The sequence below is a fragment of the Lampris incognitus genome, chromosome 21, assembly GCF_029633865.1.
Source record: "Lampris incognitus isolate fLamInc1 chromosome 21, fLamInc1.hap2, whole genome shotgun sequence".
Taxonomy (NCBI): Eukaryota; Metazoa; Chordata; class Actinopteri; order Lampriformes; family Lampridae; genus Lampris; species Lampris incognitus.
Genome location: NC_079231.1, coordinates 27984746 through 28128924, shown reverse-complemented (window position 1 = coordinate 28128924; position 144179 = coordinate 27984746). Strand labels below are relative to the sequence as shown.

General features: G+C 45.2%; 1 protein-coding gene across 1 annotated transcript; it reads right to left on the bottom strand.

Annotated features, from left to right (window-relative positions):
• Positions 1–53817: 53817 nt before the first annotated feature.
• LOC130131707 (NALCN channel auxiliary factor 1-like) lies at positions 53818–100715 on the bottom strand. Its single transcript, XM_056301491.1, has 3 exons — positions 100020–100715; positions 65215–65386; positions 53818–54116 (listed from the first exon to the last, which is right to left on the bottom strand). The coding sequence occupies exons 1-3, from the start codon at positions 100713–100715 to the stop codon at positions 53818–53820; spliced, it is 1167 nt and encodes a 388-aa protein (XP_056157466.1).
• Positions 100716–144179: the final 43464 nt, after the last annotated feature.

Here is a 144179-nt window from a genome sequence, read left to right as displayed (position 1 = left end):
ATTTAATATATGTAACGCAGTATAAACACTCCTCAGCTGTTTAACATCTGTAGCACAGCATAAAAACTCCTCAGCTGTTTAACATCTGTAACACAGTATAAACACTCCTCAGCTGTTAACATCTGTAACACAGTATAAACCCTCCTCAGCTGTTAACGTCTGTAATGCAGTATAAACACTCCTCAGCTGTTTAACATCTGTAACACAGTATAAACACTCCTCAGCTGTTTAACATCTGTAACACAGTATAAACACTCCCCAGCTTTAGCATCGGTAATGCAGTATAAATACTCCTCAGCTGTTTAACATCTGTAACACAGTATAAACACTCCTCAGCTGTTTAACATCTGTAGCACAGTATAAACACTCCTCAGCTGTTTAATATCTGTAGCACAGTATAAACACTCCTCAGCTGTTTAACATATGTAATGCAGTATAAACACTCCTCAGCTGTTTAATATCTGTAGCACAGTATAAACACTCCTCAGCTGTTTAACATATGTAATGCAGTATAAACACTCCTCAGCTGTTTAATATATGTAGCACAGTATAAACACTCCTCAGCTGTTTAACATCTGTAACACAGTATAGACACTCCTCAGCTGTTTAACATCTGTAGCAGAGTATAAACACTCCTCAGCTGTTTAACATCTGTAGCACAGTATAAACACTCCTCAGATGTTTAACATCTGTAACACAGTATAAACACTCCTCAGCTGTTTAACATCTGTAGCACAGTATAAACACTCCTCAGCTGTTTAACATCTGTAGCACAGTATAGACACTCCTCAGCTGTTTAACATCTGTAGCACAGTATAGACACTCCTCAGCTGTTTAACATCTGTAACACAGTATAAACACTCCTCAGCTGTTTAACATCTGTAACACAGTATAAACACTCCTCGGCTGTTTAACATCTGTAACGCAGTAACACTCCTCAGCTGTTTAACATCTGTAACACAGTGTAAACACTCCTCAGCTGTTTAACATCTGTAACACAGTATAAACACTCCTCAGCTGTTTAACATCTGTAGCACAGTATAAACACTCCTCAGCTGTTTAACATCTGTAACACAGTATAAACACTGATCAGCTGTTTAACATATGTAGCACAGTATAAAACACTCTTCAGCTGTTTAACATATGTAGCACAGTATAAACACTCCTCAGCTGTTTAACATCTGTAACACAGTATAAACACTCTTCAGCTGTTGAACATATGCAGCACAGTTAAGCACTCTTCAGCTGTTTAACATCTGTAATGCAGTATAAACACGCCTCAGCTGTTTAATATATGTAACGCAGTATAAACACTCCTCAGCTGTTTAACATCTGTAGCACAGCATAAAAACTCCTTACCTGTTTAACATCTGTAACACAGTATAAACACTCATCAGCTGTTTAACATATGTAGCACAGTATAAACACTCTTCAGCTGTTTAACATCTGTAATGCAGTATAAACACGCCTCAGCTGTTTAATATCTGTAGCACAGTATAAACACTCCTCAGATGTTTAACATCTGTAACACAGTATAAACACTCCTCAGCTGTTTAATATATGTAACGCAGTATAAACACTCCTCAGCTGTTTAACATCTGTAGCACAGCATAAAAACTCCTCAGCTGTTTAACATCTGTAACACAGTATAAACACTCCTCAGCTGTTAACATCTGTAACACAGTATAAACACTCCTCAGCTGTTAACGTCTGTAATGCAGTATAAACACTCCTCAGCTGTTTAACATCTGTAACACAGTATAAACACTCCTCAGCTGTTTAACATCTGTAACACAGTATAAACACTTCCCAGCTTTAACATCGGTGATGCAGTATAAATACTCCTCAGCTGTTTAACATCTGTAACACAGTATAAACACTCCTCAGCTGTTTAACATCTGTAGCACAGTATAAACACTCCTCAGCTGTTTAATATCTGTAGCACAGTATAAACACTCCTCAGCTGTTAAACATCTGTAACACAGTATAAACACTCATCAGCTGTTTAACATCTGTAACACGGTATAAACACTCATCAGCTGTTTAACATCTGTAGCACAGTATAAACACTCCTCGGTTGTTTAACATCTGTAACACAGTATAAACACTCATCAGCTGTTTAACATCTGTAACACAGTATAAACACTCCTCAGCTGTTTAACATCTGTAGCACAGTATAAACACTCCTCAGCTGTTTAATATCTGTAGCACAGTATAAACACTCCTCAGCTGTTTAATATCTGTAGCACAGTATAAACACTCCTCAGCTGTTTAACATATGTAATGCAGTATAAACACTCCTCAGCTGTTTAATATATGTAGCACAGTATAAACACTCCTCAGCTGTTTAACATCTGTAACACAGTATAAACACTCCTCAGCTGTTTAACATCTGTAGCACAGTATAAACACTCCTCAGCTGTTTAATATCTGTAGCACAGTATAAACACTCCTCAGCTGTTTAATATCTGTAGCACAGTATAAACACTCCTCAGCTGTTTAACATCTGTAACACAGTAAAAACACTCCTCAGCTGTTTAACATCTGTAACACAGTATAAACACTCCTCAGCTGTTTAACATCTGTAACACAGTATAAACACTCCTCAGCTGTTTAACATCTGTAACGCAGTATAAACACTCCTCAGCTGTTTAACATCTGTAGCACAGTATAAACACTCCTCAGCTGTTAAACATCTGTAACACAGTATAAACACTCATCAGCTGTTTAACATCTGTAACACGGTATAAACACTCATCAGCTGTTTAACATCTGTAGCACAGTATAAACACTCCTCGGTTGTTTAACATCTGTAACACAGTATAAACACTCATCAGCTGTTTAACATCTGTAACACAGTATAAACACTCCTCAGCTGTTTAACATCTGTAGCACAGTATAAACACTCCTCAGCTGTTTAATATCTGTAGCACAGTATAAACACTCCTCAGCTGTTTAATATCTGTAGCACAGTATAAACACTCCTCAGCTGTTTAACATATGTAATGCAGTATAAACACTCCTCAGCTGTTTAATATATGTAGCACAGTATAAACACTCCTCAGCTGTTTAACATCTGTAACACAGTATAAACACTCCTCAGCTGTTTAACATCTGTAGCACAGTATAAACACTCCTCAGCTGTTTAATATCTGTAGCACAGTATAAACACTCCTCAGCTGTTTAATATCTGTAGCACAGTATAAACACTCCTCAGCTGTTTAACATCTGTAACACAGTATAAACACTCCTCAGCTGTTTAACATCTGTAACACAGTATAAACACTCCTCAGCTGTTTAACATCTGTAACACAGTATAAACACTCCTCAGCTGTTTAACATCTGTAACGCAGTATAAACACTCCTCAGCTGTTTAACATCTGTAACACAGTATAAACACTCCTCGGCTGTTTAACATCTGTAGCACAGTATAGACACTCCTCAGCTGTTTAACATCTGTAACACAGTATAAACACTCCTCAGCTGTTTAACATCTGTAACACAGTATAAAAACTCCTCAGCTGTTTAACATCTGTAACACAGTGTAAACACTCCTCAGCTGTTTAACATCTGTAACACAGTATAAACACTCCTCAGCTGTTTAACATCTGTAGCACAGTATAAACACTCCTCAGCTGTTTAACATCTGTAACACAGTATAAACACTCTTCAGCTGTTTAACATATGTAGCACAGTATAAACACTCTTCAGCTGTTTAACATCTGTAATGCAGTATAAACACGCCTCAGCTGTTTAATATCTGTAGCACAGTATAAACACTCCTCAGATGTTTAACATCTGTAACACAGTATAAACACTCCTCAGCTATTTAATATATGTAACGCAGTATAAACACTCCTCAGCTGTTTAACATCTGTAGCACAGCATACAAACTCCTCAGCTGTTTAACATCTGTAACACAGTATAAACACTCCTCAGCTGTTAACATCTGTAACACAGTATAAACCCTCCTCAGCTGTTAACGTCTGTAATGCAGTATAAACACTCCTCAGCTGTTTAACATCTGTAACACAGTATAAACACTCCTCAGCTGTTTAACATCTGTAACACAGTATAAACACTCCCCAGCTTTAGCATCGGTAATGCAGTATAAATACTCCTCAGCTGTTTAACATCTGTAACACAGTATAAACACTCCTCAGCTGTTTAACATCTGTAGCACAGTATAAACACTCCTCAGCTGTTTAATATCTGTAGCACAGTATAAACACTCCTCAGCTGTTTAACATATGTAATGCAGTATAAACACTCCTCAGCTGTTTAATATCTGTAGCACAGTATAAACACTCCTCAGCTGTTTAACATATGTAATGCAGTATAAACACTCCTCAGCTGTTTAATATATGTAGCACAGTATAAACACTCCTCAGCTGTTTAACATCTGTAACACAGTATAGACACTCCTCAGCTGTTTAACATCTGTAGCAGAGTATAAACACTCCTCAGCTGTTTAACATCTGTAGCACAGTATAAACACTCCTCAGATGTTTAACATCTGTAACACAGTATAAACACTCCTCAGCTGTTTAACATCTGTAGCACAGTATAAACACTCCTCAGCTGTTTAACATCTGTAGCACAGTATAGACACTCCTCAGCTGTTTAACATCTGTAGCACAGTATAGACACTCCTCAGCTGTTTAACATCTGTAACACAGTATAAACACTCCTCAGCTGTTTAACATCTGTAACACAGTATAAACACTCCTCGGCTGTTTAACATCTGTAACGCAGTAACACTCCTCAGCTGTTTAACATCTGTAACACAGTGTAAACACTCCTCAGCTGTTTAACATCTGTAACACAGTATAAACACTCCTCAGCTGTTTAACATCTGTAGCACAGTATAAACACTCCTCAGCTGTTTAACATCTGTAACACAGTATAAACACTGATCAGCTGTTTAACATATGTAGCACAGTATAAAACACTCTTCAGCTGTTTAACATATGTAGCACAGTATAAACACTCCTCAGCTGTTTAACATCTGTAACACAGTATAAACACTCTTCAGCTGTTTAACATATGCAGCACAGTTAAGCACTCTTCAGCTGTTTAACATCTGTAATGCAGTATAAACACGCCTCAGCTGTTTAATATATGTAACGCAGTATAAACACTCCTCAGCTGTTTAACATCTGTAGCACAGCATAAAAACTCCTTACCTGTTTAACATCTGTAACACAGTATAAACACTCATCAGCTGTTTAACATATGTAGCACAGTATAAACACTCCTCAGCTGTTTAACATCTGTAACACAGTATAAACACTCCTCAGCTGTTTAACATCTGTAGCACAGTATAAACACTCCTCAGCTGTTTAATATCTGTAGCACAGTATAAACACTCCTCAGCTGTTTAATATCTGTAGCACAGTATAAACACTCCTCAGCTGTTTAACATCTGTAACACAGTATAAACACTCCTCAGCTGTTTAACATCTGTAACACAGTATAAACACTCCTCAGCTGTTTAACATCTGTAACACAGTATAAACACTCCTCAGCTGTTTAACATCTGTAACGCAGTATAAACACTCCTCAGCTGTTTAACATCTGTAACACAGTATAAACACTCCTCGGCTGTTTAACATCTGTAGCACAGTATAGACACTCCTCAGCTGTTTAACATCTGTAACACAGTATAAACACTCCTCAGCTGTTTAACATCTGTAACACAGTATAAAAACTCCTCAGCTGTTTAACATCTGTAACACAGTGTAAACACTCCTCAGCTGTTTAACATCTGTAACACAGTATAAACACTCCTCAGCTGTTTAACATCTGTAGCACAGTATAAACACTCCTCAGCTGTTTAACATCTGTAGCACAGTATAGACACTCATCAGCTGTTTAACATCTGTAACACGGTATAAACACTCTTCAGCTGTTTAACATCTGTAATGCAGTATAAACACTCCTCGGTTGTTTAACATCTGTAACACAGTATAAACACTCATCAGCTGTTTAACATCTGTAACACAGTATAAACACTCCTCAGCTGTTTAACATCTGTAGCACAGTATAAACACTCCTCAGCTGTTTAATATCTGTAGCACAGTATAAACACTCCTCAGCTGTTTAATATCTGTAGCACAGTATAAACACTCCTCAGCTGTTTAACATATGTAATGCAGTATAAACACTCCTCAGCTGTTAACGTCTGTAATGCAGTATAAACACTCCTCAGCTGTTTAACATCTGTAACACAGTATAAACACTCCTCAGCTGTTTAACATCTGTAGCACAGTATAAACACTCCCCAGCTTTAGCATCGGTAATGCAGTATAAATACTCCTCAGCTGTTTAACATCTGTAACACAGTATAAACACTCCTCAGCTGTTTAACATCTGTAGCACAGTATAAACACTCCTCAGCTGTTTAATATCTGTAGCACAGTATAAACACTCCTCAGCTGTTTAACATATGTAATGCAGTATAAACACTCCTCAGCTGTTTAATATCTGTAGCACAGTATAAACACTCCTCAGCTGTTTAACATCTGTAACACAGTATAAACACTCCTCAGCTGTTTAACATCTGTAACGCAGTATAAACACTCCTCAGCTGTTTAACATCTGTAACACAGTATAAACACTCCTCGGCTGTTTAACATCTGTAGCACAGTATAGACACTCCTCAGCTGTTTAACATCTGTAACACAGTATAAACACTCCTCAGCTGTTTAACATCTGTAACACAGTATAAACACTCCTCAGCTGTTTAACATCTGTAACACAGTGTAAACACTCCTCAGCTGTTTAATATCTGTAGCACAGTATAAACACTCCTCAGCTGTTTAACATATGTAATGCAGTATAAACACTCCTCAGCTGTTTAATATCTGTAGCACAGTATAAACACTCCTCAGCTGTTTAACATCTGTAACACAGTATAAACACTCCTCAGCTGTTTAACATCTGTAACGCAGTATAAACACTCCTCAGCTGTTTAACATCTGTAACACGGTATAAACACTCATCAGCTGTTTAACATCTGTAGCACAGTATAAACACTCCTCGGTTGTTTAACATCTGTAACACAGTATAAACACTCATCAGCTGTTTAACATCTGTAACACAGTATAAACACTCCTCAGCTGTTTAACATCTGTAGCACAGTATAAACACTCCTCAGCTGTTTAATATCTGTAGCACAGTATAAACACTCCTCAGCTGTTTAATATCTGTAGCACAGTATAAACACTCCTCAGCTGTTTAACATATGTAATGCAGTATAAACACTCCTCAGCTGTTTAATATCTGTAGCACAGTATAAACACTCCTCAGCTGTTTAACATCTGTAGCACAGTATAAACACTCCTCAGCTGTTTAATATCTGTAGCACAGTATAAACACTCCTCAGCTGTTTAACATCTGTAACACAGTATAAACACTCCTCAGCTGTTTAACATCTGTAGCACAGTATAAACACTCCTCAGCTGTTTAATATCTGTAGCACAGTATAAACACTCCTCAGCTGTTTAATATCTGTAGCACAGTATAAACACTCCTCAGCTGTTTAATATCTGTAGCACAGTATAAACACTCCTCAGCTGTTTAACATCTGTAACACAGTATAAACACTCCTCAGCTGTTTAACATCTGTAACACAGTATAAACACTCCTCAGCTGTTTAACATCTGTAACACAGTATAAACACTCCTCAGCTGTTTAACATCTGTAACGCAGTATAAACACTCCTCAGCTGTTTAACATCTGTAACACAGTATAAACACTCCTCGGCTGTTTAACATCTGTAGCACAGTATAGACACTCCTCAGCTGTTTAACATCTATAACACAGTATAAACACTCCTCAGCTGTTTAACATCTGTAACACAGTATAAAAACTCCTCAGCTGTTTAACATCTGTAACACAGTGTAAACACTCCTCAGCTGTTTAACATCTGTAACACAGTATAAACACTCCTCAGCTGTTTAACATCTGTAGCACAGTATAAACACTCCTCAGCTGTTTAACATCTGTAACACAGTATAAACACTCATCAGCTGTTTAACATATGTAGCACAGTATAAACACTCTTCAGCTGTTTAACATATGTAGCACAGTATAAACACTCCTCAGCTGTTTAACATCTGTAACACAGTATAAACACTCATCAGCTGTTTAACATATGTAGCACAGTATAAACACTCCTCAGCTGTTTAACATCTGTAACACAGTATAAACACTCTTCAGCTGTTTAACATATGTAGCACAGTATAAACACTCTTCAGCTGTTTAACATCTGTAATGCAGTATAAACACGCCTCAGCTGTTTAATATCTGTAGCACAGTATAAACACTCCTCAGATGTTTAACATCTGTAACACAGTATAAACACTCCTCAGCTATTTAATATATGTAACGCAGTATAAACACTCCTCAGCTGTTTAACATCTGTAGCACAGCATAAAAACTCCTCAGCTGTTTAACATCTGTAACACAGTATAAACACTCCTCAGCTGTTAACATCTGTAACACAGTATAAACCCTCCTCAGCTGTTAACGTCTGTAATGCAGTATAAACACTCCTCCGCTGTTTAACATCTGTAACACAGTATAAACACTCCTCAGCTGTTTAACATCTGTAACACAGTATAAACACTCCCCAGCTTTAGCATCGGTAATGCAGTATAAATACTCCTCAGCTGTTTAACATCTGTAACACAGTATAAACACTCCTCAGCTGTTTAACATCTGTAGCACAGTATAAACACTCCTCAGCTGTTTAATATCTGTAGCACAGTATAAACACTCCTCAGCTGTTTAACATATGTAATGCAGTATAAACACTCCTCAGCTGTTTAATATCTGTAGCACAGTATAAACACTCCTCAGCTGTTTAACATATGTAATGCAGTATAAACACTCCTCAGCTGTTTAATATATGTAGCACAGTATAAACACTCCTCAGCTGTTTAACATCTGTAACACAGTATAGACACTCCTCAGCTGTTTAACATCTGTAGCAGAGTATAAACACTCCTCAGCTGTTTAACATCTGTAGCACAGTATAAACACTCCTCAGATGTTTAACATCTGTAACACAGTATAAACACTCCTCAGCTGTTTAACATCTGTAGCACAGTATAAACACTCCTCAGCTGTTTAACATCTGTAGCACAGTATAGACACTCCTCAGCTGTTTAACATCTGTAGCACAGTATAGACACTCCTCAGCTGTTTAACATCTGTAACACAGTATAAACACTCCTCAGCTGTTTAACATCTGTAACACAGTATAAACACTCCTCGGCTGTTTAACATCTGTAACGCAGTAACACTCCTCAGCTGTTTAACATCTGTAACACAGTGTAAACACTCCTCAGCTGTTTAACATCTGTAACACAGTATAAACACTCCTCAGCTGTTTAACATCTGTAGCACAGTATAAACACTCCTCAGCTGTTTAACATCTGTAACACAGTATAAACACTGATCAGCTGTTTAACATATGTAGCACAGTATAAAACACTCTTCAGCTGTTTAACATATGTAGCACAGTATAAACACTCCTCAGCTGTTTAACATCTGTAACACAGTATAAACACTCTTCAGCTGTTTAACATATGCAGCACAGTTAAGCACTCTTCAGCTGTTTAACATCTGTAATGCAGTATAAACACGCCTCAGCTGTTTAATATATGTAACGCAGTATAAACACTCCTCAGCTGTTTAACATCTGTAGCACAGCATAAAAACTCCTTACCTGTTTAACATCTGTAACACAGTATAAACACTCATCAGCTGTTTAACATATGTAGCACAGTATAAACACTCTTCAGCTGTTTAACATCTGTAATGCAGTATAAACACGCCTCAGCTGTTTAATATCTGTAGCACAGTATAAACACTCCTCAGATGTTTAACATCTGTAACACAGTATAAACACTCCTCAGCTGTTTAATATATGTAACGCAGTATAAACACTCCTCAGCTGTTTAAGATGTAGCACAGCATAAAAACTCCTCAGCTGTTTAACATCTGTAACACAGTATAAACACTCCTCAGCTGTTAACATCTGTAACACAGTATAAACACTCCTCAGCTGTTAACGTCTGTAATGCAGTATAAACACTCCTCAGCTGTTTAACATCTGTAACACAGTATAAACACTCCTCAGCTGTTTAACATCTGTAACACAGTATAAACACTTCCCAGCTTTAACATCGGTGATGCAGTATAAATACTCCTCAGCTGTTTAACATCTGTAACACAGTATAAACACTCCTCAGCTGTTTAACATCTGTAGCACAGTATAAACACTCCTCAGCTGTTTAATATCTGTAGCACAGTATAAACACTCCTCAGCTGTTAAACATCTGTAACACAGTATAAACACTCATCAGCTGTTTAACATCTGTAGCACAGTATAAACACTCCTCGGTTGTTTAACATCTGTAACACAGTATAAACACTCATCAGCTGTTTAACATCTGTAACACAGTATAAACACTCCTCAGCTGTTTAACATCTGTAGCACAGTATAAACACTCCTCAGCTGTTTAATATCTGTAGCACAGTATAAACACTCCTCAGCTGTTTAATATCTGTAGCACAGTATAAACACTCCTCAGCTGTTTAACATATGTAATGCAGTATAAACACTCCTCAGCTGTTTAATATATGTAGCACAGTATAAACACTCCTCAGCTGTTTAACATCTGTAACACAGTATAAACACTCCTCAGCTGTTTAACATCTGTAGCAGAGTATAAACACTCCTTAGCTGTTTAACATCTGTAGCACAGTATAAACACTCCTCAGATGTTTAACATCTGTAACACAGTATAAACACTCCTCAGCTGTTTAACATCTGTAGCACAGTATAAACACTCCTCAGCTGTTTAACATCTGTAGCACAGTATAGACACTCCTCAGCTGTTTAACATCTGTAGCACAGTATAAACACTCCTCAGCTGTTTAACATCTGTAGCACAGTATAGACACTCCTCAGCTGTTTAACATCTGTAGCACAGTATAGACACTCCTCAGCTGTTTAACATCTGTAACACAGTATAAACACTCCTCAGCTGTTTAACATCTGTAACACAGTATAAACACTCCTCGGCTGTTTAACATCTGTAACGCAGTAACACTCCTCAGCTGTTTAACATCTGTAACACAGTGTAAACACTCCTCAGCTGTTTAACATCTGTAACACAGTATAAACACTCCTCAGCTGTTTAACATCTGTAGCACAGTATAAACACTCCTCAGCTGTTTAACATCTGTAACACAGTATAAACACTCATCAGCTGTTTAACATATGTAGCACAGTATAAAACACTCTTCAGCTGTTTAACATATGTAGCACAGTATAAACACTCCTCAGCTGTTTAACATCTGTAACACAGTATAAACACTCTTCAGCTGTTTAACATATGCAGCACAGTTAAGCACTCTTCAGCTGTTTAACATCTGTAATGCAGTATAAACACGCCTCAGCTGTTTAATATCTGTAGCACAGTATAAACACTCCTCAGCTGTTTAATATATGTAACGCAGTATAAACACTCCTCAGCTGTTTAACATCTGTAGCACAGCATAAAAACTCCTTACCTGTTTAACATCTGTAACACAGTATAAACACTCATCAGCTGTTTAACATATGTAGCACAGTATAAACACTCCTCAGCTGTTTAACATCTGTAACACAGTATAAACATTCTTCAGCTGTTTAACATATGTAGCACAGTATAAACACTCTTCAGCTGTTTAACATCTGTAATGCAGTATAAACACGCCTCAGCTGTTTAATATCTGTAGCACAGTATAAACACTCCTCAGATGTTTAACTTCTGTAACACAGTATAAACACTCCTCAGCTGTTTAATATATGTAACGCAGTATAAACACTCCTCAGCTGTTTAACATCTGTAGCACAGCATAAAAACTCCTCAGCTGTTTAACATCTGTAACACAGTGTAAACACTCCTCAGCTGTTAACATCTGTAACACAGTATAAACACTCCTCAGCTGTTAACGTCTGTAATGCAGTATAAACACTCCTCAGCTGTTTAACATCTGTAACACAGTATAAACACTCCTCAGCTGTTTAACATCTGTAACACAGTATAAACACTTCCCAGCTTTAACATCGGTGATGCAGTATAAATACTCCTCAGCTGTTTAACATCTGTAACACAGTATAAACACTCCTCAGCTGTTTAACATCTGTAGCACAGTATAAACACTCCTCAGCTGTTTAATATCTGTAGCACAGTATAAACACTCCTCAGCTGTTAAACATCTGTAACACAGTATAAACACTCATCAGCTGTTTAACATCTGTAACACGGTATAAACACTCATCAGCTGTTTAACATCTGTAGCACAGTATAAACACTCCTCGGTTGTTTAACATCTGTAACACAGTATAAACACTCATCAGCTGTTTAACATCTGTAACACAGTATAAACACTCCTCAGCTGTTTAACATCTGTAGCACAGTATAAACACTCCTCAGCTGTTTAATATCTGTAGCACAGTATAAACACTCCTCAGCTGTTTAATATCTGTAGCACAGTATAAACACTCCTCAGCTGTTTAACATATGTAATGCAGTATAAACACTCCTCAGCTGTTTAATATATGTAGCACAGTATAAACACTCCTCAGCTGTTTAACATCTGTAACACAGTATAAACACTCCTCAGCTGTTTAACATCTGTAGCAGAGTATAAACACTCCTTAGCTGTTTAACATCTGTAGCACAGTATAAACACTCCTCAGATGTTTAACATCTGTAACACAGTATAAACACTCCTCAGCTGTTTAACATCTGTAGCACAGTATAAACACTCCTCAGCTGTTTAACATCTGTAGCACAGTATAGACACTCCTCAGCTGTTTAACATCTGTAGCACAGTATAGACACTCCTCAGCTGTTTAACATCTGTAACACAGTATAAACACTCCTCAGCTGTTTAACATCTGTAACACAGTATAAACACTCCTCGGCTGTTTAACATCTGTAACGCAGTAACACTCCTCAGCTGTTTAACATCTGTAACACAGTGTAAACACTCCTCAGCTGTTTAACATCTGTAACACAGTATAAAAACTCCTCAGCTGTTTAACATCTGTAGCACAGTATAAACACTCCTCAGCTGTTTAATATATGTAACGCAGTATAAACACTCCTCAGCTGTTTAACATCTGTAGCACAGCATAAAAACTCCTTAGCTGTTTAACATCTGTAACACAGTATAAACACTCATCAGCTGTTTAACATATGTAGCACAGTATAAACACTCCTCAGCTGTTTAACATCTGTAACACAGTATAAACACTCCTCAGCTGTTTAACATCTGTAACACAGTATAAACACTCATCAGCTGTTTAACATATGTAGCACAGTATAAACACTCCTCAGCTGTTTAACATCTGTAACACAGTATAAACACTCTTCAGCTGTTTAACATATGTAGCACAGTATAAACACTCTTCAGCTGTTTAACATCTGTAATGCAGTATAAACACGCCTCAGCTGTTTAACATCTGTAGGACAGTATAAACACTCCTAAGCTGTTTAATATATGTAACGCAGTATAAACACTCCTCAGCTGTTTAACATCTGTAGCACAGCATAAAAACTCCTCAGCTGTTTAACATCTGTAACACAGTATAAACACTCTTCAGCTGTTAACATCTGTAACACAGTATAAACCCTCCTCAGCTGTTAACGTCTGTAATGCAGTATAAACACTCCTCAGCTGTTTAACATCTGTAACACAGTATAAACACTCCTCAGCTGTTTAACATCTGTAACACAGTATAAACACTCCCCAGCTTTAACATCGGTAATGCAGTATAAATACTCCTCAGCTGTTTAACATCTGTAACACAGTATAAACACTCCTCAGCTGTTTAACATCTGTAGCACAGTATAAACACTCCTCAGCTGTTTAACATCTGTAACACAGTATAAACACTCCTCAGCTGTTTAACATCTGTAACACAGTATAAACACTCCTCAGCTGTTTAATATCTGTAGCACAGTATAAACACTCCTCAGCTGTTTAACATATGTAATGCAGTATAAACACTCCTCAGCTGTTTAACATCTGTAACACGGTATAAACACTCCTCAGCTGTTTAACATATGTAACACAGTATAGACACTCCTCAGCTGTTTAACATCTGTAACGCTGTATAAAAACTCCTCAGCTGTTTAACATCTGTAGCACAGTATAAACACTCCTCAGCTGTTTAACATTTGTAGCACAGTGTAAACACTCCTCAGCTGTTCAACATCTGTAACACAGTATAAACACTCCTCAGCTGTTTAACATCTGTTACACAGTATAAACGCTCCTCAGCTGTTTAACATCTGTAACACAGTATAAACACTCCTCAGCTGTTTAACATCAGTAGCACAGAATAAACATCCCTCAGCTGTTTAACATCTGTAACACAGTATAAACACTCCTCAGCTGTTAACATCTGTAACACAGTATAAACCCTCCTCAGCTGTTAACGTCTGTAACGCAGTATAAACACTCCTCAGCTGTTTAACATCTGTAACACAGTATAAACACTCCTCAGCTGTTTAACATCTGTAGCACAGTATAAACACTCCTCAGCTGTTTAACATATGTAATGCAGTATAAACACTCCTCAGCTGTTTAATATCTGTAGCACAGTATAAACACTCCTCAGCTGTTTAACATCTGTAACACAGTATAAACACTCCCCAGCTTTAGCATCGGTAATGCAGTATAAATACTCCTCAGCTGTTTAACATCTGTAACACAGTATAAACACTCCTCAGCTGTTTAACATCTGTAGCACAGTATAAACACTCCTCAGCTGTTTAATATCTGTAGCACAGTATAAACACTCCTCAGCTGTTTAACATATGTAATGCAGTATAAACACTCCTCAGCTGTTTAATATCTGTAGCACAGTATAAACACTCCTCAGCTGTTTAACATCTGTAACACAGTATAAACACTCCTCAGCTGTTTAACATCTGTAGCAGAGTATAAACACTCCTCAGCTGTTTAACATCTGTAGCACAGTATAAACACTCCTCAGCTGTTTAACATCTGTAGCACAGTATAGACACTCCTCAGCTGTTTAACATCTGTAGCACAGTATAAACACTCCTCAGATGTTTAACATCTGTAACACAGTATAAACACTCCTCAGCTGTTTAATATATGTAACGCAGTATAAACACTCCTCAGCTGTTTAACATCTGTAGCACAGCATAAAAACTCCTCAGCTGTTTAACATCTGTAACACAGTATAAACACTCCTCAGCTGTTAACATCTGTAACACAGTATAAACACTCCTCAGCTGTTAACGTCTGTAATGCAGTATAAACACTCCTCAGCTGTTTAACATCTGTAACACAGTATAAACACTCCTCAGCTGTTTAACATCTGTAACACAGTATAAACACTTCCCAGCTTTAACATCGGTGATGCAGTATAAATACTCCTCAGCTGTTTAACATCTGTAACACAGTATAAACACTCCTCAGCTGTTTAACATCTGTAGCACAGTATAAACACTCCTCAGCTGTTTAATATCTGTAGCACAGTATAAACACTCCTCAGCTGTTAAACATCTGTAACACAGTATAAACACTCATCAGCTGTTTAACATCTGTAACACGGTATAAACACTCATCAGCTGTTTAACATCTGTAGCACAGTATAAACACTCCTCGGTTGTTTAACATCTGTAACACAGTATAAACACTCATCAGCTGTTTAACATCTGTAACACAGTATAAACACTCCTCAGCTGTTTAACATCTGTAGCACAGTATAAACACTCCTCAGCTGTTTAATATCTGTAGCACAGTATAAACACTCCTCAGCTGTTTAATATCTGTAGCACAGTATAAACACTCCTCAGCTGTTTAACATATGTAATGCAGTATAAACACTCCTCAGCTGTTTAATATATGTAGCACAGTATAAACACTCCTCAGCTGTTTAACATCTGTAGCAGAGTATAAACACTCCTTAGCTGTTTAACATCTGTAGCACAGTATAAACACTCCTCAGATGTTTAACATCTGTAACACAGTATAAACACTCCTCAGCTGTTTAACATCTGTAGCACAGTATAAACACTCCTCAGCTGTTTAACATCTGTAACACAGTATAGACACTCCTCAGCTGTTTAACATCTGTAGCACAGTATAGACACTCCTCAGCTGTTTAACATCTGTAACAGAGTATAAACACTCCTCAGCTGTTTAACATCTGTAACACAGTATAAACACTCCTCGGCTGTTTAACATCTGTAACGCAGTAACACTCCTCAGCTGTTTAACATCTGTAACACAGTGTAAACACTCCTCAGCTGTTTAACATCTGTAACACAGTATAAACACTCCTCAGCTGTTTAACATCTGTAGCACAGTATAAACACTCCTCAGCTGTTTAACATCTGTAACACAGTATAAACACTCATCAGCTGTTTAACATATGTAGCACAGTATAAACACTCTTCAGCTGTTTAACATCTGTAGCACAGTATAAACACTCTTCAGCTGTTTAACATCTGTAACACAGTATAAACACTCATCAGCTGTTTAACATATGTAGCACAGTATAAACACTCCTCAGCTGTTTAACATCTGTAACACAGTATAACACTCTTCAGCTGTTTAACATATGCAGCACAGTTAAGCACTCTTCAGCTGTTTAACATCTGTAATGCAGTATAAACACGCCTCAGCTGTTTAATATCTGTAGCACAGTATAAACACTCCTCAGCTGTTTAATATATGTAACGCAGTATAAACACTCCTCAGCTGTTTAACATCTGTAGCACAGCATAAAAACTCCTTAGCTGTTTAACATCTGTAACACAGTATAACACTCATCAGCTGTTTAACATATGTAGCACAGTATAAACACTCCTCAGCTGTTTAACATCTGTAACACAGTATAAACACTCCTCAGCTGTTTAACATCTGTAACACAGTATAAACACTCCCCAGCTTTAACATCGGTAATGCAGTATAAATACTCCTCAGCTGTTTAACATCTGTAATACAGTATAAACACTCCTCAGCTGTTTAACATCTGCAACACAGTATAAAAAATCCTCAGCTGTATAACATATGTAATGCAGTATAAACACGCCTCAGCTGTTTAACATCTGTAGGACAGTATAAACACTCCTAAGCTGTTTAATATATGTAACGCAGTATAAACACTCCTCAGCTGTTTAACATCTGTAGCACAGCATAAAAACTCCTCAGCTGTTTAACATCTGTAACACAGTATAAACACTCTTCAGCTGTTAACATCTGTAACACAGTATAAACCCTCCTCAGCTGTTAACGTCTGTAATGCAGTATAAACACTCCTCAGCTGTTTAACATCTGTAACACAGTATAAACACTCCTCAGCTGTTTAACATCTGTAACACAGTATAAACACTCCCCAGCTTTAACATCGGTAATGCAGTATAAATACTCCTCAGCTGTTTAACATCTGTAACACAGTATAAACACCCCTCAGCTGTTTAACATCTGTAGCACAGTATAAACACTCCTCAGCTGTTTAACATCTGTAACACAGTATAAACACTCCTCAGCTGTTTAACATCTGTAACACAGTATAAACACTCCTCAGCTGTTTAATATCTGTAGCAGTATAAACACTCCTCAGCTGTTTAACATATGTAATGCAGTATAAACACTCCTCAGCTGTTTAACATCTGTAACACGGTATAAACACTCCTCAGCTGTTTAACATATGTAACACAGTATAAACACTCCTCAGCTGTTTAACATCTGTAACGCTGTATAAAAACTCCTCAGCTGTTTAACATCTGTAGCACAGTATAAACACTCCTCAGCTGTTCAACATCTGTAACACAGTATAAACACTCCTCAGCTGTTTAACATCTGTTACACAGTATAAACGCTCCTCAGCTGTTTAACATCTGTAACACAGTATAAACACCCCCAGCTGTTTAACATCTGTAGCACAGAATAAACATCCCTCAGCTGTTTAACATCTGCAGCACAGAATAAACATCCCTCAGCTGTTTAACATCTGTAACACAGTGTAAACACTCCTCAGCTGTTTAACATCTGTAGCACAGAATAAACATCCCTCAGCTGTTTAACATCTGTAGCACAGTATAAACACTCCTCAGCTGTTTAACATCTGTAATACAGTATAAACACTCTTCAGCTGTTTAACATCTGTATCACAGTATAAACACTCCTCAGCTGTTTAACATATGTAACACAGTATAAAACTCCTCAGCTGTTAACATCTGTAACACAGTAGAAACCCTCCTCAGCTGTTAACATCTGTAACACGGTATAAACACTCCTCAGCTGTTTAACATATGTAACACAGTATAAACGCTCCTCAGCTGTTTAACATCTGTAACACAGTATAAACACTCCTCAGCTGTTTAACATATGTAACACGGTATAAACACTCCTCAGCTGTTTAACATATGTAACACAGTATAAATACTCCTGAGCTGTTTAACATCTGTAGCACAGTATAGACACTCCTCAGCTGTTTAACATCTGTAACACAGTATAAACACTCCTCAGCTGTTTAACATCTGTAGCACAGTATAAACACTCCTCAGCTGTTTAACATCTGTAACACAGTATAAACACTCCTCAGCTGTTTAACATCTGTAGCACAGCATAAAAACTCCTTAGCTGTTTAACATCTGTAACACAGTATAAACACTCATCAGCTGTTTAACATATGTAGCACAGTATAAACACTCCTCAGCTGTTTAACATCTGTAACACAGTATAAACACTCTTCAGCTGTTTAACATATGTAGCACAGTATAAACACTCTTCAGCTGTTTAACATCTGTAATGCAGTATAAACACGCCTCAGCTGTTTAATATCTGTAGCACAGTATAAACACTCCTCAGATGTTTAACATCTGTAACACAGTATAAACACTCCTCAGCTGTTTAATATATGTAACGCAGTATAAACACTCCTCAGCTGTTTAACATCTGTAGCACAGCATAAAAACTCCTCAGCTGTTTAACATCTGTAACACAGTATAAACACTCCTCAGCTGTTAACATCTGTAACACAGTATAAACCCTCCTCAGCTGTTAACGTCTGTAATGCAGTATAAACACTCCTCAGCTGTTTAACATCTGTAACACAGTATAAACACTCCTCAGCTGTTTAACATCTGTAGCACAGTATAAACACTCCTCAGCTGTTTAATATCTGTAGCACAGTATAAACACTCCTCAGCTGTTTAACATCTGTAACACAGTATAAACACTCCTCAGCTGTTAACATCCATAACACAGTATAAACACTCATCAGCTGTTTAACATATGTAGCACAGTATAAACACTCCTCAGCTGTTTAACATCTGTAACACAGTATAAACACTCTTCAGCTGTTTAACATATGTAGCACAGTATAAACACTCTTCAGCTGTTTAACATCTGTAATGCAGTATAAACAAGCCTCAGCTGTTTAATATCTGTAGCACAGTATAAACACTCCTAAGCTCTTTAATATATGTAACGCAGTATAAACACTCCTCAGCTGTTTAACATCTGTAGCACAGCATAAAAACTCCTCAGCTGTTTAACATCTGTAACACAGTATAAACACTCTTCAGCTGTTAACATCTGTAACACAGTATAAACCCTCCTCAGCTGTTAACGTCTGTAATGCAGTATAAACACTCCTCAGCTGTTTAACATCTGTAACACAGTGTAAACACTCCTCAGCTGTTTAACATCTGTAACACAGTATAAACACTCCCCAGCTTTAACATCGGTAATGCAGTATAAATACTCCTCAGCTGTTTAACATCTGTAACACAGTATAAACACTCCTCAGCTGTTTAACATCTGTAGCACAGTATAAACACTCCTCAGCTGTTTAATATCTGTAGCACAGTATAAACACTCCTCAGCTGTTTAATATCTGTAGCACAGTATAAACACTCCTCAGCTGTTTAACATCTGTAGCACAGTATAAACACTCCTCAGCTGTTTAACATATGTAATGCAGTATAAACACTCCTCAGCTGTTTAACATCTGTAACACGGTATAAACACTCCTCAGCTGTTTAACATATGTAACACAGTATAAACACTCCTCAGCTGTTTAACATCTGTAACGCCGTATAAAAACTCCTCAGCTGTTTAACATCTGTAGCACAGTATAAACACTCATCAGCTGTTTAACATCTGTAGCACAGTATAAACACTCCTCAGCTGTTTAACATCTGTAACACAGTATAAACACTCCTCAGCTGTTTAACATCTGTAACACAGTATAAACGCTCCTCAGCCGTTTAACATCTGTAACACAGTATAAACACTCCTCAGCTGTTTAACATCTGTAGCACAGAATAAACATCCCTCAGCTGTTTAACATATGTAACACAGTATAAACACTCCTCAGCTGTTTAACATCTTTAGCACAGTAGAAACACTCCTCAGCTTTTTAACATCTGTAACACAGTGTAAACACTCTTCAGCTGTTTAATATCTGTATCACAGTATAAACACTCCTCAGCTGTTTAACATCTGTAACACAGTATAAAAACTCCTCAGCTGTTAACATCTGTAACACAGTAGAAACCCTCCTCAGCTGTTAACATATGTAACACAGTATAAACACCCCTCAGCTGTTTAACATCTGTAGCACAGTATAAACACTCCTCAGCTGTTTAACATCTGTAACACAGTATAAACACTCCTCAGTTGTTTAACATCTGTAGCACAGTATAAACACTCCTTAGCTGTTTAACATCTGTAACACAGTATAAACACTCCTCAGCTGTTTAACATCTGTAGCACAGTATAAACACTCCTCAGATGTTTAACATCTGTAACACAGTATAAACACTCCTCAGCTGTTTAACATCTGTAGCACAGTATAAACACTCCTCAGCTGTTTAACATCTGTAGCACAGTATAAACACTCCTCAGCTGTTTAACATCTGTAGCACAGTATAAACACTCCTCAGCTGTTTAACATCTGTAGCACAGTATAAAAACTCCTCAGCTGTTTAACATCTGTAACACAGTATAAACACCCCTCAGCTGTTTAACATCTGTAACACAGTATAAACACTCCTCAGCTGTTTAACATCTGTAACACAGTATAAACACTCCTCAGCTGTTTAACATCTGTAGCACAGTATAAACACTCCTCAGCTGTTTAACATCTGTAACACAGTATAAACACTCCTCAGCTGTTTAACATCTGTAGCACAGTATAAACACTCCTTAGCTGTTTAACATCTGTAACACAGTATAAACACTCCTCAGCTGTTTAACATCTGTAACACAGTATAAACACTCCTCAGCTGTTTAACATCTGTAACACAGTATAAACACTCCTCGGCTGTTTAACATCTGTAACGCAGTAACACTCCTCAGCTGTTTAACATCTGTAACACAGTGTAAACACTCCTCAGCTGTTTAACATCTGTAACACAGTATAAACACTCCTCAGCTGTTTAACATCTGTAGCACAGTATAAACACTCCTCAGCTGTTTAACATCTGTAACACAGTATAAACACTCATCAGCTGTTTAACATATGTAGCACAGTATAAACACTCTTCAGCTGTTTAATATATGTAGCACAGTATAAACACTCCTCAGCTGTTTAACATCTGTAACACAGTATAAACACTCATCAGCTGTTTAACATCTGTAGCACAGTATAAACACTCCTCAGCTGTTTAATATCTGTAGCACAGTATAAACACTACTCAGTTGTTTAACATCTGTAACACAGTATAAACACTCATCAGCTGTTTAACATCTGTAGCACAGTATAAACACTCTTCAGCTGTTTAACATCTGTAGCACAGTATAAACACTCCTCAGCTGTTTAATATCTGTAGCACAGTATAAACACTCCTCAGCTGTTTAACATCTGTAACAGTATAAACACTCTTCAGCTGTTTAATATATGTAGCACAGTATAAACACTCCTCAGCTGTTTAACATCTGTAACACAGTATAAACACTCATCAGCTGTTTAACATATGTAGCACAGTATAAACACTCCTCAGCTGTTTAATATCTGTAGCACAGTATAAACACTCCTCAGCTGTTTAACATCTGTAACACAGTATAAACACTCATCAGCTGTTTAACATATGTAGCACAGTATAAACACTCTTCAGCTGTTTAACATCTGTAACAGTATAAACACTCATCAGCTGTTTAACATACACTCACTGGCCACTTTATTAGGTACACCTTGCTAGTACCGGGTTGAACCCCCTTTTGCCTTCAGAACTGCCTTAATCCTTCGTGGCATAGATTCAACAAGGTACTGGAAACATTCCTCAGAGAGTTTGGTCCATATTGACAGGATAGCATCACGCAGTTGCTGCAGATTTGTCGGCTGCACATCCATGATGCGAATCTCCCGGTCCACCACATCCCAAAGGTGCTCTATTGGATTGAGATCTGGTGACTGTGGAGGCCATTTGAGTACAGTGAACTCATTGTCATGTTCAAGAAACCAGTCTGAGATGATTCGAGCTTTATGACATGGCGCGTTATCCTGCTGGAAGTAGCCATCAGAAGATGGGAACACTGTGGTCATAAAGGGATGGACATGGTCAGCAACAATACTCAGGTAGGCTGTGGCGTTGACACGATGCTCAGTTGGTACTAAGGGGCCCAAAGTGTGCCAAGAAAATATCCTCCACGCCATTACACCACCACCACCAGCCTGAACCGTTGATACAAGGAAGGATGGATCTATGCTTTCATGTTGTTGACGCCAAATTCTGACCCTACCATCCGAATGTCGCAGCAGAAATCGAGACTCATCAGACCAGGCAACGTTTTTCCAATCTTCTATTGTCCAATTTTGGTGAGCCTGTGCGAATTGTAGCCTCAGTTTCCTGTTCTTAGCTGACAGGAGTGGCACCCGGTGTGGTCTTCTGCTGCTGTAGCCCATCTGCCTCAAGGTTCGACGTGTTGTGTGTTCAGAGATGCTCTTCTGCATACCTCGGTTGTAATGAGTGGTTATTTGAGTTACTGTTGCCTTTCTGTCAGCTCGAACCAGTCTGGCCGTTCTCCTCTGACCTCTGGCATCAACAAGGCATTTTCGCCCACAGAACTGCCGCTCACTGGATATTGTCTCTTTTTCGGACCATTCTCTGTAAACCCTAGAGATGGTAGTGCGTGAAAATCCCAGTAGATCAGCAGTTTGTGAAATACTCAGACCAGCCCGTCTGGCACCAACAACCATGCCACGTTCAAAGTCACTTAAATCACCTTTCTTCCCCATTGTGATGCTCGGTTTGAACTGCAGCAGGTCGTCTTGACCATGTCTACATGCCTAAATGCATTGAGTTGCTGCCATGTGATTGGCTGATTAGAAATTTGCGTTAACGAGCAGTTGGACAGGTGTGCCTAATAAAGTGGCCGGTGAGTGTATGTAGCACAGTATAAACACTTCTCAGCTGTTTAATATCTGCAACATACGTACCTACGGCAACAGCTGTTTAACAGCTGCCTGGTCCGCCCCCGAGACGTTGACTGTTTCACTGAGGACTGTTCGCCTGTTGGCTGTTTGTGTTTCGCCGAGTACTTTTGTGTTTTATTACTGTTTGCATTTTTCCGTGATGGTGAATTCTGGGGGGGCCTTTGTAGAGTCACCAGGGGCTGCTGCTCCTTTAAGGCAGACGTTCAGAGTGTTGACGTAGGCACTGCTTAGGGTTTCCGGGGCGGAGCCATTTTTGCAGCAGCCTAGCGGTTGGTTAGCTGGTTGCCAGGGGAGATTGTGCTGTATCGGTGTTGTTTTGTGTGGCGAGTAAACGGAATTGACTCGACTCGACCTCTCCGTCTCCTCATTCCTGCACTCCCCCATTGGTGACCCCGCACGTTGACAACGAACATGTCGACCCACAGCGATGACGACACCGCTCCGTCTCCGAGTGATGCTAACGGTACGGCTCATATTAGCGCTAGCATCTCAGCAGCGACGGTGAAGTTGCCCGAGTTTTGGCAGCACCGTCCCCGGCCATGTTTTCAGCACATTGAAGCCCAGTTCGAGCTGGGAGGAATAACGCGGGACGGTACGAGGTGTTTCCATGTGGTGGCGGCGTTGGATGCCCGGACCACGGCCCGAGCTATGGGGCTACTGGAAGCCCCCCGGCTGTGGGGAAACACGGCGCATCAAGGCTTCCTTTTGCAGCTCTTCCAGCTGTCGGAGATGGAGAAGGCGGGTCGCCTGCTGTCACTCAACGGACTCGGCGATAGCAAACCTTCCGAGCTGCTGGAGAAGATGTTGGCCGTTTTGGGCTCGGCGGACCCCTCCTTCATTTTCACCCATGTTTTTCTACGGCAGCTGCCAGCGCCTGTGCGCACAGCGCTAGCCAGCCCCCCCCCCCCCTCCTCCACCAAAGACTACCGCGCTCTGGGTGCGGAAGCGGACAGGATTTCCCTCGCCAACCGGCAGCAGTTCGTTCATGCGGTGCTCCCCACCCAGACCTCGCCCCCGCCGCTGGAGGACGCAGCGGGCACCGCGGCTGCGGTGGCTGCCCGCCGCCAGCGTGACAGCAGCGGGCTGTGTTATTACCACACCAGGTTTGGTGCCAGGGCCAAGCAGTGTCGCCCGCCATGCAGCTTCAGCGTCCAGGGAAACGCCAGGGGGCGCTCAATAGCAGCTATGAGCGCCGGCGAGAACAGCAGGCTGTTGTTTATTAAGGACGCCTCATCTGGCCGGCGGCTGCCGGTCGATTCGGGCGCTCAGCGTAGCATCCTGCCTGCATCGGCCGCGGACACCATGGCCGGCGGTCAAGGCCCCCCGATGGATGCCGCGAACGGCACGCCCATACGTACCTACGGCACCAGGTATGTGGAGGTGTGTTTCGGCAGGCGGCGTTTCGGCTGGGACTTCGTTATGGCCGCGGTGTCGGTTCCCCTCCTGGGCGCGGACTTTCTGTGCGCCTTCAGGCTGCTGGTGGATGTTACAAACTGTCGCTTGATCGATGCTGTCTCTTTCGCTACATACCCGTGCACACTGGGAGGTGCAGGGACGCTCGGCCTGTCAAACATGCTCGCCGCCGGAGACACGTATCAACGACTGCTCGCAGAGTTCCCTGACCTCACCACACCTACGTTATCGTCAGCGGTGGCCACGCACGGCGTGGAGCACCATATTGCTACCGACGGCCCCCTGGTCTACGCACGTGCTCGGCGCTTGGCTCTGCTAAGTTCGCGATCAACAGGGAGGAGTTTGCCACCATGGAACGCCTCGGCATCGTGCGCCGCTCGGACAGCCCGTGGGCCTCCCCCCTGCACGTGGTTTCTAAGGCTGACGGCGGTTGGTGCCCCTGCGTCGATTTTCGTCGCCTGAACAACGCCACAACCCCTGACCGGTACCCCGTCCCGCACATACAGGACTTCTCTGCCCACCTGGAGGGGGCCACCATCTTTTCCAAAGTAAATTTGGTGAGGGGCTACCATCAGGTACCGGTCCACCCTCGGGACGTGCCCAAAACAGCGGTCATCACGCCATTTGGACTCTTCTTTTTCATAAATTTCTGATTTTTCCTTTTTTTCTCCCAATTTGGTGGCCAATTGATCCCTATTTTAATTCAAACACCCACCCTCGTACTGCATGCGTTCGCCAACTGCATCTCTCCGGCCGTCAGTCTCGAAGGAAACGCCTCCCCACTTTCGTGACAAGGCGACTCCAGCCCGAAGCACTGTTTTTTCCGACACACCCAGAGACGCATTCATGTGACGAACACAGGCCGACTCCGCGCCCCCCCAGGACAGCGTTGCCAATTACTGCTACTTCGTCAAGTCCGGCCATCTGACAAGACCGAGGTGCGAACCCCGGTCCCCAGTGGGCAACTGCATCGACACAAGGCCGATGCTTAGACCGCTACACTACCCCGGACTCAGCCATTTGGACTCTTCGAGTTCCTGCGGATGCCCTTCGGTCTCATCCGCGGAGGAGCACCTGACGCAGCTCTGGCAGTTGTTCGAGCGGCTCAGTGCACATGGACTCAGTCAATCCAGCCAAGTGCCTGTTTGGCCTGTCGTCCATCTAGTCCAGAGGGTTAGCACACATATTAGGGCGTACCGTTACGGAGCGGATAAAAGCACCAAATTTTGCATGAGGCTTCTCTAGGACCAACTAAAGGATTTTAAGGTAGGAGCCCCACAAAAATATTGAAAATACACATACAGAACACAAAAGTTGTTCTTGTATTCAAAAAATATTTTCTCTGAGTCATAAAGAGGACATTGATGATAAATTGTTATTTATTGCACACAAAAGAAGTTGAAACATATTTTTAATTGTCCCTTGATTATTAACCCCCCCTAACGATGTGTAAAATGGAGTACAAAGACACCTGGTGCCTGTACATCTTCCATATAGCCCTGCACACAATAGGCGGAAATTCAAAAAAAGTGAGAAAAATGCCCTCTTCATCATGGAGAGTGTTATCTCTTTAATTTTTGTTTTAGATTTTAGCATCAAGTTGTTCAAATATACAAATACTGTATTACTATACATTCAGACCACCAGATGGCGCTACAAAAAATAAGCTCAACCGTCAAAATGAGTTTCCCTCCATAACTCATCACATATCAGCATTGTCTCAATGCAACACAGTCTCACACAGAGCTGCAACCAAACAAGTGAAATTCAGGTAAAAATCATAATAATAATCAATGAAAATATGCTGTATATTGCTAAATGAGGATATGGAAGTAAAGATGATTAGCTAAGCTATCTCCATTAAACAGCTAATGCTAGCACAGAGGTCTGTTTTTTAGCTAGCAACTAGCTAGGGCTTGTCAAAAATGTTAGCTGGTGCAATCTGGAATAGTTGTTGTGTATCCACCTTAAAGGTTATTTACTTAAATCTAGTTTTGATATATTTATTTGAAGTACATGGCTTTTGCCAGAATGGCTTTTAATTTGTTCCATTGTTTCTGTGACAGTGAAACCTCAACATGATTCTGAACTCTGCCAGAAAGCTATAACTCAGCATGCTTATAACGCAGCCTAGAGCCTCACACAGGGCTGAAACAAAACAAGTTCTAATTCAGGTAAATACAATAGCAATTCATTAACAATAAGCTGTATGTTGCAAAACAGCAAACACTAATTTAATTGCATTACCTTGATCAATTTGTTCCATTATTTGTGTGACAGTTTGTGAGTTCACAACATGAAACTGGACTCTACCAAAGAGCCATATCTCAGCATGATTATAATGCAGAGCTGCAATCAAAAGTGAACACAACTCAGGTAAATCATATAGTACTACATAAACAATGTATGTTATTAAACAGACCATAGTAAAAGCTCAGTTTGTTGCACTATCAAGATTAATTGGTTCCAATATTTTGGCAGTGACAGTTTGTGAGGCCTCAACATGGAACTGAAGTGGGATCGCTGTATCATTTACCAGAAGGACACTGCTGAACCATTATGATGTCCCTTGAGACGTGCTGAGAGAAGTGATGAAGATAACTTAGATGCTTACAGTTCCTTTTTGTCTAATGTAGAGCAATTCTGTGCCATTGATGCTCTTCCAGTTAAACTCTTGTTTGGGTGAAAACTGCAAGCGATTTTGCATCCCATTCTGCTTCTCGGCACAAATCTTGCCATCTGAAATTCAACAAATTTAAGCTGGCAAAGAAAAAACGGAAGGGACAACGGAATCCTGAGAAAAAGCTAGAGAAGAGACAAAGACTAGATAGTCAAAAGTGCTTCTTCTGTGAGAGTGGCACAGATCAAGGAGCTCTCCATGCAGTGTCAACATTCAATGCTGATGAAACAATCCGAACTATGATTACTGAACTAAATGACACTAAGCTTATGCCGAAGATAGTTGGAGGAGATTTGATGGCAATGGAGGCAAAATACCATTTACCATGCCTAGTCAAATTGAGGAATCAACATCGAAGTATGACTCGAAAGTCAGACCAATCTCCCGAAAATAGTGATGAAAAAAATTAATGAATCTCGAGCTTTCGTAGAACTGATCAACTACATTGAGAAATCTGTGGACTCTGGAGTTCTTCTCTTCAAGCTGTCTGAGCTCCACGCACTGTATGTAAATCACCTTGAGAAGCTGGGGATCAAGAAACAAGTCAACAAAACCAGGATCAAGGATCATTTACTTGAACACTTGCCAGATACACAAGCACAGTATGATGGGAAAAATACACTTCTCATTTTCAATGGAGGAATGAGAAATATGTTAAAGGAAGCCCTGAACAAACGTAATTTCGATGAAGATGCTTTCATTCTAGCAAACGCAGCAAAGATAATCAGAAATGACATATTCAACCACTCTGGCTTCCACTTCACTGGCTCCTTCCCCGAAAAATGTCAAGAACATGCACTACCCTCAAGCGTGAAGTATCTGGTCTCTATGGTGCTGAATGGTTCCAACATCAAAGATCATGAGAAATGTGACTCTCAAGCCTGCCTCATGATTGGACAATGCATCGTGTACCATACCAAAAAACGGGCATCGTCCACGGGAGTAAAGACCAGACACACTTTGGAACGTGAACCACCACTCCCGATCTACATAGGCATCAATGTACATGCCCAGACGAGAAGCAAGAAACTTGTACAACAGTTGTATAATTTGGGAATCTGTATTTCATATGACAGGATTATGCAAATTGAAGACTGGCTGGCAACTTCGACATGTGAAGGCTTTGAAGCAGAGGGTGTTGTGGCTCCTGCGTGTCTGAAGAAAGGACTGTTCACAGTTGGTGCACTTGACAACCTTGACCACAACCCAAGTTCGACTACTTCTGTGACTTCATTTCATGGAACTGGAATCAGCCTGTTTCAGTTGCCAACAAAGAGTGAACCAGGTGTGTGTAGGCCACCAATTAAAATCCCACCTTCAGAAAATACAAAGCATACCCACTGTCTTGACACTGCACAATCTACAGCAGGAGGCTTTCAGGCTTAGTGCAGGCCCCAAAGATGAAGAGTCTCTCCTGGCTTGGAGAAATGACATGCTGAAGAAGAGTCCTACTTTTATGTTCTGGGATCTGATACTGAAATATGAAACCCTCATCCTCATCTTCATCAGGGCACACAGAGAGAGGAATTTCCTACTGTATATAGAAGTGCTTGAGGCACTGGTCCCTCTATTCTTTGCCTTGGACCATGTGAACTATTCAAGATGGATTTCTGTCCATATCAGGGACATGAAGTCTTTGTCCAGCTCTATAAAGGATGAGTTTGAGAAGAATTCACACTGGGTTATTTCCAAGACATACAACAAGTTCTCTGCAATTCCCTTTGACCAAGCTCATGAACAGGAGAACAAGTATGTGAAAGGTTCAGGGGGTGCCGTGGGCCTTACGGAAAACCCAGATGCCTTCAAACGATGGATGCTCTCCGGCCCAGAGTTGGCAAGATTGCTAAGGGAATTTGAAGATGGATATCTCAAAGAAGATAATGAAGAGAACTTCCAGCACCAAGAGCAGGGTCTTGCAACGCAGAAGACCTTTCAGAGACAAGTCAAAAGTCTATCTGAAACCATGAAAAGAATGGGAAATCCTTTCTTGGATGATTTCAAAGATCTTGTGACTCTTGACAGCCAGAACTGCACAGATAAATCCGTCGTGAATACAGTACTCATCTTGGAAGAGACAGGAAAGAGACAATATCAGGAGTTTGTCAAGAAGGTGCTTGAAGAACGGACACGCTCCATCCATGATCCAATCAAGAGGAATGCCTTGGCACTCTTCAGGCAACCTCAACGCAAGACAATGGCGAAACATGGGAAAAAGATCAAAGTGCTTCAGAACAACGTGGCACTCTTTGGCCAGCTATATATAGCTATGCAAAGCCTTGAGAGTAACTTGGATGAATTCTTCGCACATGAGGTACAGTCCTTCCCTCTCAGACTTTGGGAAACTTCATCTGACCGGCACCAAATCTGACCTGCTGCAATGTCTTGAGCACCCAGGGCAACCAGAGCCACCCTCAACCTATGACTGCAAAGTCCTTGATGGAGCAGTCATTGTCCACTGCCTGCCTACTGTGAAAGTGACCACATTTGATACCTATGCAGATGAGGTTTTCATCCCTTACTGACAGAAGCAGCTACATAATACCAAGCGGCTGGAGGTTGTATGGGACACATGCATCCCAGACAGTTTGAAGGAGTCCACCCGCGAAAAGAGAGGACAAGGTGTTCGCAGAAAAGTGTCAGGCCCGACAAAGCTGCCCGGAAATTGGATGGATTTTCTCCGTGATCCAAGCAATAAGAAGGAGCTCTTTGACTTTTTGATATCCAAGATTGAACTGTTCAGCTGGCCACAAACCAAAGCTTTGCATGTCACATCAGGGCAAGCTGTGTCGTCTTTTGGTTCCAGTAGCACAATGAACTCTTGCAATCATGAGGAGGCTGACACTAGGATTGTGGTCCATGTACAACATGCACTGGAGCATGGAGCGAAAACTGTCCTTGTGCGCACTGTGGACACTGATGTCATCGTCATCCTTGCAGGCTTGTTTCATGATTTACTGGTAATTCAACCCCTGACTGACATCTGGGTGGCATTTGGGATGGACAAAAAGTACAGATTTTACCATATCAACAGCATGTGCAAAAGCCTGGGGGAACCTAAATCCAGAGCTCTGCCTATGTTTCATGCGTATTCCGGCTGTGACACTACATCTGCCTTCAATGGAAAAGGTAAAAAGTCAGCTTGGCGGGCCTGGCAAGCCTATTATGCTGCCACAGAAACATTCATCGACCTGGCAAAGCATCCCTTCCAGCAACTAAACGTAGATAGCCAGCAGTTCAGTGAGCTTGAAAGATTGACTGTCATCCTGTATGACAAATCCAGTCCTTCGAACTCAATTAACCAAAGAAGAAAAGAACTCTTCTGTGAAGAAAATAGAACAATGGAGAAACTACCTCCTACCCAGAATGCACTCCTCCAGCACGTGAAACGGGCAGTCTACCAAGCAGGCATCTGGACCACACAAACCCACCAAGCCATTCCTTCTCCAGAGAGCTACGGATGGACCAAGGAATCGGGATCATGGGTGCCTGTCTGGCTAACAATTCCTGAGGTCTCCAGAGCTTGCAGAGAGCTCATCAGATGTTCATGTGAAGGGGATTGTAGCTCTTGCAAATGCAGCACTGGAAATTATGACTGCTCACCTCTTTGCAAATGCAACTGTAACAGATAGACACAATAAACAGTAACACTTCTTCTACCCCATGTTTTCACATTAAGATGCATGTTCATTTGTATTCATCATTGCATTAAATGTGTTGTTGATAATGCTTAATGTTTGGGGACTTTATTTCTGTAAAAGTTGGCCAACTTTATCACATTATGAAGTGATTTGATGATTTTATGATGCATAGTCTGAAAAATACTAGGCGGATTTTCAGATACTTCATTGACAGTGTTGCAATTTGATATTTTAAATTGAGATTTTCCAGGGGCTCCTACCCTAAAATCCAATAACTGACCCTAAGGAACCATCCTACCAAAAATGGCGCTTTTATCCGCTCCGTAACGATCATTTCACTAAGCCACTGACCTAATCGACTTCCTCGGCCACCGCATCTCCCCGCAAGGAGCCGTTCCGCTTCCTGCCAGAGTGGACGCCGTCGCCAGTTTTCCACGCCCCCACACTGTGAAGTTCCTGCAGGAGTTCTTGGGCATGGTGAACTGTTATAATAGGTTTATTCCCCAAGGATCTGCTGTCGGCCAGGTACGTCTTCATCCGCCACGACAGCCACCGTACCCCCCTGCAGCCCCCCTATGACGGGCCTTTCCGCGTCCCTAAGAACTTTGTGGTGGACATGGGGGGGCAAGCCGGAGCGGGTGTCGGTCGACCGTCTCAAGCCTGCCCATTTGGACCTGGGTGGGCCGGTCAAACTGGCCCTGCCCCTGCGGCGTGGACGCCCCCCTTCTCAGGCCCCTGGCCCAGCCTCGGCCCCTGCCCGGGCTCCGGCTCTGTTCCCTGCTCCCGCCCCCATACCCAGTCAGCGCAGCCGTTTTGGCCGCCTGGTCCGCCCCCCGAGACGGTGACTGTTTCACTGAGGACTGTTCGCCTGTTGGCTGTTCCGCCGAGTACTTTTGTGTTGCATTACTGTTCGCACGATACAAATGTATTTTAAACTAAACTTATCCCTATAAAATCCTATACTTTTAACTCTTTCACCCCCCTCTATTCATTACATATTTATAAACAGGACAATGAGACAAGTGAAATGACCTTTCATGAAGATGTATTTATTCACAATAGAAAATAAATGATATGAAAAGACCCCTTTTTAGTGTTCTTTTCAGGCAAAGGAGTTTAACTCAACAAAAGCATAGGCACTAACCCTTTAGACCTGTATTCACAATTAAGAAACATTAATAATCAATTTGCATGAATTTACATTCACAATGAACACTCGACAGAAACTAACAAGTATTCACTGGTGTGGGACCACGTAATAAAAATAAAAGCCGGCAATAAACAAATAAACAACCCCGTTGCAGGCCTGATGGGAGCTGGGTTTGAGCACTGTAACCGTGGGTGACTCACCCCTGATGAAAAGTCAAAGGTATCTGCCCTTTAATGTCCGGTGACGGCCTTCTCACGTCATCTGCTCCGGCGATGACTGGTGAAGGAAAATCCACCTCGGTCCTAGAGGCGATGAAAAGGGGAAACAGTGGAGCTCCATCGTTGCCAGAGGTGCAGCCGTGCTTTCCCGGCCACACGGGGTGCTGTCTGCAGCCTCAATGTCCGCGCATGCAGGGTTAGCATACATTAGCAGAGGCACTAACTACCCACCAAGTAGCATGTGGCAGTATACACCTGACGAGACGAGCTCCAAAAACACATGCTACAGATTAACAAGACTTCAGTGACATGTTAGCTGGCAGCTAAACATATCAGCAGTCAAAACTGTAGGCAAAAAACGATTTTAGGGCAGAATACACTCAAACCCTCATGGCCAAGTGCCAGCAGGCTCTCGTCTCCCGCTCAGCCCGTTAGCTCCGCCCCCTAACTGTTATGAGGCAACATACTTGAAGTGACAGACTTTTGGTGTATAAATTATGGGATGTCTACTGCTATGTACATATTAACTGAAACTTAACTCTGGTGTATCTACACCGGGGTCACACAAGTTTTACAGTAATTGTACAAAAAAGTTACGGTAACATCTACCTAAAACAACCATGCATAATTTGCGCGTGATGTCAGTATTTATGACGTGTGTTGGTCGCATCATTTCCTTCGTGACGTTCATTGCTCTGTCCTAGAAACACACTAGCGTTCTCCAGTGCAGACAAATGGTCTACACTTGATTTGTGATTATTTCCAACATGTCTGGTTATAGACGTACCATACTGTCATAATAACCAATGTGTTCTCTGGACACCCACTGATACAGACAAGGAACTCCCAGATAGTGAGAAGAGGTTTAATAGAGGACGCTGGTCTTGCCGGTCTGAATGGTCTCACGGGCATGTGGAAATCCAAGATGGAGGCTGGGAGAGACAACAGGTAGGACGAGGCAGGGGGACGGGAGGCTGGTCGAGCGGGGCAACGCTTGGTCTAGGGTCAGGACGGCTGGAGACAGCAGGACTGGAAGCTGGAGCTGATGGTCACAACACAGAAAAGGAGTACGAAGAGCACACGGCAGGCAGAGATAAACGCAAAAAAGGAGCCAATGCAACTGTACCAAAGGTAAGCAGACGATCTGGCGACGAGTGGGAGAATGAACCAGGTTTTATAGACCAGGAGAATAGGTGGCTGATGAGGCTTGATGGAAGACAGGTGTGCAGGTGATTAGCTCCAGCCCAGCCAACCTCCAGACAGACAGAAGGGGAGGGACCAGCAGCACAGACAAGGAAAACGGAGAAAACACTAGGAACCGTGACAGTACCCCCCCCCCTCAACGGGTCGCCCCCAGGTTTATCAGGATGGGCCAAATGGAACTCCCTCACCATGTCAGCATCCAGGAACGTGGCACCCAGGAGCACTCCTCTGGACCAAAACCCTCCCAATCAATCAAGTACTGGAGACCACGGCCCCGCCGTCGAACATCCAGCAGGCGGCGCACCATAAATGCAGGGTGGTCATCAATAAGCCCGGGGGGGGGGGCGGAGGGGCTTCGGCTGGTGGGCAAAGTTCACTGTGACGAACAGGTTTTAACTGGGATACATGAAACGTAGGATGGATCCTGAGAGACTTGGGGAGTTCCAGACGAACTGCAGTAGGATTAATGATCTTGAAGGTAAAAGCTTGCGAGAATCAGTCTTCAGAGGCATGTTCTTGGAGGACAACCAAACTGACTGACCCATTTGTTACTGTGGGGCAGGAATCCGATGGCGGTCTGCAGCTTGCTTGTTCCGGGAAGAGGAGCGAAGAACGGGCTACTCCAAGACCTTCTGGCAGCGCTGGAGGGCACCGCAAGCTCCTTCTCCTGAGAGGGAAACAGAGGGGGCAGGTAACCCAAAGAAGCTTCAAATGGAGACATACCTGTGGCAGAAGAGATCAGGGAGTTATGGGAATATTCGAGCCAGGGAAGGCAAGTACTCCAAGAAACGGGGTTAGCCACCACCATGCAACGTAGGGCTGTCTCTAGGTCCTGGTTAGCCCTCTCCGTTAGACTGGGGATGGAATCCTGACGATAGACTGGCCGTGGCCCCGATTCCCAGACAGAAGGCTTGCCAAACCTGTGACACAAATTGCGGCCCCGTCCGATACAATATCCACTGGAATGCCGTGTAGGTGAATGACATAATTGGTAAGTAAATCTACAGTCTCCTTGGCAGATTGTAGTTTGGGTATGGCAATGAAATGAGCTGCTTTAGAGAAGCGGTCTACTGTGGTAAGGATGGTAGTTTTACCTAGAGATGGCGGAAGTCCGGTGACGAAATCCAAAGCTATGTGGGACCATGGCCGGCCAGGGGCTGAAGGAAACCGGAAGGGGGTGAACAAGAGGACTTCCCTCGAGCACAGACAGGGCATGCCAGCACATAAGAGCGGCTGTCTTGGTCCATGGAGGGCCACCAGAAGTAACGTTTGAGGAGGGACAGAGTTCTATTAACTCCAGGGTGGCAGGAGAATTTGCTACAGTGAATCCACTGCAATACACAAGCCCGAGCTGCCTTGGGGACAAACTGTCGATCAGGAGGGCCTGTACCTGGGTCGGGTTGAGAGCCTTCGTGATGCATGACTCGATCTCCCAGGAGACGGGGGCGACAACACAGGAGGCAGGGACGATGTGATCAGGTTCGGTGGGGGTCTCCTGGCTAAACAGGGCATCTGGTTTAATGTTGCGAGATCCAGGACGATAGGTTAGTGTTTAGTTGAATTTGCTAAAGAATAAAGCCCATCTGGCTTGTCGAGAGTTTAACTTTTTAGCAGATTGAATGTATGCCAAGTTCTCATCGTCGGTCCATTCTATAAATGGCTGTTCAGAGCCCTCCAACCAGTGTCGCCACTCCTCAAGAGCCATCTTGACAATCAGCAATTCCCTGTTGCCTATATCATAGTTCTGCTCAGCTGGTGACAATGAAGCTTGTTATCTGGACCACGGCGTTGAGAAAGGACAGCTCCCACTCCAACTTCAGATGCATCCACCTCCACGATGAACTGCAGAGACGGGTCGGGGTGAAGGAGGACCGGGGCTGTGGTAAAAAGATGCTTCAAACGGAGGAAAGCAGAGTCAGCCTCTGGGGACCACCGGAATAAGACTGCAGGGGAGGTAAGGCGTGTGAGGCGCAACCACAGTACTGAAATTCTTTATGAACTTCGATAGAAGTTAGCGAAACCAAGGAATCTTTGCAGCAGTTTTCGATGCGCAGGAAGAGGCCACTCTGCTACCGCTCTCACCTTTTCTGGATCTGTTTTCAGTTGACCTCTCGCTCAATAATAAACCCCAAAAAACTGACCCTGTCTGCGTGGAACTGGCATTTTTCAGCCTTGACGTAAAGCTTGTTTTCCAGCAGGCGTTGGATAACCTGTCTCACATGATCCTGGTGTTCTAAGGTCTGGGAAAAGATGAATGTCATCCAGGTAGACAAAGACAAATTTGTTCAGGAGGTCTGAGTACATCATTTATTAATGCCTGGAAAACTGCAGTGGCATTAGTAAGGCATCACTCAAAATGTCCTAAAGGCGTGTTAAATGCAGTCTTCCATTCATCTCCCTCCTTTATTCTCACCAGATGATATGCATTACGTAGGTCTAGCGTGGAGAAAACTGTAGCTCCGTGGAGTGGTGTAAAGGCCGAATCAATGAGAGGGTACTTATTTCTTACGGTGATGTTTAATCCCCTGAAATCAATGCACGGCCTTAACGTAGAATCCTTCTTGGGCACAAAAAGAATCCGGCTCCCAAGGGGGAAGAGGAGGGCCGGATAATGCTGGCAGCCAAGGAGTCCTGAATGTACCTCTCCATAGCTTCGTGTTCAGGTTTGGAGAGTCTGTAGAGGGGAGAGGTGCACCAGGTCAATAGAACAATCATAGGATCGATGGGGAGGCAAAGAGAGGGCATTGGATTTGCTAAAAACCTGTTGCAGATCATGGTACACCACTGGGACCCCCGAAAGGTCTGGACAGTCTATACCACCTGTTGGGCAAAAGGCAGACTGCAAGCAGTTTTGATGACAAAAGTGGCTCCAACCCAAGACTTTTCCATTAGACCAATCGATATTAGGGTTATGAAGTCTTAACCATGGGTGACCAAGAATGAGAGGTGTGCTTGGAGCGGAAATTATGTGCTGACAAATGGATTCTCTATGGTTAACGGAAAGAATAACAGTGAGGGGCAGAGTGCGGTGTGTAACCTGTGCCAATACTCTCCCATCAACAGCGAGAGCAGTACGAGGTTCCTCCAGGGGTTCCAGGGTGAGGCCTGCTTGTTCTGCCACCTGCTGATCGAGGAAATTCTCTTCGGCCCCGGAGTCCACCAAAGCCAGCAAGGACAGAGAAAGTTGCAACAGAGGTAGGCAGGCAATTGAAACCGGTTTTGTGCCTTAGGGGAGGGTTTGGTCTGGCCCACTAGAACCCCCAGAGTTACTGGTGGGCCTGGGCTTTTGGCCGCACCGGACAGGCGGCGATAAAGTGTTCACTCTTCCAACAGTAAATGCACTCACCAGCCCGAAGCCTCCTAAGTATCTCCTCTGGAGAAAGGCGGGCCCGGCCCAACTGCATGGGTTCCTCAGGAGGAAACGGAGGTGGGGCCAGAACAACAGCACGGGCAGGATTGAAGGTTGGCGGAGGCATGGGGCTCCTGGGTCTAGAAGCAGAAGTCTCCTCCTGAAGGCAAGAACGAAGCCTGTTAGCTAATGAAATCAGAGAGTCCAATTCCACAGGCTCCTTTCTTGAAACCAGTTCATCCTTCATTTGTTCACTGAGTCCCTTTATAAACGCTGCTCTTAAAGCATCCTCTGACCAATTCACCTCTGAAGCCAGTGCCCAAAATTCAATGGTGTAATCAGATACTGGCCTGAAGCCCTGAGACAAGGCCATTAACCTCATGGAAGCATTATACTTATAATCAGGGTGATGAAAAACCTCCTTAAATTCCTTTAAGAACTCGTCATAACCTGTGTCCTGGAACGAACGACTGGAGAACCGGGCTTCGGCCCAGGCTAAAGCCTTTCCTCTCAATAAGCCACAAATATACGAAATCTTGGAGTCACCAGAGGCAAATGAGACAGATTTTAACTGGAAGGCGGTGGAGCACTGAAAAAGAAAACTTCTACACTGATTAGGCTGGCCTGAGTGGGTTCTGGGTCCGGGGCTCTGGAGTCTTGGAGCTCAGGGTCCACTGAAGCTGAGGCAGCAGGGGTTACAGAGAGGGCGGCTGTCTGGATGGAGAGTAGAGATGAAATTTGAGAGATAAGTTGAGATAATTGTTGGGTTAGGTTTTGGTCAGAGAGTCCCAATACAAAGTTCATGTTTACCAAGCAGGGTCCCTTGCTGAGAAACTGCCTGACGGAGAAAAACAGATTCATTGTCTGTGTCCGAGGTGTCCATTTTGTGGCCAGATCGTTCTGTCGTAATAACCAATGTGTTCTCTGGCCACCCACTGATAGACACAGACAAGAAACTACCAGATAGTGAGAAGAAAGAGGTTTAATAGAGTACGCTCGTTTTGCCGGTCTGAATGGTCTCACGGGCATTTGGAAATCCAAGATGGAGGCTGGGAGTGGGAGAGACATCAGGTAGGACAAGGCAGGGGGATGGGAGGCTGGTCGAGCGGGGCAGAGCTGGGTCTAGGGTCAGGACGGCTGGAGACCGAGCAGGACTGGAAGCTGGAGCTGTGATGGTCACAACACAGAAAGGGAGTACAAAGAGCACACAGCAGGCACAGCGATAAACGCAAACAAGAAGCCAATGCAACTGTACCACAAAGGTAAGCAGACGATCTGGCGACGAGTGGGAGAATGAACCAGGTTTTATAGACCAGGAGAGTAGGTGGCTGATGAGGCTTGATGGAAGACAGGTGTGCAGGTGATTAGCTCCAGCCCAGCTCCCGGCCAACCTCCAGACAGACAGAAGGGGGAGGGACCAGCAGCACAGACAAGGTGGAAAACGGAGAAAACACTAGGAACCGTGACACATACATTAACATACGCAATGCATTAATATCTCAATTGGGTATTTATCTTGACAGAATATCGTTTTAAAACCGACGGTCATTTTGACAGCCCATGGTCTTTTTAGGTAGGAGTGAAGGCCCGGTCGTTGGACACCATTGTAACTTCATAACAGAGGAATTTATTAAACCATTCTATTATTTTTCCATTGTAGCATGTATTGGATTCAATCTAATGTGTTAAAATATGCAAGAATGCTTCTTGAACAACTCTCTTTCAAGTCCCAAAAGAAAGATACACAATAATAACACAGATTACAGTTTTCAAAGTAAATTCTTATTCAAATTGGCCAAGCCCATACTGAAGCTGCAGAAGCCCATACAGAAGCTGCAGAAGCCCATACTGAAGCTGCAGAAGCCCGTACAGAACCTGCAGAAGCCCATACAGAAGCCCATACAGAAGCTACAGAAACCCATACTGAAGTAGCAGAAGCCCATATAGAAGCTGCAGAAGCCGCTGTGGAAGCCCATACTGAAGCTGCGGAAGCCCATACTGAAGCTGCAGAAGCCCATACAGAAGCCTATACACAAGCTGCAGAAGCCCATACAGAAACCCGTACAGAAGCTGCAGAAGCCCATACAGAAGACTATACACAGGCTGCAGAAGCCCATACAGAAGCCCGTACAGAAGCTGCAGAAGCCCATACAGAAACCTATACACAAGCTGCAGAAGCCCATACTGAAGTAGCAGAAGCCCATATAGAAGCTGCTGAAGCCCATACAGAAGCTGCAGAAGCCCATACTGAAGCTGCAGAAGCCCATACAGAAGCTGCAGAAGCCCATACAGAACCTACAGAAACCCATACTGAAGCTGCAGAAGCCCATACAGAAACCTATACAGAAGCTGCAGAAGCCCATACAGAAGCCTATACACAAGCTGCAGAAGCCCATACAGAAGCCCGTACAGAAGCTGCAGAAGCCCATACAGAAGACTATACACAAGCTGCAGAAGCCCATACAGAAGTTGCAGAAGCCCATATGGAAGCTGCAGAAGCCCATACTGAAGCTGCAGAAGCCCATACTGAAGCTGCAGAAGCCCAGACAGAAGCTGCAGAAGCCCATACAGAACCTACAGAAACCCATACTGAAGCTGAAGCCCATACAGAAGCCCATACTGAAGCTGCAGAAGCCCATACAGAAGCTGCATAAGCCCATACTGAAGCTGCAGAAGCCCATACAAAAGCTGCAGAAGCCCATACTGAAGTTGCAGAAGCCCATACTGAAGCTGCAGAAGCCCATACAGAAGCTGCAGAAGCCCATACAAAAGCTGCAGAAGCCCATACTGAAGTTGCAGAAGGTTACAACACGCGTTGTATTTCATATGATATTAATTGAAATATGCATGTCAACGTTATGATTCTGAAGCATGGATGAGTTTCTCCAGGTCATGAATGGGACGGGACGACTTAATTCTGTAAACGATTCTGAGCGGGGGGGGGGGGGTAGATTCAGCTGCTGACTTTATTTGTTTGCCAACTTTGAGACCTGAGTCGAAAATTACAACGGTTTTTTTTTCAAAAAGCATTGGTGGTCGGTGACTTTTATTTTATTTATATTTTTTTGGGGGGGTCTACACGGCCAGATATGACCTTCAATTTGCTGTCATTCAGCTAGATAAAAGTATTTGTGAAGTCAGTACTTCATAACTTCAAGACAGTCACTCTGTTGTTGAAGATACCCACGTCATTGAGGTGGGAGGTGGAGCTGAATATCTTCTGGATGACGATGAACAGTCATTCATCATCAGCCGTTTCTCCGGGGTCGGGTCTGTCGCGGTGGCAGCAAGCTAAGCAGGGCACTCCAGATGCCCCTCTCATCAACCTTTATTTTAATAGGCAAGTTAATCAAGAGCAAACTCTTATTTACAATAACGGCCTATGTTGGGGGTAAGTGCTCCCTAGGGGAAGGGGATGGGGAGTAAAATAAAAAAGAGAGGTAAAAACAAGGAACAGCAATGACATGACAGGCCAAGTACACAGATGTGGACATCACAATCAGTACAATAAAACATTCATAGTGGTCATACTTACGTGTGCACAGGAACAAGGCTGACATATAGCAACAGGTAAGACATAGCACACACGTTCACGCAGAGTAGAGCAGTAGCAGCAGATATGGAATAACCCAGGAGTAGGTTAATACACGTAAGCAGTGGTGGCAACATATGATACATCCAATGGTAACATACAACACACACATAAAGCATTAATGGTATTGGCAACATACAGTATCAGCAGGATTAGACAGTGGACAGTTAATTACAGCACAATTAATGGGACAGTATAGCCGGCAGTTAGGAGGCAAGTAGACATACAACTCAGGCAGTTAGGATATACAGTACATTTAGCGGCGATAAAGCAGACAGCGGGGGTGTAGCAACAGGTTATGACATACCACACGTTTAGCACGGTTTAAAAACAGACGGGGGGGGCAGCAGGTTAGGCTATGACATACAGGCAGAGTATAAAACAATCATGGGAGCAGGAGGACAGACAAACAGTAATGGTGGCAAGGAGTTGGCTCAGGTAAAACAGCTGCAAGTGTGCACTCGTGCATTTTTTATGGTTTCCCTAAAGGAAGGGATGGAGATGAATTTTTCCATATTCAGGGATTTTTGTAGCCTGGTCCAGCTATCGGCTGCTGCATACTGAAGCGAAGAGCAGTCTAATGAGGATTTGGTACTGGGAATACTTACCAGGATGTGCGTAGCTGAACGAGTGGAGTACTTCGGGGGTGAGCGTATGTGGAGGAGGTGTGTGAGGTATGAGGGAGTGTGACCTAGAAGTGTTTTGTAGATAAACGTCAGCCAGTGGATGTTGCGTCTGGTTTCGAGGGAGGGCCAGTTTATGAGGGAGTACAGCTCGCAGTGATGGGTCCTATAGGGAGCATTGGTGGCAAAACGTATGGCGGAGTGATATAAAACATCTGAACGCTCGAAAGATCCCTTGCAGGCTGAATGGTAGATTACATTGCCGAAGTCGAGTAGCGGCAGGACAATCATCTGGACCAGTACAGGTAGTGAAAGAGAAGCGGTTTCTGTAGAGAGAGCCAAGCCTTGCTTTGACCTTGGCCTGCAGTTTGGACAGATGTTCCGAGAATGACAGGGTGCTGTCGATCCACACTCCTAGGTATTTATAGGAGGTGACCACTTCCAGCTTTTTGCCATCTGCGGCTACGATGGTGTCAGATTGGGAGGCACCTTTGCTGCCGAACCACATCATTTTGGTCGTGCTGGTGTTTAAAACCAGGCCAAGGGCAGAGAAGCCAGCTTGGATTTTTATAAAACTCTCCTGGAGAGTTTTCAGGACAGCATCAGGGGAGGGACCAGAGGTGTACAGGACTGTATCATCGGCATAGAGTTGTATCATGGAGTTTCCGGTGAACTGACCTATATTGTTGATATAGACTGAGAAGAGGACTGATGCTACAATGGAACCTTGGGGCACCCCCTTCGCGATGGATAGGGGCTGGGATAGCAGGTTGTCAGATTTTACTGACTGTGTGCGACCGGAAAGGTAGTTATCGAACCAAGCTACTGTTTGATCTGTGACACCTATGCATTTCAGACGTTCCAGGAGCAATTTATGATCTACGGTGTCAAAGGCTTTCGCCAGATCAATAAAGATGGCAGCACAGCAGTGCTTGGCGTCGAGGGCATTGAGGACATCGTTAAGTACTCTAGTAGTAGCAGTCTCACAACTATACCCTGAGTGGAAACCTGACTGATTGACTGATATTATGTTATGGGTGTCTAAAAAGCATGTGAGTTGTTTGCATACTAGCCTTTCCAGTACTTTCGCGATGCATGGTAGTATTGAGATTGAGCAGTAGCAGTTGGGGTCAGCGTTGTTTCCACCTTTGAACAGGGGATGTACCAAGGCTGCTTTCCATGCAGAGGGCAGTTCAGATGTTTGCAGGGACAGGTTGGAGAGGTGGGAAATAGGTTCTGCCACAATGGTGACTGTAGATCGGTAAAAAAGGGGTCCAATCCGTCGAGGCCAGGGGGCTTCCTGGGATCCAGTTTGCTGAGGACTTCAGAAATCTCTTTCTCCGTAAAATCCTGCAGTCGAAAGCTGTGGTATGTAGCTGGACTGGGCAGAGAGGTGGGGGGTGAGACAGGAGGCACTGTAGCACTGGAGGGCATGAGATTAGAAGGAGCGGTAGGAGGCAAAGGGGCAGATGGTGGAGCAGAAGGTGCTGTAGACTCAAACAGGTTTCCGGCTTTAATAAAGTGGTTATTAAAATCCTCTGCCACACGCTCCTTTCCAGCTATGACCAGATCGTCGACCACCAGGGAGGGGGGAAGTTGGGATGAAGATGGTTTGTTCTCCATCTCTTTAACGGTCTTCCAGAACTTGTGAGAATTTGAGGCACTGAGACTGAACTGTTCTTGAAAGTAGCTGGTTTTGGTTTTGCGGATGGCCTGGGTGCACTTGTTTCTGATTTTTCGGAAGGATAGCCCGTCTTCAGGAGATTTTGACCAGCAGGCTCTACACCAGATGGCGTTTTTAAGGCGGAGCTGTTCTGCTAGGTCACGGTCGAACCACGGGCTGCATCTGTTTTTGATCCTCATTTTTTTTAGAGGGGCATGTTTATCGACTATCTTGCGGAAGGAGTCATAGAAAAAAGACCAGGCGTTATTGATGTCAGGGAGTAGGCTTATTCTGTCCCACTTGACAGCAGCTAAGTCATGGAGGAAGGCTTGTTCATTGAACTGTTTGAGCAGTCGCCTGTGGGTAATTAGGACAGGTTGTTTGGCTATGCCGCCATTGCGGATGCAGGCAGTGAAACAATGGTCACTCAGGTCTCTACTGAAAACACCGGAATGTACTTTTCGGGGTTATTTGTAAGAATGACGTCAATAAGTGTGCCCTTTTTAGACAGATCTGGGTTTTTGGGGTCGCACTGAGTGGGACTGGAGATAATTTGTGTGAGGTTAAGGGAGTCCCATTGTCGTAGGACTTGGGCTGGAGGATTGAGCATGTCCCAGTTAAGGTCGCCCATTAGCACAAGCTCAGACTTGGTATAAGGGGCCAGGAGGGCGCTAAGGGCAGGTAGAGCACCAGCGGGGGCAGAGGGGGAGGGCGATAGCAGCCAGCAACAGACAGTGTTGAGTATTGGACTAGCTGGATGGTGAGAATAAGTAGGTCGAACTGTTTGGGCATGGATTTCCTGATGGCGATGGAACATTGGAGATGTTCCTTAGTAAAGATAGCTACCCCACCACCTCTGGAGGACCTATCCTGTCTAAAGACATTGTAACCTGCAATAGCAATAGCAGAATCTGGCAACAGGCTTCTGGCATTTACATGGAGGAAACCCAGAGCTTTGAGGGAGCAGAAATCAGCAAAGGTCAGGTTCATAGGGTTGGTATCAGTACAGTGATTTGCAGTAGCAGGACATGTGCCAGAGCTTGTGGGACTAGATACATCACATGGACCAGGATGAACATGAACATTACCAGACATTAACAGTAGCAGCAGAATCAAAGCACGGCAGGGAGTTAGCTGGGGGTTGTGACGTTTTTTCATTTCATACACAGTTTTATCAGGAGTTTTATCAGAAGGCATCAAAATCATGTTATGGAGCAAATTCATAATATGACATGACAGCAGTGGCACGACAAAGGAGATCATATTGTTGGCATTATGTGTCAGTCCCAAGGTTCTGGTTAGCAGGAGTGCGTCGCTGTCTCTGTTTGGTACCAGCTGCTTCGCGGCTAGGTACCACTGCACTCAAACGCGTTGGTTTCGTTGCATAAGGTTCACGCGCAAGAATGGAAGAAAACGCAATGAAAAGCGTAAAGAGAAGACAGGCTTTAGCCACGGTTAGTCCGAATGGCACTCACCCACAGAACGACAGTCCTCAGCGACAGTACGAGGTAGTTCACGTAGCTTAGCTAAGCTACACCCATCCTCTTGACGATGGAAAAAAATAAATTCTGAATGATTGCACCAAGCGGGACATGTAGGTCAGGTGACTAGGCCGTACTAAAGGGTCCCTAGGTGTGTGTGTGTGTGTGTGTGTGTGTGTGTGTGTGTGTGTGTGAGTGTCGGCCCTGCGATGGCCTGGCAGCCTGTCCAGGGTGTCTCCCCGCCTGCCGCCCAATGACTACTGGGATAGGCTCCAGCATCCCCGAGACCCTGAGAGCAGAATAAGAGGTTTGGATAATGGATGGATGGATGAATGGTCCTCGTGTGAGCCTGCATGCCTGGTCACACAAGGGCGCCAGTGTGCATCTCTTGTCCGTGTGCTGATCTGACTGTTGTCTCTGACATACTGATGATGGCCGCTTGTCTGTGTGTGTATGGTGTGGGTAGATTGTGAGAATGTGTATGGTGTGGGTAGATTATGAGTATGTGTATGGTGTGTATGTGTATGGTGTGGGTAGATTGTGAGTGTGTGTATGGTGTGGGTAGATTATGAGTATGTGTATGGTGTGTATGTGTATGGTGTGGGTAGATTGTGAGTGTGTGTATGGTGTGGGTAGATTGTGTATGGTGTGGGTAGATTGTGCATGGTGTGGGTAGATTGTGTATGGTGTGGGTAGATTGTGGAACTCAGTTGTCCTTCTGGGGTAGGTAAAGTGGTCTGAGTCTGAATCTGAATCTCCATGTGAATCTAAGGCAGGACATTAGCAGAAGTAAAACAAGGCATGTTATTCTGTCCTCTACCAAGTACAAATGTACAAATGTGAAGATTTTTAACTAGAAGATTTTTACAAAAATGTCAAGTTGATTTTTTTTTTACTTTAGAATGTGAGAAACGGCATGTCAGTGCTCACCTCAGTTGGGTGTGTGCTTTACTTTTCCCAGACAGGATATGACATCAGACCAAGTAGATGCACAAAACCAGTGCATCCGGGTAGCGTAGTGGTCTATTCCGTTGCCTACCAACACGGGGATCGTCGGATCGAATCCCCGTGTTACCTCCGGCTTGGTTGGGCACCCCCACAGACACCAGTGGCCTTGTCTGCGGGTGGGAAGTCGGATGTGGGTAAAAGTGGGGTAATTGGCCAAGTACAATGTACAATTGGGGAGAAAAAGGGGTGAAAATCCAAAACCAAAAAAAAGTATTTGATGTTTATGTAGCGTCCTCTGGTGGTGAAATATGAACGATGTGACAACTTACCCATGTGACAAGAAGCCCCGGTCTCCCCTCCTCCACATTGATTTGACTGGTTTATTTTAATATCCACTACTACTACTTTCCGCTGCTCCCGTTAGGGGTCGCCACCGTTCTCCTCTCCTCCTGTCCTCTGCATCGTCCTCCGTCACACCAGCCACCTGCATGTCCTCCCTCACCGCATCTATAACCCTCCTCTCTGGCCCTCCTCTTCCCCTCGTCCCTGGCAGGTCGAGCTGCCTTGTCTCTGGTGCATCGAGGTTGTGTAGCAAGGTGTCTGTGAATGTTGTCATTCATCCAGGTCGTCATGGTTTTCCAAAGGAGTTGAATCAAGGGCAACTGGACTTGGTATATATCCGTGAAGACGTTTCGCCTCTCATCCAAGAGGCTTCCTCAGTTCGTGCCTTTCTGACTAGACCAAGCTAGTCTGACTGGCTGCTGATGAGACTCGGCATTTGTCCTCTAGGAGTCGTTGTCAGAGCTCTTTGTGATCCCAGTTGCACTTGATTGTGTAGCTGTTGTTAAGCACACTGCACTCGTGTTTTACACAGGTCTGCGTAGTGTGTTACCTGTTGGAGGGGAGTGCCGCGCGGGAAAAGTAAACTAGACCAGCCAGAGCTCAGCAGCGCGGCTGCAGGTGGCTTCTGTGGCAGGTGGCTTCTGTGGCCAGCGGCCCAGCCTCCGTCCAGTCCACTACAGGACAGACCCGCTGTTCTCTGACATTAGGTGGGGAACACATGTGCATATCGGCAGTCAGCCAGAATGAGCAGGAAATATTGGCATACCGGATATCGGCAAAAATCCAGTATCGCGCGTCCTGAAGTCTGAAAGCCACACATGAGCAGCTCTGTAAGAGTACACAAATGAAATACTCAAACTTAATCACTAAAAATCCCTTAACGGTGTTCGAGTATACCGTGGCCTTCGGGGAGCCCACTTTTCTATTTCTGTCACCGACCGGGCGCTTGCGCGTGCCTCAAAAAGAGGCCTTCCACAGATTCAAGTGGATGGCCTGCCTGCCTTACGCCAGCACATCGTGTAAACTATATAGTACATATATGCTCTTGTACTCCCTCTATATGAATATGGATATGAATATGAATATGAGTACATCAGCAACGGTCAAATCAGCCGTCACAGGCTACAGAAGAACCATAATCCCTCCGTTCAGCTAAAACATCGAGGGTCACGTGGACCAATGCTGACGTCACTAGAACGCGACTTCTTAGTGAAACCAAAGTTAATTGGCATGGCTGTTGATGCTAACCGCAAACAGGAAATGCTAAGGACTTCACGCGCAGATAACGGGACTCAGCCTCCAACGTTGATATTTGTTCTACGAATCTTTGAGTTGACATGTAAACACGAGTGGAGTTTGATTTGCGCCGCAGCGCCGCCACGCCGTGATGGTCACGAGAAGAATAGCATGTGTAGTGGATGAATGACACATGCTTGGATGAATGACACATTCGCACTTTTACACATAATAATCCATGACGATGACGACACACAAAACTGAAATTGCATGTCAAAATAACACACTGTCAATATTTTAGAGACCCCCCCCCCCAAAATTTCACACATCACGTTTTCAGGGGAGCCCATGTCTTATTAAGGGGAACTGAGCCCCCCCCCCCCCGCAGTTCGCACCGTGCTTAAGCAGACGACAGAAGTGGAGTTTTTGAACATGGTAGAGAACTTGTAACTCAACTCCCAAACTCTCTACTGTCCACTGGGCTTCTAACGCCCAAACCCTTGTAGACTACACTTGACAAAGTGAGGGTAGAAAGCGTGGCAAACCTATATTCATCCAGATTCAAGTCAAAGAAAAATGTATTAGTGTAACCCTAAATCATAAACCCTAAACATAACTAAACCCAAGTGGGCTTAAAATCACATTACATTCTGTGTGATGTGCTACAGCCCCTGTCCTTAGACTGCTGTTTTAATTGGTGTGCATGGCTATTAGATGCAGTTCTGGGAATCCAGGCAGAAGACCCTCTGGGGCGGTTGTCCCCTGAAATGAGCTCTTCCAGCAACTCCAACAGATCCACTGACTTTTATTGGTCGGGAGCACAGAGGAGCATCAAGCGTACACGTGTAGACAAAGAGATGGGTAGGGAATGGTGTAGACGTACCAGGATTTAAGGGTGTTGACGTAAATCGGTCGACCCCTGAAAACACCTGACAACACAACACCCCCCCCCCCCCCCCCACACACACACACACACACACACACACACACACACACACACACACACACACCACCACCACCACCACCTGACACGTCCTCTCAGTCCAGTATCACCTCTCTTCTCCGAAGGATCTCCCCCTTTCTCTGCCACGAGCAGCTCCATCGTCAGTGGTGTCGGACGGTTTTGTCACACAGGTGGGACCGAGTCATCGTTTTGCAAGTCACAAGTGAGTCTCGTGTCTCGGCACTCAAATCCCAAGTCAAGTCCCAAATCAAAACAAGTAAGTCCAAAGTTAAGTCCCAAGTCCTAAACATTGAGTAGTACGTCCTAAACAAGTCATTCCGTGCTCATCATATTTAATGCCGTTTCAAAATGTTCACAGAATATTAATTAGAAGACTGAAGCGGAATGTTTTTTACAGTTGGTGTTATTATGGACTGATTCAAAGTGGGGCGGCACGGTGGCGCAGTGGTTAGCGCGGTCACCTCGCAGCAAGAAGGTCCTGGGTTCCAACCCCGGGGTAGTCCAACCTTGTGGGTCGTCACGGGTCGTCCTCTGTGGAGTTTGCATGTTCTCCCCTTGTCTGCGTGGGTGGCCTCCGGTTTCCCCCCACAGTCCAAAGACATGTAGGTCAGGTGACTCAAAGACATGTAGGTCAGGTGACTCAAAGACATATAGGTCAGGTGACTCAAAGACATGTAGGTCAGGTGACTCAAAGACATATAGGTCAGGTGACTCAAAGACATGTAGGTCAGGTGACTCAAAGACATGTAGGTCAGGTGACTCAAAGACATATAGGTCAGGTGACTCGGCCGTACTAAATTGTCCCTGTGTGTGTGTGTGTGTGTGTGTGTGTGTGTGTGTGTGTGTGTGTGTGTGTGTGTGTGTGTGTGTGTGTGTGTGTGTGTGTGTGCGCGCGCGCGCGCGCGCGCGCGCGGACGCCCTGTGATGGCCTGGCGGCCTGTCCAGGGTGTCTGCCCGCCTGCTGCCCAATGACTTCTGGGATGGGCTCCAGCATCCCGCGACCCTGAGAGCAGGATAAGCGGTTTGGATGATGGATGGATGGATGATTCAAAGTGGATGTGTTATGGAAATGAAGAGGTGACTGGCTGCACACTTCTTTTTTTTTTAAAGCATTTTATCTTTGGGCTTGGAGAAGGGATCTAGTCTTTCTAGTCAAAAGGCTCAAGTCCAAGTGAAGTCACGAGTCACTGGTGTTAGAGACAAAGTCAAGCTGCAAATCTTTTTCTAAAGACTTCCAGCTTAACTAAAGTCTAAATGTGACTTTAGTCTTTCTGAAGTCTAAAGACATCAAACTTGTAACCCAAGTCTGACTCGACAAGTCTGACCAGTCTAACTCGAGTCCAAACCACTACTACTGCACACTGACAACAAGTCTGACAGTCTGACTGGAGTCCACGCCACTACTATTGCACACTGACAACAAGTCTGACTCGACAAGTCTGACAAGTCTGACTCGTGTCCAAACCACTACTACTGCACACTGACAACTGACTCGACAAGTTTGACAAGTCTGACTCGAGTCCACACCACTATTACTGCACACTAACAACCAGTCTGACTCGAGTCCACACCACTACTACTGCACACTGACAACAAGCTCCTCCGTGTCTCGCTGGGTTTGGTCATCGCTGCATACATCAGTAGGTTGTGTGTGCAGCGGGGAAAGCACGTGCTACATTGAACGCTATCGTACAGCTCCCCCTGTCTGCACATAAGGGAACAGGGTTTGTAATGTTGCTCTAGCTGCTCACGTGAAATTGAAAAGAAATCCATTCATCTGCCAGGGTTTCTGTCTATCCATTCATCTGCCAGGGTTTCTGTCTATCCATTCATCTGCCGGGGTTTCTGTCTATCCATTCATCTGCCAGGGTTTCTGTCTATCCATTCATCTGCCGGGGTTTCTGTCTATCCATTCATCTGCCGGGGTTTCTGTCTATCCATTCATCTGCCGGGGTTTCTGTCTATCCATTCATCTGCCGGGGTTTCTGTCTATCCATTCATCTGCCGGGGTTTCTGTCTATCCATTCATCTGCCGGGGTTTCTGTCTATCCATTCATCTGCCGGGGTTTCTGTCTATCCATTCATCTGCCGGGGTTTCTGTCTATCCATTCATCTGCCGGGGTTTCTGTCTATCCATTCATCTGCCGGGGTTTCTGTCTATCCATTCATCTGCCGGGGTTTCTGTCTATCCATTCATCTGCCGGGGTTTCTGTCTATCCATTCATCTGCCAGGGTTTCTGTCTATCCATTCATCTGCCGGGGTTTCTGTCTATCCATTCATCTGCCGGGGTTTCTGTCTATCCATTCATCTGCCGGGGTTTCTGTCTATCCATTCATCTGCCAGGGTTTCTGTCTATCCATTCATCTGCCAGGGTTTCTGTCTATCCATTCATCTGCCAGGGTTTCTGTCTATCCATTCATCTGCCAGGGTTTCTATCTATCCATTCATCTGCCAGGGTTTCTGTCTTGCATACGCCTCACTGGACAAAACTAGACAACACTGTGTTACTGCAGCATCAAGGTGAATGGCAGTAGAGGGAAAAAACTACCACCAATCATGTTTAACATCATTTATATTTATTTTCTTTTGAACAAAATGTTAATAAATGCGAATTTGTTTCACGTCCAAAAAAGATCATGACTCGTGGGACGCATTTTATAAATAATTTCATTCAAGTCTTTTGTAGAAAAAAAGAAAGTAAATTAGCAAACTAAAGCATCTCTAGTATGACAATATGACAACGTTATCACATTTTTCTCTACATTTGAACCATTTTCTCGTTTCAAGCTTTATTTTAATATGTTTTGTTCAGACCTCCTCATCTCATCTTTTAACATCCAGCTTTGCTTTAGTCAACAGAAAATGCAGCAAAAAATCCCCCCACCCCCCCAAAAAATCATACAAAAACCAAGGAGGCAAATGGAGAGCACAGTGAGATTTCAACGGGGGGAGGGGGGGTATTTTGAGATCCCACATCTTCGAGACATATTTACAACAGAAAGGACAAGGGGGATGGGGTGGCGGGGGATTTGGCGGCTGGGGTTCTTCTGCATAGATCCACTGGACTCAGATCATGAACAGCTGGGGATCGAAGGGGACGGGGCAGATTCAGGAGCATGGTGATGGCAATACATCCTCTGCTGTCTTCAAGGGAATGCAGTTCTTCTCTCCTCCACAGTTTTTTTTTTTTCTGTTTTGTTTTTTTGAGGAAAAGAAAAATCAGCACATTGTAAGAATATCAAGCAAACTTCAGTCAAGAGTGGACGGGGGAGCGCTACAGCCAACAACGTGTGTCTTGAAAATCCAGAGGCGAGCATGGACTTTCTTATGTCACCCCAATCAGATGTCTGTCGGAAAGGCGCACACTGAGCGATGACGTGTACCAGGAAGGCACATAATGAGTGATGCTCAATATGTGTGGGAAGCTTTACTTTCACCGGTAAACAGAGTGGAGGGATGCACTAGGACCACGCTTTACCACCTGATGCCAATGCTGACGCAAACTCCGGGTTTATGGTCATAGTACAAATGTGGTTTAAATGCAGCCCGTTAGAGGTCTGCTGTGACTGAATTGTGCAGGTAACACATTTTGCTGTTGATGAAATTCTCAGCACAGATTCTGGCCTGATATCTCCCTGATATCCGATTCAGCTATTGTATTGGTGAATGCCTGGCAGAAGAGGGAGTGAGAGGTTTTCTCAGTCACTGTATTACCTGTCCAAATAGCATTACTGTTAGCAGCAGTCGTACAAAACGAGAAGAAAACTGGATGAGTCAGCCCTTGGAAACCCCCCTCAGAAATGCTGATAGTAACACAGCCCTTTGCTAGCCTGTGAAAGATAGATTTACTCTAATGGTGGATCTGAAACCAAAATCTAAAAAAACAAGTGTAGGAGGTGTTATGGATTCACCTATTGGCTGGCTGATCACCTGCACCAAGTCTACCGCAAACCTTTAAACCAAAACCACCTGATACAGGTCGCAAAACCACCTGACAGAGGTGGTTTTGCCAGGGACTGGGGCAATAGCCGATCTATTCAAAAGACATGGATGTCCTGTGATGCTGCACTGACAGCCGGCGTCCAGCCAGCTGGGCTGACACAGCTGAGAGGCACTCAGAAGGCCTGTGTTTTTTTTTTTTTATGGTACTGTCCTTCGTGCAATGGGGAGCCAAAACACCTAAACTCAGAAGTCCCATGGCACCCCTAAAGTCCCAAGCGTCACAACTCCAACTTCTCCCTGCCATGGCGTCGCTAAGACGATCTGCTCGGCAGTACAGCGGAAACACCACCTTTTGCAGGGCTGCCCATTGAGAAGCTCAACATTACCATAGGAGGCAAACTACAGACAGAACGCACAGACAGAGGGTACACCTGTTCTTGCTGTGGCATAATTCATTACTTCGCTCTGCACCTCCTTCTCCCCAGCTTCCCTCCATTGGCATGTCTGTCATATGGTGGATGGAATAGCCAAAATGACTCCTCTTTGCGTGGCGAGCTGTTCACTGTATGGTTCCTCTACTCAAGACAACTCAACTCCGTCGTAAGACAAAACCAATTCCTGCATTTCACATCCCAACATTTTGACACAAACCAATCCTGAAAAAGAAATCAGTCACTTCTTTCTCCATCATTGCCTTTGCTTTATAACTCCTATCTTGCTCAGTGGCACAGTTTTATAAACTAGGTTGGAGAGTTCCTGGAGGACATGTGTGGACTAGCTGAAAGTGATGCTGAGGTGGTTCCTCTGTGGTCGCTAGAACATCTACCAACGGCTGATTATCAGCAGCTATGATGCAACAGCTCCCTTGCAAGACTCAAGAGTTTGCCGTTCAGTTCTATGGCTAAAAACAGAAACCCCAAAAGTCCCCAAACCTTGAAATCAGTCACTCGTCCCTTGAAGTAGCTGAATGTTTCAAGCTTGAACAGAGTTGCTGCGTTAAATAATATGGGATGAGTTAGAGTCCAACGTTTTGAAGAGAATAAAATTAATTGGAAAACACATACGTGCACTTTCAGCTAGCCCACTATGAAGAAGAGAAAGCAAGCTAGCTGTAGAGCACTTTAGGTCCTAAAATATGAAGGTGTGTACGTCCACCAGGGGGCTGAGAGAACTGGATCCTGATGAAACACACGCTGGACATCAGAGTACAAAAGAATCACACACTTTTTAGAGAAACAACACCACATGGATTATGGGAAATCTCTGACTAGTCCTGGTATGCCTTCTAGTAGGAACCACCACCAAACATAAGGTGGGTGGATGCTGCTGTACTCTGAAGTGTGTTGGAGAAAGAACTGGACCGTACTTGATATGTAAAATGTTCTGGCACCTGAAAAATGCAGCGAGAACCTTGAAAGGTTGTGAGGAGTGAGAGCGCGTACATGTTATTATGCCCTTTTCTCATGACTGCCTTCCCTCAGACACTGTCCAGACACACCCTAAGATCTTCACAAACACAACTTAGAAGGGAAGGGCATAAGGAAGATAGAAACGGAGGGAGGGGAAAAGAGAGGGAGAGGAACAGTTTGATAGAAAAACATTTTCGATGAAATAGAAACAAATAAGTGGGTTTCAAGTGAGAAGAGGTCAGTTCTTTAACTTCTCGGGTCAGCTGATGTCCAACGCCAGCACCCTCAGCTTCAGTGAGATCCTTCCCACTTCCTGTGTACTTGAAGGTTCGTTGGTGGCAGGTCGTAGAGGCATGTCCACTACGTCATGCCAGTCCTGTCCCTGGCAGCCATGACGCTGGAAAAGCCTTAGGGAAACTAGTGAAAGACATCATTCTTTACAAGCTCAATCCTCGATTCCCACAGTGTTCAGTCCTCTTTCGAAGAGCTCTCGTCTGGTGGGAAAATGGTAGCCCCACCCAAAAATGTGGAATTATGGGAGACTGAGATGATGATGACAGTGTGTAGGAGGACAAGGGCCAGCAGACAGATCTTCAGCCGCCCATTGCACAGTCTGGGAGGGGCAGTGTCAGTAACGGAGGCCCCCTGGGGATGGCAGGGGGTAGCAGTCCTTTTAAGTGTCCCACCTGAAGGGCTGTCCATCTTGGAGTCCCATCGGACATCGCAGCATTCCGCCTCATTGTCTGGCGGATGCTCTCCCAGGAGCCCTGCAGGGAGAAGACATAAAGGTAAACGTGGTTAGAGACCTCCTACTGTATCTATTTGTAAACCTCATGTGAAAGTTTAAGACTTGGGGTTGGTAGGGTGGAGGTTTATTGAAGTGTGTCCATTCACTCTGTAGTTGTAATCATGATATGGAGGAGCAGGCCAGACAATGACCCGCGGCTGAACTCACAAGTCTGCAGAGGGAATAATAACACATCACTGCATCACCCGGTGACTACTGGTTCCACTTGTACAAGTTAGAGAGGAACGGGATTCAGATCAAAACATGGACACACACACACACACACACACACACACACACACACACACACACACACACACACACACACACACTGTTCCAGAGGAAAACCACCAAATCTCCCCCTAGGGCAACACCCTAGAGGAAAACCACCTATGAGATCCATCTTGACGCTAAATGTGAGGGCCAAAACACACAGCTATGTAGTATGTGCATAACATTATGCCCAGGATCACAAGGCGTGCAGACTCACAGCGCTGTACTAATGTGCCAGTGATGGCTCAGAGGACTCAAGTAGGTAGCCTGTGTTGCTAAGCCTCCACAAGCGTTACACATTAACAACATCTCTGGCGAGTTCTGCTTCAGATCATTCTGAATAAATGTTGTGATGCAGAGGTCTACGCTGTGATTATTGCAGCAAAAAGTTCTTTGAAGATTCGAAAAAGTACTTTTACAAATGCAGTGAAACTGTCGATATTTATCCTGGTGTCATTACAACCTTTACGGTCTGTCACTGTGACTCTACAAGTGCTACCTCATGCATCACAAAGGGCTGAATCTGTGAGCTGCACTTTCGCCGCTATTCTCGCAAGAAAGTAAGCAGGTTCAAGTGATTTATGCACCCAGGGAGGGATCGATCTACAAACAGCACAACCCCCCCCGCCCCTTCAGCTGTTCCATCTTATGCTCTGCACGGTGGCCTGTTGTTCCCTGAACAGTTCCTGGAAAGCCAAGCTTCCTCAACAGGCTGCAAAGCTGCACTCGACCCTCCTGCTATGAGAACATGTGGGAACGGCTGTAGGACTTCCAGAGAGAGAGAGAGAGAGAGAGAGAGCGATAGAGAGAGAGTTTACCAGTTAAGTCACACTTAACAGCTTGTTCTCAAAGTGTTTCTGGACAGATGATCACCAACATCTGGGGTTTGTTTTGCGATAGTGTCGATATAGAATATCGGGAATCATGAACACTATTTGTCACTTCATTTCATGCACTTGTGTACATGAAATGAAATGAAATACCATTTCCCCCAGCCTACAGCAGTACAACACAAAGACAAAAACTCATCCAATAACTACAAGAACACATATCCAAACTAACACATACAGTGCTGCTTGAAAGTTTGTGAACCCTCCAGACATGGTCACTGTTTTTGTAAAAAACATTAAAATAAGCTTATTACACATACATCCAAATCCCAATTTGTAAAGCACGCCTTCCAAATAATGGACGCACACACAAAAAGAGATATATTTTCATTATTTAATTCAACAAAGGTGGTTTATTTCACAAAAACTGAAAATTTAACATGTGCAAAAGTATGTGAACACTTGTATTAGTAGCTTGTGGCTCCTCCTTTTGCAGCCATTACTTCAACCAAACGTCTTCTGTAACCACTAACCAGTCTCTCGCATCTGCTTATGGGGCTTTTTGCCCACTCCTCCTTGCAGAACTCAGCCAGTTGAGAGAGGTTGGAGGGACATCTGGTATGTACCAACTTCTTCAGGTCTCGCCACAACATTCCAATTGGATTAAGATCCGGACTTTGACTGGGCCTATCCAGAGTACGAATCCTCTTTCTCTGAAGCCATGCCTTTGTAGCTTTGCTGGAATGCTTTGGGTCATTGTCTTGTTGCATAATCCATTTTCGTCCCAGCTTCAACTCCCTGACTGATGGCAGGAGATTCTGGTCAAGAATTTGTTGATATGCCGGAGAATTCATGGTTCCTTGGATAATATGGAGTCGTCCAGGTCCAGAAGCAGAAAAGCAGCCCCAGACCTTCACATTTGCACCACCATGCTTCACTGTTGGGAGGGGGTTCTTTTCTTCATATGCAGTGTTGGCTTTTCTCCAAACATGTTGGTTTTGATTGTGACCAAATAATTCTATCTTGGACTCGTCTGTCCAGAGAATGGACTTCCAGAAGGCCTCTGGTTTGTCCAGGATGACTGTCGGAAATGCCGGTCTGCATGGGCTAGCAGTTAGCTTAGCCTGCCCCGCTTCCGCGTCCTGTCAGACCTCCCTCTGGGCATCCTCCTCGGGTGCAGCTCCAGGCAGGGCTGTGGTCCCTGGGCCCACGTTGATTACCCTTTTCACACCAGTCTCAAATCCTTGGACGTAAGTCAGATCATCTTTGGCGTGAAAGCATGCACACTTCTGCGTTCTAGAAAACGAATGCAGGGTCCGGCACAGCAAATTCCTTGTGTTGTGTTGATGGGAAAGTGTCAAATTCAACAAAGACGAACCAACACTCCATACTGGCTCCTCGTACTACCAATACACCATATTGGCTCCTCGTACAACCAGACATGGACTGATGTCATTGTAGGATAATGATTTGCCGGGTACATGTGAAAGGTGTTTTCCAGGAATAAGCTAAAATCAGCTCGTGAAAGGGAGGCTTATCAGAAAATACTTCACTTGGGTGAAGACCTTATAAGTTTTAGATCGAGCTTGATTAAAAGTAATAATGGGTCTTAAAGCAACATCAGAGGCTGATGTAAGGTCTGTTGTTGCCCCAGGTGGCATAATGGACCAGGCTGAAAAAGGTCACACACATAAACCAAACCAGCAGCGAAACAAAACATTTCACAAACCCATTCATTAAGTACAGGTAACTTCATGTACAGATAACCTCTTTATCATGTTGTACATTAAGTTAGCTGTACTTCATTGAGTACAGGTAACTTCATGTACAGGTAACCTCTTTATCATGTGGTACATTAAGTTAGCTGTACTTCATTAAGTACAGGTAACTTCATGTACAGGTAACCTCTGTATCATGTTGTACATTAAATTAGCTGTGCTTCATTAAGTACAGGTAACTTAATGTACTGGTAACCCATCATGTTGTACATTAAGTTAGCTGTACTTCATTAAGTACAGGTAACTTAATGTACTGGTAACCCATCATGTTGTACATTAAGTTAGCTGTACTTCATTAAGTACAGGTAACTTAATGTACTGGTAACCCATCATGTTGTACATTAAGTACAGGTAACTTCATGTACAGGTAACCTCTTTATCATGTGGTACATTAAGTTAGCTGTACTTCATTAAGTACAGGTAACTCCATGTGCAGGTAACCTCTGTATCATGTTGTACATTAAGTTAGCTGTGCTTCATTAAATATAGGTAACTTAATGTACTGGTAACCTATCACGTGGATTCCATTAAGTTAGCTGTACTTCATTAAATACAGGTAACTTCATGTACAGGTAACCTCTTTATCATGTTGTACATTAAGTTAGCTGTACTTCATTAAGTACAGGTAACTTCATGTACAGGTAACCCATCATGTTGTACATTAAGTTAGCTGTACTTCATTAAGTACACGTAACTTCATGTACCGTTAACCTATCATGTTGTACATTAAGTTAGCTGTACTTCATTTGGTACAGGTAACTCCATGTGCAGGTAACCTCTTTATCATGTTGCACATCAAGTTAGCTGTACTTCATTAAGTACAGGTAACTTAATGTACCGGTAACCTATCATGTTGTACATTAAGTTAGCTCTACTTCATTAAGTACAGGTAACTTCATGTACTGGTAACCTATCATGTTGTACATTAAGTTAGCTGTACTTCATTAAGTACAGGTAACTTCGTGTACAGGTAACCTCTTTATCATGTCGTACATTAAGTTAGCTGTACTTCATTAAGTACAGGTAACTTCATGTACAGGTAACCTCTTTATCATGTTGTACATTAAGTTAGCTGTACTTCATTAAGTACAGGTAACTTAATGTACTGGTAACCTATCACGTGGATTACATTAAGTTAGCTGTACTTCATTAAGTACAGGTAACTTAATGTACTGGTAACCTATCACGTGGATTACATTAAGTTAGCTGTACTTCATTAAGTACAGGTAACTTCATGTACAGGTAACCTCTTTATCATGTTGTACATTAAGTTAGCTGTACTTCATTAAGTACAGGTAACTTCATGTACAGGTAACCCATCATGTTGTACATTAAGTTAGCTGTACTTCATTAAGTACAGGTAACTTAATGTACCGGTAACCTATCATGTTGAACATTAAGTTAGCTGTACTTCATTAAGTACAGGTAACTTAATGTACCGGTAACCTCTGTATCATGTTGTACATTAAGTTAGCTGTACTTCATTTAGTACATGTAACTTCATGTACAGGTAACCTCTGTATCATGTGGTACATTAAGTTACCTGTACTTTATTAATTACAGGTAACTTCATGTACAGGTAACCTCTGTATCATGTGGTACATTAAGTTACCTGTACTTTATTAATTACAGGTAACTTCATGTACAGGTAACCTCTGTATCATGTGGTACATTAAGTTACCTGTACTTTATTAATTACAGGTAACTTCATGTACAGGTAACCTCTGTATCATGTGGTACATTAAGTTACCTGTACTTTATTAATTACAGGTAACTTCATGTACAGGTAACCTCTGTATCATGTGGTACATTAAGTTACCTGTACTTTATTAATTACAGGTAACTTCATGTACAGGTAACCTCTGTATCATGTGGTGCATTAAGTTACCTGTACTTTATTAATTACAGGTAACTTCATGTACAGGTAACCTCTTTATCGTGTTGAAAACTGTCACTCCACATCCAGAATGTAAGTCATTGCAATGTAAAACGATCATTTATTGTGTTAACTTTTCAGTCATCATTGAGGTCAGTGGTGGTTTTAAAAATGTTGGGGCATCCGGGCAGTGTGGCGGTCTATTCCGTTGCCTACCAACATGGGGATCGCCGGTTCGAATCCCTGTGTTGCCTCCGGCTTGGTCAGGCATCCCTACAGACACAATTGGCCATGTCTGTGGTTGGGAAGCCGGATGTGGGTATGTCTGGTTGACAGTCTGGGTCCCTCTTGCAGCTGGTCCTCAGTAGCACAGGGAAAGAGATGGATTTCTATCCCCTGTTTGATTTTGACTTTCATCTTCCCTCTGGAAAACTCATTCTCTCCACCGACAGAGCTCGCTGACAATATATCCCAACTGGTCACCCCAGTGGCTGATGTTGGCAATGGAGCTTCTCCACCAACTAGAAAACGGCCTGCAACACCCAGCCCGACATGCTCTCCACTTTACATCCCCAAGACCAAGCGCTCAAGAATCGAGCTCGCCAACTCCACACCGCCGTCCCTTCGGCCTTCAGCTGTCCAACGACCTCCTCCTTCCACCACTATTATCGAGGTCCCTACTGCGGTGAGTGTGGCGGCTGACACCAATGACCTTGGTCATCGAAAGCTGACGATCTACAATGGAGGATGCCTGAACGGTCAACCTGAAATCCTTGTAGTTGACAATTCCATCTCCAGGTTCGTTAAGCTCCCTGGTGGTATAACTTACTGTTTGTCTGGATGTAAAGTTCCTGACATCTCTATACACATTCCAGCTATACTTGATTGCCATCTAACTGTCCACAATATTATCGTGCATGTTGGAACCAATGTTATCATCTCAAGGCAGTCATTAAAGCTACAGTCTGACTTTGAGGCCCTCACTCCAATTTTAGAGAGCCTGGGCAAAATCTATATCCTGTCTGGTCCCATTCCACCCCTAGGTAAGGGCTCACAGTGTTTTAGCCGCCCCTTCAGTTTGCGCTGCTGGTTAATGAATTTCTGTACTGCTACAGGCCATGGTTTCATTAACAACTTGTCTCATTCTGAGGAAGGACTTTTACAAAAAAAACATAGTGTTCACTCAAACAGCGAGGGGGTTAGGCAACTGACATATAACCTCATCCATTGTGTAGCTTTTTCAGCCTGGCATTTAGCTGTAAGCAGAGGTCATGCATCAAACTCTGTATCTATCATGTGTCCCTCTAGCACTCCCTCTGCCAGGATACAGCCCTCCATTCATCTGGCTGAGCCTGGTTCTCTCCCAGTCCATCCCATCTCTGTCAGTTAACAACAGACCACCAAGATGTGCTAAACACTGTCAGTCTGCTCTAAATGCCAACACCCTTTCTCAGATCTCCATCAATGGTTTACTCTCAGCCAAGCCTTTCACTCCAACAGTGTTTGTGTTGTGTAAAATAAAGATCCCTGTTAAACAAGACTTTTGTTGTGTAACATAATATCCCTGTTAAACAAGACTTTATTCTTAATCTCATTTCATCTCACAATCAGGATTTCTTTCTTTTAACTGAGCCCTGGCTCAAAGTCAGGGACCGCTGCCCTCTAACAGAGCTCTTACCTCCCAGTTGCCAGGCCCTCATCTCCCTAGGCTCACTGGTCGTGGTGGGGGTATTGCAGTTGTTTTTAAGAATACATTTATTTGTAATCAGAAAACATGGGGAACTTTCAATAGCCTGGAATTAGTTTCTTTTAAAACGGATTGTGAAATCCCAGTATGTTGCTTAGTTGTCTACTGACCACTCAAACCCAACAATCCTTTTTTAAATGAATTCTCTGAACTGTTAACTTCGGTGGTTCTCAAATATGATAGTTGTTATGGCTGGCAATTTTAATGTGGACATTGATGCTTTGCTTCTCTTGCAACCAACATTTTAAATATTGCCAACCCTTTTCAACTTATGCAACTAGTGTCCTGCACTATGCATGACCATGGCCACACTCTTGATCTCGTTTCTACCCTCACTCTGTTCTTGAACTCCCCTTCCATGTTTGATATTGTCTCTGACCCCACTTCAGTCTTCTGATCAACCGCTAAAGTGCACAGTACACTCATGCTTCTTCTATGCCAATTCCTGCAGTTCCTTTTTCATCCTGTTTCTGATTCTGATAACTATTTTAAGGGGTCGGAAATTAGTAATAAGATGGTAATTATCACATAATTTCTTAGAAATAAGGTTGAAATTACCTTGTAATTTCCTAGTAATAAGGTGGTAGTTTTTACAAGTAATTTCACAGCTAACCCTAACCCTAACTCTAACAGTAATTTCAACCTTATTTCTAAGAAATTACGTGATAATTACCACCTTATTACTAGGAAATTACTAGGTAATTTTCGGCCCCCTCCAACCCCCTAAAATAAAGTGTAACCCTGATTCCTATACCCCCCACCTGACTCCTCCAGTTTTAATGCTCTTGTGCGCTGGTTCAGTGATCAGTGTGCTCCTGCGCTAGATACCACAGCTCCCTACACTACCAGGCCGTGTTTGTCAGCTAGCTCTTTCCCCTGGATTAACAACAACATTCATCATCTGAAAAGGGAAGTCAGAAGAGTGGAGCATAGCTGGAATAAATCCAAACTCAGGGCCCATCTCCTCCATCTGAAGAACTGCTGTCCACGCTCAACCAAAACATCAAGGAGGAGAGAGTTGCCTACTTTTGCAGGCCTGATTAACAACAATAAACACAATCCGAGGTTCCTGTTTAAAGCCATTGACTGGCTTGTAAGCCCTGCCCATTCTGCTGTGTCTGCCTCCTCCCCAGTAGACTGTCAAAAAGTTCTGTCTTTCTTTGTTGACAAAATCAGTAATATTTGTTCTGATTTTAACATTGTTAATATGTCCTCTGATTCTTCAGTTTACTGCCCTACTCACTTGTCTGATTTCCCCCCAAACTTTCTGTAAAATCTAATTTAGTTAATTTTTATTTCTGATTTTATCCTTTTTCTCCCAATTTAGTGGTAATCCCTCCCTATTCTAGTTCAAACACCCACCCTCGAACTGTGTGCATTTGCCAACTGCATCTCTCCGGCCGGCAGTCTCAAAGGAGACGCCTCACCACTTTTGTGACAAGGCGACTCCAGGCCGAACCACTGCTTTTTCCGACACACACAGAGACGCATTCATGTGACCAACACAAGCCGACTCCGCCCCCCTCCCGAAGACAGCGTTGCCGATTATTGCTGCTTCATCAAATCCGGCCATAGTCAGATCTGACGAGACTGAGGCAAGAACCCCTGTCCCCAGTGGCCAACTGCACCGACACAAAGCCAATGCTTAGACTGCTACACCACCACAGACCCCCACAATCTCATTGACACTGTATCCCATATGCCTGTCCTCTTGTCCTTTAGATGTAACCCCCCCCCCAAAAAAAAAATCCTTATAGACGCCCTGCCTACCTTGGGCCATAGCCTGCTCACCATTATTATTAATTCTCTCACCTCTGGCTGTGGTCCGGACGGTGGCGAGCATCCAAACCTATTTTTTTTTAAAAACTGTCCTTGATCCAACCATGCCAAATAAATACAGAACTTTTTCAAAACTACCATTCATCTCCAAAATTCTTTAAAAAAAATCATTGCACAGCAGCTCCTTGAGGTCATTGAAAGACATGATGTTTTCAATCAATTTCAATCCAGCTTTTGCCACCAACATCGTACAGAAACATCACTACTAAGAGTGACAAATGACATCCTCATGCGAGCTGACGATGGCGAACATTCTATCCTGGTCTTGCTTGACTTAACTGCTGCTTTTGATACTATTGCTCACTCCACCTTGGTTGAACGTTTAAATGAGTGGATTGGTATCTCTGGTTCTGCTCCCAGTTTTTCTAGTCCTATCTGTCTAACAGGAAGTTTCAGGTTGTCATAGACAACTTTGTGTCTTCAACTGCCCCTATACTCTGTGGAGCTCCATAGGGTTTAGTCCTTGGTCCCATCCTTTTCTCAATCTACATGTTACCTCTAGGCGATCTGGTTGGCCAGTTCAATTGCATCTCTCACCACTGCTATGCTGATGACATGCAGCTGTATTTATCAGTTAAGCCAAATGATATGGGTAATATTGGTACCCATCATGACTGCCTGGCTGCTATTAAGGAGTAGATGTCACTCAATTTCCTTCAGCTCTATTCAGAAAATCTGAGTTCTCCTTATTGGTCCTAATAAGTTTGTCTCAGAGTGAAATCTTGTATTGGCCCTCTGGGCCCCACTGTTCATCCCTCCTCAAGAAATCTGGGTATACTCTTAGGCCAAAATCAGAATTTAGATCCGCATATTAACAAGCTTGTGCAAACCTGCTTTGTCCAACTCGAACACTGCAAAAATCAAATCAATGCTATCAACCAGCGATCTAGAATTACTAATCCATACCCTAATGTTTCCGTGCCTTGAATACTACAATGCTCCTTTCTCCTGTCTCAGCCAAGCAGCCCTGTCCCGCCAGGCTGCTAACAAATACCAATCTTAGATCCCACATCATACCAATCCTCGCATCAATTCATTAGCTTTCCATAAAGTATACAGTAATAATAATAATAAGTATAATAATAATTATTATTATACATCCACCTATTATCTAAACCGCTTATCCTGCTCTCAGGGTCGCGGGGATGCTGGAGCCTATCCCAGCAGTCATTGTGCAGCAAGCAGGGAGACACCCTGGACAAGCTGCCAGTCCATCACAGGGCCCACACACACACACACACACACACACACACACACACACACACACACACACACACACACACATTCATACCTAAGGACAATTTAGTACGGCTGATTTACCTGACCAACATATCTTTGGACTGTGGGAGGAAACCGGAGCCGCTGGAGGAAACCCACGAAGACATGGGGAGAACATGCAAACTCCACACAGAGCACGACCCAGTACTACCACCAAGTTTGGACTACCCCAGGGCTCAAACCCAGGACCTATTGCTGTGAGGTGACAATTATACGTACCTACTGTGCCACCGTGCTGCCCAATAATAATAATAATGATGATGATGATGATGATGATGATAATAATAATAATAATAATAATAATAATGGGGCGGTACGGAGGTGCAGTGGTTAGTGCAGTCGCCTTACAGCAAGAAGAACTGCACCTCAGTAGACCAGAAAGCTCTGCAGCGGGTCGTCAAGGCGGCCCAGCATATCACCGGTACCCATCTCCCAGCCAAAAAAGACATTTATCACAAACGCTGCCTTCGAAGGGGTCTGAGCATCAGCAGAGATCCCACCCACCCCAACCATGGACTGTTCTCCCCTCTGCGCTCTGGGAGGCGCCACAGGAGCCTCAGAGCCCACACTACCAGGCTCAAAAACAGCTTCTTTCCACGAGCTTTTGCCCATCTGAACCTGGCTACCCACTGAATGTCTGTAGATATTTTTAAATATTTTGTACTCCAGCTCTTTTTTAACTTATTTTAGCTTTTGGTCTTCATGTGTGTATATCTTATATTGTGTTTGCTGTGCTTGTCTGTGTCTGTCTTGCACTGTTTGGTGAAGCCACAGCCCTCATTTCGTTTTTAACATGTGCCTGCACATTGTTTTTGATAACAATAAAATTGAATTGAATTCTTGAAGAACAGACTTCAAGATACCACTTACCATATATAAGGCCCTACATGGTCTTGCCCCATTACCCATTTCAGAACTTTTGCATTCTTACTCCACCTCTAGGCCACTCAGATCTTCCAACCCGGGTCTTTTACCAATTCCCTGCTCCCTCTGCAAATACAAGGGTGACTGTGCTTTAGCCATAAGGGCCTTGTCCCTCTGGAACCACCCCCCTATCCCCCCTATTAGATCAACTGAGTCTGAAACCAGCTTTAAAAACTTCTCAAAAGCCATCTCTACCGATCTGCCTCCCTATAATGGGTCTGTAACTTATAATTTTCTGTATGTAACTGTATAGGTATGCTGTTTTTTTCTGTATCTGCATCTTTTGCAGCTCTTTCTTTGTTTTAAAAGGTGCTTTACAAATAAACTGTAACTTACTTACTGTATGGTAGCCCATCCACAGACGATGTAATCACCTGTTTCTGTTGATAAACTAGAACATTGATGTATTTGAGGTATGTAATAGCCCTTGTAATACTTTAAACGGCAAGGATTTGTCGCTGTCATGCACACTACTAAACTCTACAGACGTAAACCGGACGACCACCACTAAGTGACATGGAATCCATGCTGACCTGTGCAGATGAAGCTGGGGCTGCCTCCGTGGATCAGGTCATCATTATCAGGCAGAATGAAAGGACAGCTCTGCTGGACCTCCAGGCAGTACTGGTGACACGGCATTTTCTTCTGACATGACCTCTGGGTGGTGGGGAAATACTGAGCACACAGCCAGGGCTTGTAGGCCATCTGAGGAGAGGAGACAAGAAGACAGGAGATCCGCCTTGAGCCCAAGTTCACCATTTCCAAGAGGACTCCATATAGCTGCGTTTAAGGCACAAAATCATACACGGCTTTTCTATGCCCAAACAATGACCAGACATGCAGGGCACCAGTCCCTGCCCCGACTTGTCAAGCCAAGGTCAGCTGTAATGAGTAGAGCATCACTGAGCTTGTACGTGGCAGATGGAGGGGTGGACTTTTATATTTCCTATGATGGCTTTGTTGTGTAGTGAATTCAGGACTGTGCAGCATAACCTGTCCCCCTACCTACAGCAAACACAAGCTTGGTGTTATATCCCATATATACCCTAACCCCCCATATCACGGTTGCCTTGTAGACGCCCTGGCAGGGGTAAAGGCTACGGGACCAACCCAGGCAGAAACTGCGCTCTGAAGGAGCTGTGACCTCGGTCTACCATCAGCAGACGACAAGCATAATTTAGCTCGACTGCGGTCGAAGGATGATGTTATATCCCAAGATGGGGATTTTTTTGGATTATGATAATGATATTAATCATAGGAAAATGAATAAGCTGCTGATTAGTGTTAGTATAGTCACGTGGAGGCTCTCTAACATGTGTTATGCTCTGGAAGGTCCAGTTTAGGATTTGCGAGACTGATAGGTATTTGTACGACTGTGTATGCAGTGAAGTGGTGCAAAAAGTGCTGTTTTGCTGTCAGTGGCCATTCATCTATGCAAAACCGTTACCAAACCGACTGCGACATAAAGCCATTCGTGGAACTGGAGGATGTCGTCAGTGAAATAATTAGTCGCGTTGATTTTCTTTCCGACAAAATGGCAGCATTTAGGAGGCTCTCATTGCCCGCATGTTGAACCATGACGCTCACCTGAGGGAGCAACAACAGTCCTAAACATCCTGAGCTCCCGCATCAGCGATTCAAAGTAGACTGTGCACAGATATATCAGCACAGTGTAATAAAGACACACACACACACACACACACACACACACACACACACACACACAGATGAGACTACCCTTTAAGCCGTGTAACACCGCAGCGAAAAAATTGATTTTTAACCCTGTTAACCGCCATCCACTGACAGGTCACAACACAACACAACACAACACAACACAACACAACACAACACAACACAACACAGGGAGGCATCATTTAAAAGCATGGCCACAAAACCACAGAGGTTTCTCCTTTTACTCTGCACAAGCACCTTGTAACTGGTGCTTCCTGTCCACTCCAACATGTCACTCTATTTGCAGGTAAAAAAAATAAAAAAACATTATTATTATTATTATTATTATTATTAATAATAATATAATAACAATAATAATAATATTAATAATAGTAATGATGATAATAATAATGATGAGGATGATAATAATAACAATAGTGATAATGATAATTCCAACAACAACAACAACAAAAACAATAATAATAACAATAACAATAATAATAACAATAATGTAACGTGCATGGATAAGTAGATACGTTGGCCCTTGGCTAACGTGTCAGACCCTTTAGTCGACTGGTTAACGTAGTCACCCACGGTGCGGGGAATAAGGGTTCGCGTCCTGGCTGTGGCGGTTCCCAGGCTAGCCTCCCCCTAATTCGTTTCACTAATAATAATAATAATAAATATTATTCATAAGCACCTTTCAAGTCACCAAGGACACTTCACAAGTCCAGATAAGACAGATAACATAGAAAACAACAGTGGAAAGAAAAATTATAAGAATAATGATGATAACAAAGAACAAGAAAAACTGCCATGAAGTAAGGTAGCAAAAATGTCCCCTATCAGTGTCAAAATTATAATATACACCTGTGAACATATGACGTGTGAAGTCCTGATGTCAGGACAGTTTCATCAAACGCCGGAGGTGAAATGTTAACCAAAAAGCTTCCAAGCGGTTCAGCGTGTTACCTGACAGATGCACACATAGGGACATAACCGATACGCAGCCGTGCAGCACAGCCACAACACATATCTCGTTTAAATCTCAGTTCGTGGTGGGGCGTCCGGGTGGCAGAGCGGTCTATCCCGTTGCCTACCAATACGGGGATCGCCGGTTCGAATCCCTGTGTTACCTCTGGCTTGGTACAGGCGTCCCTACAGACACAATTGGCCGTGTCTGCGGGTGGGAAGCCAGATGTGGGGATGTGTCCTGGTCGCCGCACTAGCGCCTCGTCTGGTCGGTCGAGGTGCCTGTTGGGGAGGGAACTGGGGGGATGAGAGTGATCTTCCCATGCACTACGTCCCCCTGGTGAAACTACTCATTGTCAGGTAAAAAGAAGCAGTTGGTGACTCCACATGTATCGGAGAAGGCACGTGGTAGTCTTCAAATGGTGAATTCGTGGCCTTTATATAGTGCTTTCCCCCTCCACATAACACTCCACATAGAGGCCAACATATCACTCCACATAGTATCCTACATATCAACCCATATATCATTCAACACAGCACCCTACATATCACTCCATATATCACTCCACATAGCACCCTACATATTACTCCATATATCACTACACATAGCACCCTACATATCACTCCACATAGTACCCTACATATCACAACACATAACACCCTAAATATCACTCCATATATCACTCCACATAGCACCCTACATATCGCTCCGTATATCACTCCACATACCACCCTTCATATCACTCCACATAGCACCCTACATGTCACTCCCCATAGCACCCTACATATCACTCCACAAAGCACCCTACATATCACTCCATATATCTCTCCACATAACACCCTACATATCACTCCATATATCACTCCACATAGCACCCTACATATCACTCCATATATCACTCCGTATATCACTCCATATATCACTCAACATAGCACCCTACATATCACTCCATACATCACTCCGTATATCACTCCAGATAGCACCCTACATATCACTCCATATATCTCTCTACATAGCACCCTACATATCACTCCACATAGCACCCTACATATCACTCCATATATCACTCCACATAACACCCTACATATCACTCCACATATCACTCCATATATCACACCACATAACACCTCATATATCACTCCACATAGCACCCTACGTATCACTCCATGTATCACTCCACATATCACTCCATATATCACACCACATAGCACCCTACATATCACTCCGAATATCACTCCACATAGCACCCTACATATCAATCCATATATCACTCCACATAACACCCTACATATCACTCCATATATCACTCCACATAACACCCTACATATCACTCAATATATCACACCACATAGCACACTACATATCACTCCACATAGCACCCTACATATCACTCCATATATCAATCCGTATATCACTCAACATAGCATCCAACATATCAACCTATATATCATTCAACACAGCACCCTACATATCACTCCATATATCACTCCACATAACACCCTACATATTACTCCATATATCACTACACATAGCACCCTACATATCACTCCACATAGTACCCTACATATCACTCCCCATAGCACCCTAAATATCACTCCATATACACTACCGTTCAAAAGTTTGGGATCACCCAAACAATTTCGTGTTTTCCATGAAAAGTCACACTTATTCACCACCATATGTTGTGAAATGAATAGAAAATAGAGTCAAGACATTGACAAGGTTAGAAATAATGATTTGTATTTGAAATAAGATTTTTTTTACATCAAACTTTGCTTTCGTCAAAGAATCCTCCATTTGCAGCAATTACAGCATTGCAGACCTTTGGCATTCTAGCTGTTAATTTGTTGAGGTAATCTGGAGAAATTGCACACCACGCTTCCAGAAGCAGCTCCCACAAGTTGGATTGGTTGGATGGGCACTTCTTTGAGCAGATTGAGTTTCTGGAGCATCACATTTGTGGGGTCAATTAAACGCTCAAAATGGCCAGAAAAAGCGAACTTTCATCTGAAACTCGACAGTCTATTCTTGTTCTTAGAAATGAAGGCTATTCCATGCGAGAAATTGCTAAGAAATTGAAGATTTCCTACACCGGTGTGTACTACTCCCTTCAGAGGACAGCACAAACAGGCTCTAACAGGTACTATTTAATGAAGATGCCAGTTGGGGACCTGTGAGGCGTCTGTTTCTCAAACTAGAGACTCTAATGTACTTATCTTCTTGCTCAGTTGTGCAACACGGCCTCCCACTTCTTTTTCTACTCTGGTTAGAGCCTGTTTGTGCTGTCCTCTGAAGGGAGTAGTACACACCGGTGTAGGAAATCTTCAATTTCTTAGCAATTTCTCGCATGGAATAGCCTTCATTTCTAAGAACAAGAATAGACTGTCGAGTTTCAGATGAAAGCTCTCTTTTTCTGGCCATTTTGAGCGTTTAATTGACCCCACAAATGTGATGCTCCAGAAACTCAATCTGCTCAAAGAAGTGCCCATCCAACCAATCCAACTTGTGGGAGCTGCTTCTGGAAGCGTGGGGTGCAATTTCTCCAGATTACCTCAACAAATTAACAGCTAGAATGCCGAAGGTCTGCAATGCTGTAATTGCTGCAAATGGAGGATTCTTTGACGAAAGCAAAGTTTGATGTAAAAAAAATCTTATTTCAAATACAAATCATTATTTCTAACCTTGTCAATGTCTTGACTCTATTTTCTATTCATTTCACAACATATGGTGGTGAATAAGTGTGACTTTTCATGGAAAACACAAAATTGTTTGGGTGATCCCAAACTTTTGAACGGTAGTGTATATCTCCACATAACACCCTACATATCGCTCCATATATCACTCCGCATAGCACCCTACATATCACTCCACAAAGCACCCTACATATCACTCCATATATCACTCCGTATATAACTCCACATAGCATGCTACATATCACTCCATATATCACTCAACATAGCACCCTACATATCACTCCATACATCACTCCGTATATCACTCCACATAGCACCCTACATATCACTCCATATATCACTCCACATATCACTCCATATATCACACCACATAGCACCCTACATATCACTCCATATATCACTCCGTATATCACTCCACATAGCATCCTACATATCACTCCGTATATCACTCCACATAGCACCCTACATATCACTCCATATATCCATCCACATAGCATCCTACATATCACTCCATATATCACTCCGTATATCACTCCACATAGCATCCTACATATCACTCCATATATCACTCCACATAGCACCCTACATATCACTCCATATATCCATCCACATAGCATCCTACCCATCACTCCATATATCACTCCACATAGCACCCTACATATCACTCCATACATCACTCCATATATCACTCCACCTAGCACCCTACATATCACTCCATATATCACTCCACAACTGCCAAGGAAACCCGTCCTCAGTTTTTCATCAGTGCTCAGTGGGTATTGCCCCAGTCTTTGTTGGTTTTCTTTCAGCATGTTCATGTGACGTGTGTGTATGTAAGCCTCGTGTGCATCCAACTGTGGGTGTATCTGTGTGTGTGTGGGGGGGGGGTTGAGAGAGAGTGTGTAGCCGGTGAGACAGGGAGGTGTACGAGAGGAAATGGGGTTGGTCGTGGAGCAGACCTGGAGTCTGGCTGGATCAGCCTAATGTGTGATCGGTGTGAATGGGGACCTGGCGATCCAGACACGTGTGGCCATGCAGCAGCTTCACACACATCAGCGGCGTGCTCTCACCACACGCGGGTGTAGTTTGTGAAACTACATTTACACATGAATATACTTTTTGCAATGTTTCTAACCAATCAAAACTCACGAGTCCTTACAAGCTAATGCACGTTCAAAAACTGAAGTACGGGACGGTTCTTCACACACTTCTTCATGACTTGAACTCTTGCACCTGGCCAATTACCCCACTCTTCCGGTCGCTGCTCCACCCCCTCTGCAGATCCGGGGAGCGCTGCAGACTACCTCATGCCTCCTCCGATGAGGCGGCCGTGCTGCCAATAGCAGTCTTAGTTACTACAGCAGACGGCGAAACAACACAAATACGCACGGACTACACATTCTATTGTTCTCGTTGTTTTCATCCCTGTTTACTGACGACTGAGCTTCACTGGCCTGTCTATGAGGCGTTGTAAAAAGGATGTCGACAAGCGGATAAAAACCCACAATGCACAGAGGCGAAAAGTATCTGTGGCGTGACTCCTGCCGCCGGTAGGGGCGCTAATTTAGGAAACGCTCCTGTAGGTCTTATTAGAGGGTATACGACCTATGTGGTCGTATGGGTTTGAGGACTTGTAGCCTCCGATACATGTGGAGTCAGCAGCCGCTTCTTTTCACCTGACAGTGAGGAGTTTCGCCAGGGGGACGTAGTACGTGGGAGGATCACGCTATTCCACCCCACCCCCCGGAACAGGCGCCCCGACCGACCAGAGCGGGCACTAGTGCAGCGACCAAGACACATACCCACATCCGGCTTCCCACCCGCAGACACGGTCACGTCACATTCTCATCATATTAATTTACACCATAAATTACTCGGTTAGTTTGCACTCACGTATTGCATTGTGTATGTAGTGAGAGTCTGAGGCTCCAGCATCCCCGCGATCACGAGAGCAGGATACGTGGTTTGAATAATGGATGGATGGACCTTTTCTCATCCTTGTTTGGCTACTCGGAGCCTGTTTCCCAAAAGCTAGATTTCTAAAGTGTATGACATCCATTTGCCTTCATATGGTGCCACTGAATGTACTGACAAGTCATCCACTGAACTTGCAAACGCCAAGCACAGGTGTGTTATGGGCTGCTACGCATGCGCATTAGCGATCAAAAATGGCTGTCAAAAACTTTTATGGCTGATGCAGTCAGCTTTTATACCTTCACATAATGTCCTTCCATCTATCAGGGAGCTCAATGAAGCGGCATTTCATTCAAGGTGTGAACAGTTTGTCCGCTCCCCTTAAGTCGTGTGCAGCACTTACAGAATTGTGGGGCGACTGACGTTAATACGCCACAAGTGGTGCTAACAAAAGACGGCCACATTTGGATGCCGATAACGTCTTAATGAGAAATGTAGATAAAGGAAACTTTTGCGATTACAATGTCATGGAGCTATTTGACTTTCTGGTAGCACAGTCATCGGAATGGGAGGCACTACTTGTGAGAGCTATGACAGACCCCCTGTGACCTGTGCGATCCCTATATGTGATCCCCTATGACCGGTGTGGGAAGATGGCGGCTTGAAATCACGTTCGAAATCACACTGACACAGACGCCACCACCTCCTTCCACATGCCTGTCAGGGAGCATGCTGGGGGAGTTCATCACTGGATGACAGGAGCTGCTGCTCGGCCGAGCAACATCACTTATTCCTCGGTCCATTCGCGTGCCCTCCGCTGCTGGACAAAAGGTAGAATTTAAAGTGTAAGGATGTATGTAATTGTTACTGATTGTTGCAATGAAACCTGCAGTTGAACCAAAACTGGAAACCTAACACTGCAGACGGATGGACAGATCTGCTATGATAAATAGTGCTGCAGTGCTTAATAAAGAACACACTCTAAGTGTAGGGGGGGGTGTAACCGAGAAGACTTTTAGAACGCTGCTGGCCAGTTCTGCAGAATATCTCACACATAATGGCTGATTTCTCAGGTGCTTAGCGATCTTGTCATAACAGCAGTATCACATGATTAAATGTTGTAGCGTGCATGGATAAGTAGACACGTTGGCCGCCGGCTGACGGGCCAGACTCGTTAGTCGAGCGGTTAGCGATATCTCCCGCAGCGCGGGAAATACGGGTTCGTGTCCCGGCTGAGGCGGTTCCCAGCTGCCCCCCGAATTCATTGCAATATTACTAACACTGCCCAGCCTATTTTTCATGTCACCGTCATCATCATCAAGATGTCACGTTACACCATGAAGTTAATCATTCAGTGTTTCAACTGTATCAAACAAGCCCTTACGTGACCTATTATCCTTTTAAAGTGTTTTGTGGGTAGTTGTTCTGTTCATACAGTGTATGTGTGTCTGAGCGACTGTTTTCCTCTCGTCTTAACTGATGCTGGTGGGCTTATGTGCTCATGACTAAAGACAGGCTAACAATAATGACGTAATACCGGCATTTCTAGGCACATTGAGTTTAACATGAATTTATGTCTGTAGCTTAAAGTAAAAATGTTGCTCATCTTTATGAGGACAGAGCCTTTAGTGTGGCAGCCTCCACCCTTTGGAACTCTAGCCCAGCAGAGATCCACAACGCTGCTTCTTTGGATAGGACTACCGAAAACCTACCTTCTTACTAAGGCCTATGGTCTGTAGTCTTTTGATCTTGGTTTTAATCTTTTTTTTTCTTATCTAATGTAAAGCGTCCTTGGGTTCCTTGAATGGCGCTATACAAAACGTTGTTGTTCAAACGAATTCGGGGGGGTAGCCAAGAACCACCGCAGCCAGGACGCGAACCCGGGTCTCCCGCACCACGGGCAACTACGTTAACCATTCGACTAAGGGGTCCGACTCGTTAGTCAAGGGCTAGCGAGTCATCCGTGATCGTTATACTGTCTATGACCGACTAACGTAAAACAATAATGATTCAGCTCACTCGCAGCTCATGAAAGCCTCGCTTCTGAAAGCATTAGCACGTTAAAAACATGGTGTCGGTACGACACTGTCTGCGAAAAAACTTCAAGGTGTGACTGCTACAAACTGTAACAGGAAGTGACGTGTCTTACTTCAGTCAACAGGGGTTGGTCCGCCAGAGAGGATAGGTGGAACCTTCTCTCGCTTGGTCCAACAATGATAGTATTTAACAAAAGGCAGAAATTGACATTTATTTAGCTAGCGAGCAGTGATTGGCCCACCGGGGAGGATAAGGCGGAACCTCCTCTCTGATGGACCAACCAGAGAGAAGTATCAAAGATAGCACTAGTGAAAGATAGTGATCTAGCAGACAGTAGAAAGTCAAGTCAATTTTATTTGTATAGCCCAATATCACAAATTTCCCTCAAGGGGCTTTACAGCAACGCAACATCCTGTCCTTAGACCCTCGCATGAGATAAGGAACAACTCCCTAAAAGAAAACCTTTAACAGGGAGAAAAATGCTTCAAGATAGCCACTTTAGCATCTTTATGAAACAGTAAAAGTTGAATCCACAGGGCTGTAAGCAGATCTGCTGTTCAGCCTCTCAGCCCTGTGAGTTTGTAGTTGAAGCAACTTAACTACTGTTTCCATAGTTCATGCTCATGTTCAAATATAAATTTACTCCACTCCAGAACCAGGGATGGGCAACGTGATCCAGAAAGGACCGTTGTGGGTGCAGGTCTTTGTTCCAGCCAAGCAGTTACACACCTGTTCTATTAGTCAACCAATAGTATTTGCTAAGGACCTTGATTTATAGTCGCAGGTGTGTAACTGCTTGGTTTGGAACAAAGACCTGCATCCACTCCGGTACTTTGTGGATCATGTTGCCCATCCCTGGTTCTGGGGTGGAGTAAAGATATATTTGTGGTAGATAGTGTGATCTGCGTGGTCTGTGTACATTCACAGAATATTCCGTGGGCTCCTCTGTTTTGTCTCCTACACACTATATTGACCGTTAGCTAAGTGGGCCATCTAGTCGCAGCACAATAGGCTATTTTCCTGATTTTCTTCCCTTCTCTGTTTACCTCGATGCACGCAGGCTTTAAAGCAGCAATGAAACATTTTTATTTACCTTTCTTGTCTTGGTTGTGTGATCTGGGTCATCGGACTCGCCTGTTCCCCATCCCCTGATTGGTATTTCGGCTCACCTGCGCCCATTTACATGAGTAACTCTGATTGCCCCATTTACCTGATTGCCCCTGATTGCCCATGCTGTACTCACCTGATCCCCAGCCCTTATTTGGCTTGCGCTTCCTGTTCCCGCCCTGCCCTGCTCATCTGTTCCCCATTCCCTGATTGGCTGTCTCAGGTTGTATAGTCCCCCGGTTGCCCTGGTGCTTTGTCGGATCGTCACAGAGAAACACAGATACACATACACACATATGGACTCTTGGTCGCCGGACGCGCCACGTCCTGTTCCGAGCCTTCCCTGCTGTCTGTACGTTTTTTTTTGTTTTGTTTTGTTAAAGCATTGTTCTAGCCCAGTCTGTCTGAGTCCTGTATTTGGGTCCCCCATCCCTGCCCTCGGCATGACATTTCTCACCTTTCACTTTTTTACATTGGGACAAACCAGCAATATCGTTCATTTCAAATATGGGTTGTTTATAAGCCTTCGTCCCTTATTTTACACTTTCAGTCTGATCCCAAATCGATTCGTCTATCAAAGCTTGTAAAAATGAAACAAAGATAAAAAAAATAAACAGTCTAATGGAACTATGCTGTGGTAAACAGACCTTTACCTTCCTCTTACCATTTGCTGAAATGAGGCTAATGGCATCAACACTTGTGTTCTTATCAGAGAGACGGTATTAACACACACGCGCGCACACACACTCACACACACTCACACAGCTACCAGAGCTAGCATGAGAATAGCATTGATGGCTATAAAAAGCATATGAGTCAGCAGTAGTTTGAGACCCAGGCTGAGGCTGAACGACACAGATCATTACCGGTCACACACATCATGGCCGGGGCAGAACAGGAGGGCGCTCTCACATCCTGGAGCTATCTTCACACACGGCTCTCCAGTTCATTTGATATGTGACGGTTTACTCGTCAGCACAATACAGTGAATTAGCAAACATGGTACTGTCTTTTAGCATTTGTTTCACATTTCTTTTAAATGCTTTCCCCCGTCAAGTTCAAGGCCTTCCTGAACCCATCTCCTCCCCCTTTATCTACATCTTCAATTTTTGTGACTACAGCAGATTTAAAGCTGCAATCCATAACAGTTTTCCCTTAATAGATGATTATTTTACCCATCCAGGGGTGGGCAACATGATCCAGAAAGGGCCGGCGTGGGTGCAGGTCTTTGTCCCAACCAAGCAGTTACACACCTGAGTCTACAAAATCAAGGTCCTTAGCAAAGACTATTGGTTAACTAATAGAATCAGGTGTATAACTTGGTTGGAACAAGACCTGCAGCCACACCGGCCCTTTCTGGATCATGTTGCCCATCCCTGATTGTAGACTATGGAGTACATAATACTGGCTGGCGTCTTTATCTAGAGCAAAGTGGCAACGTAGTTTGATGAAGTTTAGACTGCCTGCGTTAGCCTTGGTCCAGGGGTGTGTACTATTTACTGGTACGCTGATGGCACACCAGCTACAATGGCTGGCGCCTTGTTTGTAGTCCGAGAAAATCAGCTGCAATAATTCCATTTTGTCGGCCTCCTACATTCAGCTATGTTGGAATGCTGCTCTACTGTAACACTGACTGTTCATCAATGGCCACATTATCATGTTTCAGATGAATAAAATAACGCAGAATCTTGGGCAGGCGTGGGCAATCTTACCCAGAAAGAGCCAGTGTGGGTGAAGGTTTTTGTTCCAACCAAGCAGTTACACACCTGTGTCTCCTAATCAAGTTCCTCAGCAAAGACTCTGCTGGTTGATTAGTGGGATCAGGTGTGTAACTGCTTTGTTGGAACAAAAACCTTCACCCACTCCGGCCCTTTCTGGATAAGACTGCCCACCCTGATCTTAGGGATTGCAGTTTTAACTTACTAGCTTCAAGGACAATAAGTTGTGGACAACCTGAGTGAATATATTGGAATAGCAGCATGTTCATCAGTTACTGTAGTAACTACATAATCTGTTGATGACGTAACCACTGTGAAATCAGACTGTTTAATTTCATCAATTCACTAAATAATGTACTCATATAGTTCCAGCTTGTGCTTCCATTACCTTTTGCTGAGCAAATTCAGATTGCAGGTTTAATGGGGAAATTAAAAAGGGATTGTAGCTGATCGTAGCTGAAATTCACATGATGGAGAGAGGGGGTGGTTTGAAAAATGTGCACTGTATACGGTAGTTGTACATTAAATGTAAGTCCAAATAGTAAGAAAAAGAAAACATAACAAGAGCTGCACCATGTAGGAGCTCAAACGTGACAAAACTTTGACATGACTTTCCTGCATTGTAAACAGAGCAGTTTGATTTTCCTTTTTTCAGGTATAGTCGACATGGTAAAGCCAAGAACTGATGCGTTTGGCAACTACAGAGGGGTGATGGGCCTCAACGTCACTGGAACACCAGCCTGGTAAAATAGTTTGAGAGAAATGGGAGATGACAATGTGACACTTTATGTACAATCACTGGTCAGCTTGTTGTAGGAGCTCACAGGTTTGATGTGTATTTCTCAGAGATAAGAAGACAGGCATTGAACCCGTAGATACAGTATCCTTATTCAGACTAATTAAACCTAAAGATAGGTGTTGGGTTTAGCTGAACCTTTCCTTTGACAAGGGATGCCCCAATAACAACACCAGTATTGCCTATCAGACCAATACCAGGGGAAACTGATGAAACCACTACCAGGTGAAACTGATGAAACTACTACCAGGTGAAACTCATGAAACTGCTACCAGGTGAAACTGATGAAATACATACCAAGTGAAACTGATGAAACTACTACCAGGTGAAACTGATGAAACCCATACCAGGTGAAACTGATGAAACTACTACCAGGTAAAACTGATTAAACCACTACCAGGTGAAACTGATGAAACCCATACCAGGTGAAACTGATGAAACCCATACCAGGTGAAACTGATGAAACTACTACCAGGTGAAACTGATGAACCCACTACCAGGTGAAAATGATGAAACCCATACCAGGTGAAACTGGACTCTCAGTTTCAGAGATTTCATCCAAGACCAAACTCTAATACCAAAGGCTATGAATACCATGTCAGAAATAAAAGCAACATGGCTGGATTGGCAGCATTTCTGGCACCTAGAAGTCTTTATATCTTTAATGGAGGGGAAAATCTGATTCTGTCCGAATTATTTTGCCCAGTCTCTCTAAACTGAGTGTCTAATTCTGCACTGTTCAGCAAAAGTGATGGAACAGATCAGTACTCATTATCGGCTGATACTTGAGATTGTGAAAAAGGTGTGGAAAACAGAAAGTGTGGTATCAGTGCGTCCCCCAACTTTGACTGAAAATGCTACTGATCCATCATGAAATGGATAAGGATGGACTGACAAGATCCAGGGGACTGACTTTGGTCTGTTCTGAGCTTAGTCTGTTTCAGGACCTGATATTGCAAGCCTAGTCCCTTAGCCTCAGCTAACCTAGATAGACATTTACACACAGATAATAATAATAATAATAATAATAATAATAATGATAATGATAAGCTTTATTTATATTGCACCTTTCTAAACAGTGTTACAGTCCCTGTGCTCATCCAGTTCCCTGAACCATGTTAACCATAGTAAAGTTCTCAAAAACCATGTTCACAAATATGCCGGGGCATGTTTTCAGGCCGGTCAATCGAGCTTAACTTGTTCGATTTATTCTTTCTTAGATTAACCCCCTCATTGTTGTGTTCAGCTGTGCTGACGTAAGAAAGCCTGCTTGTTCTACAGTACAATTACTATGAGGCTACGTCACAGATCCAGCACCACGCTGACACGCTAAAGCCATGCCGAGGTCACAGGATTGCTACCACATTCTCCGGGGTTTGACAGCTACATTTCAGTCCTGGCAGACCTGTGGGAGGCTGCTGAATGGGTCAGTGTGCTCCTCCTGCCCGGTATCTGGGCAGGAGCTTGACCTCTGCCCGGGACATATTGATGTTAAATCTCATGAGATGTCACTGAAACTCACAGACAGCTTTATTCAGACAGTACAGGGGCATCCAAGTAGCATGGTAGTCTATTCCGTTGCCTACCAACACGCCGGTTCGAATCCCTGAGTTATGTCCGGCTTGGTCGGGCATCCCTACAGACACAATTGGCCGTGTCGGCGGGCGGGAAGCCGGATGTGGCGATTTGTCCTGGTTGCTGCACTAGCGCCTCCCCTGGTCGGTCGGCGCACCTGTTCGGGGGGAAGGGGGAACTAGGGGTAATAGTGTGATATTCCCATGCGCTACGCCCCCCTGGTGAAACTCCTCACTGTCAGGTGAAAAGAAGCGGCTGGTGACTCCACATGTATCGGAGGAGGCATGTGGTAGTCTGCAGCCCTCCCCAGATCAGCAGAGGGGGTGGAGCAGCGACCGGGACGGCTCGGAAGACTGGGGTAATTGGACAAGTACAATTTGGGGGGGAATCCCCCCCCCCCCAAAAAAGAAACAGACAGTACTGAAGATTTTTCAAATTCGTTTATCAAAATTATTCATTGGTTTGTTCCCCTATGGTGCTTGTTTATTGTGGCTAAGTGAGAAGGAACATTAAAATAATAATTATGATTAATGCGTGTTGCCCCCTGGGGGTCTACATGTGAGTAATGAATATTGTTGTGTGCCTTTTCCCCCTGTTTTTCATTCTGAGTCTCTCTCACTTCAGAAATGATAACATGCCATGCAAAAAATGTCACTACAAATCAATTTTTCCAGGTAATTATGGAAAATAAAGATCAATACGTGCCATGTGGGTGGTAATGACAGTAAGGAAGTGAGAAGGAAAATTGCCCAACCAACAAAGGAAGCCAATCAGCCCATAGATTTATCAGCCTGGAAGAGGGCGAATTCTAAAAGGATACTGTTGAATTAGCAGGCTTCTAGTGTTCTTCAATAACAACTCTGAAAATAGCACAGAAGGAACGGATAGCCAAACATTTTTTGTTTTTTCAATTTCAAGTCCCAATACATATTATGCAGGAAAAGTTAATATGTCACCTGTCCATTTCTAAACACATGAGAGAAAAACCCGATTTTATGATGCTAGAGATTAAATATTTGAATTGTCACGTCTTATCAAAAAGCAAAGTAGTTATTTGTCGGTTAGCTGAATATTCAAAGCTGCCTTAGATATTGTCCAGGAATACTTCAAGACAGATGAATGTGTCAAATCTTTGTGTTTTGTAGAAATCCCAGCTAGATTCATAGGGCCTGTATATATCCATCCGTTCATCCATTATCTTAACCGCGTATCCTGCTCTCAGGGTCATGGGAATGCTGGAGCTTATCCCAGCAGTCGTAGGGTGGCAGGCGGGAGGACACCCTTGACAGGCCACCAGGCCATCTCAGGGCCGCCTGTGATGATGCCCCTGAGACAGTCCATCATTTATTAGCAGGATGTAAAATACTAACTGGGAAAGCGTACACTTGAAAGGCATAACCAAGTGGCTGGGATCATGTACAGGAACATGAAGTCCCCAAGTCCAAATGGGAGACACTGCCAAAGGTGTTTGAGAATGGCAAAGCTAAGATCCTGTGATACTTCAAGTTCCAGACTGACAAGCAGGTGCTGGCTAACCAACCAGACATTGTGGTGGTCAACAAGGAACGGAAGACAGTACTAGTAATTGATGGAGCAATCGTGAGCAACAGAAACACCAGGAAGAAAGAGCATGAGAAGCTGGAGAGATACCAAGAGCTGGGGAAGAACTAGATCAGATATGGAAGGTGTAATCCACAGTAGTCCCAGTGGTAATAGGACCACTGGACGCTGTGATCCCCTAACTGGGAGAGTGGCTCCAGCAGATTCCAGGAACAACATCTGAGGTCTCTGTCCAGAAGAGTGTGGTCCTAGGGACAGCTAAGATACTGCACAGAACCCTCAACCTCCCATGCCTCTGGTAGAGAACTCGAGGTTCACCAAGACACACACAACCAGAAAAAGGGCGAAAGGGAGATGTTATGTATATAACTAAAATCAAAGGAGTGGAATTACTCCTCTGATCAGGTAGTGAAAATTAAAATAATTTTGATAATCCAAAAAAACACGAAAGCTATGAAGGAACAACTTCCCTAGGTTGCAGTCAAAACAGGAAATGTTGCGTATTCTTTTCACTGGTTGCTGCCCGATCTGAGTCAACCGCAGATGTGAGTCATGCGTGCGTGGATGTAAATGGATTATCCAGCTTTATTATAGTATGAAAAGAAAGACAGGGTTAGGATTAATAATAATAATGATAATAATAATAATAATAATAATAATAATAATAATAATAATAATAATAATAATAATAATAAATGGTCGTAGAAGCAAACCTTTTCATTTTGGAAAGTGCCATATTGCCATATTAGACTAGGCTGCACATCCATGGACTGACAGGCAAAACATTTTTATTAGGTAGATTTTTTAGCTTGAGCACTGCACATTGAAAACTTTTTTCCCCCATTTTTCCTGTTCAGTCGACTTGGGCGATACACAAAATCGTATAATGGCAGGGAATTTTTTATTTTATTTTTTTCTGTCCATGTGGGCTGCTAATATGGCATACTACTGGGCCTGTCAGCCTAATAATTTTTGTGCCCAGTTATGACAGTATGACCAAGGACCTCTCATTGTTGCGGTGATTCAAAACCTTTGAGAAACATGTTTTAATAATGATAATGTATTACATTTATATACCAGTTTCTCGATACCCAAAGAGCTTTTCATTTTTTCTTTTCTTTTTAGACCGCAATTGGGTACTAATTCCTCAGCTGGTTTTTCACCCAAGTCTGAGCACCAGAGAAGGAGAGATACGCAGGCAGCACCGCCGTATATTCCCTTCTGCCACTAGGGGAAAAAGGGGGGGCTTGTCGTCAAGTCCGAGCACCGGTCTAGGGTAGATATGTCTGGCGGAAAGCTACACTCTACTGAATTATGTTTTTTCTTGGAATGGAACATACCCCCCAGAAATTGACAATAGTATGTCAAAAACTAGTCAAGTCAAGCCAATTTTATTTGTATAGCCCCATATCACAAATTACAAATTTGCCTCAAGGGGCTTTACAGCAACACAACATCCTGTCCTTACACTGTCGCATCGGATAAGGAACTTCCCATACTAACAGCTCCTTAATTGAAACTGCCAATGGGGTTGAATTAGGACTAATAACTGGGTCACCTTCTTTAACACCTTTGGCCTGGTGCTGTCTCTTTGCCTTGACCAGCCCCTCTGCAATCTGATCCCCTTTAAAGTAAAGGAGTAGCACATAATGACCCACTGCCAGGTACTGTATGTAGCACATGGCCTCCTCTCTGCTTCCGGCCGTGTTAGCATGCTGTTCAGAGACCTGTCCATTCATAAAAGGCTCTGGTAAGTGGGCCAGGCTGTCTGAAGGGCCAGAGCCCTCTTGAAGGTCAGTGTCCAAAACTGCTGCAGAAATGCACAACGGCACAGTGGTATGTATCTTTCTCTGTGCAGCCCAAATGCACAATCCAGTGTGGCATGTGACCTAAACAGATGCAAAATGCAATGCTGTGCAACAATCTGTTGCAACAGGCAGCTAAAAAGATGGTTAATACAAACAGTAAACAAAGGCTTGCACGGATAGTTGTTTAACTCTGAAATGAAAATGATAGATTTGGAAATAAGTGGGTGGGGGGGGGGAAGCAGAGAGAAACAGAGGCTGTGCATATATATATATATATATATATATATATATATATATATATATATATATATGTAGTTTTTGGTTGAGTATTGTCAAGATGTTACTGAATGTGATTCACTTCAGTCCAGCTGTTACAGTGATGCTACCACAACCAGTTTTTCTTTGAAGGACAGTAGAAGTCTATGGAAGGTGGTCTTCATAACAGAATTCAGCAATGGGTAAATAAACCGCAGCTGGCACAGCTAAGCAGGAGAGACATGCTAATACTCACACCACTTGTAAAATTTCCTTCTGACTGGGTTGGCAAATTAAATTGTTTACAATGCTCATCAGGATATTAGTTTTTGCAATGAATAATCTCTCAGCTGGCAGATAGTCAAAACTTTAAGTTCATTTTGGGCAAACCATCGTTGTTTAAGATCAGGAGCTCCCAATAACATTCCATAGCCATGCAGGATGAGCTCTGCACCAGTCATTACTGGCACAGTGCCGTTCCCTCCATCAGCCCAACGTTATTACAGCACAACGTTATTACAGCACACTGCACACATACAGGTGCAATGCAACGCGCTTTAAGTTAAAAATTAAAAGTTAAAAGTGAACAAGACAATGGTGTAGAATTAACCGACTGCTGACATGAAGGTCAAAAAGTAAAGAACCCATAAATATACCATGGCAAAGCTTGGACTAACAGTTGTTAAGAAAAGGAAACCCAGCTAGAAGAAGTTCAGTCCGTTTGACTGTGTATTGATAATATATGTCTACAAGAGTCCTTTTGCTGTCTCCACTGCCAGCAGACTGTACAATACAGTAGAATGTACAATACAGTAGACTGTAAAATAGAGAAGACTGTAAAATACAGCAGACTGTACAATACAGTAGACTGTACAATACAGTAGAATGTAAAATACAGTAGACTGTAAAATAGAGAAGACTGTAAAATACAGCAGACTGTACAATACAGTAGACTGTAAAATACAACAGAATGTAAAACACAGCAGACTGTACAATGCAGTAGACTGTAAAATACAGAAGACTGTAAAATACAGCAGATTGTAAAATACAGAAGAATGTAAAACACAGCAGACTGTAAAATACAGCAAACTGTACAACACAGTAGACTGTACAATACAGCAGAATGTAAAATACAGAAGACTGTACAATACAGTAGACTGTAAAATACAGCAGAATGTAAAATACAGCAGACTGTACAATACTGTAGACTGTACAATACTGTAGACTGTAAAATACAGCAGAATGTAAAATACAGCAGACTGTACAATGCAGTAGACTGTAAAATACAGAATACTGTAAAATACATCAAACTGTACAGTACAGCAGACTGTAAAATATAGTAGACTGTAAAATACAGAATACTGTAAGATACAGCAAACTGTACAGTACAGCAGACTGTAAAATACAGCAGACTGTACAATACATTAGACTGTATGTCTGTGAATGTTCCCATTTATCCAGGTCATGTTTATCCAAAGGAGTTGAATCAAGTGCAACTGGACTTGGTATATATTCGTGAAGACGTTTCGCCTCTCATCCAAGAGAGAGAAATATATCTTGGATGAGAGGCAAAACGTCTTCACGGATATATACCAAGTCCAGTTGCGCTTTATTCAACTCCTTTGGATACATTAGACTGTAAAATGGTGCTATGCATTGTGGTACTAACAGAGACAGAGGCACGATGTAAGCTAGCTGTATTTCAAATAAGTAAATGAACGTTAACACTTTTTATCATGGATGGATAGATGGATTACAATGCAATACAACGCAATACAAAATGATACTACTACTACGACTACTACTACTACTACTACTACTACTACTATTTTCGGCTGCTCCCGTTAGGGGGCGCCACAGCGGATCATCCGTTTCCATCTCTTCCTGTCCTCTGCATCTTCCTCTGTCACACCAGCCACCTGCATGTCTTCCCTCACCACATCCATAAACCTCCTCTTTGGCTTTCCTCTTCTCCTCTTCCCTGGCAGCTCCATATTCAGCATCCTTCTCCCAATATACCCAGCATCTCTCCTCCACACATGTCCAAACCAACTCATTCTTGTCTCTTAGCATCTAAAATCTTATCATCTTCATCTCTGCCACCTCCAGCTCCACCTCCTGTCTTTTCGTCAGTGCTAGTGTCTCCAAATCATACAACATAGCTGGTCTCACAACCATCTTGTACTCCTTCCCTTTAACTCTTGCTGGTACCCTTCTGTCGCAAATCACTCCTGACACTCTTCTCCACCCACTCCACCCTGCCTGCACTCTCTTCTTCACATCTCTTCTGCACTCACTGTTATTTTGGACAGTTGACCCCAAGTATTTAAACTCATATGGCTTCATCACTTCCACTCCTTCCATCCACACCATTCCACTGTCCTCTCTCTCATTCATGCATAGGTATTCCGTCTTGCTCCTACTGACTTTCATTCCTCTTCTCTCCGGTGCATACCTCCACCTCTCCAGGCTCTCCTCAACATGCACCCTACTCCGCAAACATCATCGTCCACGGAGACTCCTGCCTGATCTCGTCCGTCATCCTGTCCATCACCATTGCAAACAAGAAAGGGCTCAGAGCCGATCCTTGATGTAATCCCACCTCCACCTTGAACCCATCTGTCATTCCAACCACACACCTCACCACTGTCACATTTCCGTCATACATATCCTGCACCACTCCTACATACTTCTCTGCAGCTCCCGACTTCCTTATACAATACCACACCTCCTCTCTCGGCACCCTGTTGTATGCTTTCTCTAAATCCACAAAGACACAATGCAACTCTTTCTGGCCTTCTCTATACTTCTCCATCAACATTCTCAAAGCAAACATCGCATCTGTGGTGCTCTTTCGTGGCATGAAACCATACTGCTGCTCGCTGATCATCACCTCTCCTCCTCTTAACCTAGCTTCTATTACTCTTTCCCAAATCTTCATGCTGTGCTGATCAACTTTATACCTCTGTAGTTGTTACAGTTCTGCACATCGCCCTTGTTCTTGAAAATCGGTACCAGTATGCTTCTTCTCCACTCCTCAGGCCTCCTCTCACTTTCCAGGATTGTGTTAAACAATCTAGTTAAAAGCTCCACTGCCATCTCTCCTAAACACCTCCATGCCTCCACAGGTATGTCATCAGGACCAACTGCCTTTCCACTCTTCATCCTCTTCATAGCTGCCCTCACTTCCTCCTTGTTAATCCACTGAACTTCCTGATTCACTATCCCCACATCATCCAACCTTCTCTCTCTCTCATTTTCTTCATTCATCAGCCCCTCAAAGTACTCCTTCCACCTTCTCAGCACACTCTCCTCGCTTGTCAGCACATTTCCATCTCTATCCTGGATCACCCTAACCTGCTGCACATCCTTCCCAGCTCGGTCCCTCTGTCTAGCCAATCGGTACAAGTCCTTTTCTCCTTCCTTAGTGTCTAACCTGTCATACAACTCACCATACGCCTTTTCCTTTGCCTTTGCCACCTCTCTCTTTGCTTTACGCTGCATCTCCTTGTACTCCTGTCTACTTTCTTCATCTCTCTGACTATCCCACTTCTTCTTTGCCAACCTTTTCCTCTGTATAATTTGCTGTACTTCCTCATTCCACCACCAAGTCTCCTTGTCTTCCTTCCTCTGTCCTGATGACACACCAAGTACCTTCCTAGCTGTCTCCCTCACTATTTCTGCAGTGGTTGCCCAGCCTTCTGGCACCTCCTTACTACCACTCAGTGCCTGTCTTAACTCCTCCCTCACCTCCTCACAACAGTCTTCCTTCTTCAACTTCCACCATTTGATCTTCGGCTGTGTCTTCACTCGCTTCCTCTTCTTGGTCTCCAAAGTCATCCTACAGACCACCATCCGATGCTGCCAAGCTACGTTCTCCCCTGTCACCACCTTGCAGTCTCCAATCCCTTTCAGATCGCGCCTTCCACATAAGATATAGTCCACCTGTGTGCACTTTCCTCCTCTCAATACAATATGATACTCTTGTTGGTAAGTGAAATTATGCTGCAAGCAGTCGTATTGTGTGTGTACAACTATGGATAATTTTGCTGACCTGAATCCCCCTCAACTGCCCTTTTTGGTTCCCACAAAGGGCAGTTGAGGACCCGGGTAATTTCATGTTTTGTTTCTGAAATGAATTGCTTCACCCGACCCCCAAAATAATGTGGTGTCTTTACTGAACTCATGCGTCTATACCAGTGAAAGAGGCCACACACAACAGGTGGACGCAAATGGCTTGGTGCAAATCAATAGGGATCAGCCTGCAGGTATCAGCACCAGCCTGTTGCTCAGGGCACAGATCGATGCATATGTGTGCCGCTGACAAGGATCTGAACAGCCCGGCACACTGTGACCACACGTCCCCTTTGGACCTGCACACATCACGGGCTACAACCAGACTTCACTGATGTGTTAGTTCAATATTTTTTCATTTAATCATATTATCTTTTTTACAGTATTACTGTGTTTTTATAGTCATTGCTCTTAAAAATAGAAAGTAAATTCTATGAAGTATCTCTTTTGCACTGAAGAGTAATCACTTAATTCAAATGTTACACCAGCTCAGTTTGTGGTGGGACAACTGAATTATTTTTATGATATAACGCTCTACAATCTCAAAACTTTTAATCTTGAAATTGAATTCATCATCATTTTTACCATTTTGCCTCTTGAGTCTCTGGTTTAGCATTTTACCTCACAAAGTCACATCAAATCTGACTACCTGTCAAAACAGTGCTTAAAACGCTTGTTTGGGTTAGCTGCTTGGTGACTGGATCACAGCTGAGCTTCTGCTGCCGGCCAGCACCGCCTCGGCCAGCACCGCCTCGGCCAGCACCGCCTCGGCCAGCGGGCCACCGTGGCCCATCTGTACGTCTCAATGAGGACTAAGTAATGCTGACCTGGTCTGAAATACAACACACTTTTTTATCAATTTTACACAACTGCAAATGAAGTCAGTAAAATGAGTGCTTGGACAGGTAATCACGATCACAGCCATGCCTCACTGGGTTTGTCATCAGTCGAGTCAATTTGTAGGATGGAATGACTTCAGATTTACAGATTTTGGCAAGAGTAAGGACAGTCAGTTACATCCTGAATAGCCTACTGAGTAGCAGCTACTCCAATCACAAATCAACTTTTCGGCGTCCGGATAGCGTAGCGGTCTATTCCGTTGCCTACCAACACAGGGATCACTGGTTCGAATTCCCGTGTAACCTCTGGCTTGGTCGGGCGTCCTTACAGATACAATTGCCCGTGTCTGCGAGTGGGAAGCCAGATGTGGGTATGCACTAGCGCCTCTTCTGGTCAATCGGGGCGCCTGTTCGGGGGGGGGGGCTGGGGGGAATGGCATGATCCTCCCACGCCCTACGCCCCCCTGGTGAAACTCCTCACTGTCAGGTGAAAAGAAGCGGCTGGTGACTCCACATGTATGGGAGGAGGCATGTGGTAGTCTGCAGCCCTCCCCGGATCAGCTGAGGGGGTGGAGCAGAGACCGGGACGGCTCGGAAGAGTGGGGTGATTGGCCAAGTACAATTAGGGATAAAAAAAGGGGGGAAATCCTAAAAAAAAAAATCAACTTTCCAATAGGTAATGGCTAAAGTAACCCGGCAGCACCAGCGCAGTATTGGCAGGCGAAGCCGTCGTCGTCAGCCTCAACAGACAACTGATGTGACGTTTTCCTTTTCTGCTGCGGATGGAGTAAATGATGCTGAACTTTCCTTTAAGTTTTGCCACCGTTAATGACCCATTCATTCATTCACACGTCTTTGCCTGTTGAAGAAAAGTCTCTGACCTCCAGAAAGTGTCCCTGGCAATGTGCAGCAGCAGCAGCAGCAGCAGCAGCAGCAGCTCGCAGGTCGGCCTGGCCACACTGAGGGCCAGGGGGAGGACAGACATGGTACCAGCAGGTGAAGCTGGCGCGAGTTCAGCATCGCTCACTTCATCACCGTTCACATATTGAGCTGCGTTGTGTCCGGGGACGTTCAGGTCCACCAGCCTTCTTACTACTGTCTTTACTCATTATACTGCAAAATGTACATGTTGGGACCCCGGTTCAGTTCTGCGCTGCTGAAACGAACCAGCCTCACAACCTGAGACGGCCTTCGGGCATTAATACGTTTGTTGTGAAGCTGATATGATAAAATCCTCTGATTTCGCAGGTATTGTAAGGGTTCGATGATGCAACACTTTGCTTTCATGTGTGGAGTAACCTGGCCGTCAAACACCAGAACGACCGGGATTTCACTCCTGCCTAAAACGACCATGGGCGGTCAAAATGACCGCCGGTGTTTAAACTCTATATTGTGTCAAGATAAATGCCCAGCGGAGATATTAATGCATTACATATGTTAGTGTGTCTGTCAGGAAACTAACTGACACCAACGTTTATGTGTTAACTATAATACTGTGTTTAAACAGTTTAAACCTCAGAGAGACGTGGTCACACTTTAATAGCAAAATTGAAAAAGTGAAAATATTACCTGAAAAACAAAACGGAAACACATATGGCTGATCTAACAAACGGAACAAGGCCTATAACACGTGACCTGTAAAAAGAACTGAAAATAAATATTGAACCAGTCCCAAACAACGACCGCAACTTCAAAACTACTGGGACGACTTAGGGTGTTTAAACTCTATATGCTGTCACGATAAATACCCAGTTGAGATATTAATGCATTACATATGTTAGTGTGTCTGTTATGAAAGTAACTGACACCAAAATTAACATTTTAACAACGTTAATACTATTTTAAACAATTGAAAACGGCCGCTGTCCAGAGACTGTAAACCCTGCAGCGCCACGGTGCGTCTGTCGCCAGACATGCTGCACATCATCACACATCACCTGCAGCCTCTCTGTCTGCACTGGGGGGCGCTAGTGTCTTTCTAGGAGACAGCAATGAACTTCACCAAGGAAATGACGCTTTGTGTGTGTGTGTGTGTGTGTGTGTGTGTGTGTGTGTGTGTGTGTGTGTGTGTGTGTGTGTGTGTGTGTGTGTGTGTGTGCAATTGGTCTAAAACTCGTTTTAATGCAAATATGTGCAGTTTTAGGGGAATTCGGGGAGCGGCAGGTCTGTGTCTTTTTTTCACATAGTTAATAAACTTTGAAAATCCAAAACGGTCAAAGTGACCGTCCTGGTCGTTCTAGTGTTTTAAATGCTGGAGTCCTGTGCTCGTGGTATGTGATGGATGTCAGCAGTGCCAGGTTGGAGGAGGGAGGGAGCCCAGTACGAGAGCCAGCACAATGTTCCATCTCAGGCCAGACAGACCACAGCACCACCTGTGGCGCACAGAAGCATGTGCTGCTCAACAAAAGCTGCTCTACATGTCACATGTCCTCCCTTCCCATGTCAAATATCTGCCTGTGTGGGACACCACACATACATGTGTCCTGTGTGGGACACCACACATACATGTGTCCTGTGTGGGGCACCACACATACATGTGTCCTGTGTGGGACATCACACATACATGTGTCCTGTGTGGGCACCACACATACATGTGTCCTGTGTGGGCACCACACATACATGTGTCCTGTGTGGGCCACCACACATACATGTGTCCTGTGTGGGACACCACACATACATGTGTCCTGTGTGGGCACCACACATACATGTGTCCTGTGTGGGACACCACACATACATGTGTCCTGTGTGGGACACCACACATACATGTGTCCTGTGTGGGACACCACACATACATGTGTCCTGTGTGGGACATCACACATACATGTGTCCTGTGTGGGCACCACACATACATGTGTCCTGTGTGGGCACCACACATACATGTGTCCTGTGTGGGGCACCACACATACATGTGTCCTGTGTGGGGCACCACACATACATGTGTCCTGTGTGGGGCACCACACATACATGTGTCCTGTGTGGGCACCACACATACATGTGTCCTGTGTGGGACACCACACATACATGTGTCCTGTGTGGGGCACCACACATACATGTGCCCTGTGTGGGACATCACACATACATGTGTCCTGTGTGGGACACCACACATACATGTGTCCTGTGTGGGGCACCACACATACATGTGTCCTGTGTGGGACATCACACATACATGTGTCCTGTGTGGGCACCACACATACATGTGTCCTGTGTGGGCACCACACATACATGTGTCCTGTGTGGGCCACCACACATACATGTGTCCTGTGTGGGACACCACACATACATGTGTCCTGTGTGGGCACCACACATACATGTGTCCTGTGTGGGACACCACACATACATGTGTCCTGTGTGGGACACCACACATACATGTGTCCTGTGTGGGACACCACACATACATGTGTCCTGTGTGGGACATCACACATACATGTGTCCTGTGTGGGCACCACACATACATGTGTCCTGTGTGGGCACCACACATACATGTGTCCTGTGTGGGGCACCACACATACATGTGTCCTGTGTGGGGCACCACACATACATGTGTCCTGTGTGGGGCACCACACATACATGTGTCCTGTGTGGGCACCACACATACATGTGTCCTGTGTGGGACACCACACATACATGTGTCCTGTGTGGGGCACCACACATACATGTGTCCTGTGTGGGACACCACACATACATGTGTCCTGTGTGGGACATCACACATACATGTGTCCTGTGTGGGCACCACACATACATGTGTCCTGTGTGGGACACCACACATACATGTGTCCTGTGTGGGGCACCACACATACATGTGTCCTGTGTGGGACACCACACATACATGTGTCCTGTGTGGGACATCACACATACATGTGTCCTGTGTGGGCACCACACATACATGTGTCCTGTGTGGGACATCACACATACATGTGTCCTGTGTGGGACACCACACATACATGTGCCCTGTGTGGGACATCACACATACATGTGTCCTGTGTGGGCACCACACATACATGTGTCCTGTGTGGGCACCACACATACATGTGCCCTGTGTGGGACACCACACATACATGTGTCCTGTGTGGGACACCACACATACATGTGTCCTGTGTGGGCACCACACATACATGTGTCCTGTGTGGGGCACCACACATACATGTGTCCTGTGTGGGCACCACACATACATGTGTCCTGTGTGGGCACCACACATACATGTGTCCTGTGTGGGACATCACACATACATGTGCCCTGTGTGGGCACCACACATACATGTGTCCTGTGTGGGACATCACACATACATGTGTCCTGTGTGGTACACCACATATACATGTGTCCTGTGTGGGGCACCACACATACATGTGTCCTGTGTGGGCACTACACATACATGTGTCCTGTGTGGGGCACCACACATACATGTGTCCTGTGTGGGACACCACACATACATGTGTCCTGTGTGGGACATCACACATACATGTGCCCTGTGTGGGACATCACACATACATGTGTCCTGTGTGGGCACCACACATACATGTGTCCTGTGTGGGACATCACACATACATGTGCCCTGTGTGGGCACCACACATACATGTGTCCTGTGTGGGACATCACACATACATGTGTCCTGTGTGGGACATCACACATACATGTGTCCTGTGTGGGACATCACACATACATGTGTCCTGTGTGGACACCACACATACATGTGTCCTGTGTGGGCACTACACATACATGTGTCCTGTGTGGGACATCACACATACATGTGTCCTGTGTGGGACATCACACATACATGTGTCCTGTGTGGGCACCACACATACATGTGTCCTGTGTGGGACATCACACATACATGTGTCCTGTGTGGGCACCACACATACATGTGTCCTGTGTGGGCACCACACATACATGTGTCCTGTGTGGGACACCACACATACATGTGTCCTGTGTGGGCACCACACATACATGTGTCCTGTGTGGGACATCACACATACATGTGCCCTGTGTGGGACATCACACATACATGTGTCCTGTGTGGGCACCACACATACATGTGTCCTGTGTGGGACATCACACATACATGTGCCCTGTGTGGGCACCACACATACATGTGTCCTGTGTGGGACATCACACATACATGTGTCCTGTGTGGGACATCACACATACATGTGTCCTGTGTGGACACCACACATACATGTGTCCTGTGTGGGCACTACACATACATGTGTCCTGTGTGGGACATCACACATACATGTGTCCTGTGTGGGACATCACACATACATGTGTCCTGTGTGGGCACTACACATACATGTGTCCTGTGTGGGCACCACACATACATGTGTCCTGTGTGGGACATCACACATACATGTGTCCTGTGTGGGCACCACACATACATGTGTCCTGTGTGGGCACCACACATACATGTGTCCTGTGTGGGACACCACACATACATGTGTCCTGTGTGGGCACCACACATACATGTGTCCTGTGTGGACACCACACATACATGTGCCCTGTGTGGGCACCACACATACATGTGTCCTGTGTGGGACATCACACATACATGTGTCCTTTGTGGGGCACCACACATACATGTGTCCTGTGTGGACACCACACATACATGTGTCCTGTGTGGGACATCACACATACATGTGCCCTGTGTGGGACATCACACATACATGTGCCCTGTGTGGGACATCACACATACATGTGTCCTGTGTGGGCACCACACATACATGTGTCCTGTGTGGGCACCACACATACATGTGTCCTGTGTGGGACACCACACATACATGTGTCCTGTGTGGGCACCACACATACATGTGTCCTGTGTGGACACCGCACATACATGTGCCCTGTGTGGGCACCACACATACATGTGTCCTGTGTGGGACATCACACATACATGTGTCCTTTGTGGGGCACCACACATACATGTGTCCTGTGTGGACACCACACATACATGTGTCCTGTGTGGGACATCACACATACATGTGCCCTGTGTGGGACATCACACATACATGTGCCCTGTGTGGGACATCACACATACATGTGTCCTGTGTGGGCACCACACATACATGTGTCCTGTGTGGGCACTACACATACATGTGTCCTGTGTGGGACATCACACATACATGTGTCCTGTGTGGGACATCACACATACATGTGTCCTGTGTGGGCACCACACATACATGTGTCCTGTGTGGACACCACACATACATGTGTCCTGTGTGGACACCACACATACATGTGCCCTGTGTGGGCACCACACATACATGTGTCCTGTGTGGGACATCACACATACATGTGTCCTTTGTGGGGCACCACACATACATGTGTCCTGTGTGGACACCACACATACATGTGTCCTGTGTGGGACATCACACATACATGTGTCCTTTGTGGGGCACCACACATACATGTGTCCTGTGTGGGACATCACACATACATGTGCCCTGTGTGGGCACTACACATAGATGTGTCCTGTGTGGGCACCACACATACATGTGCCCTGTGTGGGCACTACACATAGATGTGTCCTGTGTGGGCACCACACATACATGTGTCCTGTGTGGACACCACACATACATGTGCCCTGTGTGGGACATCACACATACATGTGCCCTGTGTGGGCACTACACATAGATGTGTCCTGTGTGGGCACCACACATACATGTGTCCTGTGTGGGCACTACACATACATGTGTCCTGTGTGGGACATCACACATACATGTGCCCTGTGTGGGACATCACACATACATGTGTCCTGTGTGGGACACCACACATACATGTGTCCTGTGTGGGGCACCACACATACATATGTCCTGTGTGGGACATCACACATACATGTGTCCTTTGTGGGGCACCACACATACATATGTCCTGTGTGGGACATCACACATACATGTGTCCTTGGTTGTGAAATCACATACTGAGGTAAGTGTTTGTCATATCCCGTGATGTTCACGACAGTCGTCTGTTTTAGGGTTCGAAGCTTTTCACCATCCTCTTGTCTGTAATTGCAACGTATACCCAGACATGACAGACTCATGTCTTCAGTCCCTCTCTCATGTTCAGCATGCTGGCTACAGGTGAGACTCACTCCACCATGCATGCAGACAGACATGGCTGCACCCTCCTACAGACGTATACATGCAATGATGTAAACAGCTTTTCAATGTTGTGAGTCCCCCCCCCCCAGTACCCACAGGTGGTCATTTGAGTGTGTCCCAGGGAAAGAGTGAGGGTCCCCAATAAAACTCATTTGGCAACAAATTGTAGTGTTAACCCTTGTTTGATGTTATATATAGTTATGATTATGGTTATATTCATGTATATGCTGACAGTGTATAAATCCTTGTGCATATATGTGAAGATTGTTGTGTTGTTGTGTTGTTATTCTGTGTTAAGTACACTGAGAGAGGCACGAAACCAGAGTCATATTCCATGTGTGTGCAAACCTACACGGCCAATAAACATGATTCTGATCCTGGTATCTGAAAAATGAACAAATAAAATCCCAAATTCAATTGATGCATGCTGAACAATCCAGGTGAGGAAGTCACAGAAGGTGAATCAGCTCATCTGGACACAACGTGTGTTGACAGACACGTTTCATCATCATCTAAGTGACCTCTTCAGTCTCCCCTGCCTGCAGGTGTCCCCACCCTTATAACCAACCCATAAAGACCCAGACCAACGACCAGTTTCATCTGTAAACCACATTACCTCCGTGGACACCACATCCAGTTCACCAGGAGGATATGGAATATGACAGGTTAGTCTTCTTACACTGTTAAGTTGCAGTTGGTGATGGGGGACATTTGATTGTTGATGGTTACTGTAGACCAACACATACTGATCAGGACTTAAGGTTTGACTCTCATCACCCACTGGAGCACAAACTAGAAGTCATCAGGACGCTGGACCACCGAGCTGACAACGTCCCCACCGACACAGCGGCCGGGGAAGGGGAGAAATCCCACATTAAACAGGCCCTGGTTAAGTGTGGTTATCCTGACTGGGCGCTTGTCTAAGCCAGGAAGACCCTGAACAGTGCTCCCGCTGATCCAAGAGAGGAGGAGGACAACAGCTGTCTAAGCGTAAACCAGTGGTGATTCTGTATGTGGTGGGAGTGTCGGAAAAGCCGAGACTTGTATTTTCACAGCACCACAACTCGGTTGCTTTCAAACCCCAAAACGCTCTGCACCAGAAGGTGGTCCACCCCTAGCACCGGGTCCCCCAGCACAAACAGAGCAATATAGTGTAGCTGTTAAGTACAAGGAGGGTTGCCGAAGAGGATGGCACAACACTGGAGACCTAACACCTCAGACCAGGACTCCACAGTGTACACAATCTACACAGTCTACACCGTCTACACAGTCTACACCCATCTGCACCATCTACACAGTCTACACCCATCTGCACCATCTACACAGTCTACACCATCTACACAGTCTACACCGTCTACACAGTCTACACCCATCTGCACCATCTACACAGTCTACACCCATCTACACGGGCTACACCATCTACACAGTCTACACCCATCTGCACCATCTACACAGTCTACACCCATCTGCACCATCTACACAGTCTACACCATCTACACAGTCTATACCATCTACACAGTCTACACCCATCTGTACCATCCACGCAGTCTACACCATCAAGTTACGCCCACAGTTATGAGGATGACCCTCATAACTGTGGGCATAACTTGATATGTATAACTTGAAACGTTTCACCCCTGTGCTGATAGGTGCAAGTGAAAGTGTGTGGACAGTGGTGTGCATATGGTTGACATTTCTCCATGGCAAATCTTGCAGGCATCGCGAAAAATATGCCATTGTCAATAGCACACGTCAACAAACTGGTATGTATGACCGCTGCAGTAGTTGCCTACCAACGCGGGATCGCCGGGTTGAATCCCTGTGTTACCTCCGGCTTGGTCGGGCGTCCCTACAGACACAATTGGCCGTGTCTGCGGGTGGGAAGTCGGATGTGGGTATGTGTCCTGGTCGCTGCACTGGCGCCTCCTCTGGTCGGTCGGAGCGCCCCCGGATCGGCGGAGAGGAGGTGGAGCAGCGAACGGGACGGCTCAAGAGGAGCTGGGTAACTGGCCGGATTCAAATTGGGGAGAAAAAATTGGAAAAGGGGGAAAAAAATGACCGCTGCAGTAGAAACCGGAAGTCAGTGGACTACAGTTATGCACAGGCAAACTTGTTTATATCTGTCGTCATTTTCAGGCGCACGTGTAACGTTGAAAGATATACAGTTCAACATGGTGGTCCGACCTATCTGACGTTTCTACTGTGTTTCTTTTCTGCACTGCGCTGCTTTGCTAGCGTCTTTAATAAACCAAATCTACATCTTAGCTACAGCTAACCACCGGTCTGCTAACTGCTAGTTTTAGGTAAACTCCAACTGTCATTTTCTCTAGTTTGTGGCCCAACAGTTAGATAAGGTGTCCAACTTATAACGTTAGTGAAAGTGTTGCTGTGATGAGATATGACATCATCATCACACGTGACATCACGCGACATCATAACATCACGAAAAAACAAAACATTCAACATTCTGCTGCCAGATGTTGCATTATTTAAAGTCATGGTCACTTCATTTAAGAACACGCTTGAAAGGCTGTAAGAAAAAGTGAAACTGATTCAACCCAGGACAGAAAGAGAAAAGGGAAGGAGCATCTTACGAAAATAGAAGGTATCTGACTGTATGTATGTCTGTCCTCCGATTTTCTCGACAACCCTTCGTCCGAGGGACTTGGCAGCTGGCGGGTGTGTGTTGCTGAGGAACCCAGGAAGAGCAGTGCCGAGTGTGAAGCTGTTGAGATGAGCGGTTGTCAAGACAATCTCAGGACTGACATACATAGTACAGACAGAGACGTTCTTCCCATGGCGACCGGACGAACAGCGCCACGCTGCCATTGCGGCCCACACTGTGGTCGGAGGGGGTATTACACACGAACGGGCACTGCACTAGTGTCTGAGCATGTTTGCTCTCCGGAGAGGGGAACCTGAAAGACGCGAACCCTTCTCACGCTTCACCGTTACCCCGCCCGCCCGCCCACAACGAGGCTAACCGCTGCTCCTCAGCTGAGACGGCATCTCAGTGGCTCCTCGCCTCCGCTTACTCCGCGCCCTCACATTGTATGTACGTGACGCTGGCGTTTTCTACCCGGAAGTTATTATAAACAAAATATAGCGAATAAAATCTGTGCGGCGAGCTGGTTGCAGCTAAAGCAGCATTTCGCGGTTTATTTCCTTTATTTCTGTGATTTCGGATTTTAGTGCAGCAGAGACGCAGGACGCGCACCTGTTTACGTCACTGTACATACGCCAAATTAGTGCAAACCCAGAGGAGGTAGCAGGGCAATGACGATCAGCCATGATGAATTCAGTTTAGGGGTTTCAACCCTGGACTCCAATGCTAATGCGATGCAACGTGAGCAGGGTAGCTGTCAACTGACTTCCAACTGACTTCCTCAATCGCAAGTACTCAGCCACAAGGCCAGACTTCACATGGCCGTGGTCTAGCTGAGGCACTTTTTAAGCGGCATTCTTTCACATGTCACCTCTGTGGTTTTCATGAAAGACGCGTTTATATGCTGATGCAGACATTCAATGAACACTAAAGAGCAGCTGATGTGATCATGTCTTATCACCCTCCAGGGCACGGACCACTTTATGAAGGTAATGAAGACAAAACCGTCTTCAACAACGGGTGTAAACTTGCACCAGGGACACAATCAAGCACTTCGAAGCGGCATATACGAACGCAAAGTAAAACAGTGAAATGAAAATGAAATACTGGTGTCCCTGAAGGTTTATTAATGTACAATTTCAAGTTTCTGTGGCGTCTTCCCCGTGTGGCATGGCTGTGAGAACTTTGCAACAGGAAGGAAATTATTTTTGATCTGCTCATTGACATGACCATTTCTACAGACGGACAACGACTGTGTTATTCCATGTTTCAACACTTGTAGCCCACAGCTTAAAGTAAATCAGGGTTGTCTGATACCCTGTCCTGTGACTTACATTAACTTCATACACGTACTGAATATGACCTGGTGGTGTGATGGGATGTGAGCGATTTTCCCGTTGCCTTTGCAAGAACCAGGGCAGGAAAGAGGAGGAAGAGCAGATCATTTTCCCTGGAGGAATACACAACAGGGATGTAGCATGTCTCATCAGCGTTTTATCCTCTCTGAGTGGTCAAACGAAGGGGTTCAGCCCCCTGTAGGTCTTTTCATGCTACTGAAAGACGCTGGTTTGTTGGGAGGCTAGCAGATGGCCCGATTCATGTTTTGACACCTTCTCTGCCACCGATTAGTGAATGGAGGCCATCGGGGATTGGCCGAGGCCTGTGTGAAGGGAAGGGAAGGGAAGGGCAGCTTCAGCACCACGGACAGCTGCCGGGGCGCTGGATCTGCCCTTCATGAAACGGTCCTCATCTGAGATTTCTCCTCAGAAAGCTAACACACTTCCCATGTGCAGATCAAGTTTAAACAGAAACGTTCTGGGACAGACATTTACGTGGCCATCGTCGTTGCGGTCACGTGGCTTCAGGAGCCCTGAAAGGAAAACAGCGAGCTACAGGGCCTACATTGTGCCAGGCTTATACTGAGACTGTGCAAATGGAGAGGAACACGGCCTTGGCGTGGGCCTGCCCACAGAAGTGCAACCTATAATAAGCAAACACATGCAAGGGGGGGGGGAGCTTTCCGCCACAGCAGGCAGGGAAACCTCCTCTTCACTTTAATGAAATGCACTCGATATGAAGTAGGGGAGCAATGATCAACACCTGGGTGACTGCGACAGGAAAGGCAGGATGACGTATGAACGAGGCTCGAAAGTTGTTTGCAAATGGTAGTGACTGCAACATGCTCTCGAATAAAATCTTAGCTTATAAATATCAGGCTGCAAAGTTGATCCTTTCAGCCTATCAATAAGCAATATTATAATCTTTCTCAGCCCACCCCATCTAGGTATCAATAACGGTGCAGCCTGATTAGGCCCTACTAGTCTAAGGAGGCCAGTCGGCCTTCAATGTCAAATAATACACCATAAGATAAAGAGAGGGAACTTCACCACCTGCAAGACGAGCTCTGAATAACGCATATGAAAATGAGGGCCAGTAGCTTGGCTCATAAGGCCACATTAGCATCAGTTTGGGGCCTAAATAAAATTTGGAGATGAATGAACGTGAGGCCTTGCCTCGAGCACAGAGTCTCCTTGAATCTGTCATCCGTCTCCATGGTGACAGGAGGACTAAACCGCATCTATCTGGCCCAAATCAACAGATGGGTACAAGATCCCGTCAGCCTACCTTGCACTGCTCCATGCACGTCCTCACTGAATATGCATCCGTCTCGTATTTCTGAGTCATGAGCTCAAAGTCATCATATTTCTCCTGGGCGTGCTGGTCGTAGCGCTGGTACGCCTGGATGCACAGACTGCATCTCGTCATGTCACCGTCGCTGAGCACATCCAGGCTGCAGTTCAAATCGTCCGGACGTGTCGACCCATAAAACAAATCCAATAGAGAATAGGAATTACAAAAAGAAAGGTACAAATCACTCATATTTACAGACCGAGTCCCCTCCTTTTCGGAAAGGCCCTTGCACAAATGGTCGGCATCTCCAAAAGCGAAGCAGTTTTTAGATAAACTATCTTGTTGGCAAGTTTCAATTCGCCATAAATTGGTAGAATTTCCTATAAAAATAGCATCTTCGTTTCCTCTGAGGCTGCTGTGTGCTAAATGGGTTCGGGGTGATGGGTGGTTGGATGTATAGACGCCCATGTCCGGAGAGGAAAACTTGTCGCGGGTCCTGGTCAGTTTGGCCTCGGCGCAGAACCACAGGTGATCAGAGAGGAGAATAGTGAAGAACAAGAGGGATGCCAAGGACAGTCGCCATCTCTGCGCCCTCTCTGAGTCGGTGAATGGCTTTTCGTTCTCGCGGGGTGCTAGCCAGATTTGGAAGCCGTCATCTTGCTGCCAACACGTCCGAGCTCCCCTGGTCATATTTTGGGAACGCGCTTCGCCGGCCGACTCCACCGTGGGGGCTTCTCTGCCACAACAGTCATTGACATGGGTCCACTTTGCGTTTCGCTCCTCTCAGACGCCGGGATGTGGCTCGTCCTGGCTCACCTCCGCGACTATCGGCAAATCCCATTAAAATACCGCGCCGGCGGAGAAAAGATGCGTCGCAGCCATGGGCCGTGTTCTCCACGTCTCTCCGGTGAAGATGCTCTGCTTTAGCAACATGTCTCGCCCCTTAGCGCCTCCTCTAGCCTCTGCTGCGCCCCGCTCGCCTCCTCTGCGTAGCCTCCGCTCGTCTTCTAGCACGCATTTACATTTCCCCCGGCCTCGGTGCTGCGGGCACGACGGCTCGGACGTCCACCAGCATGGCGACGTCGTTCCCGTTTCTCGGCGAATGGGTCGGGACCTCGTATGTACTTATGTATGTATGTGTGAGTGAGTGAGTGAGTGTGTGTGTGTGTGTGTGTGTGTGTGTGTGTGTGTGTGTGTGTAAATATATATATAAATATATAAATATATATATTCATATATATATACGTATATATATACGTATATATATATATATACGTGTTTTACGCTCGCACAGTCATGTCGCTCTCGTACCAACTTGCCGCCATGTTTGCCAAGAGACGCTTTTTTTTAACGGGAGCTGCGTCGCGCGAGACGTCTTCGGCGCCGCGGCCCCGCCGCCCGCGTGCGCGTGAGCCCCGGCGGAAGGGGCGGCAGACGGACACGGACTGTCACGAATACCTCAAATAACATATCTGTTATATGTTGTTTGCGTGTGCTTTGAAACCGTCTGGGAAAACAACAATAATGTACTCAAACCTGCAAATGAACCGGAAATGGCCGCGCTGATCACTTATTACCGTTACCAGGCTACTGAGTCCAAACGCAACCGGCTTGAAACGGAGGTGACGACTGTGGTTTATTCAGCGTTGCGTTCCATTCCTGTGTGTCTGCTAGTATGCCGTAGAGGCCGTTGTTGTTGTTGTTTAATCGGTAAATTAGTCCTACACCTGCATTAGTTTTAATCAAACCCGTTAACACTCAATGGCTTTACTATTTCCCTACTAATCTTGACTTTTCCCTCCTGGTGCATCTGGGTTGAGTAGTGGTGAGATGGAGTAAACTGGTCTCTGCTGAGTGGTGGTGGGATGGAGTAAACTGGTCTCTGCTGACTGGTGGTGAGATGGAGTAAACTGGTCTCTGCTGAGTGGTGGTGAGATGGAGTAAACTGGTCTCTGCTGAGTGGTGGTGAGACGGAGTAAACTGGTCTCTGACAAGTGGTGGTGAGATGGAGTAAACTGGTATGCTGTGTGGTTGGGAGATAAAGTAAACTAGTCTTTGTTGAGTGGTGAAGAAATGGATTAAATTGGTCTTTGCTAAGTGGTGGTGAGATGGAATAAGCTGTTCTCTGTTGACTGCTGGTAAAATGGAGTAAACTAATCTGTTGAGTGGCGGTGAGATGGCGTAAACTGGTATCTGTTGGTTGGTGGTGTGATAGAGTAGACTGGGTCTCCTGAGTGGTGGTGCGATGGAGTAAACTGGTCTCTGCTTTGAGGTGGTGGGATGGAGTAAACTGGTCTACTGTGTGGTGGTGAGATGGAGTAAACATGTCTTTGCTGAGTGGTGGTGAGATGAAGTAGAATGGTCTCTGCTGTGTGGTGGTGAGATAAAGTAAACTGGTCTCTGTCAAGTGGTGGTGAGATGGAGTAAACTGGTCTGCTGTGTGGTGGTGAGATGGAGTAAACTGGTCTGCTGTGTGGTTGTGATATAAAGTAAACTAGTCTTTGCTGAGGTGTGGTGAGATGGAGTATATTGGTTTTTGCTGAGTGGTGGTGAGATAAAGTAAACTGGTCTCTGCTGTGCGGTGGTGAGATGGAGTAAGCTAGTCTCTGTTGACTCGTGGTGAGATGGAGTAAACTGGTCTCTGCCGAGTGGTGGTAAGATGGAGTAAATGGTCTCTTCCAAGTGGTGGTGTAATGGAGTAAACTGGTCTCTGCTAACTGGTAGTGAGATGGAGTAAACTGGTCTCTACTGTGTGGTGGTGAGATGGAGTAAACTGGTGTCTGCAGACTAGTGGTCAGATGGAGTAAGCTAGTCTTTGCTGGTTGGTAGTGGTGAGATGGGGTAAACTGGTCTCTTTTGAGTGGTGGTGAGATGGAGTGAACTGGTCTCTGTTGAATGGTGGTGCAATGGAGTAAACTGGTACCTATTGAGTGGTGGTGTGATGGAGTAAATTGGTCTCTGCCAAGTGGTGGTGATATGGAGTAAACTAGTCTTTGCTGCGTGGTGGTGAGGTGGACTAAAGTGGTCTCTGCTGTGTAGTGGTGAGATGGACTAAGCTGGTCTCTAATGTGTGGTGGTGAGATGGAGTAAACTGGTCTCTATTGAGTGGTGATGAGATGGAATAAACTGGTCTCTGTCAAGTGGTAGTGAGATGGAGTAAACTGGTCTCTAATATGCGGCGGTGAGATTGAGTAAACTTCTCTGCTGTATGGTGGTGAGATGAAATAAACTGGTCTCTATTGAGAGGTGGAGAGATGGAGTAAACTAGTCTTTGATAAGTGGTGTTGAGATGGAATAATCTGTTCTCTGTTGACTGCTGGTGAGATGGAGTAAACTGCCCTGTTGAGTGGCGGTGAGATGGCATAAACTGGTATCTGTTGGTTGGTGGTGTGATAGAGTAGACTGGGTCTCTTGAGTGGTGGTGCGATGGAGTAAACTGGTCGGCTGTGTGGTGGTGAGATGGAGTAAACTAGTGTTTGCTGATTGGTCGTGAGATGGAGTAAACAGGTATTTGCTGATTGGTGGTGAGATGGAGTAAACTGGTATCTGCTGTGCAGTGGTATGATGGAGTAAACTAGTCTCTGTTGAGTCGTGGTGAGATGGAGTAAACTGGTCTCTGCTGAGTGGTGGTAAGATGGAGTAAATGGTCTCTGTCAAGTGGTGGTGAAATAAAGTAAACTGGTCACTGCTGACTGGTAGTGAGATGGAGTAAACTGGTCTCTAATATGTGGTGGTTAGATAAAGTAAACTGGTCTCTGCTGTGTGGTGGTGAGATGGAATAAACTAGTCTCTGTTGAATGGTGGTAAGATGGAGTACACTGGTCTCTGTTGTGTGGTGGTAAAATGGAGTAAACTGGTCTCTGCTGACTGGTGATGAGATGGAGTAAACTGGTCTCTGTTGAGTTGTGGTGCGACGGAGTAAACTGGTGTCTGTTGAGTGGTGGTGAGATGGAGTAAACTGGTCTCTGTTGAGTGGTGGTGCGATGGAGTAAACTGGTATCTGTTGAGTGGTGGTGAGATAGAGTAGAATAGTCTTTGCTGAGTGGTGGTGAGAAGGAGTAAACTGGTATCTGCTGTGTGGTGGTGAGATAAAGTAAACTGGTCAGTGCTGTGTGGTGGTGAGATGGGGTAAACTAGACCCTGCTGTGTGGTGGTGAGATGGAGTAAACTGGTCTGCTATGTGTTGGTGAGATGGAGTAAACTGGTCTCTGTTGAGTGGCGGTGAGATGGCATAAACTGGTATCTGTTGGTTGGTGGTGTGATAGAGTAGACTGGGTCTCTTGAGTGGTGGTGAGATGGAGTAAACTCGTCTCTGCTTTGAGGTGGTGAGATGGAGTAAACTGGTCGGCTGTGTGGTGGTGAGATGGAGTAAACTGTTCTCTGCGGTGTGGTGGTGAGATGGAATAAACTGGTCTTTGTTGAGCGGTGGAGAGATGGAGTAAACTAGTCTTTGCTAATTGGTGGTGAGATGGAATAAGCTGTTCGCTGTTGACTGGTGGTGAGATGGAGTAAAGTGCTCTGTTGAGTGGCGGTAAGATGGCGTAAACTTGTATCTGTTGGTTGGTGGTGTGATAGAGTAGACTGGGTCTCTTGAGTGGTGGTGCGATCGAGTAAACTAGTCTCTGTTGATTGGTGCTGAGATGGAGTAAACTGGTCTCTATAGACTGGTGGTGAGATGGAGTAAACTGGTCTCTGCTTTGAGGTGGTGACAAGGAGTAAACTAGTCTTCGCTGAGTGGTGGTGAGATGGAGTAAACTGGTCTCTGCTGACTGGTGGTGAGATGAAGTAAAGTGGTCTCTGCTGAGTGGTGGTGAGATGAAGTAAACTGGTCTCTGCTGCCTGGTGCTGAGATGAAGTAAACTGGTCTCTGCTGAGTGGTGGTGACATGGAGTAAACTGGTCTCTGCTGACTGGTGGCGAGATGAAGTAAACTGGTCTCCGCTGAGCGGTGGTGAGATGAAGTAAACTGGTCTCTGCTGACTGGTGGTGAGATGGAGTAAACTGGTCTCTGCCAAATGGTGGTAAGATGGAGTAAACTGGTCTCTGCTGTGTGGTGGTCAAATGGAGTAAACTGGTCTCTGCTGACTGGTGGTGAGATGGACTGAACTGGTCTCTGCTGACTGGTGGTGAGATGGAGTAAACTGGTCTCTGCTAAATGGTAGTGAGATGGAGTAAACTGGTCTCTGTTGAGTTGAGGTGAGATGGAGTAAACTGGTCTCTGCTAAATGGTGGTGAGATGGAGTAAACTGGTCTTTGCCTGGTGGTGGTAAGATGGGGTAAATTGGTCTCTTTTGAGTGGTAGTGAGATGGAGTAAAATGTTCACTGTTGACTGGTTGTGCAATGGAGTAAACTGGTCTCTTTTGAGCGGTGATGAGATGGAGTAAACTGGTCTCTGTTGAGCGGTGATGAGATGGAGTAAACTTGTCTGTGTTGAGTGGTGATGACATGGAGTAAACTTGTCTCTGCTGTGTGGTAGTGAGATAAAGTAAACTGGTCTCTGCTGTGTGGTGGTGAGATGGAGTGAACTGGTTGCTGCCAAGTGGTGGTGAGATAGATTTAACTGGTTTCTGCAGACTAGCGGCGAGACGGAGTAAACTGGTTTTTGCCTGGTGGTGGTAAGATGGGGTAAACTGGTCTCTTTTAAGTGGCAGTGAGAGGGAGTAAAATGTTTACTGTTTACTGGTGGTGCAATGGAGTAAACTGGTCTCTGTTGAATGGTGCTGCGATGGATTACACAGGTCTCTGTTGAGTTGTGATGAGATCGAGTAAACTTGTCTCTGTTGAGTGGTGATGAGGCGGAGGAAACTGGTCTCTGTTGAGTGGTAGTGCGATGGAGTAAATTGGTCTCTATTGATTGGTGGCGAGATATCTTAAACTGGTCTCTTTTGAGTGGTTGATGAGATGAAGTAAACTGCACTGTTGAGGTGGTGAGATGGCATAAACTGTTCTCTGCTGTGCGGTTGCGCGATGGAGGAAACTGGTCTCTGTTGAGTGGTGGTGAGATGGACTAAACTGGTCTCTGTTGAGTGGTGATGAGATTGCGTAAACTGGCCTCTTTTGAGGGGTGGTGAGATCGGGTAAACTTGTCTCTTTTGAGTGGTGGTGAGATGGAGTGAACTGGTCTCTGTTGAATGGTGGTGCAAAGGAGTCACCTGGTCTCTATTGAGTGGTGGTGCGATTGAGTAAACTGGTCTCTGCCAAGTTGTGCTGAGATGGTCTCTGCTGTGCGGTGGTGAGAAGGATTAAACTGGTCTCTGCTGTGTGGTAGTGAGATTGAGTAAACTGGTCTTTGTTGAGTGGTGGTGAGACGGAGTAAACCTGTCTCTATTGAGTGGGGGTGAGATAGCTTAAACTTTTCTCTGTTGAGTGGTGATGAGATGTATAAAACTGGTCTCTGCTAAGTGGTGGTAAGATGGAGTAAATGGTCTCTTCCAAGTGGTGGTGAAATGGAGTAAACTGGTCTCTGCTAACTGGTAGTGAGATGGAGTAAACTGGTCTCTACTGTGTGGTGGTGAGATGGAGTAAACTGGTCTGCTGTGTGGTTGTGATATAAAGTAAACTAGTCTTTGCTGAGGTGTGGTGAGATGGAGTATATTGGTTTTTGCTGAGTGGTGGTGAGATAAAGTAAACTGGTCTCTGCTGTGCGGCGGTGAGATGGAGTAAGCTAGTCTCTATTGACTCGTGGTGAGATGGAGTAAATGGTCTCTTCCAAGTGGTGGTGAAGTGGAGTAAACTGGTCTCTGCTAACTGGTAGTGAGATGGAGTAAACTGGTCTCTACTGTGTGGTGGTGAGATGGAGTAAACTGGTGTCTGCAGACTAGTGGTCAGATGGAGTAAGCTAGTCTTTGCTGGTTGGTGGTGGTGAGATGGGGTAAACTGGTCTCTTTTGAGTGGTGGTGAGATGGAGTGAACTGGTCTCTGTTGAATGGTGGTGCAATGGAGTAAACTGGTCCCTATTGAGTGGTGGTGTGATGGAGTAAATTGGTCTCTGCCAATTGGTGGTGATATGGAGTAAACTAGTCTTTGCTGCGTGGTGGTGAGGTGGACTAAAGTGGTCTCTGCTGTGTAGTGGTGAGATGGACTAAACTGGTCTCTAATGTGTGGTGGTGAGATGGAGTAAACTGGTCTCTATTGAGTGGTGATGAGATGGAATAAACTGGTCTCTGTCAAGTGGTAGTGAGATGGAGTAAACTGGTCTCTAATATATGGCGGTGAGATTGAGTAAACTTCTCTGCTGTGTGGTGGTGAGATGGAATAAACTGGTCTCTATTGAGAGGTGGAGAGATGGAGTAAACTGGTCTTTGATAAGTGGTGTTGAGATGGAATAATCTGTTCTCTGTTGACTGCTGGTGAGATGGAGTAAACTGCCCTGTTGAGTGGCGGTGAGATGGCATAAACTGGTATCTGTTGGTTAGTGGTGTGATAGAGTAGACTGGGTCTCTTGAGTGGTGGTGCGATGGAGTAAACTGGTCGGCTGTGTGGTGGTGAGATGGAGTAAACTAGTGTTTGCTGATTGGTCGTGAGATGGAGTAAACAGGTATTTGCTGAATGGTGGTGAGATGGAGTAAACTGGTATCTGCTGTGCAGTGGTATGATGGAGTAAACTAGTCTCTGTTGAGTCGTGGTGAGATGGAGTAAACTGGTCTCTGCTGAGTGGTGGTGAAATAAAGTAAACTGGTCTCTGCTGACTGGTAGTGAGATGGAGTAAACTGGTCTCTAATATGTGGTGGTTAGATAAAGTAAACTGGTCTCTGCTGTGTGGTGGTGAGATGGAATAAACTGGTCTCTGTTGAATGGTGGTAAGATGGAGTAAACTTGTCTCTGTTTTGTGGTGTTGAGATGGCGTAAACTGGTCTCTGTTTTGTGGTGGTGAAATGGAGTAAACTGGTCTCTGCTGACTGGTGATGAGATGGAGTAAATTGGTCTCTGTTTAGTTGTGGTGCGACGGAGTAAACTGGTGTCTGTTGAGTGGTGGTGAGATGAAGTAAACTGGTCTCTGTTGAGATGTGGTGCTATGGAGTAAACTGGTATCTGTTGAGTGGTGGTGAGATAGAGTAAAATAGTCTTTGCTGAGTGGTGGTGAGAAGGAGTAAACTGGTCTCAGCTGTGTGGTGGTGAGATAAAGTAAACTGGTCTGTGCTGTGTGGTGGTGAGATGGGGTAAACTAGACCCTGCTGTGTGGTGGTGAGATGGAGTAAACTGGTCTCTATTGAGTGGTGATGAGATGGAATAAACTGGTCTCTGTCAAGTGGTGGTGAAATGAAGTAAACTGGTCTCCTCTGTGTGGTGAGATGGAATAAACTGGTCTCTATTGAGTGGTGGAGAGATGGAGTAAACTCGTCTCTGCTTTGAGGTGGTGAGATGGAGTAAACTGGTCGGCTGTGTGGTGGTGAGATGGAGTAAACTGTTCTGTGCGGTGTGGTGGTGAGATGGAATAAACTGGTCTTTGTTGAGCGGTGGAGAGATGGCGTAAACTTGTATCTGTTGGTTGGTGGTGTGATAGAGTAGACTGGGTCTCTTGAGTGGTGGTGCGATCGAGTAAACTAGTCTCTGTTGATTGATGCTGAGATGGAGTAAACTGGTCTCTATAGAGTGGTGGTGAGATGGAGTAAACTGGTTTCTGCTTTGAGGTGGTGACAAGGAGTAAACTAGTCTTTGCTGAGTGGTGGTGAGATGGAGTAAACTGGTCTCTGCTGACTGGTGGTGAGATGAAGTAAAGTGGTCTCTGCTGAGTGGTGGTGAGATGAAGTAAACTGGTCTCTGCTGCCTGGTGCTGAGATGAAGTAAACTGGTCTCTGCTGAGTGGTGGTGACATGGAGTAAACTGGTCTCTGCTGACTGGTGGCGAGATGAAGTAAACTGGTCTCCGCTGAGCGGTGGTGAGATGAAGTAAACTGGTCTCTGCTGACTGGTGGTGAGATGGAGTAAACTGGTCTCTGCCAAATGGTGGTAAGATGGAGTAAACTGGTCTCTGCTTTTTGGTGGTCAAATGGAGTAAACTGGTCTCTGCTGACTGGTGGTGAGATGGACTGAACTGGTCTCTGCTGACTGGTGGTGAGATGGAGTAAACTGGTCTCTGCTAAATGGTGGTGAGATGGAGTAAACTGGTCTCTGTTGAGTTGAGGTGAGATGGAGTAAACTGGGCTCTGCTAAATGGTGGTGAGATGGAGTAAACTGGTCTTTGCCTGGTGGTGGTAAGATGGGTAAATTGGTCTCTTTTGAGTGGTAGTGAGATGGAGTAAAATGTTAACTGTTGACTGGTTGTGCAATGGAGTAAACTGGTCTCTGTTGAATGGTGGTGAGATGGAGTAAACTGGTCTCTGCCAAATGGTGGTAAGATGGAGTAAACTGGTCTCTGCTGTGTGGTGGTCAAATGGAGTAAACTGGTCTCCGCTGACTGGTGGTGAGATGGAGTAAACTGGTCTCTGCTAAATGGTGGTGACCTGGAGTAAACTGGTCTCTGTTGAGTTGTGGTGAGATGGAGTAAACTGGTCTCTGCTAAATGGTGTTGAGATGGAATAATCTGTTCTCTGTTGACTGCTGGTGAGATGGAATAAACTGCCCTGTTGAGTGGCGGTGAGATGGCATAAACTGGTATCTGTTGGTTGGTCGTGTGATAGAGTAGACTGGGTCTCTTGAGTGGTGGTGAGATGGAGTAAACTCGTCTCTGCTTTGAGGTGGTGAGATGGAGTAAACTGGTCGGCTGTGTGGTGGTGAGATGGAGTAAACTGTTCTGTGCGGTGTGGTGGTGAGATGGAATAAACTGGTCTTTGTTGAGCGGTGGAGAGATGGAGTAAACTAGTCTTTGCTAATTGGTGGTGAGATGGAATAAGCTGTTCGCTGTTGACTGGTGGTGAGATGGAGTAAAGTGTTCTGTTGAGTGGTGGTAAGATGGCGTAAACTTGTATCTGTTGGTTGGTGGTGTGATAGAGTAGACTGGGTCTCTTGAGTGGTGGTGCGATCGAGTAAACTAGTCTCTGTTGATTGGTGCTGAGATGGAGTAAACTGGTCTCTATAGACTGGTGGTGAGATGGAGTAAACTGGTCTCTGCTTTGAGGTGGTGACAAGGAGTAAACTAGTCTTTGCTGAGTGGTGGTGAGATGGAGTAAACTGGTCTCTGCTGACTGGTGGTGAGATGAAGTAAAGTGGTCTCTGCTGAGTGGTGGTGAGATGAAGTAAACTGGTCTCTACTGCCTGGTGCTGAGATGAAGTAAACTGGTCTCTGCTGAGTGGTGGTGACATGGAGTAAACTGGTCTCTGCTGACTAGTGGCGAGATGAAGTAAACTGGTCTCTGCTGAGTGGTGGTGAGATGAAGTAAACTGGTCTCTGCTGAGTGGTGGTGAGATGGAGTAAACTGGTCTCTGCCAAATGGTGGTAAGATGGAGTAAACTGGTCTCTGCTGTGTGGTGGTCAAATGGAGTAAACTGGTCTCTGCTGACTGGTGGTGAGATGGACTGAACTGGTCTCTGCTGACTGGTGGTGAGATGGAGTAAACTGGTCTCTGCCAAATGGTGGTAAGATGGAGTAAACTGGTCTCTGCTGTTTGGTGGTCAAATGGAGTAAACTGGTCTCTGCTGATGGGTGGTGAGATGGACTGAACTGGTCTCTGCTGACTGGTGGTGAGATGGAGTAAACTGGTCTCTGCTAAATGGTGGTGAGATGGAGTAAACTGGTCTCTGTTGAGTTGTGGTGAGATGGAGTAAACTGGTCTCTGCTAAATGGTGGTGAGATGGAGTAAACTGGTCTCTATTGAGTGGTGGAGAGATGGAGTAAACTAGTCTTTGATAAGTGGTGTTGAGATGGAATAATCTGTTCTCTGTTGACTGCTGGTGAGGTGGAATAAACTGCCCTGTTGAGTGGCGGTGAGATAGCATAAACTGGTATCTGTTGGTTGTTGGTGTGATAGAGTAGACTGGGTCTCTTGAGTGGTGGTGAGATGGAGTAAACTCGTCTCTGCTTTGAGGTGGTGAGATGGAGTAAACTGGTCGGCTGTGTGGTGGTGAGATTGAGTAAACTGTTCTCTGCGGTGTGGGGTTGAGATGGAATAAACTGGTCTTTGTTGAGCGGTGGAGAGATGGAGTAAACTAGTCTTTGCTAATTGGTGGTGAGATGGAATAAGCTGTTCGCTGTTGACTGGTGGTGAGATGGAGTAAAGTGCTCTGTTGAGTGGCGGTAAGATGGCGTAAACTTGTATCTGTTGGTTGGTGGTGTGATAGAGTAGACTGGGTCTCTTGAGTGGTGGTGCGATCGAGTAAACTAGTCTCTGTTGATTGGTGCTGAGATGGAGTAAACTGGTCTCTATAGAGTGGTGGTGAGATGGAGTAAACTGGTCTTTGCTTTGAGGTGGTGACAAGGAGTAAACTAGTCTTTGCTGAGTGGTGGTGAGATGGAGTAAACTGGTCTCTGCTGACTGGTGGTGAGATGAAGTAAAGTGGTCTCTGCTGAGTGGTGGTGAGATGAAGTAAACTGGTCTCTGCTGCCTGGTGCTGAGATGAAGTAAACTGGTCTCTGCTGAGTGGTGGTGACATGGAGTAAACTGGTCTCTGCTGACTGGTGGCGAGATGAAGTAAACTGGTCTCCGCTGAGCGGTGGTGAGATGAAGTAAACTGGTCTCTGCTGACTGGTGGTGAGATGGAGTAAACTGGTCTCTGCCAAATGGTGGTAAGATGGAGTAAACTGGTCTCTGCTGTTTGGTGGTCAAATGGAGTAAACTGGTCTCTGCTGACTGGTGGTGAGATGGACTGAACTGGTCTCTGCTGACTGGTGGTGAGATGGAGTAAACTGGTCTCTGCTAAATGGTGGTGAGATGGAGTAAACTGGTCTCTGTTGAGTTGAGGTGAGATGGAGTAAACTGGTCTCTGCTAAATGGTGGTGAGATGGAGTAAACTGGTCTTTGCCTGGTGGTGGTAAGATGGGGTAAATTGGTCTCTTTTGAGTGGTAGTGAGATGGAGTAAAATGTTAACTGTTGACTGGTTGTGCAATGGAGTAAACTGGTCTCTGTTGAATGGTGGTGAGATGGAGTAAACTGGTCTCTGCCAAATGGTGGTAAGATGGAGTAAACTGGTCTCTGCTGTGTGGTGGTCAAATGGAGTAAACTGGTCTCTGCTGACTGGTGGTGAGATGAAGTAAAGTGGTCTCTGCTGAGTGGTGGTGAGATGAAGTAAACTGGTCTCTGCTGCCTGGTGCTGAGATGAAGTAAACTGGTCTCTGCTGAGTGGTGGTGACATGGAGTAAACTGGTCTCTGCTGACTGGTGGTGAGATGGAGTAAACTGGTCTCTGCTGACTGGTGGTGAGATGGAGTAAACTGGTCTCTGCCAAATGGTGGTAAGATGGAGTAAACTGGTCTCTGCTGTGTGGTGGTCAAATGGAGTAAACTGGTCTCTGCTGACTGGTGGTGAGATGGACTGAACTGGTCTCTGCTGACTGGTGTTGAGATGGAGTAAACTGGTCTCTGCTAAATGGTGGTGAGATGGAGTAAACTGGTCTGTGTTGAGTTGTGGTGAGATGGAGTAAACTGGTCTCTGCTAAATGGTGGTGAGATGGAGTAAACTGGTCTTTGCCTGGTGGTGGTAAGATGGGGTAAATTGGTCTCTTTTGAGTGGTAGTGAGATGGAGTAAAATGTTCACTGTTGACTGGTTGTGCAATGGAGTAAACTGGTCTCTGTTGAGCGGTGATGAGATGGAGTAAACTTGTCTGTGTTGAGTGGTGATGACATGGAGTAAACTTGTCTCTGCTGTGTGGTAGTGAGATAAAGTAAACTGGTCTCTGCTGTGTGGTGGTGAGATGGAGTGAACTGGTTGCTGCCAAGTGGTGGTGAGATAGATTTAACTGGTTTCTGCAGACTAGCGGCGAGACGGAGTAAACTGGTTTTTGCCTGGTGGTGGTAAGATGGGGTAAACTGGTCTCTTTTAAGTGGCAGTGAGATGGAGTAAAATGTTTACTGTTTACTGGTGGTGCAATGGAGTAAACTGGTCTCTGTTGAATGGTGCTGCGATGGATTACACAGGTCTCTGTTGAGTTGTGATGAGATCGAGTAAACTTGTCTCTGTTGAGTGGTGATGAGGCGGAGGAAACTGGTCTCTGTTGAGTGGTAGTGCGATGGAGTAAATTGGTCTCTATTGATTGGTGGCGAGATATCTTAAACTGGTCTCTTTTGAGTGGTTGATGAGATGAAGTAAACTGCACTGTTGAGGTGGTGAGATGGCATAAACTGTTCTCTGCTGTGCGGTTGCGCGATGGAGGAAACTGGTCTCTGTTGAGTGGTGGTGAGATGGACTAAACTGGTCTCTGTTGAGTGGTGATGAGATTGCGTAAACTGGCCTCTTTTGAGAGGTGGTGAGATGGGGTAAACTTGTCTCTTTTGAGTGGTGGTGAGATGGAGTAAACTAGTCTTTGATAAGTGGTGTTGAGATGGAATAATCTGTTCTCTGTTGACTGCTGGTGAGATGGAATAAACTGCCCTGTTGAGTGGCGGTGAGATGGCATAAACTGGTATCTGTTGGTTGGTGGTGTGATAGAGTAGACTGGGTCTCTTGAGTGGTGGTGAGATGGAGTAAACTCGTCTCTGCTTTGAGGTAGTGAGATGGAGTAACCTGGTCTATGTTGAGTCGTGGTGAGATGGAGTAAGCTGGTCTCTGCTGAGTGGTGGTGAGATGGAGTAAACTTGTCTCTGTTGAGTGGTGGTGCGATAGTTTTAACTGATCCCTGTTGAGTGGTGGCGAGATGGAGTAAACTGATCTCTTCTTAGTGGTGGTGAGATTGGGCAAACTAGTCTTTGCTGAGTGGTGAGAGGGAGTAAGCTGGTCTCTGTTGAGTGGTAGTAAGACGGAGTAAACAGGTCTCTATTGAGTGGTGTTGAGATAGCTTAAACTGGTGCCTGTTGAGTGGTGATGAGATGTATTGAATCGGTCTCTGCTGACTGGTGGTGAGATGGAGTAACCTGGTCTCTGTTGAGTCGTGGTGAGATGGAGTAAACTGGTCTGTTCTGAGTGGTGGTAAGATGGAGTAACCTGTTCTCTGCTAAGTTGTGGTGAGATGGAGTAAACTGGACTCTGCCAAGTGGTGGTGAGATGTAGTAAACTGGTATCTGCTGACTGGTGGTGAGATGGAGTAACCTGGTCTCTGTTGAGTCGTGGTGAGATGGAGTAAACTGGTCTCTGCTGTGTGGTGGTGAGATGGAGTAAACTGGGCGCTGCCAAGTGGTGGTGAGATGGATTTAACTGGTTTCTGCAGACTAGCGGTGAGACGGAGTAAACTGTTCTTTGCCTGGTGGTGGTAAGATAGGGTAAACTGGTCTCTGCTGTGTGGTTGTGAGATGAAGTAAACTGATCTGTGCTGTGAGATGGTGAGATTGAGTAAACTGTTCTCTGCTGTGTGGTGGTGAGATGGAATAAACTGGTCTCTGTTGAGTGGTGGTGAGATGAAGTAAACTGGTGTCTGTTTTGTGGTGATGAGATGGCTTAAACTGGTCTTTGCTAAGTCATGATGAGATGAAGTAAGCTGTTCTCTGTTGACTGGCGGTGAGATGGCGTAAACTGGTCTCTGTTGGTGGTGGTGTGATAGAGTAGTCTGGGTCTCTTGAGTGGTGGTGCGATGGAGTAAACTGGTCTCTGTTGTGTGGTGGTGAGGTGGAGTAAACTGGTCTCTGCTGACTGGTGGTGAGATGGAGTAACCTGGTCTCTGTTGAGTGGTGATGAGATGGAGTAAACTGGTCTCTGCTGTGTGGTAGGGAGATAAAGTAAACTGGTCTCTGCTTTGTGGTGGTGTGATGGAGTAAAGTAGACCCTGCTGTGTGATAGCAAGATGGAGTAAACTGGTCTGCTATGTGTTGGTGAGATGAAGTAAACTGGTCTTTGTTGAGTGGTGATGAGATGGATTAAACTTGTCCCTGTTGAGTGGTGATGAGATGGAGGAAACTGGTCTCTGTTGATTGGTAGTGCGATGGAGTAAATTGGTCTCTATTGAGTGGTGGTGAGATGGAGTAAACTGCACTGTGGAGGTGGTGAGATGGCATAAACTGTTCTCTGCTGTGTGGTTGTGCGATGGAGTAAACTGGTGTCTGTTGAGTGCTGATGAGATTGCATAAACTGGCCTCTTTTGAGTGGTGGTAAGATGGAGTGAACTGGTCTCTGTTGAATGGTGGTGAGATAGAGTAAAATAGTCTCTGTTGAATGGTGATGAGATGGAGGAAACTGGTCTCTGTTGAGTGGTAGTGCGATGGAGTAAATTGGTCTCTATTGAGTGGTGGTGAGATGGAGTAAACTGGTCTCTGCTGACTGGTGGTGAGATGTAGCAAATTAATCTCTGCTGTGTGGTGGTGAGATGGAGTAAACTGATCTCTGCCAAATGGTGGTAAGATGGAGTAAACTGGTCTCTGCTGTGTGGTGGTGAAACGGAGTAAACTGGTCTCTGCTGACTGGTGGTGAGATGGACTGAACTGGTCTCTGTTGACTGGTGGTGAGATGGAGTAAACTGGTCTCTGCTGAATGGTGGTGAGATGGAATAAACTGGTCTGTGTTGAGTTGTGGTGAGATGGAGTAAACTGGTCTTTGCCTGGTGGTGGTAAGACGGGGTAAACTGGTCTCTTTTGAGTGGTAGTGAGATGGAGTAAAATGTTCACTGTTGACTGGTTGTTCAAGGAGTAAACTGGTCTCTGTTGAGCAGTGATGAGATGGAGTAAACTGGTGTCTGTTGAGTGGTGATGAGATGGAGTAAAGTTGTCTGTGTTGAGTGGTGATGAGATGGAGTAAACTTGTCTCTTTTGAGTGGTGGTGAGATAGAGTAAACTAGTCTTTGCTGAGTGGTGGTGAGATGGAGTAAACTGGTCTCTGCTGTGTGGTAGTGACATAAAGTAAAGTGGTCTCTGCTGTGTGGTGGTGAGATGGAGTAAACTAGACCCCTCTGTGTGGTAGCAAGATGGAGTAAACTGGTCTGCTATGTGTTGGTGAGATGGAGGAAACTGGTCTCTGTTGAGTGGTAGTGCGATGGAGTAAACTGGTCTCTGCTGACTGGTGGTGAGATGGAGTACACTGCACTGTGGAGCTGGTGAGATGGCATAAACTGTTCTCTGCTGTGCGATGGAGGAAACTGGTGTCTGTTGAGTGCTGATGAGATTGCATAAAATGGCGTCTTTTGAGTGGTGGTAAGATGGAGTGAACTGGTCTCTGTTGAATGGTGGTGCAATGGAGTAAACTGGTCTCTGCTGAGTGGTGGTGCGATGGAGGAAACTGGTCTCTGCCAAGTGGTGGTGAGATGGAGTAAACCAATTTTTGCTGCGTGGTGGTGATGTGGAGTAAACTGGTCTCAGCTGTGTGGTAGTGAGATTGAGTAAACTGGTCTCTGTTGAGTGGTGGTGAGACGGAGTAAACTGGTCTCTATTGAGTGGGGGTGAGATAGCTTAAACTGGTCTCTGTTGAGTGGTGATGAGAAGGAGTAAACTGGTCGCCGCCAAGTGGTGGTGAGATGGATTTAACGAGTTTCTGCAGACTACTGGTGAGACTTAGTAAACTGGTCTTTGCCTGGTGGTGGTAAGATGGGGTAAACTGGTGTCTTTTGAGTGGTAATGAAATGAAGTAAAATGTTCACTGTTGACTGGTTGTTCAATAGAGTAAACTGGTCTCTGTTGAATGGTGGTGCGATGGATTACACTGGTCTCTGTTGAGCAGTGATGAGATGGGGTAAACTGGTGCCTGTTGAGTGGTGATGAGATGGAGGAAACTGGTCTCTGTTGAGTGGTAGTGCGATGGAGTAAATTGGTCTCTATTGAGTGGTGGTGAGATGGAGTAAACTGGTCTCTGCTGACTGGGGGTGAGATGGAGTAAACTGCACTGTGGAGGTGGTGAGATGGCATAAACTGTTCTCTGCTGTGTGGTTGTGCGATGGAGGGAACTGGTCTCTGTTGAGTACTGATGAGATTGCGTAAACTGGCCTCTTTTGAGTGGTGGTAAGATGGAGTGAACAGGTCTCTGTTGAATGGTGGTGCAATGGAGTAAACTGGTCTCTACTGAGTGGTGGTGCGATTGAGTAAACTGGTCTCTGCCAAGTTGTGGTGAGATGGTCTCTGCTGTGTGGTGGTGAGATGGACTAAACTGGTCTCTGCTGTGTGGTAGTGAGATTGAGTAAATTGGTCTCTGTTGAGTGGTGAGACGGAGTAAACTGGTCTCTATTGAGTGGGGGTGAGATAGCTTAAACTGGTCTCTGTTGAGTGGTGACGAAACTGGTCTCTGCTGACTGGTGGTGAGATGGAGTAAACTGGTGTCTGCTAAGTGGTGGTAAGATGGAGTTAACTGAACTCTGCCAAGTGGTGGTGAGATGTAGTAAACTGGTATCTGCTGACTGGTGGTGGGATGGAGTAAACTGGTCTCTGCTGTGTGGTTGTGAGATGGAGTAAACTGATCTCTGCTAGTGGTGGTGAGATGGAGAAACTGGTCGCTGCCAAGTGGTGATGAGATAGATTTAACTGGTTTCTGCAGACTACCGGTGTGACGGAGTAAACTGGTCTTTGCCTGGTAGTGGTAAGATGGGGTAAACTGGTCTCTTTTGAGTGGTAGTGAGATGGAGTAAAATGTTCACTGTTGACTGGTTGTGCAATGGAGTAAACTGGTCTCTGTTGAATGGTGGTGCAATGGATTACACTGGTCTCTGTTGAGCGGTGATGAGATGGAGTAAACTGATGTCTGTTGAGTGGTGATGAGATGGAGTAAACTTGTCTCTGTTGAGTGGTGATGAGATGGAGGAAACTGGTCTCTGTTGAGTGGTACTGCGATGGAGTAAATTGGTCTCTATTGAGTGGTGGTGAGATGGAGTAAACTGTTCTCTGCTGACTGGTGGTGAGATGGAGTAAACTGCACTGTGGAGGTGGTGAGATGGCATAAACTGTTCTCTGCTGTGTGGTTGCGCGATGGAGTAAACTGGTCTCTGCTGACTGGCGGTGAGATGGAGTAAACTGTACTGTGGAGGTGGTGAGATGGCATAAACTGTTCTCTGTTGTGTGGTGGTGAGATGGAGTAAACTGGTTGCTGCCGAGTTGTGGTGAGATGGATTTAACTGGTCTCTGCAGACTAGTGGTCAGATGGAGTAAACTCGTCTTTGCTAGGTAGTGGTGAGATGGGGTAAACTGGTATCTGTTTAGAGGTTGTGAGATGGAGAGAACTTGTCTATGTTGAATGGTGGTGCAATGGAGTAAACTGGTCTCCATTGAGTGGTGGTGAGGTGGAGTAAACTGGTCTCTGCCAAGTGGTGGTGAGACGGAGTAAACTAGTCTTTGCTGTGTGGTGGTGAGTTGGAGTAAACTGGTCTCTACTGTGTGGTGGTGAGATAAATTAAACTGTACTCTGCTGTGTGATGGTGAGATTGAGTAAACTTTTCTCTGCTGTGTGGTGGATAGATGGAATAAACTGGTCTCTGTTGAGTGGTGGTGAGATGGAGTAAACTGGCGTCTCTTTTGTGGTGATGAGATGGCTTAAACTGGTCTTTGCTAAGTGGTGATGAGATGGAGTAAGATGTTCTCTGTTGACTGGTGCTGAGATGGAGTACACTGCTCTGTTGAGTGTCGGTGAGATGGCGTAAATTGGTCTCTGTTGGTGGTGGTGTGATAGAGTAGACTGGGTCTCTTGAGTGGTGGTGCGATGGAGTAAATGGTCTCTGCTGTGTGGTGGTGAGATGGAGTAAACTGGTATCTGCTGGCTGATGGTGAGATGGAGTAACCTATTCTCTGTTGAGTCGTGGTGAGATGGATTAAACTGGTCTCTGCTGTGTGGTAGTGAGATTGAGTAAACTGGTCTTTGTTGAGTGGTGGTGAGACAGAGTAAACTGGTCTCTATGGAGTGGTGGTGACATAGCTTAATCTGGTCTCTGTTGAGTGGTGATGAGATGTATTAAACTGGTCTCTGCTGACTGCTGGTGAGATGGAGTAACCAGGTGTCTGTTGAGACATGGTGAGATGGAGTAAACTGGTGTCTGCTAAGTGTTGGAAAGATGGAGTAACCTGGTCTCTGTTGAGTCCCGGTGAGATGGAGTAAACTGGTCTCTGCTGACTGGTGGTGAGATGGAGTAAACTTGTCTCTGTTGAGTGGTGGTGCGATAGAGTTAACTGATCTCTTCTGATTGGTGGTGAGTTTGGGTAAACTAGTCTTTGCTGAGTGGTGAGATGGAGTAAGCTGGTCTCTATTGAGTGGTGGTGAGATAGCTTAAACTGGTGCCTGTTGAGATTGAGATGAGATGTATTAAACTGGTCTCTGCTGACTGGTGGTGAGATGGAGTAACCTGGTCTCTGTTGAGTCATGGTGAGATGGAGTAAACTGATATCTTCTGAGTGGTGGTAAGATGGAGTAACCTGTTCTCTGCTAAGTTGTGGTGAGATGGAGTAAACTAGTCTTTGCTGCGTGGTGATGAGTTGGAGTAAACTGGTCTCCGCTGTGTGGTGAGATGGAGTAAACTGGTCTCTATTGAGTGGTGGTGACATAGCTTAATCCTTCTCTGTTGAGTGGTGATGAGATGTATTAACTGGTCTCTGCTGACAGGTGGTGAGATGGAGTAACCAGGTCTCTGCTAAGCGGTGATAAGATGGAGTAACCTGGTCTCTGTTGAGTCGTAGTGAGATGGAGTAAACTGGTCTCTGCTGAGTGGTGGTAAGATGGAGTAAAGTGGACTCTGCCAAGTCGTGGTGAGATGTAGTAAACTGGTATCTGCTGACTGGTGGTGAGATAGAGTAACCAGGTCTCTGTTGAGTCGTGGTGAGATGTAGTAAACTGGTCTCTGCTGACTGGTGGTGAGATGGAGTAACCAGGTCTCTGTTGAGTCGTGGTGAGATGGAGTAAACTGGTCTCTGCTGACTGGTGTTAAGATGGAGTAACCTGGTCTCTGTTGAGTCATGGTGAGATGGAGTAAACTGGTCTATGCTGAGTGGTGGTAAGATGGAGTAACCAGGTCTCTTTTGAGTTGTCATGCAATTGAGTAAACTGGTGTCTGTTGGGTGGTGGTGCGATGGAGTAAACTGGTCTCTGTTGAGTGGTCATGAGATGGAGTAAACTATTTCTGTTAATTGGTGGTAGGATGGAGCAAACTGTTCTTTGTTGAGTAGTGGTTTGATGGAGTAAATTGGTCTCTGCTGTTTCTTGGTGAGCTGGATTAAACTGGTCTCTGCTGTGTGGTGGTTCGATGGAGTAAACTGATCTCTGCTCTGTGGTGGTGAGATGGAGTAAACTAGTCTTTGCTGAGTGTTGGTGAGATGGAGTATGCTGTTCTCTGTTTAGTGGTGGTGAGATGGCGTAAACTGGTCTTAGCTGTGGGATTGGTGGTGTGATGGAGTAGACTGGGTCTGTTGAGTTGAGGTGCGAAGGAGTAAACTGGTCTGTATTGAGTGGTGTTGAGATGGAGTGAACTGGTCTCTTTTGAGTGGTGGTGCGATGGTGTAAACTGGTCTGTGTTGAGTGGTGGTGAGATGGAGTGAACTTGTCTCTGCTGTGTGGTGATGATATGGAGTAAACTGGTCTGTGTTGATTGGTGGTGCGATGGAGTAAACTGGTCTCTGCTGTGTGGTTGTGAGATGGAGTAAACTGATCTCTGCTAGTGGTGGTGAGATGGAGTAAACTGGTCGCTGCCAAGTGGTGGTGAGATGGATTTAACTGGTTTCTGCAGACTACCGGTGAGACGGAGTAAACTGGTCTTTGCCTGGTGGTGGTAAGATGGGGTAAACTGGTCTCTTTTGAGTGTTAGTGAGATGGAGTAAAATGTTCACTGTTGACTGGTTGTTCAATGGAGTAAACTGGTTTCTGTTGAGCAGTGATGAGATGGAGTAAACTGGTGTCTGTTGAGTGGTGATGAGATGGAGTAAGCTTGTCTGTGTTGAGTGGTGATGAGATGGAGTGAACTTGTCTCTGTTGAGTGGTGGTGAGATAGAGTGAACTAGTCTTTGCTGAGTGGTGGTGAGATGGAGTAAACTGGTCTCTGCTGTGTGGTAGTGAGATAAAGTAAACTGGTCTCTGCTGTGTGGTGGTGAGATGGAGTAAACTAGACCCTTTTGTGTGGTAGCAAGATGGAGTAAACTGGTCTGCTATGTGTTGGTGAGATGGTGTAAACTGATCTTTGTTGAGTGGTGATGAGATGGATTAAACTTGTCTCTGTTGAGTGGTGATGAGATGGAGGAAACTGGTCTCTGTTGAGTGGTAGTGCGATGGAGTAAATTGGTCTCTATTGAGTGGTGGTGAGATGGAGTAAACTGGTCTCTGCTGACTGGTGGTGAGATGGAGTAAACTGCACTGTGGAGGTGGTGAGATGGCATAAACTGTTCTCTGCTGTGTGGTTGTGCGATGGAGGAAACTGGTGTCTGTTGAGTGCTGATGAGATTGCATAACCTGGCGTCTTTTGAGTGGTGGTAAGATGGAGTGAACTGGTCTCTGTTGAATGGTGGTGCAATGGAGTAAACTGGTCTCTGCTGAGTGGTGGTGCGATGGAGTACACTGGTCTCTGCCAAGTGGTGGTGAGATGGAGTAAACCAATTTTTGCTGCGTGGTGGTGAAGTGGAGTAAATTGGTCTCAGCTGTGTGGTGGTTAGACGGATTACACTGGTCTCTGCTGAGTGGTGGTAAGATGGAGTGAACTGGTCTCTGTTGAATGGTTGTGCAATGGAGTAACCTGGTCTCTATTGAGTGGTGGTGCGATTGAGTAAACTGGTCTCTGCCAAGTTGTGGTTAGATGCTCTCTGCTGTGTGGTGGTGAGATGGAATAAACTGGTCTCTACTGTGTGGTAGTGAGATTGAGTAAACTGGTCTCTGTTGAGTGGTGCTGAGACGGAGTAAACTGGTCTCTATTGAGTGGGGGTGAGATAGCTTAAACTGGTCTCTGTTGAGTGGTGATGAGATGGAGTAAACTGGTCGCTGCCAAGTGGTGGTGTGATGGATTTAACGAGTTTCTGCAGACTACTGGTGAGACGGAGTAAACTGGTCTTTGCCTGGTGGTGGTAAAATGGGGTAAACTGGTCTCTTTTGAGTGGTAATGAGATGAAGTAAAATGTTCACTGTTGACTGGTTGTGCAATGGAGTAAACTGGTCTCTGTTGAATGGTGGTGCGATGGATTACACTGGTCTCTGTTGAGCGGTGATGAGATGGAGTAAACTGGCGTCTTTTGAGTGGTGGTAAGATGGAGTGAACAGTTCTCTGTTGAATGGTGGGGCAATGGAGTAGACTGGTCTCTACTGAGTGGTGGTGCGATTGAGTAAACTGATCTCTGCCAAGTTGTGGTGAGATTGTCTCTGCTGTGTGGTGGTGAGATGGACTAAACTGGTCTCTATTGAGTGGGGGTGAGATAGCTTAAACTGGTCTCTGTTGAGTGGTGACTAAATGTGTAAAACTTTTCTCTGCTGACTGGTGGTGAGATGGAGTAACCTGGTCTCTGTTGAGACGTGGTGAGATGGAGTAAACTGGTCTCTGCCAAGTGGTGGTGAGATGTAGTAAACTGGTATCTGCTGACTGGTGGAGGGATGGAGTAAACTGGTGTCTGCTGTGTGGTTGTGAGATGGAGTAAACTGATCTCTGCTAGTGGTGGTGAGATGGAGTAAACTGGTCGCTGCCAAGTGGTGTTGAGATGGATTTAACTGGTTTCTGCAGACTACCGGTGAGACGGAGTAAACTGGTCTTTGCCTGGTAGTGGTAAGATGGGGTAAACTGGTCTCTTTTGAGTGGTAGTGAGATGGAGTAAAATGTTCACTGTTGACTGGTTGTGCAATGGAGTAAACTGGTCTCTGTTGAATGGTGGTGCGATGGATTACTCTGGTCTCTGTTGAGCGGTGATGAGATGGATTAAACTGATGTCTGTTGAGTGGTGATGAGATTGAGTAAACTTGTCTCTGCTGAGTTGTGATGAGATGGAGGAAACTGGTCTCTATTGAGTGGTACTGCGATGGAGTAAACTGGTCTCTGCTGACTGGCGGTGAGATGGAGTAAACTGCACTGTGGAGGTGGTGAGATGGCATAAACTGTTCTCTGCTGTGTGGTTGTGCGATGGAGGAAACTGGTGTCTGTTGAGTGCTGATGAGATTGCATAAACTGGCGTCTTTTGAGTGGTGGTAAGATGGAGTGAACTGGTCTCTGTTGAATGGTGGTGCAATGGAGTAAACTGGTCTCTGCTGAGTGGTGGTGCGATGGAGTACACTGGTCTCTGCCAAGTGGTGGTGAGATGGAGTAAACCAATTTTTGCTGCGTGGTGGTGAAGTGGAGTAAATTGGTCTCAGCTGTGTGGTGGTTAGACGGATTACACTGGTCTCTGCTGAGTGGTGGTAAGATGGAGTGAACTGGTCTCTGTTGAATGGTTGTGCAATGGAGTAACCTGGTCTCTATTGAGTGGTGGTGCGATTGAGTAAACTGGTCTCTGCCAAGTTGTGGTTAGATGCTCTCTGCTGTGTGGTGGTGAGATGGAATAAACTGGTCTCTGCTGTGTGGTAGTGAGATTGAGTAAACTGGTCTCTGTTGAGTGGTGCTGAGACGGAGTAAACTGGTCTCTATTGAGTGGGGGTGAGATAGCTTAAACTGGTCTCTGTTGAGTGGTGATGAGATGGAGTAAACTGGTCGCTGCCAAGTGGTGGTGTGATGGATTTAACGAGTTTCTGCAGACTACTGGTGAGACGGAGTAAACTGGTCTTTGCCTGGTGGTGGTAAAATGGGGTAAACTGGTCTCTTTTGAGTGGTAATGAGATGAAGTAAAATGTTCACTGTTGACTGGTTGTGCAATGGAGTAAACTGGTCTCTGTTGAATGGTGGTGCGATGGATTACACTGGTCTCTGTTGAGCGGTGATGAGATGGAGTAAACTGGCGTCTTTTGAGTGGTGGTAAGATGGAGTGAACAGTTCTCTGTTGAATGGTGGGGCAATGGAGTAGACTGGTCTCTACTGAGTGGTGGTGCGATTGAGTAAACTGATCTCTGCCAAGTTGTGGTGAGATTGTCTCTGCTGTGTGGTGGTGAGATGGACTAAACTGGTCTCTATTGAGTGGGGGTGAGATAGCTTAAACTGGTCTCTGTTGAGTGGTGACTAAATGTGTAAAACTTTTCTCTGCTGACTGGTGGTGAGATGGAGTAACCTGGTCTCTGTTGAGACGTGGTGAGATGGAGTAAACTGGTCTCTGCCAAGTGGTGGTGAGATGTAGTAAACTGGTATCTGCTGACTGGTGGAGGGATGGAGTAAACTGGTGTCTGCTGTGTGGTTGTGAGATGGAGTAAACTGATCTCTGCTAGTGGTGGTGAGATGGAGTAAACTGGTCGCTGCCAAGTGGTGTTGAGATGGATTTAACTGGTTTCTGCAGACTACCGGTGAGACGGAGTAAACTGGTCTTTGCCTGGTAGTGGTAAGATGGGGTAAACTGGTCTCTTTTGAGTGGTAGTGAGATGGAGTAAAATGTTCACTGTTGACTGGTTGTGCAATGGAGTAAACTGGTCTCTGTTGAATGGTGGTGCGATGGATTACTCTGGTCTCTGTTGAGCGGTGATGAGATGGATTAAACTGATGTCTGTTGAGTGGTGATGAGATTGAGTAAACTTGTCTCTGCTGAGTTGTGATGAGATGGAGGAAACTGGTCTCTATTGAGTGGTACTGCGATGGAGTAAACTGGTCTCTGCTGACTGGCGGTGAGATGGAGTAAACTGCACTCTGGAGGTGGTGAGATGGCATAAACTTTTCTCTGTTGTGTGGTTGTGCGATGGAGGAAACTGGTCTCTGTTGAATGGAAGTGCGATGGAGTAAATTGGTCTCTGTTGAGTGGTGCTGAGATTGCTTAAACTGGCCTGTTTTGAGTCGTGGTAAGATGGAGTGAACTGGTCGCTGTTAAATGGTGGTGCAATGGAGTAAACTGGTCTCTATTGAGTGGTGGTGCGATGGAGTAAACTGGTCTCTGCCAAGTGGTGGTGAGATGGAGTAAACCAATCTTTGCTGCGTGGTGATGACGTGGAGTAAACTGGTCTCTGCTGTGTGGTGGTGACGTGGAGTAAACTGGTCTCTGTTGAGTGGTGATGAGATGTATTAAACTGGTCTCTGCTGACTGCTGGTGAGATGGAGTAACCAGGTCTCTGTTGAGTCATGGAGAGATTCAGTAAACTGGTATCTGCTGACTGGTGGTGAGATAGAGTAACCAGGTCTCTGTTGAGTCGTGGTGAGATGGAGTAAACTGGTCTCTGCTGACTGGTGGTAAACTGGACTCTGCCAAGTGGTGGTGAGATGTAGTAAACAGGTATCTGCTAACTGGTGGTGAGATGTAGTAAACTGGTCTCTGCTGTGTGGTGGTGAGATGGAGTAAACAGGTTGCTGCCGAGTTGTGGTGAGATGGATTTAACTGGTCTCTGCAGACTAGTGGTCAGATGGAGTAAACTCGTCTTTGCTAGGTAGTGGTGAGATGGGGTAAACTGGTATCTGTTTAGAGGTTGTGAGATGGAGAGAACTTGTCTATGTTGAATGGTGGTGCAATGGAGTAAACTGGTCTCCATTGAGTGGTGGTGAGGTGGAGTAAACTGGTCTCTGCCAAGTGGTGGTGAGACGGAGTAAACTAGTCTTTGCTGTGTGGTGGTGAGTTGGAGTAAACTGGTCTCTACTGTGTGGTGCTGAGATAAATTAAACTGTACTCTGCTGTGTGATGGTGAGATTGAGTAAACTTTTCTCTGCTGTGTGGTGGATAGATGGAATAAACTGGTCTCTGTTGAGTGGTGGTGAGATGGAGTAAACTGGCGTCTCTTTTGTGGTGATGAGATGGCTTAAACTGGTCTTTGCTAAGTGGTGATGAGATGGAGTAAGATGTTCTCTGTTGACTGGTGCTGAGATGGAGTACACTGCTCTGTTGAGTGTCGGTGAGATGGCGTAAATTGGTCTCTGTTGGTGGTGGTGTGATAGAGTAGACTGGGTCTCTTGAGTGGTGGTGCGATGGAGTAAATGGTCTCTGCTGTGTGGTGGTGAGATGGAGTAAACTGGTATCTGCTGGCTGATGGTGAGATGGAGTAACCTATTCTCTGTTGAGTCGTGGTGAGATGGATTAAACTGGTCTCTGCTGTGTGGTAGTGAGATTGAGTAAACTGGTCTTTGTTGAGTGGTGGTGAGACAGAGTAAACTGGTCTCTATGGAGTGGTGGTGACATAGCTTAATCTGGTCTCTGTTGAGTGGTGATGAGATGTATTAAACTGGTCTCTGCTGACTGCTGGTGAGATGGAGTAACCAGGTGTCTGTTGAGACATGGTGAGATGGAGTAAACTGGTGTCTGCTAAGTGTTGGAAAGATGGAGTAACCTGGTCTCTGTTGAGTCCCGGTGAGATGGAGTAAACTGGTCTCTGCTGACTGGTGGTGAGATGGAGTAAACTTGTCTCTGTTGAGTGGTGGTGCGATAGAGTTAACTGATCTCTTCTGATTGGTGGTGAGTTTGGGTAAACTAGTCTTTGCTGAGTGGTGAGATGGAGTAAGCTGGTCTCTGTTGCGTGGTATTGAGACGGAGTAAACTGGTCTCTATTGAGTGGTGGTGAGATAGCTTAAACTGGTGCCTGTTGAGATTGAGATGAGATGTATTAAACTGGTCTCTGCTGACTGGTGGTGAGATGGAGTAACCTGGTCTCTGTTGAGTCATGGTGAGATGGAGTAAACTGATATCTTCTGAGTGGTGGTAAGATGGAGTAACCTGTTCTCTGCTAAGTTGTGGTGAGATGGAGTAAACTAGTCTTTGCTGCGTGGTGATGAGTTGGAGTAAACTGGTCTCCGCTGTGTGGTGAGATGGAGTAAACTGGTCTCTATTGAGTGGTGGTGACATAGCTTAATCCTTCGCTATTGAGTGGTGATGAGATGTATTAACTGGTCTCTGCTGACAGGTGGTGAGATGGAGTAACCAGGTCTCTGCTAAGCGGTGATAAGATGGAGTAACCTGGTCTCTGTTGAGTCGTAGTGAGATGGAGTAAACTGGTCTCTGCTGAGTGGTGGTAAGATGGAGTAAAGTGGACTCTGCCAAGTCGTGGTGAGATGTAGTAAACTGGTATCTGCTGACTGGTGGTGAGACAGAGTAACCAGGTCTCTGTTGAGTCGTGGTGAGATGGAGTAAACTGGTCTCTGCTGACTGGTGGTGAGATGGAGTAACCAGGTCTCTGTTGAGTCGTGGTGAGATGGAGTAAACTGGTCTCTGCTGACTGGTGTTAAGATGGAGTAACCTGGTCTCTGTTGAGCGGTGATGAGATGGAGTAAACTGATGTCTGTTGAGTGGTGATGAGATGGAATAACCTTGTCTCTGCTGAGTGGTGATGAGATGGAGGAAACTGGTCTCTATTGAGTGGTACTGCGATGGAGTAAATTGGTCTCTTTTGAGTGGTGGTGAGATGGAGTAAACTGCACTGTGGAGGTGGTGAGATGGCATAAACTGTTCTCTGCTGTGTGGTTGTGCGATGGAGGAAACTGGTCTCTGTTGAGCGTTAGTGCGATGGAGTGAACTGGTCTCTGCTGACTGGTGGTGAGATGGAGTAAACTGCACTGTGGAGGTGGTGAGATGGCATAAACTGTTCTCTGTTGTGTGGTTGTGCGATGGAGGAAACTGGTCTCTGTTGAATGGGAGTGCGATGGAGGGAACTGGTCTCTTTTGAGTGCTGATGAGATTGCGTAAACTGGCCTGTTTTGAGCCGTGGTAAGATGGAGTGAACTGGTCTCTGTTAAATGGTGGTGCAATGGAGTAAACTGGTCTCTACTGAGTGGTGGTGCGATGGAGTAAACTGGTCTCTGCCAAGTGGTGGTGAGATGGAGTAAACCAATCTTTGCTGCGTGGTGGTGACGTGGAGTAAACTGGTCTCTGCTTACTGGTGGTAAAATGGAGTAAACTGGACTCTGCCAAGTGGTGGTGAGATGTAGTAAACTGGTATCTGCTAACTGGTGGTGAGATGTAGTAAACTGGTCCCTGCTGTGTGGTGGTGAGATGGAGTAAACTGGTTGCTGCCGAGTTGTGGTGAGATGGATTTAACTGGTCTCTGCAGACTAGTGGTGAGATGGAGTAAACTCGTCTTTGCTAGGTAGTGGTGAGATGGGGTAAACTGGTATCTGTTTAGAGGTTGTAAGATGGAGAGAATTTGTCTATGTTGAATGGTGGTGCAATGGAGTAAAGTGGTCTCCATTGAGTGGTGGTGAGGTGGAGTAAACTGGTCTCTGCCAAGAGGTGGTGAGACGGAGTAAACTAGTCTTTGCTGTGTGGTGGTGAGTTGGAGTAAACTGGTCTCTACTGTGTGGTGGTGAGATAAATTAAACTGTACTCTGCTGTGTGATGGTGAGATTGAGTAAACTTTTCTCTGCTGTGTGGTGGATAGATGGAATAAACTGGTCTCTGTTGAGTGGTGGTGAGATGGAGTAAACTGGCGTCTCTTTTGTGGTGATGAGATGGCTTAAACTGGTCTTTGCTAAGTGGTGATGAGATGGAGTAAGATGTTCTCTGTTGACTGGTGCTGAGATAGAGTACACTGCTATGTTGAGTGTCGATGAGATGGCGTAAATTGGTCTCTGTTGGTGGTGGTGTGATAGAGTAGACTGGGTCTCTTGAGTGGTGGTGCGATGGAGTAACCTATTCTCTGTTGAGTCGTGGTGAGATGGATTAAACTGGTCTCTGCTGTGTGGTAGTGAGATTGAGTAAACTGGTCTCTATGGAGTGGTGGTGACATAGCTTAATCTGGTCTCTGTTGAGTGGTGATGAGATGTATTAAACTGGTCTCTGCTGACTGCTGGTGAGGTGGAATAATCTGGTTTCTGCTTGAGTGGTGGTGAGATGGAGTAAACTGATCTTTGCTAAGTCGTGATGAGATGAAGTAAGCTGTTCTCTGTTGACTGGCGGTGAGATGGCGTAAACTGGTCTCTGTTGGTGGTGGTGTGATAGAGTAGACTGAGTCTCTTGATTGGTGGTGTGATGGAGTAAACTGGTCTCTGCTGTGTGGTGGTGAGATGGAGTAAACTGGTCTCTGCTGACTGGTGGTGAGATGGAGTAACCTGGTCTCTGTTGAGTCGTGGTGAGATGGAGTAAAATGGTCTCTGCTGACTGGTGTTGAGATGGAGTTATCTTGTCTCTGTTGAGTGGTGGTGAGATGGAGTAAACTGGTCTCTGCTGAGTGGTGGTAAGATGGAGTAAAGTGGACTCTGCCAAGTGGTGGTGAGATGGAGTAAACTGGTCTATGCTGAGTGGTGGTAAGATGGAGTAAACAGGTCTCTGTCGAGTTGTGGTGCAATCGAGTAAACTGGTGTCTGTTGGGTGGCGGTGCGATGGAGTAAACTGGTCTCTGTTGAGTGGTCATGAGATGGGGTAAACTATTTCTGTTAATTGGTGGTAGGATGGAGTAAACTGTTCTTTGTTGAGTAGTGGTTTGATGGAGTAAACTGGTCTCTGCTGTTTCTTGGTGAGCTGGATTAAACTGGTCTCTGCTGTGTGGTGGTTCGATGGAGTAAACTGATCTATGCTGTGTCTTGGTGAGATGGAGTAAACTAGTCTTTGCTGAGTGTTGGTGAGATGGAGTATGCTGTTCTCTGTTTTATGGTGGTGAGATGGCGTAAACTGGTCTCAGCTGTGTGATTGGTGGTGTGATGGAGTAGATTGTCCTTTGCTAAGTCGTGATGAGATGAAGAAAGCTGTTCTCTGTTGACTGGCGGTGAGATGGCGTAAACTGGTCTCTGTTGGTGGTGGTGTGATAGAGTAGACTGAGTTTCTTGATTGGTGGTGTGATGGAGTAAACTGGTCTCTGCTGTGTGGTGGTGAGATGGAGTAAACTGGTCTCTGCTGACTGGTGGTGAGATGGAGTAACCTGGTCTCTGTTGAGTCGTGGTGAGATGGAGTAAAATGGTCTCTGCCAAGTGGTGGTGAGATGTAGTAAACTGGTCTCTGCTGACTGGTGGTGAGATGGAGTAACCAGGTCTCTGTTGAGTCGTGGTGAGATGGAATAAACTGGTCTCTGCTGACTGTTGGTAAGATGGAGTAACCTGGTCTCTGTTGAGTCATGGTGAGATGGAGTAAACTGGTCTATGCTGAGTGGTGGTAAGATGGAGTAAACAGGTCTCTGTCGAGTTGTGGTGCAATCGAGTAAACTGGTGTCTGTTGGGTGGTGGTGCGATGGAGTAAACTGGTCTCTGTTGAGTGGTCATGAGATGGGGTAAACTATTTCTGTTAATTGGTGGTAGGATGGAGTAAACTGTTCCTTGTTGAGTAGTGGTTTGATGGAGTAAACTGGTCTCTGCTGTTTCTTGGTGAGCTGGATTAAACTGGTCTCTGCTGTGTGGTGGTTCGATGGAGTAAACTGATCTCTGCTGTGTGGTGGTGAGATGGAGTAAACTAGTCTTTGCTGAGTGTTGGTGAGATGGAGTATGCTGTTCTCTGTTTAGTGGTGGTGAGATGGCGTAAACTGGTCTCAGCTGTGTGATTGGTGGTGTGATGGAGTAGACTGGGTCTGTTGAGTGGAGGTGCGAAGGAGTAAACGGGTCTGCATTGAGTGGTGTTGAGATGGAGTAAACTGGTCTCTTTTGAGTGGTGGTGCGATGGTGTAAACTGGTCTGTGTTGAGTGGTGGTGAGATAGAGTGAACTTGTCTCTGCTGTGTGGTGATGATATGGAGTAAACTGGTCTGTGTTGATTGGTGGTGCGATGGAGTAAACTGGTCTCTATTGAGTGGTGGATCTGATGGAGTAAACTGGTCTCTGCTAAGTGGTGGTAAGATGGAGTAACCTGGTCTCTGTTGAGTCGTGGTGAGATGGAGTAAACTCGTCTTTGCTAGGTAGTGGTGAGATGGGGTAAACTGGTATCTGTTTAGCGGTTGTAAGATGGAGAGAACTTGTCTATGTTGAATGGTGGTGCAATGGAGTAAACTGGTCTCCATTGAGTGGTGGTGAGGTGGAGTAAACTGGTCTCTGCCAAGTGGTGGTGAGACGGAGTAAACTAGTCTTTGCTGTGTGGTGGTGAGTTGGAGTAAACTGGTCTCTACTGTGTGGTGCTGAGATAAATTAAACTGTACTCTGCTTGTGTGATGGTGAGATTGAGTAAACTTTTCTCTGCTGTGTGGTGGATAGATGGAATAAACTGGTCTCTGTTGAGTGGTGGTGAGATGGAGTAAACTGACGTCTCTTTTGTGGTGATGAGATGGCTTAAACTGGTCTTTGCTAAGTGGTGATGAGATGGAGTAAGATGTTCTCTGTTGACTGGTGCTGAGATAGAGTACACTGCTCTGTTGAGTGTCGATGAGATGGCGTAAATTGGTCTCTGTTGGTGGTGGTGTGATAGAGTAGACTGGGTCTCTTGAGTGGTGGTACGATGGAGTAACCTATTCTCTGTTGAGTCGTGGTGAGATGGATTAAACTGGTCTCTGCTGTGTGGTAGTGAGATTGAGTAAACTGGTCTTTGTTGAGTGGTGGTGAGACAGAGTAAACTGGTCTCTATGGAGTGGTGGTGACATAGCTTAATCTGGTCTCTGTTGAGTGGTGATGAGATGTATTAAACTGGTCTCTGCTGACTGCTGGTGAGGTGGAATAATCTGGTCTCTGTTGAGTGGTGGTGAGATGGAGTAAACTGGTCTTTGCTAAGTCGTGATGAGATGAAGTAAGCTGTTCTCTGTTGACTGGCGGTGACATGGCGTAAACTGGTCTCTGTTGGTGGTGCTGTGATAGAGTAGACTGAGTTTCTTGATTGGTGGTGTGATGGAGTAAACTGGTCTCTGCTGTGTGGTGGTGAGATGGAGCAAACTGGTCTCTGCTGACTGGTGGTGAGATGGAGTAACCTGGTCTCTGTTGAGTCGTGGTGAGATGTATTAAACTGGTCTCTGCTGACTGGTGTTGAGATGGAGTTATCTTGTCTCTGTTGAGTGGTGGTGAGATGTAGTAAACTGGTCTCTGCTGACTGGTGGTGAGATGGAGTAACCAGGTCTCTGTTGAGTCGTGGTGAGATGGAATAAACTGGTCTCTGCTGACTGTTGGTAAGATGGAGTAACCTGGTCTCTGTTGAGTCATGTGGAGATGGAGTAAACTGGTCTATGCTGAGTGGTGGTAAGATGGAGTAAACAGGTCTCTGTCGAATTGTGGTGCAATCGAGTAAACTGGTGTCTGTTGGGTGGTGGTGCGATGGAGTAAACTGGTCTCTGTTGAGTGGTCATGAGATGGGGTAAACTATTTCTGTTAATTGGTGGTAGGATGGAGTAAACTGTTCTTTGTTGAGTAGTGGTTTGATGGAGTAAACTGGTCTCTGCTGTTTCTTGGTGAGCTGGATTAAACTGGTCTCTGCTGTGTGGTGGTTCGATGGAGTAAACTGATCTCTGCTGTGTGGTGGTGAGATGGAGTAAACTAGTCTTTGCTGAGTGTTGGTGAGATGGAGTATGCTGTTCTCTGTTTTGTGGTGGTGAGATGGCGTAAACTGGTCTCAGCTGTGTGATTGGTGGTGTGATGGAGTAGACTGGGTCTGTTGAGTGGAGGTGTGAAGGAGTAAACGGGTCTGCATTGAGTGGTGTTGAGATGGAGTAAACTGGTCTCTTTTGAGTGGTGGTGCGATGGTGTAAACTGGTCTGTGTTGAGTGGTGGTGAGATGGAGTGAACTTGTCTCTGCTGTGTGGTGATGATATGGAGTAAACTGGTCTGTGTTGATTGGTGGTGCGATGGAGTAAACTGGTCTCTGTTGAGTGGTGGTGAGATGGAGCAAACTGGTCTCTGCTAAGTGGTGGTAAGATGGAGTAACATGGTCTCTGTTGAGTCGTGGTGAGATGGAGTAAACTGGTCTCTGTTGAGTGGTAGTGAGACGGAGTAAACTGGTCTCTGTTGAGTGGTGGTGCGATGGAGTAAACTGGTATCTGTTGAGTGGTGGTGAGATAGAGTAAACTAGTCTTTGCTGCGTGGTGATGAGTTGGAGTAAACTGGTCTCCGCTGTGTGGTGAGATGGAGTAAACTGGTCTCTATTGAGTGGTGGTGACATAGCTTAATCTGGTCTCTGTTGAGTGGTGATGAGATGTATTAAACTGGTCTCTGCTGACTGGTGGTGAGATGGAGTAACCAGGTCTCTGTTGAGTGGTGATGAGATGGAGGAAACTGGTCTCTGTTGAGTGGTAGTGCGATGGAGTAAATTGGTCTCTATTGAGTGGTGGTGAGATGGAGTAAACTGGTCTCTGCTGACTGGTGGTGAGATGTAGCAAATTAATCTCTGCTGTGTGGTGGTGAGATGGAGTAAACTGATCTCTGCCAAATGGTGGTAAGATGGAGTAAACTGGTCTCTGCTGTGTGGTGGTGAAATGGAGGAAACTGGTCTCTGCTGACTGGTGGTGAGATGGACTGAACTGGTCTCTGTTGACTGGTGGTGAGATGGAGTAAACTGGTCTCTGCTGAATGGTGGTGAGATGGAATAAACTGGTCTGTGTTGAGTTGTGGTGAGATGAAGTAAACTGGTCTTTGCCTGGTGGTGGTAAGACGGGGTAAACTGGTCTCTTTTGAGTGGTAGTGAGATGGACTAAAATGTACACTGTTCACTGGTTGTTCAACGGAGTAAACTGGTCTCTGTTGAGCAGTGATGAGATGGAGTAAACTGGTGTCTGTTGAGTGGTGATGAGATGGAGTAAAGTTGTCTGTGTTGAGTGGTGATGAGATGGAGTAAACTTGTCTCTTTTGAGTGGTGGTGAGATAGAGTAAACTAGTCTTTGCTGCGTGGTGATGAGTTGGAGTAAACTGGTCTCCGCTGTGTGGTGAGATGGAGTAAACTGGTCTCAATTGAGTGGTGGTGACATATCTTAATCTGGTCTCTGTTGAGTGGTGATGAGATGTATTAAACTGGTCTCTGCTGACTGGTGGTGAGATGGAGTAACCAGGTCTCTGTTGAGTGGTGATGAGATGGAGGAAACTGGTCTCTGTTGAGTGGTAGTGCGATGGAGTAAATTGGTCTCTGCCAAATGGTGGTAAGATGGAGTAAACTGGTCTCTGCTGTGTGGTGGTGAAATGGAGTAAACTGGTCTCTGCTGACTGGTGGTGAGATGGACTGAACTGGTCTCTTTTGACTGGTGGTGAGATGGAGTAAACTGGTCTCTGCTGAATGGTGGTGAAATGGAATAAACTGGTCTGTGTTGAGTTGTGGTGAGATGGAGTAAACTGGTCTTTGCCTGGTGGTGGTAAGACGGGGTAAACTGGTCTCTTTTGAGTGGTAGTGAGATGGAGTAAAATGTTCACTGTTGACTGGTTGTTCAATGGAGTAAACTGGTCTCTGTTGAGCAGTGATGAGATGGAGTAAACTGGTGTCTGTTGAGTGGTGATGAGATGGAGTAAAGTTGTCTGTGTTTGAGTGGTGATGAGATGGAGTAAACTTGTCTCTTTTGAGTGGTGGTGAGATAGAGTAAACTAGTCTTTGCTGAGTGGTGGTGAGATGGAGTAAACTGGTCTCTGCTGTGTGGTAGTGACATAAAGTAAAGTGGTCTCTGCTGTGTGGTGGTGAGATGGAGTAAACTAGACCCCTCTGTGTGGTAGCAAGATGGAGTAAACTGGTCTGCTATGTGTTGGTGAGATGGAGGAAACTGGTCTCTGTTGAGTGGTAGTGCGATGGAGTAAATTGGTCCCTATTGAGTGGTGGTGAGATGGAGTAAACTGGTCTCTGCTGACTGGTGGTGAGATGGAGTACACTGCACTGTGGAGCTGGTGAGATGGCATAAACTGTTCTCTGCTGTGCGATGGAGGAAACTGGTGTCTGTTGAATGGTGGTGCAATGGAGTAAACTGGTCTCTGCTGAGTGGTGGTGCGATGGAGGAAACTGGTCTCTGCCAAGTGGTGGTGAGATGGAGTAAACCAATTTTTGCTGCGTGGTGGTGAAGTGGAGTAAACTGGTCTCAGCTGTGTGGTAGTGAGATTGAGTAAACTGGTCTCTGTTGAGTGGTGGTGAGACGGAGTAAACTGGTCTCTATTGAGTGGGGGTGAGATAGCTTAAACTGGTCTCTGTTGAGTGGTGATGAGAAGGAGTAAACTGGTCGCTGCCAAGTGGTGGTGAGATGGATTTAACGAGTTTCTGCAGACTACTGGTGAGACGGAGTAAACTGGTCTTTGCCTGGTGGTGGTAAGATGGGGTAAACTGGTCTCTTTTGAGTGGTAATGAGATGAAGTAAAATGTTCACTGTTGACTGGTTGTTCAATAGAGTAAACTGGTCTCTGTTGAATGGTGGTGCGATGGATTACACTGGTCTCTGTTGAGCGGTGATGAGATGGAGTAAACTGGTGTCTGTTGAGTGGTGATGAGATGGAGGAAACTGGTCTCTGTTGAGTGGTAGTGCGATGGAGTAAATTGGTCTCTATTGAGTGGTGGTGAGATGGAGTAAACTGGTCTCTGCTGACTGGGGGTGAGATGGAGTAAACTGCACTGTGGAGGTGGTGAGATGGCATAAACTGTTCTCTGCTGTGTGGTTGTGCGATGGAGGGAACTGGTCTCTGTTGAGTGCTGATGAGATTGCGTAAACTGGCCTCTTTTGAGTGGTGGTAAGATGGAGTGAACAGGTCTCTGTTGAATGGTGGTGCAATGGAGTAAGCTGGTCTCTACTGAGTGGTGGTGCGATTGAGTAAACTGGTCTCTGCCAAGTTGTGGTGAGATGGTCTCTGCTGTGTGGTGGTGAGATGGACTAAACTGGTCTCTGCTGTGTGGTAGTGAGATTGAGTAAATTGGTCTCTGTTGAGTGGTGGTGAGACGGAGTAAACTGGTCTCTATTGAGTGGGGGTGAGATAGCTTAAACTGGTCTCTGTTGAGTGGTGACGAGATGTGTAAAACTGGTCTCTGCTGACTGGTGGTGAGATGGAGTAACCTGGTCTCTGTTGAGTCGTGGTGAGATGGAGTAAACTGGTGTCTGCTAAGTGGTGATGAGATGGAGTTAACTGAACTCTGCCAAGTGGTGGTGAGATGTAGTAAACTGGTATCTGCTGACTGGTGGTGGGATGGAGTAAACTGGTCTCTGCTGTGTGGTTGTGAGATGGAGTAAACTGATCTCTGCTAGTGGTGGTGAGATGGAGAAACTGGTCGCTGCCAAGTGGTGATGAGATAGATTTAACTGGTTTCTGCAGACTACCGGTGTGACGGAGTAAACTGGTCTTTGCCTGGTAGTGGTAAGATGGGGTAAACTGGTCTCTTTTGAGTGGTAGTGAGATGGAGTAAAATGTTAACTGTTGACTGGTTGTGCAATGGAGTAAACTGGTCTCTGTTGAATGGTGGTGCGATGGATTACACTGGTCTCTGTTGAGCGGTGATGAGATGGAGTAAACTGATGTCTGTTGAGTGGTGATGAGATGGAGGAAACTGGTCTCTGTTGAGTGGTACTGCGATGGAGTAAATTGGTCTCTATTGAGTGGTGGTGAGATGGAGTAAACTGTTCTCTGCTGACTGGTGGTGAGATGGAGTAAACTGCACTGTGGAGGTGGTGAGATGGCATAAACTGTTCTCTGCTGTGTGGTTGCGCGATGGAGGAAACTGGTTTCTGTTGAGCGTTAGTGCGATGGAGTAAACTGGTCTCTGCTGACTGGCGGTGAGATGGAGTAAACTGCACTGTGGAGGTGGTGAGTTGGCATAAACTGTTCTCTGTTGTGTGGTTGTGCGATGGAGGAAACTGGTCTCTGTTGAATGGAAGTGCGATGGAGTAAATTGGTCTCTGTTGAGTGGTGCTGAGATTGCTTAAACTGGCCTGTTTTGAGTCGTGGTAAGATGGAGTGAACTGGTCTCTGTTAAATGGTGGTGCAATGGAGTAAACTGGTCTCTATTGAGTGGTGGTGCGATGGAGTAAACTGGTCTCTGCCAAGTCGTGGTGAGATGGAGTAAACTGGTCTCTGCTGACTGGTGGTGAGATGGAGTAAACTTGTCTCTGTTGAGTGGTGGTGCGATAGAGTTAACTGATCCCTGTTGAGTGGTGGCGAGATGGAGTAAACTGATCTCTTCTGAGTGGTGGTGAGATTGGGTAAACTAGTCTTTGCTGAGTGGCGAGATGGAGTAAGCTGGTCTCTGTTGAGTGGTAGTGAGATGGAGTAAACTGGTCTCTATTGAGTGGTGTTGAGATAGCTTAAACTGGTGCCTGTTGAGATTGAGATGAGATGTATTAGACTGGTCTCTGCTGACTGGTGGTGAGATGGAGTAACCTGGTCTCTGCTAAGTTGTGGTGAGATGGAGTAAACTAGTCTTTGCTGCGTGGTGATGAGTTGGAGTAAACTGGTCTCCGCTGTGTGGTGAGATGGAGTAAACTGGTCTCTATTGAGTGGTGATGACATAGCTTAATCCTTCTCTGTTGAGTGGTGATGAGATGTATTAAACTGGTCTCTGCTGACAGGTGGTGAGATTTAGTAACCAGGTCTCTGCTAAGCGGTGATAAGATGGAGTGACCTGGTCTCTGTTGAGTCGTAGTGAGATGGAGTAAACTGGTCTCTGCTGAGTGGTGGTAAGATGGAGTAAACTGGACTCTGCCAAGTGGTGGTGAGATGTAGTAAACTCGTATCTGCTGACTGGTGGTGAGATAGAGTAAACTGGTCTCTGCTGTGTGGTTGTGAGATGGAGTAAACTGATCTCTGCTGTGTGGTGGTGAGAAGGAGTAAACTGGGCGCTGCCAAGTGGTGGTGAGATGTATTTAACTGGTTTCTGCAGACTAGCGGTGAGACGGAGTAAACTGTTCTTTGCCTGGTGGTGATAAGATGGCGTGAACTGTTCTCTGCTGTGTGTTTGTGAGATGAAGTAAACTGTTCTCTGCTGTGTGGTGGTGAGGTGGAATAATCTGGTCTCTGTTGAGTGGTGGTGAGATGGAGTAAACTGGTCTTTGCTAAGTCGTGATGAGATGAAGTAAGCTGTTCTCTGTTGACTGGCGGTGAGATGGCTTAATCTGGTCTCTGTTTGTGGTGGTGTGATAGAGTAGACTGAGTTTCTTGATTGGTGGTGTGATGGAGTAAACTGGTCTCTGTTGTGTGGTGGTGAGATGGAGTAAACTGGTCTCTGCTGACTGGTGGTGAGATGGAGTAACCTGGTCTCTGTTGAGTCGTGGTGAGATGGAGTAAAATGGTCTCTGCTGACTGGTGTTGAGATGGAGTTATCTTGTCTCTGTTGAGTGGTGGTGAGATGGAGTAAACTGGTCTCTGCTGAGTGGTGGTAAGATGGAGTAAAGTGGACTCTGCCAAGTGGTGGTGAGATGTAGTAAACTGGTCTCTGCTGACTGGTGGTGAGATGGAGTAACCAGGTCTCTGTTGAGTCGTGGTGAGATGGAGTAAACTGGTCTCTGCTGACTGTTGGTAAGATGGAGTAACCTGGTCTCTGTTGAGTCATGGTGAGATGGAGTAAACTGGTCTATGCTGAGAGGTGGTAAGATGGAGTAAACAGGTCTCTGTCGAGTTGTGGTGCAATCGAGTAAACTGGTGTCTGTTGGGTGGTGGTGCGATGGAGTAAACTGGTCTCTGTTGAGTGGTCATGAGATGGGGTAAACTATTTCTGTTAATTGGTGGTAGGATGGAGTAAACTGTTCTTTGTTGAGTAGTGGTTTGATGGAGTAAACTGGTCTCTGCTGTTTCTTGGTGAGCTGGATTAAACTGGTCTCTGCTGTGTGGTGGTTCGATGGAGTAAACTGATCTCTGCTGTGTGGTGGTGAGATGGAGTAAACTAGTCTTTGCTGAGTGTTGGTGAGATGGAGTATGCTGTTCTCTGTTTAGTGGTGGTGAGATGGCGTAAACTGGTCTCAGCTGTGTGATTGGTGGTGTGATGGAGTAGACTGGGTCTGTTGAGTGGAGGTGCGAAGGAGTAAACGGGTCTGCATTGAGTGGTGTTGAGATGGAGTAAACTGGTCTCTTTTGAGTGGTGGTGCGATGGTGTAAACTGGTCTGTGTTGACTGGTGGTGAGATGGAGTGAACTTGTCTCTGCTGTGTGGTGATGATATGGAGTAAACTGGTCTGTGTTGATTGGTGGTGCGATAGAGTAAACTGGTCTCTGTTGAGTGGTGGTGAAATGGAGTAAACTGGTCTCTGCTAAGTGGTGGTAAGATGGAGTAACCTGGTCTCTGTTGAGTCGTGGTGAGATGGAGTAAACTGGTCTCTGCTGAGTGGTGGTGAGATGGAGTAAACTTGTCTCTGTTGAGTGGTGGTGCGATAGTGTTAACTGATCCCTGTTGAGTGGTGGCGAGATGGAGTAAACTGATCTCTTCTTAGTGGTGGTGAGATTGGGAAAACTAGTCTTTGCTGATTGGTGAGAGGGAGTAAGCTGGTCTCTGTTGAGTGGTAGTGAGACGGAGTAAACTGGTCTCTGTTGAGTGGTGGTGCGATGGAGTAAACTGGTATCTGTTGAGTGGTGGTGAGATAGAGTAAACTAGTCTTTGCTAAGTGGTGGTAAGATGGAGTAACCTGGTCTCTGTTGAGTCGTGGTGAGATGGAGTAAACTGGTCTCTGTTGAGTGGTAGTGAGACGGAGTAAACTGGTCTCTGTTGAGTGGTGGTGCGATGGAGTAAACTGGTATCTGTTGAGTGGTGGTGAGATAGAGTAAACTAGTCTTTGCTGCGTGGTGATGAGTTGGAGTAAACTGGTCTCTGCTGTGTGGTGCAATGGAGTAAACTGGTCTCTATTGAGTGGTGGTGACATAGCTTAATCTGGTCTCTGTTGAGTGGTGATGAGATGGAGGAAACTGGTCTCTGTTGAGTGGTAGTGCGATGGAGTAAATTGGTCTCTATTGAGTGGTGGTGAGATGGAGTAAACTGGTCTCTGCTGACTGGTGGTGAGATGTAGCAAATTAATCTCTGCTGTGTGGTGGTGAGATGGAGTAAACTGATCTCTGCCAAATGGTGGTAAGATGGAGTAAACTGGTCTCTGCTGTGTGGTGGTGAAATGGAGGAAACTGGTCTCTGCTGACTGGTGGTGAGATGGACTGAATTGGTCTCTGTTGACTGGTGGTGAGATGGAGTAAACTGGTCTCTGCTGAATGGTGGTGAGATGGAATAAACTGGTCTGTGTTGAGTTGTGGTGAGATGAAGTAAACTGGTCTTTGCCTGGTGGTGGTAAGACGGGGTAAACTGGTCTCTTTTGAGTGGTAGTGAGATGGACTAAAATGTTCACTGTTGACTGGTTGTTCAATGGAGTAAACTGGTCTCTGTTGAGCAGTGATGAGATGGAGTAAACTGGTGTCTGTTGAGTGGTGATGAGATGGAGTAAAGTTGTCTGTGTTGAGTGGTGATGAGATGGAGTAAACTTGTCTCTTTTGAGTGGTGGTGAGATAGAGTAAACTAGTCTTTGCTGCGTGGTGATGAGTTGGAGTAAACTGGTCTCCGCTGTGTGGAGAGATGGAGTAAACTGGTCTCTATTGAGTGGTGGTGACATATCTTAATCTGGTCTCTGTTGAGTGGTGATGAGATGTATTAAACTGGTCTCTGCTGACTGGTGGTGAGATGGAGTAACCAGGTCTCTGTTGAGTGGTGATGAGATGGAGGAAACTGGTCTCTGTTGAGTGGTAGTGCGATGGAGTAAATTGGTCTCTGCCAAATGGTGGTGAGATGGAGTAAACTGTTCTCTGCTGTGTGGTGGTGAAATGGAGTAAACTGGTCTCTGCTGACTGGTGGTGAGATGGACTGAACTGGTCTCTGTTGACTGGTGGTGAGATGGAGTAAACTGGTCTCTGCTGAATGGTGGTGAGATGGAATAAACTGGTCTGTGTTGACTGGTGGTGAGATGGAGTAAACTGGTCTCTGCTGAATGGTGGTGAGATGGAATAAACTGGTCTCTTTTGAGTGGTAGTGAGATGGAGTAAAATGTTCACTGTTGACTGGTTGTTCAATGGAGTAAACAGGTCTCTGTTGAGCAGTGATGAGATGGAGTAAACTGGTGTCTGTTGAGTGGTGATGAGATGGAGTAAAGTTGTCTGTGTTGAGTGGTGATGAGATGGAGTAAACTTGTCTCTTTTGAGTGGTGGTGAGATAGAGTAAACTAGTCTTTGCTGAGTGGTGGTGAGATGGAGTAAACTGGTCTCTGCTGTGTGGTAGTGACATAAAGTAAAGTGGTCTCTGCTGTGTGGTGGTGAGATGGAGTAAACTAGACCCCTCTGTGTGGTAGCAAGATGGAGTAAACTGGTCTGCTATGTGTTGGTGAGATGGAGGAAACTGGTCTCTGTTGAGTGGTAGTGCGATGGAGTAAATTGGTCTCTATTGAGTGGTGGTGAGATGGAGTAAACTGGTCTCTGCTGACTGGTGGTGAGATGGAGTACACTGCACTGTGGAGCTGGTGAGATGGCATAAACTGTTCTCTGCTGTGCGATGGAGGAAACTGGTGTCTGTTGAGTGGGGGTGAGATAGCTTAAACTGGTCTCTGTTGAGTGGTGACGAGATGTGTAAAACTGGTCTCTGCTGACTGGTGATGAGATGGAGTAACCTGGTCTCTGTTGAGTCGTGGTGAGATGGAGTAAACTGGTGTCTGCTAAGTGGTGGTAAGATGGAGTTAACTGAACTCTGCCATGTGGTGGTGAGATGTAGTAAACTGGTATCTGTTGACTGGTGGTGGGATGGAGTAAACTGGTCTCTGCTGTGTGGTTGTGAGATGGAGTAAACTGATCTCTGCTAGTGGTGACTAAATGTGTAAAACTTTTCTCTGCTGACTGGTGGTGAGATGGAGTAAACTGGTCTCTGTTGAGTCGTGGTGAGATGGAGTAAACTGGTCTCTGCTAAGTGGTGGTAAGATGGAGTTGACTGAACTCTGCCAAGTGGTGGTGAGATGTAGTAAACTGGTATCTGCTGACTGGTGGTGGGATGGAGTAAACTGGTGTCTGCTGTGTGGTTGTGAGATGAGTAAACTGATCTCTGCTAGTGGTGGTGAGATGGAGTAAACTGGTCGCTGCCAAGTGGTGGTGAGATGGATTTAACTGGTTTCTGCAGACTACCGGTGAGACGGAGTAAACTGGTCTTTGCCTGGTAGTGGTAAGATGGGGTAAACTGGTCTCTTTTGAGTGGTAGTGAGATGGAGTAAAATGTTCACTGTTGACTGGTTGTTCAATGGAGTAAACTGGTTTCTGTTGAGCAGTGATGAGATGGAGTAAACTGGTGTCTGTTGAGTGGTGATGAGATGGAGTAAGCTTGTCTGTGTTGAGTGGTGATGAGATGGAGTAAACTTGTCTCTGTTGAGTGGTGGTGAGATAGAGTGAACTAGTCTTTGCTGAGTGGTGGTGAGATGGAGTAAACTGGTCTCTGCTGTGTGGTAGTGAGATAAAGAAAACTGGTCTCTGCTGTGTGGTGGTGAGATGGAGTAAACTAGACCCCTCTGTGTGGTAGCAAGATGGAGTAAACTGGTCTGCTATGTGTTGGTGAGATGGAGGAAACTGGTCTCTGTTGAGTGGTAGTGTGATGGAGTAAATTAGTCTCTATTGAGTGGTGGTGAGATGGAGTAAACTGGTCTCTGAAGACTGGTGGTGAGATGGAGTACACTGCACTGTGGAGCTGGTGAGATGGCATAAACTGTTCTCTGCTGTGCGATGGAGGAAACTGGTGTCTGTTGAGTGCTGATGAGATTGCATAAACTGGCGTCTTTTGAGTGGTGGTAAGATGGAGTGAACTGGTCTCTGTTGAATGGTGGTGCAATGGAGTAAACTGGTCTCTGCTGAGTGGTGGTGCGATGGAGGAAACTGGTCTCTGCCAAGTGGTGGTGAGATGGAGTAAACCAATTTTTGCTGCGTGGTGGTGAAGTGGAGTAAACTGGTCTCAGCTGTGTGGTAGTGAGATTGAGTAAACTGGTCTCTGTTGAGTGGTGGTGAGACGGAGTAAACTGGTCTCTATTGAGTGGGGGTGAGATAGCTTAAACTGGTCTCTGTTGAGTGGTGATGAGAAGGAGTAAACTGGTCGCTGCCAAGTGGTGGTGAGATGGATTTAACGAGTTTCTGCAGACTACTGGTGAGACGGAGTAAACTGGTCTTTGCCTGGTGGTGGTAAGATGGGGTAAACTGGTCTCTTTTGAGTGGTAATGAGATGAAGTAAAATGTTCACTGTTGACTGGTTGTGCAATAGAGTAAACTGGTCTCTGTTGAATGGTGGTGCGATGGATTACACTGGTCTCTGTTGAGCGGTGATGAGATGGAGTAAACTGGTGTCTGTTGAGTGGTGATGAGATGGAGGAAACTGGTCTCTGTTGAGTGGTAGTGCGATGGAGTAAATTGGTCTCTATTGAGTGGTGGTGAGATGGAGTAAACTGGTCTCTGCTGACTGGGGGTGAGATGGAGTAAACTGCACTGTGGAGGTGGTGAGATGGCATAAACTGTTCTCTGCTGTGTGGTTGTGCGATTGAGGGAACTGGTCTCTGTTGAGTGCTGATGAGATTGCGTAAACTTGCCTCTTTTGAGTGGTGGTAAGATGGAGTGAACAGGTCTCTGTTGAATGGTGGTGCAATGGAGTAAACTGGTCTCTACTGAGTGGTGGTGCTATTGAGTAAACTGGTCTCTGCCAAGTTGTGGTGAGATGGTCTCTGCTGTGTGGTGGTGAGATGGACTAAACTGGTCTCTGCTGTGTGGTAGTGAGATTGAGTAAATTGGTCTCTGTTGAGTGGTGGTGAGACGGAGTAAACTGGTCTCTATTGATTGGCGGTGAGATAGCTTAAACTGGTCTCTGTTGAGTGGTGACGAGATGTGTAAAACTGGTCTCTGCTGACTGGTGGTGAGATGGAGTAACATGGTCTCTGTTGAGTCGTGTTGAGATGGAGTAAACTGGTGTCTGCTAAGTGGTGGTAAGATGGAGTTAACTGAACTCTGCCAAGTGGTGGTGAGATGTAGTAAACTGGTATCTGCTGACTGGTGGTGGGATGGAGTAAACTGGTCTCTGCTGTATGGTTGTGAGATGGAGTAAACTGATCTCTGCTAGTGGTGGTGAGATGGAGAAACTGGTCGCTGCCAAGTGGTGATGAGATAGATTTAACTGGTTTCTGCAGACTACCGGTGTGACGGAGTAAACTGGTCTTTGCCTGGTAGTGGTAAGATGGGGTAAACTGGTCTCTTTTGAGTGGTAGTGAGATGGAGTAAAATGTTAACTGTTGACTGGTTGTGCAATGGAGTAAACTGGTCTCTGTTGAATGGTGGTGCGATGGATTACACTGGTCTCTGTTGAGCGGTGATGAGATGGAGTAAACTGATGTCTGTTGAGTGGTGATGAGATGGAGTAAACTTGTCTCTGTTGAGTGGTGATGAGATGGAGGAAACTGGTCTCTGTTGAGTGGTACTGCGAT

What these genes read in the sequence shown, in the direction of transcription:
- LOC130131707 (XM_056301491.1), bottom strand. Translation starts at nt 100,715, where the DNA reads ATGACCAGGGGAGCTCGGACGTGTTGGCAGCAAGATGACGGCTTCCAA. An exon ending in CGTGCATGGAGCAGTGCAAG is followed by an intron (nt 65,387 to 100,019) that starts GTAGGCTGACGG and finishes TCCTCTCCTCAG; the next exon opens with ATGGCCTACAAGCCCTGGCT. An exon ending in CCCCAGCTTCATCTGCACAG is followed by an intron (nt 54,117 to 65,214) that starts GTCAGCATGGAT and finishes TTCTCCCTGCAG; the next exon opens with GGCTCCTGGGAGAGCATCCG.